Genomic DNA, 139,215 nt, shown 5'->3' with positions numbered 1-139,215 from the left:
AATTTAAAATACTTTTAAACTGTTTTTAATATTTTTAATGTATTTTATAAATAATATTTTTATTTTTAATTATTTTATATGTTTATATAATTATTTTTTACAATTATTATTTGAAAATAATTGGGAATAATTAAAATATATTATTTAAAAACACTTTTTTAAAAAATAAAAAATAAAAAATAAAAAATAATTTTTGATTATCAAATATTTCCCATATTTTTTATTTTGAATAACATGAAACTATTATAAAAAAAACAGCTCCCAATAAATCCAAAGGTTTTTATTAGCCTCGTGATGCTTGGCAAATCGAACTCTTCCTCTAATTCTCTGTCAATGAAATGAAATTAAAGATATTTTTTTAATCAAGGAAACAATGTTAACATCATTAAATTATACATTTCATAAATTTATAATTTCCACGTAATTTTCAGAGAAAAACAAAAATCTAACCATATTGACAATTTGAACGCCGACCTACCTCCCAACAATCATTGACGAAACATGGGTATATTCATATATGACAATCAACCATTCTTCTTTCTTTTCGTTTTCGTGTGTTTAAAATTTTAAATTAGTGGCCCAAAAACCCACTATGTTTAAAAGCACACGGCACGTAATTGAGATTGATTTTGAAAAATGTGTTTGAAACTGATATTAAAAAATGGTTTATAATATTTTTAACATTTAAATTATAAAAAATTTAAATATTAAAAATAATATGTTTAATCGCCATTTTATAAAATTTTTATGAAAAATTTTAAATATTAAAAATAATAAATTTAATAGTGATTTTATAAAATTTTTATAATATTTTTAACATTTAAATGATAAAACTTTTAAAGTATTAAAAATATTATAAGTATTTTTAAAATTATTATAAAACAAATTCAAAGTCTATTAAGTGATTGTCAATTATTTTTCAAGTGTTAAAAAAATTAAAAATATTTTTCTAAAATTACTCTCAAGCGACTTTAATATGCTTTTAAACATCAGTTTAAAAAATTTGGAGCATCAATTAAAAGATTATTTTACAATCACTTGCACCCAAAACCTCTAATAAAATTGACCCCTACACAATCAACTTAACCCAAAGAAAAAACCAAAGGTAAAGTCCCAACTTAAGAAGAGCTTCCAATTCTAAATACCATGAAAGCTAATAATTCACCATCATCGCATCATGATTAGCCTATAAAAACGCATCGGGTGGCGTTGTCCATCGGGATCCAAGAGCATGATCACCGGAGGGTCCACCCACCATCAAATATATGCAGACTTTTAAACTTTTTAAAACTATATCTATCATATAAAGGAGCACTCTAGGAAAGGGGCAGGTCAGCGTGCATCATATGGAATCATGTTCCTAAACTCGATTGCTACATTTTAATTACTTATTTTTCATTTCTTTCGGATTTTTTTTTCAATTTTATATTTAAATTTAATTTGGGCCTTAAAGTGGATTGCATATTTAATTATTATTATTGTTTTTATGTTTTTATTTTTTTGTTTGGAAAATAGGTCAGTTGGTTTACAGTTAATCTATGGCTTGCATGTTGTACGTGTTAATTATTATTAGCATGCAAGCTTGTAAGAATAGTTTATAACTTTATATAGATCCAGGTGGGCCAATAATATGGGCAATTCGGATGATAATATATTTAAATGGGCCAGGCCACCAGGGTCCAGTGATTGTGTGGGCTTATCCTAACCAAGGGCTTCCTAAATTGGAGTTGAATGGGCTTCCAGTCAGTCCTACTCGAAGTGGGTGTTTGATAACACTACGTTGCTTGTTTTTTTTAACTTGATTCTAAATAAAACTTAAAATTAAATAGTATTTAATAGTATTAAGTATTAATTTGTTTGTTTTTATAATATTTTATTTTTATTAAGTATTAAAAATATAAAGAAAAATCAATATTTTATTTTTTTAATTTATGAAAAGTCAAATATTTTAGTTTTTTTTATTTAGTAAAAAATTTATAATAAATTATAAAAAAAATAGAAAAATAAACAACTTAAATTTAAAAGCAAATTGCTTTCACTAAAAAGTTAAAAAAACAAATACCCTTAACTTATTAAGTTTATTTTATTAAATATATTTAATCTACTTAATATCTTAAATTAAACTATTAAATCACTTTAAGTCTTTGAATTTTAAAGATTGAGAGTTATTTTTAGGCTGTGAAATTATATTGTTTGAACTTTGAACCTATGACAATCTAAGGCCTTGTTTGGATTGACTTCTAGTAATACAAAACTTTATTTTTGAGCTCAATAATTTTATAGTTGGTTCACGTAAAGTTTAAGAAAGAGAAATTACAATTGAGTGATTGAGTTATATTAATTACAATTGCCAATTTAAAACAATGTATGTAACTATGCTATTATGATGCTGGCAATTGAGTGATATTATGATGTTATTGCTACTATTCATCTATTTGTAGCAATTGAGTGAATGAGAAAACTATTAGTTATATAAAAAATATAAGTAAAATTTTATATAAAAAATAAATAAAATTTAAAATTTAAATTTATTTTGATCACAATAATTATACAACAATAACTTTGATTAAAAGAAGGAAAATAAACAAAAGAGACAAGGTTTATCAACAAGATTGAAATATAAAAGCAAAATAAGCTCAAGGCCTAACTTGTTTAATAAAACCGATTCAACCATCTTTTTATTTCTTCAAAAATAAAGCAAATACAAAAAAAAAAAAAAAGAGACATAAAATAGATAATCTCCTATCTTTCTTACCTTATCACTTATACCATCTCTATTTCTTAGTAAAAATTATATACATAAGTTGGCACACATAAATAAAAAGTCAAAATGAACATCTCATTATTTTTTTCCTTCATTTCTATCTTTGAATAACTGAATTCTCACGAGAATGTGAATATTTTATATTAATTATAAACGAGGCATACTTAAGTAATATAATATGTTAGTCTATCTTAACCACTTAAACGGCGGGTGGGGAGACTTGAACTCGAATCCATGAATATGCCACCGCCCGAGAGGGATCTTGTCCGAATAAGATAAAGTCAAATATTTTATTTTTCTATTTTACTTTCTTTTCTTTTTTTATTTTATGTTTTTTAGTTAACATAAATGGAAATTACGTCTCCGCTATCACTAAATGCTAAAATCTTGGAATTTCTTTTATTTTCCAACAAGGAGAGGAGTTTCATGTACCAAGTGCCAACAAAACAAAATAAATTGGGCCTGATATTGGGCCTTTACATCAACAAAAGTTGATCATATTATAAGACTTTCCACTCAACCTACCTTTGGTGTCAACCTCTCCTACCCATACGCCCATGTGGAGGAGTTCGAGCTCCGATGCCGGCGCCAGTGCCGCCATGTTTTGGGCGATGCGGAGACCGATGACGGTGAAGCTGAGGTTGAGTCGTGGCGGCTTTAGCTTCTTTGCTATTCGGTTTTTCCTTGATTTCATTGATGCGTTTCAAGGTTTCTAATACCTCTTCCATGGATGGCCTATTTTTGGGATCAGATTCTAGGCATTTGAGTATAAGCTCAGCTACTTGGGTTGCTGCTTTTAATGGGTATTGGTCCCTTAGCCGTGGGTCCATGATTTTCTTTAGCTTTCTCTTGTTAGGGAGCGATGGCTTAGTCCATTCCACCAAATTCCGTTGCCCCGGTGGCCGGTTCATGTCAAGGGTCTGTTTGCCTGTCAGCATTTCCAATAGAACTACTCCAAAACCATATACGTCGCTTTTCACGTACAGATGACCTATCCAAACAAACAGTAATGTTAAACTATCACTTCCTAATAGGCCTTAACCTGATTATCCTATTTAAAATAAGATTTTAATACAATATTAAGCTAATAATTTGACTTTAAAACTTTAATTATTAGGTAACAACGTACGACAATGTAAGTGAGCTATTTCTAGGTTACAATTGTAATAATTTTAAGTTTTTCGAGATTAATATAGTATGAAAGATATGATATTTACCTGTGGCAATATATTCTGGTGCTGCATAGCCATAGGTGCCAACAACTTGAGTTGTCACGTGTGAATCACCATCCGATGGGCCTAATTTTGCGAACCCGAAATCTGAAAGTTTGGCATTGTAGTCCTATAAAATAAAAAAAAAAAAAAAAAAAAAAACCCCCTCCAAATTTAGAAAAAATAATAATAACAACGCATCAAATGTATCACAATACTGAATAAATTGAATTATTTAATTACCCCATCCAGCAAAATATTAGAGGACTTGAAGTCTCTGTAGATGACTGTCTTCTCAGAAGTGTGTAAAAAGGCTAGACCTCGAGCTGCTCCTATTGCTATTTTAAGGCGAATTTCCCATGTAAGTGACTCTGCTCCTCCAACTGCAATATCCGCATTACAACGCATTATCAAGATTTGAAAGTTATTCGTTTCCGCTTTAAAAAAACATATTTTGACCATTTTAGGTTGAAAACAATTTTAAAACAAATGATTTTTAAAAATAAAATCAAAATGTTTTTAGCTATTTTTTTTATAAGGTGTTTTGAGAAATAAGTACAAATATAAGAAAAGGCATTTCAGAATTAAAAAACTGTTTTTTATTTTTTATTTTTAAGAATAAAAAATAATATTTTTGAAAAATAAATATTAAAAATAGGATTAAAAATATTTTAGGTGTTTAAAAAAAATTAAAACAGTTGCCAAACACTTCCTATATTAATTGTTCCCATTCAGGAAAATAAAGGCTTCTTACGTTTGAAAAGATGATTCTCTAAACTTCCCTTGTGCATGTACTCATAAACAAGGAGGAATTGCTGATCCTCGCAACAGTAACCCAGAAGCTTCACAAGGTTGGGGTGAGTGAATTTTCCCAAGAATTTCACCTCAGACTGCACCCAAAAATTTGTATGATCAAATTCAATCCAAATGCCATGGGGAAGTAATTTTGATAAAAATGTTTTTAATTTATAGAGATTTCAATATAATGGCATTTTTATTAAAAATGCTTCTAGTAAATAATTTCTAGATAAAATATTTTTATAAGAAATATTTCATTGGAAAATAAAATGACGTTGGAATATAAAATAAAAATAAAAATATTTTAAATATAGAATACAAGGATAAAAAAGTGATTAGTGTGAAAAATTTTAATTATTAGAAAGTGTTTATAATTTTATTAATATCTAACTTCAAAGGGTATTTTTAATTAAATTATTATTTTAAATGATGTTTTAAATTTTGTCTAACAATAGGTTATAAGTGCTTATGTGGGAAAGCGATTTTCCTGAAAAATAATTAAAATATTGGAATACAAGAGAAAACGTTCAAGACTTTCAGATTGAATTTATCTACAAAGCAAAGTCAAACTTTAAATCAAGGTGGAAAAAATTGATTTGAATTATCTCTTTATCATTTCTCATTTGACCATGTGAACATAATTTTTTAAAAGTATATAGGCCTGTCACTCTGGTCTTTTAATCAATTCACCAAAAAAAAACATAGGGGGAAAAAGTGACTTTTGATGGATATATTTTATTGGAAAAATAATGAAAAATGTAAAATCTAGATTTTATATATTTAATTCAAAATATTCAAATAATTAGGATTTTATGTACTCCATTCACTTTTAAAGTGTTTGAAATTTCAATTTTTTTTTTATAAAAAAAATAGACACTAAAAACACACACCAAATATGTGAATATATGTAGAGATAATTTTTGTCGTAATTTATAATAATTTTATTTTTATTTTTATCTATGACTGGTTCAACTCACCTGCCATTCTTTGAGCCCTTGTTCGCTCTCTGGATTGGATTTCTTCACTGCAACTGGTATGCCGACGCTGACCTTGGTCGGGGCGTAAGTCTTTTCATCGACCCATCCCTTAAAAACCCTGCCAAAACCTCCTTCACCCAACATCGTGTGTGGTCTGAAGTTTCTGGTGGCGCTCTTCAGCTCTGCGAAAGTGAACATCTTCAAATTGGGCGTTATGATTGTCCCCGTTTCAGCTATCTCGGTTTTTTCGCCACCATTGGAGCTGCCATTTCCACTGCCACTGCCACTACCGCTTCTTTCTTTGATCGATTTATCTTGTTTGATGTTATTCTTCGACAGCTCTGCTAACAAAAGTTAGGTGAAAAAAGTCATGATCAAAAGCTAAAAGGCCCATAAAAGACGGTTTCTTCGATCAACCCATTTCAAAAATTGCAGTAAAAGGAAGGGAAAGTAAGGTGAGGAATTAAGTCGACGTTTTTCAAGTCAGAACAAAAACTTCTTCTTTTCCCACCTTGGTTTTCTCGGAAAATCCGCAGAAAATTGAAGGACCCAAGAAGAAGAAGGTTGAATTACCTGGACTGGGAGGTTTGCTGGACGCTGGGTTTACGTTCGCTTGAGCTCCACAGCGGTTACCCATATCGATGGGATGATGGTGGTGTCTCTCTTTTTTAGCTTCAGAGCTTTCTCTTTCTGAATTTTAGCTATTTAGAAGCAGATCGATGTGGAAATAGATTTTTTTTTCCCATTTAACAGATTCCCCGTAATACAGAGGGAGGATGAAGGAAAGAAACCAAGTGAGAGAGACGGAGATAAAGAGGGTTAGAGTCAGTCTTGGGTCGTTCAGACTTTTTGTGGGCTGTACCTGTTCATACGAGTCACAACTCACAAGCCCCTTTTTGTACGTTATTTTCTCAAAAATGTGAAATTGAAAAGAGAATTAAGGCGGAAAAAAGAAAAAAAACATTAAAAGTCAATCCATGCTCATTTCCATGGAGAAATTCTGGGTTCTGCAGGGCCCATTTGCCTCTCGGTGTCCCCCTCTACACCATCCGTATTCGAGGGAGACGCACTCCACATTTTGTCGAGTTCCAGTGAATTCATTGTATCCGTACCGTGATAAAATTCTCCTTGTAGAGGGTTTTCCCCTAATGAAAAAGGGTGCAGCCTTTCTTGCTGACTCGTATTGATCACACGCTACAATAACACTTGTACGAATAAATACCCACTTTTGTTTTCAATTTTTTTAAAATTAAAATAAAAAATAATTATATTCTCTAAGATAATTATTTTACCCATATGAATTTAATCCTTGAACTTTGAACGTGTTTGGTTTTTTAACCTTTTATTAAAAATAATTTGTATGATTTATTATAAATTTTTTATTAAATAAAAAATAGATATTTTAATTTTTAAAAATATAAAAAAAATAATATATTAGATATTTCTTTAATTTTTTAATGCTAAATAAAAAGCACGTAAATTCCCCAACTTAAGAAAAAGCTTCCGATTCTAAATACCATGAAAGCTAATAATTCACCATCATCGCATCATGATTAACCAATCAAAACGCATCGGGCGGCGTTTTCCACCGGGATCCAAGAGCATCATGACCAGAGGGTCCACCCACCATCAAAAATATATGCAGACTTTTAAACTTTTTAAAACTATATCTATCATATAAAGGAGCACTCTAGGAAAGGGGCAGGTCAGCATCATATGGAATCATGTTCCTAAACTCGATTGCTACATTTTAATTACTTATTTTTCATTTCTTTTGGAATTTTTTTCCAATTTTGTATTTAAATTTAATTTGGGCCTTAACATGGATTGTATATATTATTATTATTATTATTATTATGTTTTTATTTATTTATTTGTAAACTGGATCAGTTGGTTTACAGTGAATCTATGGCTTGCATGTTGTACGTGTTAATTATTATTAGCACGCAAGCTTATTAGAATTGTTTATAACTTTATATAGATCCAGGTGAAGGTGAGCCAATAATCCGGGTAATTCGATTGATAATATATTTAAATGGGCCAGGCCACCAGGGTCCAATGATTGTGTGGGCTTATCCTAACCAAGGGCTTCCTAAATTGAAGTTGAATGGGCTTACAGCCAGTCCCACTTTGAGTGGGTGTTTGATAACACTTTGTTGCTTGTTTTTTCTATGACCTAAAAATTAAATAATATTTAACAGTATTAAATATTAGTTTATTTATTTTTATTAAGCATTAATAAATAAATAAAATTAATATTTTTTTTTAATTTAGAAAAAGTCAAATATTTTAGTTTTTTTATTTAGCAAAAAAATTACAATAAATTATAAAAAAATAGAAAAATAAACAACTAAAATATAAAAGCAAATTATTTTAACCAAAAATTTTAAAAAACAAAGGCCCTTAACTTAGATATTAAATTATTAAATCACTTTAAGCCGTTGAATTGATTCATCAAACACTTTCAAAGAGTGAGACTTAGTTTTAGGCTATGAAATGATGTTTGAACTATGAACCTATAACAATCTAAAGCCTTGTTTGGATGGGCTTCTAGCAAGACAACTTTATTTTTAAGCTCAATAATTTTATGTTTGGTTCTCATAAGTTTAAGAGAAAAAAATTACAATTGAGTGATTGAGTGATATTAATTACAATTGCCAATTTTTCAAACAATATATGTATCTATGCTATTATGATGCTAGTAATTGAGTGAATGGGAAAACTACTAGTTATATAAAAAATAAAAGTAAATTTTAAAATTTAAAATTATTTTTATCAAAATAGCTATATAACAATGACAATTTGATTAAAAGAACGGAAAGAAACAAAAGAAATGAGGTTTATCAACAAGATTTAAATATAAAAGCAAAATAACCTCAAGGCTTTCCTTTCTTTAAAAAAAAAGCAAATATAAAAAATATATATATATATATATATAAATAGGTAATGTTTGATATTTCTTACCTTATCACTTTATATCACATTTATTTTTTTTTTGTAAAATTTATATGTACAGATTGACACATAAATAAAGAGTGAGAATGAGCATCTCATTTTTTTTCTCCATCATTTTCATGTTTGAATAACTTAATTATCATGAGATTAAGAATATCTTATATTAAGACAAACTCAAGTAATACGGGTATGTTAGTCTATCTTAACCACTTGAATAGTGGGTGGGAAGACTTGAATTTGGATCCATGAATATGTCATTGACCCTCAAGAGGTGCCTTGTCCCACTAAGATAAAATAAAATATTTTATTTATCTATTTTACTTCTTTTACGTTTTTTAGTCAACATAAATAGAAATTATGTCTCCATTATCACTAGAAGTTAAAAACTTGGAATTTCTTTTCTTTTCCAACAAGGAGAGGAGTTTCATGCACCAAGCGCCAACAAAATAAAATAATTGGGCCTGATATTGGGCCTTTACATCAACAAAAGTCTATCATATTACAAGACTTTCCACTCAACCTACCTTTGGTGTCAACTGTCGACCTCTCCTATCCATACGCCCATGTGGAGGAGTTCGAGCTCCGATGCCGGCGCCGGCCCCGCCATGTTTTGGGTGATACGGAGACCGATGATGGTGAAGCTGAGGTTGATTCGTGGCAACTTTAACTTCCTTGCTATTTGGTTTTTCCTTGATTTCATTGATGCGTTTCAAGGTTTCTAGCACCTCTTCCATGGATGGCCTATTTTTGGGATCAGATTCTAGGCATTTGAGTATAAGCTCGGCTGCTTGGGCTGCTGCTTTTAATGGGTATTGGTCCCTTAGTCGTGGGTCCATGATTTTCTTTAGCTTTCTCTTGTTGGTAAGCGATGGCTTAGCCCATTCCACCAAATTTTGTTGTCCCGGCGGCTGGTTCATGTCAAGGGCTTGTTTGCCTGTGAGCATTTCCAGTAGAACTACTCCAAAACCATATACATCGCTTTTCACGTACAGATGACCTGTCCAAATAAGCAGTAATGTTAAACTATCGCCTTCATCCAAAAGCTTAAACCTTTACTTCCTAACAGGCCTTAACCTAATTATCCTACTTAAAATAAGATTTTAATAAAATATTAAACCAATAATTTGACTTAAAAACTTAAATTATTAGGTAACAACGTATGACAACAATGTAAGTGAGCTATTTCTAGGTTACAATTGTAATAATTTGAAGTTTTTCGAGTTTAATATAGAATAAAAGGTATGATATTTAGTTATTTACCTGTGGCTATATATTCTGGAGCTGCATAGCCATAGGTGCCAACAATTCGAGTTGTCACGTGCGAATCACCATTCGATGGGCCCAATTTTGCCAACCCGAAATCAGAAAGTTTGGCATTGTAATCCTATAAAAATAAAAAAAAAATAAAAAAAAACCTTTCAAATTTAGAAATAATAATAATAATAACGCATCAAATGTATCACAATACTGAATAAATTGAATTATTTAATTACCCCATCCAACAAAACATTAGAGGACTTGAAGTCTCTGTAGATGACTGTCTTCTCAGAAGTGTGTAAAAAAGCTAGACCTCGAGCTGCTCCTATTGCTATTTTAAGGCGAATTTCCCATGTAAGTGGCTCCGCTCCAACTGCAATATCCACGTTACAACTCATTATCAAGATTTGTAAGTTATTCTTAACAATAGTGTTTGTTCGTTCCGCTTTCAAAAACATATTTTTGACAAAATTTGGGTTGAAATATTCTTTTAAGAAGTTATTGCAAAACAAGTGATTTTTAAAAATAAAATCAAAATGTTTTTAGTTATTTTTCATAGGGTATTTTGAGGAACAAATAAAAACATAGACAAGATTACAAAAGTTTATATATATATATGAGTCTGTTTGGTGTTGTTGTTCTAAACCAATAAATAAATAAATAAATATTTGATAGTTAAAAATTGTTTTTTTTTTTTTATTTTCAAGAAAAAAAGTAATATATATTAAAAATATTATAGGTTTTCAAAAAGATTTTTATTTTACAAAGCATCATAAAATGATTTTTGAAATTTATTTTTTACAAGTGTTTTCAAAAATGGTCACAAACACTCTCTATATTTTTGTTGCTTTTCTTTTAGAAAAAAAAGTTTTCTTACCTCGGAAAAGATGATTCTCCAAACTTCCCTTTTGCATGTATTCATAAACAAGGAGGAATTGCTTATCCTCCCAACAATAACCCAGGAGCTTCACAAGGTTGGGATGAGTGAATTTTCCCAAGAATTTCACCTCAGACTGCATCCAAAAATTTGTATAATCAAATAATAATTTCTTGATAATATTATTATAAGATATATTTCAACGGAAAATAAAATGACATTTGAATAAAAAATAAAAATAAAAAATAAAAATATTTTAAATATAGAATACAAGGATAAAAAAAGTGATTAGTGTGAAAATTTTTAATTATTAGAAAGTATTTATCATTTTCTTAAAATCTAACTTCAAAGGGTATTTTTAATTAAATTATTATTTTAAATGACGTAAGCATCTTCCAAAGCACTTCTAGACTAAATAGGTTATAAGTGCGTTACAACTCATCGTTTATTTTAATATAATGGAAGTCATTCATAATACATTGACTAGAAATTTTCCAATGGTTTAAGTTGTTGACCGCAAAAAAAATCATTACTTCGCGAAAAAAATAAAAATAAAAATTAAGCACTTATGTGGGAAAGCGGTTTTCCTGAAAAGTAATTAAAATACCGGAATCCAAGAGAAAATATTCAAGACTCTAAGATTGAATTTATCTACAAAGCCAAGTCAAACGTGCAATCAAGGTGGAGTTTTTTTTTTTTAGAATTATCCCTTCATCATTTATGATTTCTAATTAAGTCTATAATACAATTTTCAAATGTATGGCCCACAAGTCATATCAAAGGAAGAATAATTCCATAGCAAATAAATTAATTTATAGCGTATGTGCTTTAAATTTTAATTTAAACGGCGTAACATTTGACATTTCAAAATAGTTTTTGACACGCAACAATTTCTTGACCTATATCACAAATAATGATTGGAGATAACAAAAATGACAGTGAAGGGTTTTAAGGATTCAAAATTGATCCGTCAAGAAAAAGGTGAATAAAAAAAAGTGACATAAGATCAACAATATCATAAAAAGTGATACTACAACTAACATCTAACGTTTGAATTTTTGAATTTACATTTCACTTGAAATTTTAATTTTTTTCAAAAATATATTCTGAAAAGTAAAAACACACATTCCAAATATGCGTGTATATATATATATATATAGATAATTTTTGCTGTAATATGTAATAATTTTTTTTTCCATGACTTGTTCAACTAACCTGCCATTCCTTGAGCCCTTGTTCGCTCTCTGGATTGGATTTCTTCACTGCAACTGGTATGCCGACGCTGACCTTTGTCGGGGCGTAAGTCTTTTCATCGACCCATCCCTTAAAAACTCTGCCAAAACCTCCTTCACCCAACATTGTGTCTGGCCTGAAGTTTCTGGTGGCGCTCTTCAGCTCTGCGAAAGTGAACATCTTCAAATTGGGCGTTATGATTTTCCCCGTTTCAGCTGTCTCAGTTTTTTCGCCACCATTGGAGCTGCCATTTCCACTGCCACTGCCGCTTCTTTCTTTGATCGATTTATCTTGTTTGATGTTATTATTCGACAGCTCTGCTAATAAAGGTCATATGAAAAAGTCATGATCAAAAGCTAAAAGACCCATAAAAGACGGTTTCTTTGATCAACCCATTTCAAAATTTGCAGTAAAAAGAAGGGAAAGTAAGATCAGGAATTAAGCCGGCGTTTTTCAAATCAGAACAAAAACTTCCTCTTTTCCCACCTTGGTTTTCTCGGAAAATCCGCAGAAAATTGAAGGACCCGAGAAGAAGAAGGTTGAATTACCTGGACTGGGAGGTTTGCTGGACGCTGGGTTTACGTTCGCTTGAGCTCCGCAGCAGTTACCCATATCGATGGGATGATGATGATGACGATGATGAGGATGATGGCGGTGTCTCTCTTTTTAGCTTCAGAGCCTTCTCTTTCTGTATTTTAGCTATTTAGAAGCAGATCCATGTGGAAATAGTTTTTTTTTCTCCATTTGAAAGATTCCCGGAAATAGAGAAGAAGGATGACGGAAAGAAACCGAGTGAGAGAGACAGAGAGAAAGAGGGTGGGAGTCAGTCTCGGGTCGTTTGGACTTTTTGTGGGCTGTACCTGTTCATAGTAATGAGTCACAACTAACAAGTTACAGCCCCCTTTTTATACATTATTTTCTCAAAATTGTGAAATTGAAAAGAGAATTAAGGGGACAAAAAAAAAAAAAAAAAAAAGACATTAAAAGTCAACCCATGCTCATTTCCATGGGGAAATTCTGGGTTCTGCGGAGCCCATTTGCCTTTTGGACCTTCGGTGTCCCCCTCTACACCATCCGTATTCGAGGGAGACACTCCATATGCATTGCATCCGTACCATGATAAAATACTCGTGGAGAGGGCTTTCCACTGATAAAAAAGCGTGCAGCCTCTCTTATTGACTCGTATTGATAATATATTACAATAACACATGTATGAGTAAATCCCCACTTCTGTTTTTACTTTTTAAAACATTAAGATTAAAAATATTTATATTTTCTGAGATAATTATTTTACCCCTATGAATTTAATCCTTAAACTTCGAGCAAGCTTTTTGGTTTTTTAACCTTTTACTAAAAATAATTTACTTTTAAATTTTAAGTTATTTGTTTTTTTATTTTTTTCATAATTTATTATAAATATTTGACTAAATAGAAAAAATTATATATTTTAATATTTTATATAACATAATAATAATAATATGTTAATTTTTTATTTTTTAATGTTTAATAAAAAATAAATATTAGAAAAATAATAACTTAATACTTAATTTTAACTTTAAGTTTTATTTAAAATTCAATAAAAAATACGAAAACAAACCCCACCTCCTTTTAAAGCAATGTCACCTACAATAATTAATATCAAATCAATTCTTTTATTAAGTCTTTTCACAACCGAATGGATGAAAAAGTTCATACGACAAACACAACCAAATATATGAGATAAAAGCTTATGCTTGCATATGGGATTGTGGAGTGTATAGTTTTTTTTTAAAAAAAAAAGATTAATATAAGGGTATATTTAATATATTTGGGCATCGTTTAAGGGGAAATTACTTCACAAAGAAAAAGTGTAGCAACTAAACTAATAGATAAATACAAATACAAATATATATATATATATATATATATATCATACATTTTATTTTTATAAAAATTAAATATATTTGATAATTCCCATTATAAAACAAACAAACAAAAACAAAAAGTTTTTGAAACCAAAACCAAAACCCCAAAAAAAGAAAAAAGAAAAAAAGAAAAAAAGAAGGAGAATTGCAAACTTAAGGGGTTGTTCTTTGATACCCACTCTTTATTTCGAGGTACCTACCCACATATGACCTCAATAATAAAATGACAGGTGCAAATTGAATGTCATTAAAAAGTTTACAAAAACTTATTAAACCGATAAAAATGACCTATTGGTGAGAAATAATCACATGCATTTCATACTTATATAAATATTACAACTTTTAAATATGAAATATAATTTGTTATTTAATGAACTACCTAACTCTATCTAAAAAAAGAAAATCCTATCAACTACCCTTATACTCTCATTATTCATATGTACAAAAAGTGATACTAAAAATTAAATAGTTTCAACTACCATATTATAAAATATGTGAGATGTGTTTTGATAAATCAAATTTGAAGATCAAGTTTGAAACTTTTTAAGGGATAAATTTAAAAATTTGTATTCTATAAAGAAGATGAAGGATTTCAAGTGATTACAAGTGTGAAAAGTAATATTTGATATATTTTTATTTAAATATAAATTTTGTTGGTAGAAATGTTATGTTAAATATTGAATATATAATGATTTATAAAATTTAAATTTTAGAAAATACTATGAGTTTATTATTAATCAAATTAAGATAATTTAATCTTTTGTTATTAATATTTTTATATCATTTTTTTTTCATAGATTAAATTTTAAGATGAAGTTTTATATGTTTTGAGGAAGACATTATATGAAAGACATCAAGTGATTACAAGTGTTAAAAGGTAACATTTGATATATATATTTTTTCATTTAAATATAAATGTTGTAGGTAGAAATGTCGTGTTAAATGACATTTAAATATGTAATGATTTATAACATTTAGATTTTTTAATTTTTTTTATGAATTATTATTAATCAAATTGAGATCATTTCGTCATTTGTTATGAAATCGCCATCAATATTTTTTATATTATTATTTTGTGCATTCGTAGATTAAATTTGAAGATGAAGTTTTATATATCTTGAATAAGGAAAACGAGAATTTTTGTATCTTGGGAAGATATTATATGACGGATTTCAATTGATTACAAGTGTTAAAAGTAAAATTTGATTTTTTTTTAAATATAAATTTTGTAGGTGGAAATGTCATGTTAAAGGGGATATAAACAATGTGAGAAGAGTGACAAACAATGTGAAAATAGAGTACAAATAATGTAAAAAACAGTACAAACATTATGAGAGAGAGTACGAATATTATGAGATGGGGATACGAATATTGTGAGAAATGGTATGAACAATGTGAGATGGAGTACAAACATTGTGAAAGGAAGTACGGACATTGTGGGAAGTGATACGAACATTGTGAGATGTGGTATGAACTTTATGAGATTGAGTACAAACTTTGTGATATGAAGTACAAGCTTTATGAGATATGGTACGAACTTTGTGATAAAATGTACGAACATTGTGAAGATGAAGTTTTATATATCTTGAAGAAAGAAAACAATAATTTTTGTCTCTTTGAAGGATATTACATGAAGGATTCCAATTGATTACAAGTGTTAAAGGTAAAATTTGATTGTTTTTTTAAATATAAATTTTGTAGGTGGAAATGTCATGTTAAATAGGGTATAAACAATGTGAGAAGAGTGACAAACATTGTATGAGATAGAGTACGAACATTGTGAGAGAGAGAGTACAAACAATGTCAGAGGGGGTACGAACATTGTGAGAAGTGATACGAACATTGTGAAAAGTGGTATGAACTTTGTGAAATTGAGTACGAACTTTGTAAGAGATGATACAAAACATTGTGAGAGGTTGTACTAACATTGTGAAAGGTTGTACTAACATTATGAGATGTGGTACGAACATTGTGAGATATGATATGAACATTGTGAGATGTAGTATGAACATTGTGAGATGAAGTACAAACTTTGTGAGGGATGGTGCGAACTTTGTGAGAGATTGTACAAACTTTGTAAGATGAAGTACAAACTTTGTGAAATATGGTATGAACTTTATGAGAGGGAGTACAAACTTTGTGAAATATGGTATGAACTTTATGAGAGGGAATACGAACTTTGTGAGAGGGGTACGAACTTTTATGAGAGGGAATACGAACTTTGTGAGAGGGGTACGAACTTTGTGATAGATGATACAAACTTTGTGAGAGAGGGTACGAACTTTGTGAGATTGAAAAAAAAAATCTTAAAATAAAAAAATTTGAGAATTTTGGAGAGTACCAGAATGTGGGAATGGTACAAAAATGTGAGGAAATTTTTTTGTGTTTTTAATTTTTTGTGTCTAATTCCCAAAAAAAAAATTAAAAAATTAAAAAAATTAGAAGGTAGGAAAAATATGAGTGTAATTAGTCTTTTTAAAGAATATCATAACTATTTGGAGTTGGAAATTTTTTTTTAAATTAATTAAAATAAATTTTAAAATAAGTATCAATTGTTAATTAGTATTTGAAAATTGTATTATTAATTTTTATTGTAAATTTCATTATTTTTGTTGGGACAAAAGTGGATGAAATATCGAAAGTAGGAAAACTAATACAATGGCTAATTGAAGTTGAAAAAGAAATTGCATGATTTCAATTAATTGTAAGCATAATTTGAGCCCTCTCCAATTTTTTAGTGTATCCTTTTTTTTTTAGTTTTTGGAGGATATTTTTCATCATTTGCATAATTAGTATAGATAACCAATATTATTAATTAGTATGGATAACCAATATTATTACATTTTCAAGAAAAAAACAATTCTTAAAATTGGAAAAAGATTTTTTAATGTTTCAATGTTTTTAATTTTTTTGAGGATAATTTTCATCATTTTTAAGCTTAGAAATAATTCTTCTTATGAAGAATGTGAAAAATTGTAAGCTTAATTAATATAAAAAAATTGTAAAATTTCAAAGGTACGAAGAATACGAGGATTTATCACATTCTTCGTACTATTCCTCACATTTTTTGTACTCTTTCCAATTTTTTAGTATTTCAATTCTTTAATTTTTTCAAGGATAATTATTTCTAAGCTTAATTAGTATCATTAAACAATATTATTATATTTCCAAGTGGAAAAAAAATCAAAAAAATATGAAAATTTATCAAATTTCCAAGGTACGAAGAATGTAAAGATTTGTCATATTCATCATACCCTTCTTCACATTCTTCGTACTCTTCATCACATTCTTTGTACCATTACTCACATTTTTCATACCCTTTACAATTATATAGTGTTTTAAAATTTTAATTTTTTTGAGGATAATTTTCATCATTTCCGAGTTTAATTAATATCAATAAACAATATTATTGTATTTTCAAGTGAAACAAAAATGTTGAAAAATGGTAAAATTTAAAGGGTACGAAAAATGTAAAGAAGGGAAGAGTGTGAGAATCGTACCCTTCCTCATATTTTTTGTACTCTCTCCAATTTTTAATTTTTTTGAGGATAATTTCTATCATTTTAAAGATTAATTAATATTAATAAATAATATTATTACATTTTCCAATTAAAATAAAATTTCAAAAAATATGAAAAATTGCCAAATTTTCATGGTACGAAGAATGTGAAGATTTCTCATACTCTTCGTACAATTTTTCACATTTTTTGTACCCTTACTCACATTCTTCGCACCCTTTACAATTACTTAGTGTTTTTAAATTTTAATTTTTTTTAGGATAATTTCCATCATTTCTCAGCTTACTTAATATCAATAAAAAAAATATTATTATATTTTCAAGTGGAAAAAAAATATGAAAAATTGTAAAATTTTAAGGGGAAGAAAAATGTGAGGAAGCGTATGAAGAATATGAGGATTTATCACATTCTTCGTACCCTTCCTCACATTATTCGTACTCTCCCAATTTTTTAGTGTTTTAATTTTAATTTTTGATTTTTAGGATAATTTCCATCATTTATAAGCTTAATTAGTATCGATAGACAATATTATTGTATTTTTAAGTGGAAAAAAAATTGAAAAATTTTAAAATTTTGAGGGTACAAATAATATGAGAAAGGGTACGAAGAATGTGAGAATTATTTATAGTCTTCGTACATTTCCTCACATTATTCGTACCATCTCCAATTTTTTAATGTTTTAATTTCTTTTAAGGTTAATTTCCATCATTTATAAGCTTAATTAGTATCAATAAATAAAATTATCGTATTTCCATATGGAAAAAAATTTTGAAAAGTTTGAAAATTTGTAAAAAATTTTAGGGTAAAGAAAATGTGACAAAAGGGTACCGTTCCTCACATTATTCGTAACTTCTACAATTACTTAGTGTTTTAATTTTAAATTTTTTTTAAAAAAATAATTCCATCATTTCTAAGCTTGATTAGTATCAATAAACAATGTTATTTGTATTTTTAAGTGGAAAAAAAATTTGAAAAATTGTTAAATTTTAGGGTACGAAGAATGTGAGGATTGCTCACATTCTTTGTACCCTCTACGATTACTTAGTGTTTTTAATTTTAATTTTTTTGAAAATAATTTTTCATCATTTTTAAGCTTAATTAGTATCAATAAATAATATTATTATGAGGAAAGGTATAGAGAATCTAAGGATTCCTCGTAATCTTCATACATTTTCTCACATTTTTTGTATCCTCTATAATTTTTTTAGTGTTTTAATTTTCTAATTTTTTTAGGATAATTTACATCATTTCCAATTTTCAAAATTTTTAATTCTTATTTTTATTTTTGAACAATTCTATCAATAATATTATTAAACCATGTTATTGTCATTTCAAGTTAAAAAATAAATATGAAATTTTAAAAATATAAATAATTTAGGGTATAAAAAATATGAGAACGGTACGAAAAATGTGATAAATACATGTTTGGTACTTTCATCACATTTTTCATATTGATTTTTAGTTTTAAAATTTTTGAAATTACAAATTTATTTTCAAAAATACTATCATTAGTAATTCAGAAGAGTATTGGTAATTTATTTTATTGTAATTTAAATTTTAAAACCTTAAATTCAAAAAATGTAAAATTTGGAGAATACGGAAAAAATTAGGACGATCTAATTACCTAAACTTTAAATATGATTATCAAAATATTGAATTTTAATGAAAATACTCATTTCATATTAAAAAATTACCATATTTATTTTATGTTGAATTTAAATGTTTAATAATTTGTTAAAAATAAAATAATATAATTTTGATATATGATGATTTTTTTTTTGTTGTTAATAAATATGTTTTCAAATTTTATATCAATTTTATTTTTATTTTTTTCCAATTCTATTTTTATTTCAATATTTATCTCATATTTATTTTATTTAAACCCAAAATTGTTGAGAATGAAATAAGAAATTAAAGGAGAGGGTGGAAAGCCACAACCAGTTCTTTTCTTAACCAGTTAAGTGAAATTTTTATTTCTAATTTAAAATGGACGGTCAAGATGTAATCTTTGACAACCAATGGTTTAAAAACTTTTCGGTACGGTAGCCTAGAATTTTCCCAAACTTAGATATGATAGCAGCATATTTCCATTCAATATTTTGTCTTCGCATGAGCTTGAAAAGTCCGCCAAAACAAGCTACACGTGATGTCATTCTTCTTTTCTTCCAAGTTTTAACCTTTTCAACAGCATTATTATCATGCATGGAGGAAAGAGCCCGCGAGACCGCCGCAACTCCAAAAGCTCGGTTTCCCATTTAAACAAGCCTTGTTTCCTACATGAAAGGGAGGACGGTGGAAGCAAAAAGTCAGGGAGACCCCAAAAAAACAAATGGCTAAGGGCAGGACCACAGATTAGTGATGTTTTACTCGGTTTCCATGACTCAGTCTCATGGGGCAAATGTTTGAGTTGTTCCGACGGGGTCCTACATGCATGTGAAGTGGACGACTCTCTACGTTATGTGGAATCTCGTGAGATTCTCCGTTTTATTTACTCCTGAGGAGACTTTTTTTTATATCAATTAAAAATGCAATGACTTAAAAAAATGTTTTTTATGCATAGTTAATCAATTTTTGTGAAGACATTTTTAGCTTATAACTGTTTTAGATGTATATTATTTTGGATTAATTCCACTTAATTCTCTTAAAATAAAGATTAAATATATTTAATTATATTTAATTATATTTAATCTAAACTTTCAAAAGAGAGTGAAATTTAGAGTCCTTTTGATATTGAACAAATAGTCCATTTATTGATGGGCGAACGATATGATTGACCCGTGTGTGATGAATTCACAATCCTTTGCCTTGATCCACTTGGTCACATCGGTCCATATCCCGTATAAGTTTTAGTCTCTATTTATAATCATATTCTTCTTGACCCCCCTGACCCGTATAAGTTTTAGTCTCTATTTATAATCATATTCTTCTTGACCCCCGTGATGATGATCGTTATCAAATAGAAATTTTTTCTTGAACTATAATTACAAGTCTATTATTGTGTTTTGGAATCAGGGGAAGCAAACTTTAACAAATAGAAGCCTTCAGGCAAAACTTCAAACAAAGAGGTTGGGTTGTTCACTTTATTGATTTGATTTCACTTTACCTAAGATTAAAGATAGGGGTTGCATGGTTAGTGGTTAGGGAGCGTTTTTAACATTTTTAACATTTGAAAATTTTTATCATTTAAATGTTAGAAAAAACTATAAACGTTTTCTAAAATTAGTCTCAAACCTACTTTTCTTCATATGATATTTTGAAATATTTTTTACAATAATTACTCCAAATTACTTTGAATGTTACTAGATCATTAAAAGAACTTGTAGAAGTGTTGAAAAAATGTGTATTGATTTATGTTTTAATGTATTTAATCATCATTTGCTATGTAAGTGATAAAAATTATAAATAATAAACAATATTATGATTTTAATAATTAAAAGATCTTAAATTCATAGTCTTTTTTTTATTAAAATACGATACTTAGTTGTATTTAATAATCGAAAGTCTTAAATATATTATTAATTTTATCATCTTATTTGATAGAGCTACAACTTAAGTGAGTTGATAAGGATGATAGCTAATCCAAAATTGAGCCGTATTAAAAACTTGAACTGAATTTGACCTTTAATTCATTATATTCAATTCAAACTTAAAACTAACCTTATTTTTTTAAACTTAAATTGAGGTTGAATTCTTCAAGTTGAATCCATGTGTCTATATATATATATATATATATATATATATATATATATATATATATATATATATATAATTGATATTTTTTATAAATATATATAAATAATAAATATTATTATATAAAATAATATATATTATTTAATATTATAAAAATATTAAATTAAGTTTGAGTTATGCTTAGAATGTTTCAACCCTATACGTGTACAATTGCACTCATATTATTTGGTGATAAATGTTTGATTATATAAAAGAATGTTTAATACATCAATAACTTCTTCTTCTTCTTCTATTTTTTATTCAATCAGCGTTTATCACGTGATTCATGAACAAAAAAATTGAAAAAAATTATTTGTTTATACATTTTAATTTTTTTAAAGAAAGGATAGTAACCAAATACTAATAAATCTATTTTCAAATTTAATTTTCTCGTGTTGAAATGACCCCAGATCATTTGACGCGACCATTGAAGATATCAAAATATTAAAAAATCTAAGTAATAGAAAATGAAATAGTTACCATATCACAAAATCTAACTAATTGAAAATGAAATGATTTAGCTTTTGAGTCTCCGTCACAGCTGCCCAAGATTTTCTTGATCTTTAGAAGTAAAGGCCACGGCAACAAAAGCCTTATTCTGTGGATTACCCATACAAATTTTTTTAAAAAAAATTAAAATATTAAAATAATAATAATTTTCTGTCTCCACTTAAAATAGGAAAATAGGTAATGGGCCCCTTACGGAGACAAAACTCCAGGGGACGTCATGAAAAAGTGGCCCAATGATTGGGACCCTTTGACCCATTTATTTTTTTGGGCCCAAAAAAAAAAAACCCAAGTAAACGTAGAATATTTGGCACAAATTAATTCCCACTAAAAAGACCAATATTATAATGAAAGCCCTGAACGAAGAAATTTGGGTCAATATTTGGTATTGAATAGTGGTTTCCGATGTCATACTCACTGACGTCATCAATCACCTTTGAATTAGGTGTAAAAACAATCCGGCGAAGATACAAAATTTGAATAATCCATACCAATACCTAACATTAGACCTTTCGACAAGGTGCTTTTTCGATACCCTAATATTAAATTAAATCACAATTGTTTGATAAAATCATATATTATATTAGATATAGATGTAACGCTTAGTAAGATATGATTACGCCGGCCACAGTTCCATTTAATCAATTATTTGATAAACATAAATAAAGATTATGGTTGCCTCCTTCATGCCTTGCCTTTGGACTTTGAGAATGTATTGTTCGATGAATTTGACAAAAAATACACAGAGGTAAAGAATCCTACGAAAATGTTAATATAGAAAAATTAAGGTAGCTAAGGGTTGGGTTGCTTTTTGTATTGAATAATGGGAACGTGGGATGTTTCTAAGGGGGAAGGTGCATATAAAGTCTCTTCTTGATGAATGAGCTGGTCTTTATTGGCCGGTGAGTTAGGCTTGACCTTTTACTTCACAATTAATAAGTTTTTGGAGCATCATGGTGGTAACTGACTTTTTCTTTTGGACTTTCTTTGTGTCGAAGATATATATTTTTTTCCTTAGTGAATAAGTTGTCTAACATGGAATATATAGTTTGTTTATTAGACAAATTTTAAATTCAACATAAATTTGAAAATATTATTTTTATTAAATCACTATAAAGTTTATGTTTAGTTATTGGAAAGAAAAATATGATTCAAATAAAATAAAAGGAAAAAGTAATATAATTTTATATATCATTTCAAAATATAGGATCTCACACGCTACCAATTATCCTAAAAGCAATTGTTTTTAGGAAACTCATATTTTAACTTTATAGTACATTCATCCAAACACTCATGACATTCGAACAAAACGCAAGTTGATGAACACAATTAACCATCCGATCTGTTAACACATATTTATTTTATCTACTTAATGCTTTGATATAAAATTAAATAATTTTATTATAAATTTTAATTATATTTCAATTTTTCATATTTTTTATGATGTAACCAAATAAAAAAAAAATATTTTTTTTAATATTTTTCTAATAAAAATATCATAGAGAAAAAATATGAAGAAAGAAAAATAAAGAAGGGATTTTTTTTTTTTAATTATTATTATATTATTTTATTTTATTTTCCATGTGTTACTCTTTTTTTACTCAGCCTATTAACCCTTAGCAGTTTCTACAACCAACCCAAGGGGAAGTGTTTTAAGATGTTTTGTCGGGACGGAAAAAGTAGTTTTGAGTTAGAAAAGTTATATACTTATATCCTCACCAACACTCCAAAGAGAGAAGAGCCTTGGAGTCTACCATTAATACAGTAGTTGTTGAGAGAGTGGGTGTACAAAATGTTTGTGTAAATTTCAACTGTCAAGTGGGGATTCGACCGACCCTCCACGCCTATGAAAAATGTCTTTAGAATAACAAACATTCAACAACGGGGAACACCAATACACTCTTAGAGTCTTATCTACATTCATTATTCAACAACAAAATAAATAAAAGAACATGTCAATATAAAAGAGTTATTATATTTTATGTACAATTTATTATTATTTTTTGTTTTAAAAAATAAATCTAAATAAATACTAAATATTACAAACTATTTATAAATAAATAATTTTTAAAAATTTATTTCTATTTTCACGGAAAAACCATGCCCTAAAAAACCTAAGAAATATCTTCTAAAGAAAATTCTCATAAGTCAATTCAACTCGGATCCTGTGGATCCACCTTTTTCCCTACTTGGAAAGAAGTCTTTTGTTTTTGTATACATGGAGACTTCGTTGTTGACGAAGAAATGCTGAATGAGAAAAGCTCATGCATCGTCACTTTCAGCTCTCTCCTTATTTATTTATTTTTTGCGACCTTTCTTAGCGGGGAAGGATGATGATGTAAAAATGATTTGTCACCTCTCAACCTAAAGACCTTTTTAATCATCAGTCTGACATTTGTCATGCACAGTACCTAAGAAAATCCCAAAGATTTAAGTATAATTTAAATTATTATAAATTAAACTATTTTTAGTACATACGGATAGAATTTAATGATAATTACTTCATAATTAAAATTAATTTTAAATTAAATTATACTTATTACTTAATTTTTATTTTAAATATTAAGTTGATTTAATAAAATTAACTTATAATTTATTTTAAATCATTAAATTAACATATTTATCTTTATAAATTATAATTAGAATAAAGAAGATTGAATAACAATATGTATTGTGAAGTAGTAAAAAGATTATAAAGGTAATAAAGACAAGTAGAGATAAAAAGATAAAATAAAAATATTGACTTAAAAATAAATAAATTATTTTTATTTATTTTAAGTAATATCGTTATTATTTTATCAAACATATTTAATTTACTTAATGTTTTAAATTAAGTTATTAAATCATTTTATTTAATTTATTTAATAAAAATATGATATTAAATTAAGTTATTAAGTCGTTTTAATTTAGTTTATCAAACATCCACTTAAATTTTTGTTGGGTGACTTAATTATTTGTCAAATTTGAGGTGTGGTGCACTCAAGTTGTAACGTTAATTATTATAACCTTTGATTATTTATTTTGTAAAAGAAAAAAAAAATTAAATACAACTTTTACCAATATTTCAAAAGCCTTGAACATGGCTTAAATCTAATTGACAAAGTTTTCCAAAAATAGAAGCAATATATGAGTATTAAATACAACATTTACCAATATTTAAACAGAACTCCAAAGTGATATATAAAACTTTAAAATTCAACCACATTAATAATTGCTTTTATTTCTACTTCTACTATTAAATACAAAATTAAAAGTCGGTGTCTATTTAGGGGCTTTAGCATCTTTTCATTTACTGCATTACCCGTAAATCGGCCCTTTTCTACTTCAAGCTTTTTGGGCTTAGTCCCTAAATTGCATAATGGGCTTCTAACGTTGTTGGGCCTTGGACCCAATCGGCGGTGGTTACGTAACGAATTCAACTAGTATTTTTATAATAATATCTAAAGATTTGATTTGTAAAAGTGATTTGGAGAGTAGATTTACAATGAATCTACATCCAATCTAGAGAGTCAAAGATAGATTTCTCAAAAGTACGATTCTAAAGATCCCATTTGATCTTTGGCCTTATTTAAGTAATGCATCTACCCCATATTTTTAACTATGGAAATTAAAAGATTAGAGATGACATTTGGCCTGCAACTTGAACAGCCCACAAAGTGAACCCGGGTCAAACCAATCCGATGTTGGGTTGGGAATTCTCAACCAATGTGTATTAAACAAAAAGACCTAAATGAAAGTCTGTTAATAGATAAAACCATTATTTCAAAAATCATAGATCATGTTATTGAATAAAATACCAAATTCATATATATAAATAATAAATTAATAATAACGTGTAGATTCAAGTTTCAATGATTTCCCTAAGGGCCTAAACCTTCAACTTATATAAATATTAATGTTTCCAGGTTAATATTTTTCTAATTCAAACATGATTTTCTTCAGCGAGTTGGGAAATGGGTGACCCGCCCGATCCGACCATACGAAAAATATCATCCCGTGATGGGCTGCTCTGCCCGACCCGACCCAATTCAGGAACCTTCTTCTGCGTTACAACACAGACTGAGTACTTTCCTCGAACACCGAGGCAGGTGATTCCAGAAGGCTTAACACCTTGAAATGCCTGTTGTATTAGTCAAGATCAGTGGCTTACAACTATGTTGAATAGGTTTTATTTTTTTAATTTTGGGAAAAAGCGAGTCAATTGTTAGGTTCTCGATATTCGAAGGAAAGAAAAAGGGCAAAAGGGAAAAAAAATCCGAAAAGCAAAATTTGCTGCTGATTTGCTGAGATCATCCGTTATGTCATTCAAAATTATACCCTAATCTAATTATCATTATTCTAAATCAACAAATTTTAAATAATTTATAAATTAATCATAACGACATCGTAATTAACTTTAAAATACTCTTTAAATTAATCATAATTAATTTAAAATGTATGATTTTAACAACGGATTTAAAGTATTTTTCCTCTTTTTTTTTTCAAAATATTCTTAGAAATAATAAAAAATATGTAGAATAATAAGTCAAATAACTTTTTTTTTTTATTGCCATTACTATTATCATTATGAACAGAAGGCTCAACAACAAAACCATTAACAAATTACCTGGAAAAAGTTAAATAGAACCCACATACTAAATCCTAGCATTTGAATGGTGATATGATGGAGGCTTATAGAAGAAAGAGTTCAGCTCCTTTCTGGTCTGCGCCGTCTGTTCAACTTTCTCGGTAACCAATCACACGGGCCAGATCATGGTATTGCTTCAAAGTTCAAATTCTGCCAACAACAAACAAGCGAATCACTCAGATTACCTCTTGCTTTTTGATAAATTGAAAGAAAACCTTTTTTCTCATGACATGGCATGCTGTGATTGGCCCCAAATGAAACCGACGGAGCAGGCAAACCCTCGTGCAAAGAATAGAATATTCAACACAAGCCCCGAAAAGAAAATTAAGAAAAGGCTTTCTATTTTCTTTTCAGAAAAGAGAAAATCGTTTGCCCCTTTTGTCTTCACTATCACTAAAAAGGATATGAAATGTAGTAATCAACATTGGTAATCATAAATCATAAATAATAGGTGCCTCTTATGACATGTTGAGGTGGCATGGATATCAACAGCACCTTTTCTCAGCGTTTCCGCGATGCCGAGGCAGTCGAACCAAATCTAGATGCTGCAGGGCTCGCTTACCACCGCTTTCCCAAGTGTCAATATCTGAATTCTTCATCTTATTTGCGTGGCAAGTGTTTTGGAACCGTTCTCTTCTCATCAATGGTGAACTTCAAAGTTTTTCAGCATCTTGTGTCCACCAACCTCTAAAAAATACTTCTAGAATATGGTTCTTGTAAAAAATTGTTACTGTTCCTGCTCCCTTGTGAAGGTGATGATGATGGGAGTCTGACCTGATTCCTATGGGGTTCGGAGCTGTGGCTTTCAGAGGCTAAGTACTCGAGGGCGACAACAATATCGCCAATAAGGGGCCGGAAGTTTGGTTGTTCCTGAAGACACATTGCAGTGATGGCAATAGCATGGTGCAAAGCTCGGACCGGGAAGTTCCCTTGCAGCTGGGGATCCACCAGTTGTACAAACTTTTTCCGGTCTTTTAGAAAAGGACGAGACTGCAATGGAGAATGAAAAAAAGAGATCATATTCAAATCTATGAGAGATCAGGCTTCATTTTTATTTTAAATTAAGATTCCAGACATCAACCAAGACACATAGAAAAAATAAATAAATGCAGGAATAAATGGAATGACAACTCACCCAAGCAACTAGGTTCTGCTCTCCCTGCCTCTTAGAGGTGTCGATTGCTTTCCGGCCGGTAATCAGCTCCAAGAGAACCACACCAAAGCTATAGATATCAGATTTAAGAGTCAGTTTGCCACTCATGGCATACTCAGGGGCACAGTATCCATATGTGCCCATCACTCTTGTTGAGACATGAGTATTGTCACCCACAGGTCCCAGTTTAGCCAGCCCAAAATCTGAGAGCTTAGGATTGAATTCATTGTCCAATAATATATTTGCAGATTTCAAATCCCGGTAAATTACCGGTGGATTTGCTTTGCAATGGAGATACTCCAGGCCTCGAGCGGCACCAACAGCAATCTGTATCCTTGTGTTCCATCCTAATGGTTCTTGGTCAGGGCCCAGATCTGAAAACACCAACTACTTTATTTGCCCAGTGAACAATTATCCCATTTAAAAGGTATGTTCCAGTAAAACATTCTCAATCAATGCATTTGAGAATTATAGCAAAAGGCAGCAATTTTAGTGAAATTAAAGGAAATTGATCAAATTAGGAAAACCCTAATATGAAAACAAATAGATGAGCCCATTCAAAGATCAGGAAATATACCAAAAAGATGATGCTCCAAGCTACCCATTGCCATGTACTCGTAAACCAATAGTCTTTGATCTCCATCCGTGCAGTAACCGATCAAGGTGACGAGATTAGAATGGTGTAAGAGGCTTAACATGAGCACCTCCACAATGAATTCTTGAAACCCCTGAAGTCCATCATGGTTGAGTTGTTTGATGGCAACAATCTGCTCAGAAAATCAAATGTTAAGCCACATACATTCGATCAGTTCTTGTTTATCTGCCATCCAAAAGAATGAATAAACAAAAATAGATCCCTCGAGAACTACAAATCACATTGTGTTGCTCACTAATTGAAAAATTGGAAGGGCCTGAGAACTTGCCTCGCCGGTATCTAAGCGGCCCTTGTAAACTTTTCCAAATCCTCCTTCTCCGATCAAATTTGTCGCCTTAAAGTTTCTTGTGGCTGTGGCGAGCTGCCGGAATGTGAAGCTCCGGGCCGCATTGCTTTTGGGGTGTGCTTTACCGTTCAGAGACCCTTTTCCCTTTCCATTGTCTGCACATACACAATAATTCAAACATCCAAACACTTACTATCAAAATTACACAGTGCCGGTATCTACATTTATGCATTCTCACCACTAGAATCAAAAGAACCCTTTCCCCTTGTAGTCCCTGCAAATCCAAGCATCTAGAGTCAAAATACAGGGAAATGACAATCAAATTGCAACAAAATATCCAAAATATTTCATTTCAGGAAACCAACAAAGAAACAGACCCAAAGAATCATCAATAGAATGGAAAGAACTTGATGGACCAGTTGTGCCATTGTCGTCCTCTATTCTGCTCACGTCCCTCTTCCTAGGACTCATACAAGGAAGGCAACTCATCTGTGGAATTGCTTCACCAAACAACGCACAATACACAGAGAAACAAAAACCCGGATTTTCTTTTCTTTTCTTTTCTTTTCTTTTTAAATAAAATTCCAAGTTTATAACAATGCCAAATCTTATACAACAGTCCAGACCAGAAAATAAAATACAAAAACAATATTTAAAAAAAAAAAAAATCAAAACCCTAACCCTAAGAGAATAAAGACTTCATCCTTCCCTCTCCCAAACCGGGAGAGATCAGGAACCGAAAGTCTAGAAAATCACAGCACGCCCACCACCACCGTCATCAATCCTAACCAACAACAATAAATAAATAAATCCAAAACCTAAAAATAATATCTGAAATTTCCATAACCATATAAAAAAAGTGGATCCGAGGGCAAAACGGAGAAAAGGGAGCTAAATTTAGAGGCCGTGTGTGGATGTGGAATGAAGGAGCGATGAATGATGATATTTATTATTATTATTATTTTTATTTTTGGGTTTCTGGAAAAATTTCAAAGGAGAAGTCGCTCTCCGTCCTTCTCAGCTGTAGCCCATAACGTAGCTTTCCGCATTTAAACGTTTCGGTGGTTTTGATTACAATTTTGTACCTGGCGCTGCCTTTGGATTTTTAGCGTTTAGACACCAAATGTCTTTGCCATGGTTTGCGGCACATGCTACGCCATATGCATTCGCCGCAGCGTTCACGCTCCCGGGCGGACTTTGATAGTCATACGTCTGCAATGGTATTTTTGTAATTTTCTTTTGCTTTGGGTAAATTAATGTTTTTACACTTTTATAAGGGGTATAAATTTTTAATCTATTGTTCCTCAAATCATTTAATTAAAATATAAAAAAAAAAAGATTTCTAAATTCAATAATGTGAATAACTATGAATGAAAGTGGAAAGTTCGACAGTTCATTTAATACACGAGTTCTAAATTTAGAGGAATCTATTAATTGACCAATCTTAGAATAAGAGACATTTTGGAATAATATCTTAGGTTATACCAACAGACCTTTCATTAATTTCTCAAATGGACTCTTAATCAGCGCCTAGATTCATTCGCATTATTTAATAAGTCTTACCCAATGGAATAAGAATAAGCAAATTAATAATCTATTCTCAACTTGACCATCTCTCTTGTCCGTTTGGGCGTAAGCATGATTTCTAATCAATGAATTTGGAAGCAAGTGTAGAAAAACACAACAAATATAACAAACTTTTTAATATTAATGATTCCCATGATAAAGCAGAGGAAAATATTCTATGATGTCGATTCCATATTTGGTGCCCAGGAAACCACTAAAACAAACCTTAATAGTTGGATTTAAAATAATTATAATTATACATGCTGGAATTTGTAATCAAACATAAGAAAATTTGTGATATAAGAAGTTTAGAATTTGATTAGGGTGTTTGATAAATCAATTTAATGAGTTAAAAGTCATTTAATAGCTTAATTTAAGTTATTAAGTAAATTAAACATATTTAGTAAAATAACTTAATATCACAATTTAAAATTAAAAATAAATTTAAGTATTAAGTTAAAATAGTTAATTTATTTTTAATCTCTTATTTGCATTTAATGATAATATATTTAACAATTATGACTCTACACATATAAGTGATTTTTTTATAATAAATATCTTAAGATTATCTTATATATTTACAGTAATTTAAGTATAAATTTTTAATAAACAAATTTATTATTTTAAATTAATAACAATAAATATTATTTGAAATTAATTATAATATAAACATTAATTACAATGAATAAGGATCGATATGTCAATTTGACAACTTAAACTAAAGTTTAAATTAATTTTATTAAACAACATTAATACTAAAAATAAAAATTAATAATTTATCTTAAAATTAACTTAAATAATTAAGTAATAAGTATTAAATTGAAAAAAGTTTTACTTTAATACGTGTTTAGTGTATTTTAGATTAAAAACAAAATTTTGACAATTTATTCAAAATATATATTATTATTTTGAGGATAAATTTAAATTGTTTTCAAAAAATAAGAAAAAATATTTTTTAAAAGACTTTCACATTTAAACAAAGAAAGCCCTTTTTGGGATCAATTTAAACATTGAAAAAGATAGATCAAGTAAATTAAAAGCAAAATATTTTGATTAATTATAAATATCTTGAGCCATCAAAACAAATATTGACCGTTGAAAAATATTTACAATTATGAAAAAAAAATATTCCATATTTTCCATAAAAATAAGGTCAAAAGAAAAATTACAATTAGCTGGCGCCCATAACTTCAAGAACAAATATATAAACAAATTACAGAGGAAGCAAAAATAAAATATTTTGGCGAGTTGTATATATATTGGGCCCACGAAGAGGAATTAATGAAGAAGCTTGAACGTGTGGGCCCAATTGGAACTAGATTCTGGGTGTTGATAGTGATTAATGGGTTTGGAACCCGTGATACCCAACACTGTGGGCCTCTCGTGAACCTACAATACTGGGCCCACAGTAATTAAGAAAGCCCAAAAACAAAAACAAGAAAACAAACAAAAAGACAAAGCAGATGGAGTTCAATAACGGAATGTTCTTGGGCCTATTGGGCAAGTGGCTATGGCCCAATGACAGACAGCTTGATGGGATTGGAGAGCCTTTCAGTTGTGGAACCAATCAGAGAGTTACACGTCGAGAAACAGAGGGTTAATCTTGTGAACATCACTGGCCCAGTTTTCCCCAAAGCTGCTCACTGACGACTCCATGCCTCTAATTTGTCACTCTATGATTGGCTGAGAGAAGGATGGGGAAGTCAAAGGAAAATTATTGATACCTGTGAAATATCTACTTTAGGTTGCTAACGGAAACATACATAAAATTAAATTATGGTATAAAAGAATGATACCGATACAATTAATAAAGTCAATATATAAAATATGTGTTACAAGTTGATGGGCCTGAGGAGTGGGCTTGTTGCGTTTCGGCCCGTTGTAGTATAGTTTGGCAGAACACAAGTAAGAATTCGGATTGACAACCATGGGCCTTGTCCTGCCTCCTTAAAAGGCCTTGTTAAGAGGTGTCCGGGTCAGGGTATTGCGATTTAAAATGCTTTTGACAATGATTCTAAAAAGTATTTATAATCTTTTTAATACTTGAAAAATAAACATTTTCAAGTGTTAAAAAGATTAAAAACACTTTTTATAATCATCGGCAAACACACTCTTAATCTCTGATCTAGTCTGTTAATAGACTCAAATATATTGATAATTTTGAGTTTTGAGTCTTATTTTTAGTTTTTTTTTTCTTCTACAAATAAAAAATTAAAACATAATAATTTTTATTTCTCAAATATATTTTAGGACCAATTACTATTCAAATATCACACGAATTCAAAATTTAAAGAATTGGATAAAATAAATATTTTAAATAAAAATTATTTAAAAAAATGTTTTTTGTTTTATTAAATAAAAATATAAAATATTTAATTTTTTATATTTAGTTAAAAATAATTTTTTCATATAACATAAAATTAAATATTTTGATTTTTTTTATTTAGTAAAAAAACAAACACAGTCTTTTAACTAGGGCTTAATCATATATTAATAGACCTCAAATATAATGTCTCGAGTTTTATTTTTAATTTTTTTAATTATAATATCTAAAATATTCTTTAAAAATGTATTATTTAACATAAGAGTGCATGAGAAGTGGCCTCCACACACGAGACGCCTTTGATTTAAAATTAAATAATTATTTGTAAATTTGTAAATGCATGCCTGCACGTTAGTCATGAGTCATGAAAATACCCTTGGTTACTGGCTATTTTTCCATTTTTATATCCATATAGTGTACATTTATTAATTATTACTATTCAATGGTCTAGAAAACCGAAAGGTTTTGGCAATACATCATTGATGAATATTCAAAACAAATGGAGGTCTTTTTGATCCAGTAGTGAAGGCTTTGGACCCCTTCAGATTCAAAATCAAGCTGGACAAGGAAATAATCCTCACCTACACCATTCGCCCAGTCTTACTGGTTCCTTAACTTAGCGTGTGATAGACTGTCTTTTGAAATTAATAGCAAAAGCATATGTTATACGGTTAAATCACGTGATTTTTCTCTATCCATGACCAAGACAAAATTATAATAGAATGGTTTATTTGATACTTGAGCGGTTAACGTCACCTTAAAAATAAAATTCAAGGGCTAACTATCTCAATTTGGATTTTTTCTTTTTTAGAAATAAATGATAAATTATGTTTAAATGTAAAATAATCTTTTAGGACCATAACTCTATTTCTAATACCATTTTTTGGATCAAACTTGAATTGTATTGTTTAAAAATTAATTATTATCTAATGAAAATAAATTACATTTTATATTCAATCACCATCAATTGGCTAATATAAGATTCAAAAAGTTTAACAATTCTAAGGGGTCATTGTTTAAAAATTAATTATTATCTAATGAGAATAAATTACATTTTATATTCAATCACCATCAATTGGCTAATATAAGATTCAAAAGGTTTAACAATTCTAAGGGTCAGATACATAATATAGGCTTGGAGAAATTATTGTACATTAGATAATATCAAAAGTATTAGTTTCATAAAATGGAATGTCTAAAAGTTTTTTTTTTTTTTTTTGCTTATAGAATTATTTGGACTGTTGAATGACTTAAAAATCATATTATTACACTCTAATGAAAATATTGCACTTTATTTAAGAGTTTTTTCTAATACAATATCGTATAGATATAGCTAAATCACGATAATTCATTCATTCAGAAAAAAATATATTTAAGATGAATAAATTATATATATATATTTTTAAAAAACTATTTAATTATATCTCATCAATCATTTTAACAATTCAAATTAAAAGTTGAGAATTATTGCATATCTATACTCTAAATAACATCAGAAGTATTGGTTTTAAAAAATGGAATATTTAATGTTTTTTTACTTGCTTGGGGAACTAATTAGATTTTCAAACGACTTAACTTTAACCTTAAAAAAGTCGTATTATTGCACTCTTACGAAAACATTATGCTTTATATTTGAGCAAGAATTTTATCTAATATCGTATCATATATATGTATATATATATATATGACTAAATCACAATAACTCTATGATTGATTATTGAAAAAAAAAATATTTAAGATCAATAAACTATTATTATATATTTATTTAATTATACTTCATCATCGGAATAAAAAGTTGAGAATGATAGTGTATCTATATCATACATTCTATATTTTCCCTTTCTTTACTAATATCATTTTGAAAGTGGATATATAAAGTGACTTGTGAGTTAACTTTTGGAACAATTAAAGGATAAAATGCACTTTACTCTTTATGATATAAAACCTATATAAAGTTGAAGGATGTTGCCTTTGTGTGCAACCCAAGCAGTACCTTGCTGCTCATGGCAAATTTGTATCCCCTTTTGTGTGCAACTCCCCCTTCTTCGTCTTCTTCTTCCTTTTTCCTTTTTTTTTTTTTTTTTCATACAAGGAAGCAACACTTACAATTTGCCGTAATAATAAATTAACAGCTTTCTCATAAATGATTTCATGCCTCAATCACTTCTCAAATTGTTGTGATTAAAATTGATAACCTAATTTTTATTTTTATTTTTATTTTTGTTTTTGTTTTCTCCATTATCTCAGTTTTACCTCGTATCTTCTAATATCCATGATTTTTTTTTTAATTAATCTTCTTAATTTTATTTCTTCTAAATTTTTATTTTTATGAGTACTTTGTTTTTCTTTTAGAGTTTTTTTTTAATTCAATATTTTTAGAATATTTTATCTAATAAATACTTTTTATTAAATAAATATTTTTTAATTATTAATATGACATGAGATTATAAGAAACACATATCTTAAAATTTGTATAGTTTGAATTAGTAGAATTTGAGAGAAGTACTCGGAAAAAAATTTAAGTAATAGATTGTACCTGTTATAAAAAGAAATATTTGATTAAAAATAATGAAATAATTCTCAATTTGTGGATTTAACCATTTATATATATATATATATTAAAAGTAATCAATTTTTAACATAAATATATTTTATCATTTCAAATATTTAGATATAAGTTTTTTAATAAAAATTATTTTACAAGAAAATAATGACGGTATTTTTTTAGCTTTTTTTTTTTAATTCAATATTTTTAGAATATTTTATCCAATAAATACTTTTTATTAAATAAATATTTTTAATCACTAATATGACACGAGATTATGAGAAACACATATCTTAAATTTGGTATAGTTTGAATTAGTAGAATTTGAGAGAAATACTCGGAAAAAAATCTAAGTAATAGATTGTACATATTATAAAAAGAAATATTTGATTAAAAATGATGAAATAATTATCAATTTGTGGATTTAACCATTTATATATATATTTTTTTTAAAGTAATCAATTTTTAACATAAATACATTTTACCATTTCAAATATTTACATATAAGTTTTCAAATAAAAAATATTTTTACAAGAAAATAACAACGGTATTTTTGTAAAAAAAAAATACAAAAAAATAAAATAAAATAAAAGATTAACTTTTCAAAAATTGGGTTTTTAGCTTTTACTTATCATTTTAATCAAATAACCCTATAAGAAAATGCAAGGAAATATTATAAATTTATCCTTTTATAAAAAATTAACATTTCTTAGTAAATTAAAAAAAAAAAAAAAAGGAAAAACAATGAAGAGGAGGTAATGTAGATAAATGGTGAATTTTGAGCATAAATAAATATTTTTGGTATTTTAATTTATATTAAAAATTTCAATTTTCTTATTTTATTTTTATTTTCATATTTTATAATTGGTTTTATGTAGACATAAATCAATATTTTCTTGTCATTTTAATTTATTTTTTAACTTTAATTTTATTTTTCCTATAAATTGCATTTCCTATAATGAATTTTAATTCTGAATTTCTCACTTATTTAAAAAATATTTTATTGGAGACATTAAAAAATTTCTAAATTTTTAGGGAGTGGTAAAATAATCCATTTTGTCCATTAAAATTCAGGAAAAGTTCGGTAACGAATTTGACTATTTGAGGTTAATTTGGATGACTAATAAAATTTCCATCACTTAAATAGAAAAAGTAAAACTCTCTCCCCAACTTATTTCTATTATTATTATGATCTGTTACATAAGAATTCAAAATTTCTGAAATTTGGCTTGTAAAGATAAAAGAAAAAACTTACTATTATTATTATTATCTAGGATGGTTACTTTAAACGGGAAGAACGGCGTCGTTTCAGCACGCAATTTTTCGTTGCCAACGTATATCAGGCAAAAGGGGTCCCCTGAGGTTTTGCCACGCGGAGGCGACAATTTCGTTTCTAAAATTTATGGACTGAGTAAATCCAGGGGAAAAAAGTCAAGCTGTGCCAAATAAACGGAGATGGAAAGACGACGAACTAAAGAGTCAAGACAAGACGAAGCCGCCTCCCAAAACGCTGCGTTTTGATGACTGTTTGTTGTTATTTTTTCGAAATATGGGTACATATGAGATGACTGATGAGGAGCAGAAGCAGGGCAGGGATGACTCGCCTTCAGTGAATATTCGCTGTAACAGCATCAACATTCCTCAACAACCGTAACGACTCTTATACAGAAATTACAATAAATTCTCCCGTCCTCCTCTCGTTTCTTCATATTTCATAAAAATCAGGGGGTTTTCTTATCTTTCTCAGTTTCCAAAATGGCCTTCAGATTTCGTATCGACCTTTGCTTCGCCTTCGTTTCGATCCTTGTTCTTGCTGAATGCTATTTGCATCTGTATCGTAACGTGAGAGACTCCGGCGAGGATCTCCTGCAGCGCAGACTTAGTCTCAGGGCTCGTTGGGACGAAATGAGTCGGCCCCATTACGCAGTGAGGGAAGAACTTGTTCGCCCCAGCCGCCATGTTTCGTCCCTTAGAGACTCGATCACTCCCACCACAGAGTCCGTCCTCTTCCCTGACTGGGAGGTTCTGATTATTGTTTCTCCGGAGGGTGAGGTCTCGTCGGAGTCTGGCGAGGATTATCAATGCGTTTTCCACAACAACGCGACGTCTCCGGCGAGACCCGCTTGGGTTTTTCCGTTCACGAAGAGGAGGACGTTCAAGTGCGTCATTCCGAGGAGAATCCGCCGCTTCCGACCGTACTTTCAGCCCGCGCTGACGAGGGCGGCGCCGGCGAAGCAGAGGGAGATTCATTCATTTACGCGGGAGCTCTTCCGGTGGACTTTTCTTGCTTACGAGTCTTTATCCACCCAAAACGACGTCGTTCTCTTCGTGAAGGGCGTGAACAATCGCCAAGGAGTCAACCGATCACCGTCGCAACTCAGATGCGTGTTCGGCAACGACGCCACAATTGCCGTCAGAACCGCCGTCACCACCTCCTCCCAAGAGGTGTTCCGCTGCCGCCACCCTGACTTAAGGGCGTTACCTCACGGAGAAATCGAAAACGAAAGAATCAAAATCTCCCTAGAAATTTCTGACGAAAACCGGGTCGTCCCCTCCGTGGCGTACTACACCCCCATGCGCACAGTAGCCACCCTGGAGCCAAAATCCCAACTGTGCGCATCCACCATGATCTATAACGCAGCTAAGTTCTTGAAAGAGTGGGTGGTGTACCACTCCAGAATCGGAGTCGAAAAATTCATACTGTACGACAATGGCAGCGACGACGAGCTCCAGACAATCGTAGAAGAGCTGAATCAAGATGGTTTCAACGTGAAAACGGTGCTGTGGCCATGGCCTAAAACCCAAGAAGCTGGGTTCTCACATAGTGCAATCTACGCCAAAGACACCTGCAAATGGATGATGTACGTTGACGTCGATGAGTTTGTATTTTCTCCAACGTGGCTCAATTCCTCAACCCCATCGACCAAAATGCTATTTTCTCTCTTGCCAAACAAACCCACTTCCAATGTGGGGCAAATTTTGATCCGTTGCAACGAGTTCGGGCCATCGAACCAGCACTCCCACCCCGTTCATGGAGTAACACAAGGATACACATGCCGGAGACGGGCTGAACAGCGGCACAAATCAGTGGTTTTGCTGGAAGCAGTTGATTCATCATTGGTTAATGCAGTTCACCATTTTGGGTTGAAGGAGGGTTTCAATGGGAAGAGGTTGAGCTTGAGTCAAGGGGTGGTGAATCACTACAAGTACCAGGCATGGAGTGAGTTTAAGGCCAAGTTTAGAAGAAGGGTGTCTGCGTATGTTGTGGATTGGACAGACGAAGCGAACCCAACGTCTAAGGATAGGGCACCAGGGTTAGGGTTTTTGCCCATTGAGCCTAAAGGGTGGGCCAGCAAGTTCTGTGAAGTGAATGATGAGAGGTTGAAGATGGTGACTCAGAGATGGTTTGCGATCCCTTGGACGTCAGAGAACAAAATGGCTTGGGAGAAATGAGGCCGGAGAGGCACCCTGGCCCATTTTTTGTCATTTTTTTTTTCCCACTCGTGTTTTGTATAGAGGTGGATTGGTATACAAGAAAAGTAGGCGGCAATAACTAATAACTAATACACGAAATAGGGAGGGAAAATTTAATTTTTCTATCTTCTTATTTTCCTTTTCATTTTCATTTATTTTATGCACCATCATTTTTTCTATAATTTCCTTTTTAATTTACAAGACATGGTGATTGGGCATGGAAAATGATGGTGGTCAACGGGCATTTTTTATTTTATGTTTTTTTGAGATGGGATGACGAATACGACCTTTTAACTTCTACTCACTGACAAATGCCATCCCCCACAAGAGAGATGCCAAATGGTTTCGATTTTGTTATTTTGTATAGCAATCATGATTAAAAGGGGTTTGGATAAACCTAAATATCTCCTCATAGAAACTTGTGGAATGGAACAGGTCATTCCAAAAGCGGATAAAAGGTAACTTTCATAAAAAATAATAATAATAATAAAATCGTCTCATTTCCTTCTGTTGGATTATATGATGATCAGTCATGTGTAAGCTAGACTGGTTAGAAAATAAGATAAAAAGGGGCTACACCACACTAAACGATATTAAAATTATTCTTTTTTCTTCTGTGTTCATTTCCCAATGGGAAGGAGTTAAAATTATCTTCACTAAATCAGGGATGCAAGTGTTACAAATATAGATTTTTCTTGGTTTTTAACTTCTAACCAAAAAAATTTGAATACGTTAATAGTCTCTGTACAAAACCTTCCCTTCCCTTCCATTGCCTTCCTTTCCCAAAACCCTTGATGGGCAAGGCACTGCTCAAAGCTTAGAGATCACTGGGCTTATTGTTGTTCTTATCCCAAGGGGCTGCAAAACCCTTCCATTGAATCAGAAAACTAGAAAAATAACCATTCCATCGTCACAGCTGCAAGGCTAAATCTGGCTGTTGTGATGAAGCAATGGGCGTGGTGCTGGAGCTGGGTGAGCCTGGTGCCTGGAATCTGACATTGAGGTCGGGTGGAATCCGTTGTGGTAATCCCTGCCATGACGCCTTCCCACCGATCAGCACCTCGGGTGGTGTGTGCACTTTCATGAGAGACCCTGGTTCAGCTAAATTTCTGGAACGGGGTGTATTAGAAGAAACTGGTGATTCGGGCCGGTCCGAAGCAAAATAGTTAGCCTGCATTGGATGGATGGGAATAGAGCTGCTATTGGAGACCATGCCAAGCTTTTGAGATGGCATTGATTCAGTACTGGAATTCCCTGCTAGCATGGCCAGTCTGGCCATTCCCATTTGGGATGAAGGATTGAACCCAAACCCACCACTGAAACCATTCAAACCAGGGTGAATTCCAAGCGTTTGGTGAATTTCAGGAGGAGCAGGTCTTGAAGTTAACTCGATTTGGGAATTTAATCCTCTGACAGCTTCCCCTGACTCTTCTTTACAAGGGAGAGACGATCTGTTTGCAACATACAGACTTGAACCAGAAGTAGTAGGTGGGGGCTGTGGATGTGGTGGTGTTGAGTTGTTTGAAGATTTCTGATTCTCACACAACAGAGATGGCCGCTGTGCTAATGCCTCATTTTCTCCCACCCATCCAGGACCAAACTCAACTCCAACAGGCAAAACATTGGCAATTTTCTTGGCAGCAATTTTCCAAACATCTTGCCCAAGATCTGCAGCAAATCGAGCGAGGCTTCTTGCATAACCATGGTCCGAGTGTAGACCTACCTGATCATGGGGGAATAAACAAAGAGTTCCACCTTAGGTTACTAATTGATCAAAATTTTAAGTTCAGCTCCAAAATTGATATTAGACAGGGCATCCTAGGGGCAGATGGATACTCATCATTCAATGGAACCATGTTTATGATATACCATGGACCAAATAACGGTTGTTCGAATTTATTTGACATTTCCTCATGATCATATATTGTAGTACAACACATGCTGTGCTTACCATCACAAAGCAAGAAAGATATTTAGCCCAACAGTTCTTTTGGAAAGCATTGGACAGTCACCGTCCATAGTATAGCATATACATGGTTCCATGAAGCATCACTCAAATTTCAGTTTCTCGCTCAAAGATCTAAAACACAGTATATTAAGTTTCTAGTAAGCACATACCGACATCAGTTGCTTCAATTCTCCATGGAGGGTAGTCAACACTGATGGCTCATGGTTGGAAGCCAATGGATGCTTATAGGTATCACGCCTATTTTCATCTAATTCAAAAGGTTTCTTGCCATGCTTCGTGGAAACTCCCTTCAAAATGGAAGCTGCAAACCAAGGGGAGAATGGCTCAATATTCCTTAGATGCTGGAAAATGAAAATTAAACGGAAGAAGTAGAGATATCCAGTAGAAAGCAACAAAACAGAGCCTATGAAATTTTAATTCCAAACCTGGAAATTCATTATTCCATTCAGACAACCAGCTAGAATAATTGTCACTGTTGCGGGACCCATACTGGGCCTTCACTGATATGTCTGCCGGTCGAAACTTGCATGGAGTAGGTCCTTTCCTTAGATTGTAGGAGTTAGATGAGATGGAATTATCTCCCCCAGTAGCAAGAGTCGCTTCAGAGGATGTCTCAGGTGCAACATGCTCTAAGGGAGAACTTCCAAGAGATTTCTTCAGGTGCTTGGTTGGTGGCCTGCCTCTCCTGACAATTTTGGGTTGTGGCTCGCCATCATCACCTTCTTGCCTCAAATTTGCAAAGTCCCTCTTTGCTAGTTCTTGTATCGTTCGTGCCTAAGAAAACAGTTACAATTTTCAAGAAAATAGGACAAAGATATCCTGAAACAGAAAATGACCAAGTCAATTAAGCCTCTGGCATACCTGTCGAAAGTACACAGTATCTGGTGCATTATACTGCATTGCATTCGAACATATTAAGAAAATATCGCTCTGCATGGATTAAATATTCAAAAGTTCAGAATCCTGTAACATAACATCCAACCATTGTGGGAAAAAAAAACAAAACCTGAGGAGACCAGCAGCAATAGCATAAAATTTTTTGTCATGGTGGTGAATCTTGCAGTTGAAACACAGGAATCCACTTGAAATTTACCCTAAACAATTTTGGTTTCTTTTGTACCACATCAATTATCTTCAACATGCTTTATGACAGATTGAAGGATGTAAATGAAATATTAATTTGTGAACTTCATCTAATTCAATAACAGTTGTAGTGTACACCAATCCTAAGAAATCTGCAATAGTTTGATATTAACCTAAACTCGAGACAGCTTGAATCCCAACTAGTTGGGGTTGGCTATGCAAATCGCTAATTTGGGACAGCTTTGAAAGCCATAATGTCTTTCATTTTTTTTGATAGGTGAAAGCCATAATGTCTTTCATCACCACCTTAATTTGCATTAGCATTGTCAACTTGAGTCAGAACACTTCTATCTGGTGGGTGTGTATTGGTCCTGGTTGCTAGTTAACAAACCATCTCAGAAAACTTTCTTCTCTCTTACCCTCTAATGTTGCTACCCCCAGCCCTTACTGATGCATTAGTTTCTTATCCAACTACAGTAATTTTATTACATGTTTCTCAACAGTAAGCAAAAATTAGCAAATAGTATTAAATGATTGCATTCATTTCTACAATTGCACAAGTTACTTAAATAAAGAGAAACAATGTTCCTCCACACTAGCAGGCTAGAAACAAAAGACTATATCGGCGGCATTCAGGTCATGTTCAATGTAAATCCAAGAATGTCAAATTTCCCCAATATGTATTGACAGCTTTAAGATCATTGAAGCACAGTTCAGGAAAAAAGTTTTCCATTTTTTTGTCATTGTAGTTAATAAAGAAATACTACTTTAGTTACACAGAAAATAAACAAAGAAAGTGAAGCTTCCAGTAGAAGTCTCTTATTGAGATTGAAGCACTCATCAAATGCCTCATCAGAATCATTAAAAGCATAATCTAAAGAAATGAGCTGCAATTTAAATCCAGCATTAGCATCCATCAAACTTATGGTACTCTTTTTGCACTTCACTTTTCTTTATAAAGAAAGTATAGCTTTAGCATGGATTACAGATATGGCACTTTTGCTTGTTCTTTTATTTTTTCAAAATGAAATGTAACTCAGGCACAGATAACACTAATGGAGAAAAAACCATTGAACCCAGGGGAAGTTAGGAATTAGGTTAAGACCCAAATGATCATAAATAATTAGCCATAAAAAGCCATGTATCTGTCTTCTTTCTCGTCTACTTAATTTTTTCCCCTGGCTTTTAGTTTCAAGAAGCACACATGAATGAAATACCATTCAGTATTTCCAACATTCTTGTTTTCCACAACTGTTATTTGTTCCAAAAATAACTTTGACACATTTTAGGGCAACAAAAACTTATGTAACAAGACACCCTGGAGAGAGTTAACAACATACACTCAACAAAATCTATCAAGTTAATTAAAAGAATGAAGCTGGAGGTGGATAACAGCCTAACAGAAAGTGTAGGGTCTTCAGTCATATCCACAACCAAAGTAAAAAACATAGGGCCCATCATGAATTTAAATGCAAAATAAGCAACACCACATCCATTTTAATAGACATAACTGAAACATGCTGACAGAAGCAAAACTATATAAATCCAAAATGCAGGCTACAATTCAGAAAACCAACCTCAAATTGTTCCAAGTTGGAATAAAGTCCCCCATCTAGTTTCTTCCTCACAGTTCCAAAATCCATGGGATGCTCTATGATGTCATGGTAATCGGGAAGCTGTATAATAATAATAAATTCAGTACCAAATCAGAAATGAGTATTAATTATCCCAAATAAATGAGACATTGCACAAAAAGAGCACCTCTTCCGGATCCACTGGCTCCAAGAACACACCATGGGTGTCTTTTCTACACAGCGATTAGAAGAACAAATCAAAAATCAAATCCCAAATGGGAAAATACAAGGAAAAAAAAAAAAGGAAAAACAAGTATCTTAAAACGCGCACTTTTGAAGTCTATCAAGAATGAACACCAACAACTTTTTGTCTGGCAAAGGTGTCGTGGGGCCGGATTCCAACCTCGACCCTGTCCACAAATAAATGGCATTAATAATTAAACTAATGAATGAAAATTTCCAACACATGCTTTTTGAGCAACAACTAAAATTGATTGGGAACCTTGTGGAGTATCAGTCGCTTTCGCAACCTTTTCTTCCTGCAAAATTAATCCAAAACCAGTGGTTAAAATAATAGAAAATTGGAGATATTTTCCAGGATAATTTAAAGGGTCGGTGAGAAGGTTACAGTAAATGGTCACAAGAAGAAGAAGATAATTAAACAGGGACAGACCAAGTACACACAGGCGAGAAAGAAGAGAAAAAAAAAAAAAAAAAACTTACAAATATATTAAAGAAAAGACAAATTTAAACTTTTTCAGATATGATACGAGAGTTTATTATAGCGGAGAAAAAGGTCTGATTGAATAGAAACAGTAATAAAATAGTAGTGAAAAATTCGAATCACAAAAAAAAAAAAAAAAGAAATTTAAACTTGAACAGAATTCAAAAGGAAAATAAATAAATATCCAAAACTTGACCAGTCAAACAAACACATGCACTAATTTCCGAGTTCCGATCCAACGACACCACAGAAACATCAAAAAAACCGCGCGAAATCCCAAATAATTTAAATAAAAACGAGTCCAAAAGAACAAAAAAAAAATAATAATAATAATAAAAATAATTTGCTTTAATTTTTCTAGGCAAAAAGGGAAACGAATAAAGATCTGTAAATTTTTAAGTAAAATATATAGATATTGTTCACCTTTTCGGCAGTGGTCTGGCCAGATCCGTCACCAACGGCATTGATCTTCCGCTTCTTGAGAGACGCCTCGGGATTCTCAACATCCGCATTCGAATTTGAAGCGTACGAAACCGAGTGCAAAGACACGGAATTCGGCAAAGATCCAGGATTTTGCGTATGATTCGGAGACAAGCGGCGAAGGAGCTTAAGCTTCTTCTCTTTGCGCTCGTCATCGTCGTCTCCGACGCCTTCAATCCAGTCTGGAGCCGGCAAAATTTCGTCGACTTTGGCGCCCCGGCGAGTGGATCGACGTGTTGAGTTAGGATTTGGATTAGGAAAATTAGGGTTTTTCAAGTTAGGGTTTTGTGGCTGTTGCTCTTGTTCTATGAGACTGCGTTTTTGGAGATCTAAGAGAGAGGGGCGTCCTTTCTTCTTCTTCTTCATCTCCGCTACTTTTCCCATTCTGACTCCTCTTTCTTTCTCTCCAAACAGGGGCTAATTATTTTTATTTTTTTATTAATTTTGGGATTGGGTTTCACATGTGGTTCGCACGTACCAAAGGGTCACGTGGATTGGGTGGGTGTGACACGTGACCAAGTTTGGATGCTTACGCCATCGTCGGTAATCTGACTTTTGTTTGGCTGTTGAGAAAACGCGTGGGAGAGTAAATGAAAATCTGGGCTTGTTTAAATTGGGCCGGGCTTGATTATGCTAGGTTTAGTCTAATTCAAAAGCCCAAAAGGTTTGGACGGGACTAAGTACTCGGTTACTCCCTGGCTGTCCGATATTTCTCGTCTTCCTTCTTCCCCCTTTTGCTTCTAGTTGTTGTTTTCGATAATAACTAAAGATATTTTTGTCCATTTTTGACGGTGATTTTAAGTGATTATTAAACCTGGTTGGATTAATAAAACAAAATTTTTATATTTTCTAAAAATATAGAATGTACAGAATGTACCATTTGCATTTTATTTTTTATCAATTTCTAAGAATCCTTTTATAATAATTTTATTAAACACTTTTAATATTTGTAATATTGAAAAATTTTATTAAAAGAATTGATTTTGAATATTAAAAAAATTAGAAACACTAATAAATCTAAAATATATTTTTAATTAATTTGAGTATCAACAACATTGGTTTGACCATGATAGCACTCAAAACTACAATTTAAAAATAATTTACAAGCCAATTTTGAGAACATTTACCTACTATTATTTTCATTATTGTTTAAGAACTCAAGATCTGTTTAATAACTATTTTTGAAAATAATTTTATGTTATTCAAAATTTGAAAAAAAAAACCAAAAACAAAAAAACACATTTGACAATAAAAAACTTTGTTCTGTTTTTGTTATTAAGCATATGGAATGGTTAAAAATGAAATAATGAATATAAAAATGATTTTTAAAACATATTTAAAAACAAATTAAAAATATTTGAGGTTACCAAACAGATTTTTGTTTTACAAAACATTAAAGACCAATTTTCAAAAACTGTTTTTAAAAACAATTACCAAACATTAACTTAATTTTAAATAAAATTTTCTTAACCTAATTCTCCATAAAAGCATTATATAATGCATGATGAAACTATATATTGGTTTTCTTAACCTTTGTCCACATGGATACCTAATTAAAAAAAAAAAAATTAAATAACATGGCTCTTAACTGACCCTCAAGTGACTGCAAAAGAACCACTTTAAACGTAAGTTTGAAAGAATGACTAAAGAAGATATTTGTGTTGACACAAGGGCTAATTTGGTCCCAAACTCGAAGTTGTTGACAGGTCATGGTTCACAGTGTGTGTTGTCAGGGGAATTTAATTTTTAGCAGAGCCTGGTTCAATGTGAATATTAAATTTCAAATTAATACTCTAATATAAAACAACCAGCACTTTATCTCTCCCCGTATTCCCTAGTGTTTCAAATTTTCTCTTAGAAGTTAGATGAGGAGCTGAGGCATTATTTGCAGGTCATATAGATATTAGCTATAAATTGTATGCAGGGCAATTCCATTATTGCCCACAAGCCCAACAACTACCAAGATGCTACAACAATACATGATATAAAAACAAAATAATCTATATAAGGAAATTGGATATGGATGGGATTGAATGGATATGTGTTGCTAGTTTTGTGTGTGCGTGGACATAAAGGAAATTGGATATGGATGGGATTGAATGGATATGTGTTGCTAGTTTCTCATACCCGTCTTGAAGACCTTCTACGCCAATTACCACTATGTTATGTCTTGTTTTGCCGGTAGTTTTTCTTTTTCTAAAACCCACAGGAAACACGAGCTGGGAAGACTTCTCTTCTATTTGGACCCGTTTCTGCACTCAATAAAATAACCCTTTTACCCTCTGTTTTGACTTCCATCTTTACACTCGTAAATCCTAATCCTTCCCCTCCTTCTTCCTCTTTCCCATTTCTTTTTCTTCTCTTCTCATTCATTTCCATGAAAGTTGAAGAAAAGGGCAAAAAGGCAATTTTACATGCTTTCTTTGATTTAAAAAACGGGTGAGGCCCATTTGAACAATATCGGATCCAAATAAAATTCCCCATATATAATGTCTGGACCTTAAGTAATTATCACCTTTTTCCTCCCTATAACAATCTGCACCTTCTTACACTAGAACCAGATTCCATAGTTGCAACCATGTGCATAGCAGCCTTTGTTTGGCAATCTCACCCACTCTACCCTCTTCTTCTCTTGCTCAACAGAGATGAGTATCACAACAGGTAAGTCTGATTTTTCATTGTTAGCCATGCCCCTTAGTTTTTGTTTTGTTTTGTTCTTTTGGGTTTTAATGATTTTCAAGTGTGTTTCATGTTGTGTTCTTGAGGCCCACAAAGCCATTAGCATGGTGGGAAGGCTGTGATATATTGGGAGGGAGGGATGAAGTTGCAGGAGGGACATGGTTGGCGTGTTCAAGGCAAGGGAGGGTTGCCTTTCTCACAAATGTGTTAGAGCTTCATCCCCGGCTTCGGCCTTTTAGCCGTGGAGAACTCCCTGTAAAATTCCTCGAGGTTATAATTTCAATGTGTTGTTTTGTAAACAGGTTGCCATATCAGCTTTTATAGAATCAGGATCATGCTAAATAATCTTATACAATGTAAGAAATATCAGCAAAAATACTCATTCACAGGAGGAAATATAACACACTCTTTCTTTACCCAGAAGTATTTTCGCTACCAAATGGTAAACAGGATCTGCATTAGTACTTGATTTCCTAGAAAAAATAGTTTAGCCAGTTTTCCTTGTGATTCTTCACAGGTCATGGGAAATTGGTGCTTTTTTCTATTTTTTCAATAACTTCTAGTGGTTTTTTACTTGTATCGTTCTTCTTATATGGTAGCAGAGCAGAAAGAATCCCCATGAATACGCAGAAGAAATAGCAAAGGAAGGTGATGAGTATAATGGGTTTAACCTGATTGTAGCTGATATTGCTTCCAAAACCATGGTGTATGTCTCCAACAGGCCAGAAGGTGAGCCCCCTACCATTCAAGAGATTTCTCCAGGGATTCATGTGCTGTCAAATGCAAAGCTTGGCATCCCATGGCACAAGGTTAGAAAGATTTACGATGCTCCTTCATCTGATAAGATTTGATGGCAAACTTTAGTTTCGAGACAATATTAGCAAATAAATAAATAAATAACGATAATTAGAAAAGAAATAATTAATGCAACATCAATAACAAATATGGCAACAGCTGTAGAGCCGTGGCTGCTTTTACACTGAATTCTTTATTTCTTTCAGGTCAACCTTCACTGGTATATGAATATAACTAAACAAAGTATTAAATTGCCTCTTCCCTTGTAGGTCGAGAGATTGAGAGGAAAATTCAAGGAACTTCTAGGTAAATATGGTGAAAGTGACATTCCCATAAAAGAGATGATTGAGAAACTAATGAGAGATACAGTTAAAGCTGACCAGAGTATGTTGCCTCACATTTGTGCTCTTGACTGGGAGTATGATCAAAGTTCCATTTTCACTGACACACAGACAAAAATGGTATATCTTAGTGGTTTTGCAGTCTCTCTTCAAAAGAACTCACAAACATTGATGTCACCTGTTTTAGTATTCTACTTATCCATATCATTAACCTCCTCTATTTCCAATGTATAGGGACATCTTGGAACCAGAAGCACAGCTGCATTAACAGTAACAGCAACTGGAGAAGTAACTTTTTATGAGACCTGTCTTGAGAAGGAAATATGGGTCGAGAAAACTGTGAATTATTGTATTGAGAACATGAAGTAGATGGAAATAATGAACCAGCAATCAGTTCCTAAATAAGAGAGTTGTCTGACCATTTATAGGATAACATCCATCCATCTATCTATCACAACAGTGACGATAGATACCTCAAATACATTTTGGAAAGACAATTGGTGTTGTCTTTGGATTAAGATTTGAATTTATTAAAGTTGATGACAGCCCAGTATCTTTGATCTATGAAAGTATGAATGCATCACATAAAGGGAAAAAAATGGCTCATAATTAATTCAAATAATTCTTATCGAAACAAGCTTATAAGCTTGACCTGGTTTCACTTTCAAGTTGCAACAACCACGAAGTCATTCGCTTATCCAACTTAAACCTTACTATCTTGAACCCTACTCTCTCAAACTTCTCACATACCTTCCCCACTTTGCTAGCCTCCCAGAGACCATTCAAATATTGGTCAAGTCCTGTTAAGTAATATATTTCAAAGAAACCTCCCCCCTCAAGTCTCAAATTTTATTTTATGGTCCTTGAGAGATCAGTTCTTTTATAAGTCCTTGAGAGGTTACAAAAAGACAGTAAAATCTTGGATGAGATATCTGAAGCCTCCAATCCCAAAACCATAGCCAATGCTCCCATTTTCTTCTCTGAATAATGGCTATGTACCGAAGTGTACATAACCATGGCCTAAATATGCCCACAAATTATTTGTAGAACGCTGTCAACCTGGCTGTACCCATGTCCATTTCCCATTGGGTATTTTGGCCATACCACAGAAGTTGAATAAGTTGACCATCTTCTAAATAGAATTGTGTGCTTCAAAGCATCTAAATGAGTCCATAATCGATTTGGCAATGTTCATGCACAGGGTTACCTGCTCATCTGTCTAACAAGAATGAAATAGGGAGCTACAGATGTGTGCCTCCATGACTAGTAAAATGTGAACTTTGGTCGACCAAACTTCAAAAATTTGAGTTTGATTCTCAGGACCACAAAGAGGACATATGTAACTCCAATGATCCAAACATCAAAGTACAACTCCAAATTTTTCAACTCAAATTATGTTTCCTCTTACTCTGGGAAATGTGAAATTATTATGAATTATGGAACAGAATGGTCACGCTTCAGAAAGAAAAAGGAATAAAGAAGAATTTCTAGCAACTAATAAGACATCTCATGCCAACTCTAGAAAGAAGAAAGGATGATTAATTTATAATGAAGTGATTGAGAAACTGAGGAAAGGACTGAGGAAAGTGCAAAGCCAAGTGCATCAGTAATGTAAACTTGTCAACAAGTGAACTTACCTGAAGTTCAGAGATCAAGTGTAAGGCATCATGTGCACTTACTTGGCACCAACACGCAGACTTCAGAAAAAACAATAACATGGTTGAGCATCTAACAGACAGAAAAACTTGTAGCAACTAGCACCTGAGAGGGAACGTCTCATACTAACTCTCAGAACAAGAAAAAAGGATTATGGGCCCATGAAGTAAATCATGTGAAGACCCACCCAAACAAGAAGTGTAACGTGAAGAGCATCAGTAATGTATACTTGTCAACAAGTAAACTTACCTGAAGTTCAGAGATCAAGTGTAAGCCATCATATGCTCTTATTTTGCAACAACACACAAACTTCAGAAAAAACATAACCACACTGAAAAATGGATGGGCATCAAAAAGAGAGAAAATCTCCTAGCACCTAACAAGAACCTCTCATACTAACTCTTGGAACAGGAAAAAGGGATGATGGGCCATGAATAGTAAAAATTATAAATGAAGTAAATCACCTGAGGACTCACCCAAGTATGAAGTGCAAAGATAAGAGCATCAGTAATGTATACTTGTCAACAAGTAAACTTACCTGAAGTTCAGAGATCAAGTGTAAGCCATCATATGCACTTACTTTGCACCAACACACAAACTTCAGAAAAACATGACCACAGTGAAACATGGATGAGCATCAAAGAGAGAGAAAAAATCCTAGTACCTTTCAAGAACCTCTCATTTTTATTTTATTTTTGATAGGTAAAGAAAAAAATCTATTAAAAAAGAAACGCCAAAAGAGCGACTCAATAAGAACCTGTCATCCCAACTCTTGCAACAAGAAAAGAGGATAAGGGAGCCATGAATTTAAAAGCTTAAAAAATGAAGTAGATCATCAAAAGACTCGCCTAATTGGAAGTGCAAAGACAAGACCATCAGTACTGAAAACTTATCAACGAGTGAACTTACCTGCAGATCCAGAGGTTAAGTGTGAGCCACCACACACACAACTTCAGAAAAAAACCCAACCATTTTACACGCACATGTACAATTTATCTTTGCACAAAGAAGAAACCCATACGAAGGATAAATACAATTTGAAAAGTGAACCGCTGGAAAAACATGAACATATTGCATAAACTGCTAGGTACAGAGTCAGACACACCCAGAAATTAGTATAAATATGTAACACAAAAGACAATACCACCTCACAAAATTATAATGGGAAACAAGCATAAGAACCTTACCTGTTTTCTCTTTCAAGTTGCAACAACTGTGACAAGGTTCCCTTATCCAACTTGAACCCTGACATCTCTAACTCCTTGCAGACCTCCCTACACTTTGCCAGCCTCCGGAAAACCATGTAAATCTTTAACATGTCCCGGTATATATCATATGTCGGACAGAAACCTGCTTCCTTAAGTTTTGAAAAATACCTTACAGTTCTTGATAGATCATTCAGAGCAATAAAAAGCTTTATCACCACACGATAAGCTGGAAGATCAAAGAGACAGTCTGAAGCCTCCATTTCCCAAACGACAGCCAGTGCCTCCCTGTATTTCTTCTCAGTATAGCGACTATGAATTAGAGTTGTGTACATAACCACACTTGGACTATTCTCAGATTGTTTATACCAGTTAAAAAGACTTTCCACTATTTCGAATTTCCCAAGCCTTATGCAGACTTTCATGACTGCTGTGCAATCCTGATGGCTTAATTTCAAATCTTCTCTTTCTCCAAGCTCATCTAGTAATGCCTGTACAAGGCTGTGCTTATCGGGGTTCTTTCCAAGCTCTAATATTAGCTTTGCATAAATGCTGGGTCCCAACATCCTTTTACTATCCTTGGCAACTAAGAGAAGCTTCCAGGCAAGGCTCAAACTTCCCCTTCTGATGAATCCCCTTGCCAGTGCCTCGATTACACTCCGGCTAGCCAAACCAGTGAACTTTTCCAAACTGAATGGAACTTTCAACTTGTGAGTCCTTGCCAGGACCTCAACTGTTGAGGCCAGAATGCGATCATCTGGGAAGAGCTGGGGTTGTTTCTGAGCCCAGAAGAAGGTCTGTAGAGCTCTCTCAGGAAGACCCATGTGACCCAATTCCCGGATCGTCAATGACAATGAGCCCTTCCGCAGAAAGCTAACCCACTTGTTAAGAACTGGAGAAACGTCATCTTCCAAAGGAAGGTTTCTTATCTCTCTGGCTATGCTAATGAGGAAATCCGGGTTCTTGTAAACTTGCTTAGATAGGGATGCCCGGGAAGCATATGGCATTGAAGAAGCAGCTCTCACATGTCTCTTCGTTGTGGGAAGTCCCATAGGTCGCAGTTTGTAGGGAAGTGGGAGTGGAAGAGGCCTTTCCCTATTCAATTTCCCAGGCTTTTGAGGGATTCTCCCCATAAAAAGAGACGAAATTGCTTCAATCTCATCCGAATCCCAAACAATCTCCCCCTCTTTTCTTCCTTCAATACCATCAACCAGAAACCCATCATCATTCGCATCAGGTTCTTTATCCAAAACCGTACCCATTTCAGATTGCTCTGTCCCACTATTTCCCCCCTTCAAAAATGTGCTAATTTCAGGCTCCGGAGGGAGCTTAGCTCGCCGTGGATGCGGAAGGTTCTTGGTTGGTTTTCTATGGTTAACCCTAGCATTACATTGCACCCCCAACTTTATCTCGTTCTTGTTTGAAAACCCCACAACGAATTGTGCTTTCACATACCGTTTATCCCAATAAATTCGGGTCCCTGGCACCGTACATATACTCAACGATGAGAACAAACGCTCCATTGCCTCACAGGAATTTCATCAAACACCTCATCTGCACTCCATGTATAGCAATCATCATTCAAACAAAAACAGAAAGCAAAGGTACATAAACACATAAGACATAAGAAGTGAGCTATTTCGAGTGGAATACCGAATACCTTACTCAGAATTGCATCCACGATGGATTCTTACACAAACGGCTGGAAATGGTCAACTTTTCTATCTGGAAAATGCTTGCTTTTTCCCGCAAAGGAATTTTACACCGAAAAGCAAAAAGAAAAGAAAAAAAAATTCTAAGGGCTTTTTCAAATTGCTTTGTAGTTCGTACTACCAACTCGTGAATGGCGGAATATATTCTGTCCAGCTCAGGACTCGACCCGATCCGACCGGACTTTCCCTTTTTATTTTTCTGGGGGTTATTGAATTAAACCCAAATATGGAGATACTTTTTTCGACCAAAATGCATACGTATTTTTAAAAACCTACCCATATATAAATAATATTTATATAAAAAATAAATTACCTTTCAAATAAAATCACAAAATATGTTATATTTATAAATTATTCCATCCCTAACAACTTTTTTTTTCTTTTTGGATAAATTAAAATCAAAAGAAAAATTATAATTTTTGAAAGCAAAATTTTTATAAAATATGAAATAACTTTTTATATATAACACAATAGATAATATTTTTATGAATTTTACGTTAACTTTCTTTTAAATTATAAATTATTTCAATAAATTAACCTTTAAACTTAAAATAATATTTATGAAGGAAAAATAAATAAAATCATATATTAAACATTTAAGAAAATAAAAATTGAAAAGGAAAAAGAAAAAAATATTTTTATTTACACCTTTCTTTAAAAAGGCTTCCCTAACACTAAAAGAAGTGTTTAAATGTTAAACACGGTTTTTGGGAGTGTGTTATCACTCTTAATCTTGATATTAATTCATCTGTGGTTTTAAAAAGTTGAAAATACACATATATCGACCGTAAAAAAAAAAATTAAATTTATGATAATTTGTGATGATTGATTAAGAATTTTGCATTTTCAAAATACAACTTTAATTTGAATATTAAAATTGAAAACGGCAAAAACTATTTTAAATTTTAGAATTTATTACTAGCTTTGGGTTTTCAATGAACATAGGTGCATGCACCCGCCTTCTTTGAATAAAAAAATTCGATAAAGGCACACAATTAAACTTAACATTTTAATTTCCTTTATAAGTTAGGTTTAAATGTAATCCAATGTGAATGTATGATTGTAAAATGACTGTATCACACCTTGCATTCTTTTAAGATAGACTTTTATGTAAGGGTGTAAGTAAGATTCAGAAAAAACAATAAATCAATCAAAATCGATCATATTTATTTTATTTGCAATGATAAAAAATGTTGACTCGATTTGAGAATTTTGAAATCCAACCTCGTCGGTTTGGGTTTTCATTTTTTGTCCCATGATTGATAAAAAATTGAACAAAACTAACATTTTAAAATTTATGTATAATTATTAGATATCTTATTAATTTTTTTATATTATATTCTATTAAAATAACTTATTATTTTTATACTATGGGCAACCGTTTTTAAATATTCTATTAAAAAGTACAAGTACTTTATATTGATGAGATCTCAAATATTTATTTATATATGGAGAAAAATGGGATTTAAATACTTTTATCATTGATGATATATTTTATTTCCAAATATCTATTGACATCATAAGAAATCATTAACATCCCAAAGTATAAACTATGAATGAATGTCAACATTTAAAAGATTTGTCAAAATTGAAATAATACATTCTGAAAAAATCAGACTCATTAAAAAAATGATAAATATTTGAACTTGTAGTTCAGACACTGAAGTTGTCAAACTTGTTGGATATAAATAAGTATTTATAAAAAAGTGTAATGAGAAAAATGAAATCACTAACTCATAGGTCAAGGTTTTCCGCATAAACTTAATATTGACTACGAAGAAACATATTCACCCATGATCGACGCAACCATATTTATATATCTAATTTGTTTAACAATCATAAAATGACTGGATTTGGATATCATGGATGTCGTTACTACATATTTACACGGATCTTTAGATAATAGCGTATACTGGATTTGGATATCATGGATGTCGTTACTACATATTTACATGGATCTTTAGATAATAGCGTATATATATGAAAATCCTTTAAGGATTTTCAATGCTTGAAGCAACTAATTCAAAACATTGTAGCATATACTCAATTAAGCTACAAAGATCATTGTATCAATTAAGCAATCCAAATACATGTGATATATGATCAATTCAATGAATATTTGAAGTGAAAAATATGTATGTATTACCTTATTTGTTTATGCATATTCATTATGTTGGATAGTTGCAATTATTATAATATATGTGCAACATTGAATTTTGTTGGAACTCTTGAAGAACTTACAAAAATAATTGGATATTTGAAATGAAAATTCTTATAAAACAATTTTTTTTTTTTTTATCGGCTTGCAAATCAAGTACCTTTCAAACAAAATATTAGTTTATTAGTCAACATATACAAATAAAATCCTAAAACATTTTTATATGGACAAATCACACCCATTAAGTTATTTGGTGATAGTTCATTCACTTGAAGTGAAAAATTACCTATTTTATTATAAAGAAAATAATGAAAAACTACTTGGTCTAGAAGTACTATATTACAGTGTTAATGGTATATTGATGAATCTTGCAAATTATACACGACTAAATATTGCACTCCTTGTTAATTTAGTTGTGAAATATAATTTTACATCAACTCAAAGACATTGGAACAAAGTCAATCATGTACTACAATAATATGATGTCTATGTTATTCTAAAAGATTATAATTTTAATTGTTTGAATATGTAAATGCTGACTATATTTCAGTCCCCCACAAAACTTGATTTCAAATGAGGTATATATTTATATACGGTGGTACGACAATATCATGGAATCAATCAAGCAAATAATAAAAACATACATATTACCCTCCATTAGAGGTAATGCTACAAAGTTAATAATGTTGCATGCATTGCACGTATTAAAAAATGATACATTAACGGTGATAGAATTAAGCATATATTGGTCAAGTATTTTACTATCATTAACTTTAAAAGAGTGATGAAATCGATATTCAATGAATAAGATAAAGTAACAATTTAGTAGATCTATTTACAAAAGCATTGTTAATTGCAATATTAAAGAAGTTAACCGAAATACGTCGACTCAAAGATCTTCATGTTGTACTATTAGATAAAATATAACAATGTTAACATGATGGGGAGTTAATTGATAAGAATATAATTACACTGCATATTTTTTTTTTTCGTATAGGTTTTGCCCCATTGGTATTTTTTTTATTTTATTCATTAATGTTTTTCCTATAGGACTTTTCATAGTAAGGTTTTAACGAGATATATTCTTATGATCATCAACGAGAAGTGTTATAAAATATGAGAATTTATCAAATTATGAAAATTTGTGGATGATCATTCGTATTAATGTATTTCTCTTTGTAACTCTCTATAAAAGGTAATACATACAATGAAAACCCATCTCGTTATTTTATTACATTCAATTATACTTTTATTTGAATATCTTTATTTATTATCTTAGTATTTTTATTATTTTATTTTGCAACATAACTCAGTTAATATCCTTAAATTTTTGTAAAAATTTGAAATAATAATTTACTTAATATTTTACTTTTTTAAAATAGTTTTTAAAAGTTGTGAACATATTTACGTGTAAGTCTCAAATAATTATTATATTTTATATGAATCGTTATAATCTTTTTCTTTTAAAAATAGGAAACAGAAGGTTTACTAAAAAACTACCTAAATTTTTAATTAATTTTTTAAATAAATTTGAGATATTGTCAAATATTTTTTAAAAATATATTAAAAAATAATTTAAAATATAAAGAATGTTTTCATAACCTTTAGATTGTATATAATCGTGAGATATCTTCACCAAAAAATAAATTAAGGGAGCTGATTTTAATATTTAAATTCTCAAACAAAAATATATTATAAAACTTAGACTTATCAAAACTTTTTTCGTCTTAGTATTATGTTCTTTCATTTATGGGAATCACTTCGAAATAAGAAGAAGAGAAAAAAGCTCATGTATTATAAATGGGAGGAGGGCAACAAAATCAAACAAGCACACAAAGAAAACACAATCGGAGGCCAAAGCACAGCGCTAAAGAAATGGGCCAATTAAAACGAAGCTCACGGATCGATGACGTGGCATTAAAATTCAAATCCCGCCTAAACCCCGGATTTCATTTCACTCGCAATTGAATTTCAATTTCCTCAACTTATTATCTCCGCCTTTCGGCGACCTTTCACATCCCGCATCTCTCTCTCTCTCTCTCTCTCTCTCTCTCTCTATTTCTCTATTTTTCTTTCCTTTCGGCGTCCAAACCCTAACCCTAGCGTTACAGACTAAAGCGGTAGGCGTCGCTGCTTCTCTCATGGAAGACGATTCTTGACCTATTATTATCGAGTTCTGTCGTTTTTCTCACTTATCAAACGCTATCACTGCAGGATTCGCCATGAAAGGAGGCCGATCCAAGTCCGATACAAAGAAAGCTGATGCCAAGTGAGTTTTGTTCATCTCAATTTATAGGTGTTTTTGTTTCTTTTTATGTGGTTTGATTCAGCCATGTGAGGCAGAGGCTTCGAGATCATGGCGTTTCAGATCCGCGATCTCGTTGATATTCATATGCGTGTTTGTGTCGTTTGATTTGTGGTAGGCTTTCTGTGAAGAAAGGGGCTGCTGCTACGAAAGCAGGAAAGAAAACAAAGAAGGAAAAGCCAGTAAAGGACCCTAACAAGCCTAAGAGGCCTGCCAGTGCCTTTTTCGTTTTCATGTAAAATCTCAAAATTTTTTTCCTATTTAAAAATCTTACAAATTGTTTTTAGATTATTATCTACTTTATTTACTTTATTCTTTTAACGATTGAAGGGAAGAGTTTAGGAAGCAGTACAAGGAGAAGCACCCTTCCAATAAATCGGTCTCTGTGGTAAGTAATTTAATTTTCGATCGTTTGATTATTAAGAATTTTCTTTGGTATGAGTAGTTAATTTTTTTTTTAATTTGTTTTAGCTTCTTAAAAAAATTTACCCTGAAAGTAAACTAGCTCCGTTTTTTTTATTCTTATATTTTTTGGTAATTAGCTCATTAGCTGTTCTATTTTCGTTGAGATATTTTTTAATTGATTTCAAAATTAGGTTGGCAAAGCTGGTGGGGATAAATGGAAGTCTATGTCTGAAGCCGTAAGTATCCGACAATATGAAAAGCTAACACCTTTATTTCGAATTATCAATTTACTCATTTAAGCCAATTGGAAAAATTCAGGAGAAGGCTCCCTATGTAGCGAAAGCAGAAAAGCGGAAAGTAGAATACGAGAAGAACATGAAAGCCTATAACAAAAAACAGGTATTTTACTTCAAATGTATGCTCCTAGTATTCAAGTAAAATGGTTCTTCATCCAAATTGTTTCTCTTGTTCAGTATTAAATTATATCTGATTCATTCGTTTTCCTTTTTGCAAAATCAATCTTATGCTGTCTGCCTTAATGGGAAGTAGACTTATTGGGATTTCTATCATTGCTCCTCTCTTTTGGAGTGTGTTCTCTTTGCAAAATTCTTTAGAGAGGTAATTAATGATATCGTATTTTGATGGGAACCAGGCTGAAGGTACCAAAGTAGTAGAGGAGGAGGATGAGTCTGAAAAATCCCTCTCCGAGGTGAATGATCAGGAGGATGACGAAGATGGCAGTGAAGAGGTTTGTTGAAGTGATTAATATTGAAGTTTTTAAATTACATTTTGACCTGTGAATTTAAATTGAAAAATGTTTTTACTTGCCTTGCAGGAGGAAGATGATGAGTAAAATTTGCTGACGAGGGCAGTGTGCGTGCAGATGCATTGGCCATCAAAATGTTTGATCATCTCATGTTTAGTCTCTCGGAACAGAAATATGGCACAATGATTGATCATTTCTTTTAAATGTTTTTCCTTTTTTTGGATGAAATATATATCCTCCAGCTCCACTGTGTTTCATCTTGTTTTGCTCCTTAAGAAGATGAATAGTGAACGAAGAAAAATCTGCTCTATTTGTACTTTGCTCTCAGATTTTAGTGATTTAGCAAGGGGTTTCTTTTGTAGATGTTCCAATGACCCATTTTAGTCTAGCTTCTATTCATGATGTGATGTATGTACTTGCATCAATGTTTCTTTTTCCCATTTTCTGGGAATACTAATTGCCTAATTCCTTGTTTATATGGTTTATTCTTTTCTGATATCGACATTACAAAAATTTCCCTATTTAAGGGGTCTTTCAGGATTCTATACTCTTATGACATGATCTATTCTAAATTTGCCTGCTTTTTGACCTGTCGGTTTTTATTCTATAAGGTTTTCTTTGATTATTTTATTTTTTTGCTTTTTGTATTTAATTCTGTTGATTGGTCTGGATCATTGTCAGGATGTTTTTCATTCTGACAAAGATTACCATCGTTGTCAAGATAGAAATCTTTTCTGTTATTACAATAATTTATATTTTGTCTGGCATGTTTTCCATTCCAGATGGTGTGCTGAGTGGCTTGTAACTTTCAAAACGGTTCAAAATAGTTAATAGAATCCATTCTGTGATTGTCGTTTTTAATCTCGTTTTATGCCTCCATAACTTTGGGAATGGTGGCCCAACTAAATCGTCTTTTCCTTTGATGTGTTAGCCAGTGGTTTTCATTTTGGATTTATAGAATGTTTTGAATTGCATTAATGTGCATTGTGGGTTATTACTTGAATTGATTGCATTAACTCATTTAATTCACTTGGTTTTTCCTATTAGGACTCTCTTATGAAGTCTCTCTCCCTTTCCCCCTATTAGAGGGCACATCATAAAGCTTCTTTTAGGCACCCAACTGGTTCGGAATTTTAGGGGAGCCAACATGTTGGGATCTTTTTGTGGTTTTTAAATTTAGTATCCGAGTGTGCAGGTCAGGAAGTGGGTGTGATTTTGATGGGGTGGGGATATTATCAAATTTTATCCTTATTTAAAAATCAACAAATTGTAATTTTTTTAACAGCATTTGTGCTTTTAGACTGATTCACTGTGTTTTGTCCTTGATGTGTTACTGTTTCAGTCATTGGTGCTTATTTCATGGTGGTTATCCTAGTTTGGTCTCGTAATCACTTAAAAAGTTCTAAATGTTTCTTGTTTCCATTATGTGTTTTTGTTTTGGTTGCATGGGAGATGATGCCCTAATATTGAATGAAGAAATTTTGATTTTTTTCCCAATTGGGCGTTTACTATCATTTGACCTTCGTTTTTTTGTTGGGGGTGCTTGATAGTTTAAGTTTGCATGATAAAATGATATTGAAAATAATGCCTGCCCTTCCAGTTCTCTACTTCTGTAGTTATGGCCAGCAATATAAACTGAATTGTTATTGATTTTTATATGTTTGTGGAATCTATCTAAATAAGCTGTATGATATTTTTATAATGTAAATTCGAGAAAGGCAGTATCATGTCTTTTGTGATCAAGCTAAATTAGTCTCTGATTTCCTTCAGTTACAAAAGAAATTTATAGGGTGTCCATAATTGCTGGAAAAATTATGCCTTCAAATCGTCACCAATGTAAAGAAACATTGGCCTTCATCAAGGGTTTGGGTTGTGGTAATATAATTCTTCTGTGATAGCCTTGATTAAAAGCTTCATTACCATTCCCTGATTGTGACTTGGATTTTTGCGTATTTAACCCGTATACTGCATCATTTATTTCACATCGCTGTCTTGGTGGGTTGAAATTGAGTTCCAACTCTGTTTTATTCAACTAGATTCAATTTCAAAGTGCATGCGATTACAATATCTGTAAATTCAATTGAAATACTCATACAACGGCAACTTGCCCAACTTTTTAGGGTGTTTGGTCAAGAAAGGGGTAGTCTGTGTAGCCAACGATAGGATCTGACGTATAAAAAGTGCTCCTGTCATACCTATTTAGCGGAATATCAAGCTCGAACCGCTTAGGCAAATCGGGGTTAGCCAGAAATAAGCGACCAAATGCAATCAGATCGGCATTTCCATTTGCTATGGCCTCATTTCCATCCTCTCTATTGTATCCCCCAGCCGCGATAAACGTACCCTTGAAAGCTTCCCTCATTGGGCGGTGGCTAGATTTGGTTTCAACCCTCTCAAACTGAGTGATCATCCTTGGCTCTATCATGTGGCAGTAGAGGATTCCTCGCTTACTTAATTCTTGAGCCATATAGATGCCTAGAGCTGGCGGGTTCGAGTCCCCACAATCGTTATAATCTGCAAAGGGTGAGAGTCTAACGCCGACTCTATCAGCTCCAATCTCATCAGCAATGGCTTCAACAACCTGGAGAGGGAAGCGGCATCGGTTTTCTAAACTACCTCCATACTCATCCCTTCTATCATTTACCCCGTCTTTCAAGAACTGGTCCACTAGGTACCCGTTGGCTGCATGAATCTCCACTCCGTCAAAACCTGTAGTCAATTCTTAATTGTTAGTTTTAGTTTCATTCGCAAGCAACTTGTTGGAAAGTTTTGTACCATGCGACCCAGTATGATATTTTACATGAAAAATGTGAAGAAACTGTATCATTAAGATTTGTATTTGGTAAATCAATTTATCAATTTAATATGAAATAATATTAAAATTTGAACTAGTCGTAAGGTTATCAAATTTTAAATTTAAGAAAAAAAGCTTATGATATTGGAAACCGAAAAGGGTAACGAAGTTACCAGCTTCCCTGGCATTTCTGGCAGCAACCCTAAAGTCATCGACAACCTGAAAGATTTCTTGTACGCTAAGGCGTCGAGGAGGAGAGTAGTCTGCGGCAGTCGTTCCATCAATTTGAGCCTCACTTGTAATTGGCTTATCTGTACAAGATATCGGTGGGTGCCCATTTGGTTGATATTCTGCCCAAAAAAACATAATAGTGAGCTCATTTTGATATTGGGCCATTTATTGGTATGATCCTTCCAAATAAAACCAGATGAAAAAAGAGACTCGGAGGATTTTTTAATTTTTTTTTTACCATATTTGGAAGCTCTCCCAGCATGCCAAAGTTGGCAAAAGAAGATGCCCCCTTTCTCATGAACCGCATCCACAACGGGCTTCCATGCTTCCACGTGTTCCTTCCTCCATATCCCAGGTGTATTTGGGTAACTTCAACGTATACAAACGACTTCAACTTATTTATTTATTTATTTTTCCAGATATTTAATATATATATATATATATATATATTATCTAAAGAAGAAAAATCATAATTGTTTGTAAATTACCCTTGAGCTGTATCGGAAATGCCTGAGGCTTCTCCGATCAAGAAGCCACCTCTTGTTGTTCTCTGAGAGTAATACAAGACGGCATGCGGTTGAGCTGTGAAGTTGTAAGATCTCAATCTCGACATTGGTGCCAATACCATCCTATATCATTGCTCACAAATTAATTAAGAAATCAAAGAAAAAAACAAAAAAAAAATAAATTCTTTGTAAGCGTTTTTATTTATTTATTTTTAAATAATAATAATTTTAATTTTAATTTCCAATAAATTTAAAGTGTTTTCTTCCTAATATACGATTCTTAAAAACAGTTTTGAAGTTTTTGAAAATTAGATTTTATTTAAAAATTTATGAAGTCACCGTATATCCGTATACAAAGCAAAAAAATTTAAGCCTATAATTTTAATTTTTTTTAAAAAGTACCTTTTAAAAAATTACCTAAAACACTTTAAATTTATTCATAAATATGATCTTATTTTTAAAATAAATTATCAAATAATAATTTTTAACCCAAAAAATCAATTATTTTTACTTTAACCTAAAACTGTTTTTGACAATTAGTTTTTAAAAATAATTTTTATTAGTTTTCAAAAATAAAATTTTATTTAGGAATATGTGAAAGATGTGTTTGAAGATAAAAAATTTGTGAACTCTAAGGAGTAGTTTAGTTGGTCCAGATTTGGGTTTGCTCATCAATGATCATCAGTTCGAGTCCCCTCACGACCTGGAGTTTTATCTTAGATTTAAATTTTCCTGAGAAAATGAAAGAAACAGAAAAGAAAACTAATAACGGCTTTGCAGTTCAACGGAGGCTCACCTGTGAGAGAGATGGAACTTTCCCATCTGGTACGGAGTCAGGAGAGGTATCGCCTCCTTCTTTCTCTGACCTTCAGCTTCCATCGTCTCCTCTTCGAGGTTCTTCTCTCTTGTCAAGACTTCAATTCTCCAGATCTCATTAGGCCGACTTCATATGTGTTTTGTTATCATGTTGACTATCAAAACTTGAATCTGATCAAGAAACATATATTATTTTTATCTTTTTATCATTAAAAATGTAACACTTTTTAATAATATAGATGGATTTTCTTTCTTCATCTTTAATTTGTTAATAGTAATTTTAGATTTAAAAAAGAACTACTTATCATACCTTTTGGCACTCCCGCTCACCGCACTGATCATTCGAGAAGCTTTCTGGTTTCATTTTCCCGAGAAAATCAGGAAACTTCATCTTGAATTTCTACTCTTTTTATCGATTCATAGCGTTTGACATTTCATTCACCTTCAAGATTGGTTGGTCAGTTTTCATTGAACTCTGTTCATGAGTTTGGACAAGTGGATGGGAATCATGGGATGTTTATCCATACTGGTGGCTCCCGGTGCCGCGTGAGATACGTTATTGTTTTTTATGAAACAAAGAATTAATTAGTTAAAAAGATTGAATAATATTAAATTTATAAATTTAAACTTTTTCATATTTTAATTTTAAAAATAATTTATTTTTAATATAAATATTTTTCATCGATTATTTACTTATGATTTTAAAAATAAAATCATTTTTATGCCAAAAATAAAAATATTTTTATAAAAAAAAAAGTCAATAAAAGATGGACTATCAAAACTTACAAGAGTTATTTCACCATTTTAATTGAATAATCTTTAAAATTATTTCGAAATTAATATTGTCCAATGTTTGCTCGCGGAAAGTTAAGGATAAATAAATAAATAAATATTTTAAAATTTAAAATTAATGAATTATTTTGGTGTTAATTTTATTTATTTTGATATTTATATAAAAATTAAATAATTGAATATATATAAAATTTAATTATATTTGATTTATTTTTACATAGTTTTTATTGCAAAAATCAAATATTCATATGTGCTATTTTAAAATTATTTAAAAAATTATTTTTAAAATATTTTTTAGGTGCTTTTCTAAATCAAATCTAGCATTAAGGATTAAAATCCTGATTAAATAAGGGAAGAAATATAACTTAAAGAAATATGTATAAATTTCTTTAAATTTTTATTTTCCTTCTCTCTTATTTCTCCTCTAATTTCGCTAATCATTCAATTGAGACCAAAATGATAATTTTTTAAGCTCTAAGCTGATTCAAGAAAGTGACAGACTCTTTTTCTTCTGCATGGTTGAAGCCTGCACGTAAGGGAAAGAGGTTGCTTTTCTCCATTCACAAAGATATGTAATACAATGCGAGAGAGACAGCGAAGTCTGTAATCGAATTAGGTTGTCTTACCGTGAGAAAAAAGGAAATAAAATGAAAAAGTAAAAAAATAATAATTTATTTTATATATTACTTTAAATTTATTTTTCTTTTATATAAATATTATATAATTTTAAATTATATAAATTCTAATTAATTATATTTATTATTATATATATTTTTTTTATGTATTTTCTCTGGTGAAAATCAAATATGAGAAGATTTTTTTTTTCTGTGGTACATTTAGAAGAAAAAAAAAAGTGTATATAATTTTATATCAACACTTGAAAATTTGATTCATTGTTCAATGAGATAACAACACTATAACAAAAAGCATTTTAATATTATTTTTATCATTATTGTTGAGTTAATTGAGAAAATTTATTAGCATTTTATTATTATTAAAATTTATGTAAACTTAAATTAATATCTATCACATTTAGCATTATCAAAATAATAAAAAAGCATTTTATTATTATTATCATTATTGTTAAATTAATTGAGAAAAAATATTAGCATTTTATTATTATTAAAATTATGTAAACTTAAATTAATACCTGTCACATTTAACATCATCAAAATAATTATAAAAGAATGCTTTGGAATTAGGTTATGGTAATGCTAAAAATTTAAAATTTAATTTTTTTTAAAACAATTACCATATTATCTTTTACATAAGGAGTGACCATTCGTATTGATAAGTGGTGTTTGTGTTCTGTTAAAATTAAGGTATTCTACTACATGGGTCAATTCAAATCCGACCCAACTAATAATAGTGTCAAAAGTATAAACTCAAATACTACTTAATAATTAAACAAGTAATACACCGTATAATTTATTTAATAATTAGGTTCTTCTATTTAATAATTATGTTAAGCTAAATTTTATATAAGTCCAAATGATTAATATCTTAATCAAACATATTTATAGTTCGATTAATCTATTTATTTAAAAACAAATTTCAAATTTAAAATGAGTTAAATATGGATCAAATAATTTAAAATTATAATTAGATTAATCAATAGTATTATGATTAATATGAATCAAATTTGTGTTATGCAGATTGATCCAAAATTTACTTATTTATTAAACGGGTTATACGGATCAACATGAATTTAATCAAAATTCAATTATATTAAACTAAAACCCATAAATAGAATATCAGGGTCTAGTCATGTAGACGAATTGTATCGTATTTTGTCAACCTTCTTCTACATCACATCTCGTGCCAATTTTTAATAATGGTATGTCTTGGAAATAAAAAATAAAAACTAAAAATAACCGGTGAAAAATACTTATTCCGAATATAAATCAATTCTACTGTAACGTGGTCAAATAATTCACATTTGGGTTGAAATCAAATTATTTTCTAACCACACGATAATTAATACCAACTCAGACTCGTAGGAATCATGGCCGACAGGTATGCCTTGTGCTAACAGAGACTTGTTTGACTGTCATCCCATCTTTATTTGTTCATCATCCGATTTATTAAGTTTATAGAAGGCTATGATTATAGATGGCAGTCCAAGGGGATCAAAAAACTGAAGCCCTAAAGAAAATTGTTGTGATTTCAAAAAACTATAATGAAGTAATAATTAACGGAGTGCTGTGAATGCCGCGTTAACGGTTCAATCTTGTCAATGTTATAATGATGTGCGTTAATGTTGCAATCATAGATAATTATTTTTACCCATTGGAAAATAAAAGTCAAATCATGTGTTGAATTTGGACTTTTTTTTTTTTTTTTTTTCAAAAAATAAAATAAACTCTATACTCCATGAGACTGCTAACAAGTATGGCTTCCTAATATGAAGTTTAATTGGGATTCAATTCTGAAAATATTTAATGAAAAAATATGTACATTTTTTTTAATAATTTTAATTATATTTGATTTTTTAAAATTATAATATAAAAATTTTGCCATATTCGCTTGTACACCAAGTGCCAAATTTTAATAATAGTATATTTAAAAAAAATTAGAAAAAATGATGAAAAGTGAATAAAGGAATTCGAAAGTAATCCCATATTTATGAAGCCCTAAAAAAGAGTTGCTCGTGATTTCAAAAAAACATAATAAAGTAACAACTAATGGGGTGCTGTGAATGCCGTGTTAACGGTTGAAAATTCTGTCAATGTAATAATGATGTCTGTTAGATGCAATGATACGTTAATCTGTAATTATTTTTACCAACTGGAAAATAAAAGTCAAATGAGTGCTAAATTTGGACGTTAAAAAAAATAAAAATAAAATTCAAATATATACACCATAAGACTACAAACACGTATGGCTTCCGAATATGAAGTTTAATTGGAGTTAAATTTGAAAATACTTAAGCTAATTTTGAATCCAACAAATATTAAGAAAAAATATGAGTGAAAAGATATAGCGATATATAAAAAATTTCGATGAATATTAATTATATTTGATTTTTTAAAAATTATAATATAAAAAAATTATGTTTTAATATTTATTTAATTTTTTTAGTAGTTCCGTTCACTCCTCACAAGATTTGGTTATATTCGATTCCCTATTAGTTTAAAAATTTGTTAAATAACTTTTTATTTTAATTAAAAGAAAATGAAAATAATAAAAAGGATATTCGATGAAATTTTAAAATGCAAAGAAAATTGCAAGACCCATGTTTAAAAATTGTACTAGAAACTTTTGAGAATTATATACCACTCACTTTTAGCATTGAGGGAGATTTTAAATCGATTTAATTTCTTTTTTTCTAAAAAATAATATTAAATCTAATTGAAATGTTTTAAAAAGTTTTAACCGTGTTCTTTTAACATATGGTAAGTAAAATATGTTAGGTCGGTTCCAAAGGTTAAAAAAAAAAAAAAGGAAAGTGAAAAACCAAATGATAAAAAGAGCATTGGAAGATTTGGTATAAGTGTGGTAGGTTAGGCCCATTATGTAATATCAATGAAGGCTAATAACCAAATCTTCAAGCTTTGAGTGTGCTGCAAACAAAGCATAACTTGGCTTTAGTAAGGACTTGGACTTGATGTTCTCTTTGTTAGGTACACCAACTATGCCCTTCTCATAACAAGAATCCAATAACTCCTTCACCCTTTCACTATTCACATTTTTTCAATGAGAATTTCATTAATTGAATTTATTTTTATAAAATCGAAATAATATTATGTACAAGTGGGCCAATTTTCAAAGTGAGAATTTATAAATAATCGATCATTTTTATGATGAATTTAAATTTAAGATTTATAATGTGTTTGGTAATAATTTTAAAAAATAGTTTTTACCTTTTCTAATATTTAAAAAATAAAAATTTTCAAAAATTAAAAAAATTACAAACGCTTTTTATAATTGCTAACAAACAGACTCTTATTATGAATTATAATATCATATAAATAAATATTAGTATTACGGGTTTTAGTTTTCCATAAATAAATTTTTGTTTTCAATGAGTGATTTGAAAATGATAGTAAACGAGGAGTAAAATAAATAGTGATCCAAATATGCCATCGAAGTAATAAACCCACTGGGCAAAAGAATTCATGGAAGCCTCCAAGAAAGAAAACAAGAAGTTTTGGGGCACTTAGAAGGGAATGAAAGTGACATGCAAGACTACATAAATGTATTGAAGAGGAGATCTTCATTCAAAGATTTGTAGTTCCCTTCTAAAGTTGAGAAGCACTTATCTAATTGAGATTAAAGTCTAAAGTGCCCCTTTTTTTCCGTTCTAATGGGCCCTTCATTTTGGTTTATTTCTCAATATCTCCTCCACTTTCTCACCTGTAAAGTTGCTTTAATAAATTATTTTATTTTCTTTGAAAAACCCAAAATTTTCCATTAAAAAATAATTAACTTCAAACCCACCTTCCATTTTGGATTGGATTTCAAATTAGGGGTCACATGCACCTCATACAAAGGTGTCACATGTACCAAATTTAAGATTGATAGAGACAAGATGAAAAAATAGAAAAATCTATGAAAATAACTGAGTGATGTAATACTATACAAAGTGATTATTAATAATAAATTAATATATTCTTATTTAGACTTCGTTTGATAATGATTTTATAATGTGTTTTTAGTTTAAAAAGTGTTTTTGAAAAAAAAAATAGATATTTGACAAAATTTAAAAAATAGTTTTAAAAATTTTAAAAATCACTTTTGATATTGAAAAATCATTTTTAATTTTTATTTCATAAAAATTATTTGATATATGATTCTAGTTTCAAAAAGAAATTTTCACTAAAAACACTTTACACATAAATAATGTCAAATACATTCTTACCCTATACCTAGTAGTTATTTCTTTCTTTATTTACTTGTATTTATTATCATTTAGTGACTCAAATTTTACTATATATATATCACTAACTCAAATAAAGAGTTTATATGGTATCACCTTAATAATTTAGGACAAAAAGTTTAATACGGTTATGAATTTAGTAATTCTATATGATAAGATAATTTTTAAAACTCATTTATATATTTTTCATAAAAATCATGTCCTATGAAAGTTTTCAACATTTTTTTTATTTCTCAAAATACCTTACAATAAAATATTTAGAAATGTCTCAAGTTTTATTATAAAACGGATTTTTTTTATTTAATAGTATTTTTTTAAAATAATTTGTAATTTTCTACCTTCTTTCTTTCCTTTTCTCTCTCTCTCTCTCTCTCTCTCTCTCTCTTTTTATTTTTTATTTTTTATTTGGGTTTGAGTCGTTTGGCACATTTGATCTAAAATTAGTACAAAAATTCAACTAAACTAGAGCCCGGCCGGTCTCCACGCTAAAAAGGACCCAAAATTAACCCATTTTTCTTCGAGTCAAGCTATGAGTTCATGCATCCATCTCTCAGAGCTGATGACATTTGTGATGAGTTGTAATGTTATGATTGGATGCTTTGAATTGGAGCTGACTGCTTCTGACTGGCGTATTGACACTTTTGCCACTATTAAAATAAATGAACAAATCCCAAAATCTAAAATATTATTAACTTTTATATATATATATATATATATATATTATATTTCTCCTTTTATTTTTATTTCCTTTTATATTATTTCTCTTTATTATTTATTTAGAACATCTTTTCAAATATTAAAAAGTTCAATTATGTAAAAAAATTTAGGACTTGTGTGGAACTATTTTTAAAATAATTTTCCATTTTTTAAAACAAAAAACATTTTTTATGTACAACAATAAAAAAATTATTTTATATTTTATATCTTTAAGAATAAGAAATAAGATGTTTTCAAATAACATTCTTTACTATTTTTATTTATTTTTTAAGTATTGTTTTAAGTAATAATTATATAAACATATAAAATAATTTAAAATAAAATTATAGATATAAAAATTATTTTAAAAATATTTTAAGTTTTCAAACAGATTTTTATTTTATAAAAAAATAAAAATATAGTTTAAAAATATTATTTTTGAAATTGTTTTCGAAAATAGTTACCAAACACGTTATTAAAATTTCATATTTTTCTTTAGATTTGATATAAAAGGTAATTTTTATTTAATTAAAATTTTAAAATTATAATAATTATCTTTTTATCTCCTTGATTTCAGTGTTTTTTTAAAACAAATTCCAATGTTAAATATAAAAGCCAAATGTTTAAAAAATGAAAGTCATTTTTCTAGTTTAGGGATATCTTGTGTTTTTAATCAAATATGAGATGGTAAAGTTTATTTCACTTTTTATGATTTTTTTATTATATATTTAATAAAAGTGGGCATTTTGGAAATTTTGTTTTTAAATTAGGAAATATAAAATATGGTTTTTCTTATTTAAGACAAAAAAATATATTAAAATTAAAAATAGAAAAAAGGTAAGCGGAGAGTTCCCCTAATTATTTTTTCCAGAGAATGCATATTGGTGATGAACGAAATGGTTTTTCCAGGAATGAACATGTTCCAATGGACCCAAATCGGTTTGGGTTTGACTTTGGAGGTCGTGCTTCAAATGGGAGCATTCCCTACTATATTGCAAATGGTCCATATGAAGATTTTGACTCTGATTTTTCTGATTATGGAGGGTTTCAATCCTCCATTCATGGAGTTCCTGCCAGTTTCAATAGTCATGATATGAACTCAAGACTCCATTTGCAAAAGGAATCTAGAGTGGGTAATTTAATGGGGTCTAATATCTTTAATAATCAGTCTAATGCTTTCTGTTCTAACCCCAGTGTCTATAAAAGAAATATGGATTATCTAATGGAGCTTGGAAATGAACTGGGAAGCGGCTGTTTTAATGGGGGAATTCAATTACAGAGTCCATCTATGAGCAAGTCTTACCTCAAAGATAATGTTGTCTGGTCGCAGCAATGCCGAATATATTCTAATATAGACAGGGATGCCTTGAATCCACTCGATTCTTCTCAGTTGATACAACCCAAGTTGGCTTTGGGTTGCGGCCATCCTCTCTACAATCAAAGGGTGCTTAGTGCAATCCCAAACAGTCGGGTTTCTCAATCTCTTTGGTCACCAGAGAAAGGTGATGTTGAGGCTTTTAACTGTGAGGATAGTTTCATAATACGGGGTAAAAATCTGAATTATGTCATCAAGAATGAGTGTGACAGTTGGAAGGGTGGTTACAAGAAGACTTCTCACAATGAAATTCTTATGCATAACCTGCGAGAGAAGGGTGAAGAAGTAGATTGTCAATTATATTCAAGAAGAATTTGTGGAAGCAGCCAGGGTCGGAGGAGTTCTTCCCAATTGCTTCTGCATCCAAATTATTGTTCCTTGGCAGAGAGGCCCAAGGTTGTATATACTCCTTGGCTAAGGATCACAATGGCTGTCGTTTTCTTCAGAGGATGTTTGATGGAGCAACAGTTGAAGATGTTGCCCTAATATTGAATGATGAAATTTTGATTTTTTTTTTTTTTTTCCAATTGGGCGTTTACTATCATTTCACCTTCGTTTTTTCGTTGGGGGTGCTTGGTAGTTTAAGTTTGCATGATAAAATGATCTTGAAAATAATGCTGTCCTTCCAGTTCTCTACTTCTGTAGTTATGGCCAGCAATATAACCGAATTGTTATCGATTTTTATATGTTTGTGGAATCTATCTAAATAAGCTGTATGATATTTTTATAATGTAAATTTGCGAGAAAGGCAGTATCATGTCTTTTGTGATCAAGCTAAATTAGTCTCTGATTTCCTTTAGTCACAAAAGAAATTTATAGGGTGTCCATAATTGCTGGAAAAATTATGCCTTTAAATTGTCACCAATGTAAAGAAAACATTGGCCTTCATCATCAAGGGTAATATAATTCTTCTTTGATAGCCTTGATTAAAAGCTTCATTACCATTCCCTGATTGTGACTTTGATTTTTGCGTATTTAACCTGTATACTGCATCATTTATTTCACATCGCTGTCTTGGTGGGTTGAAATTGAGTTCCAACTCTGTTTTATTCAACTAGATTCAATTTCAAAGTGCATGCAATTACAATATCTGTAAATTCAATTGAAGTACTTGTACAATGGCAACTTGCCCAACTTTTTAGGGTGTTTGATCAAGAAAGGGGTAGTCTGTGTAGCCAACAATTGGATCTGACGTACAAAAAGTTCTCCCGTCACTCCTATTTAGCGGAGTATCAAGCTGGAACCGCTTAGGCAAATCGGGGTTTGCCAGAAATAAGCGACCAAATGCAATCAGATCGGCATTTCCATTTGCTATAGCCTCATTTCCATCCTCTCTATTGTATCCCCCAGCCGCGATAAACGTACCCTTGAAAGCTTCCCTCATGGGGCGGTGGCTAGATTTGGTTTCAACCCTCTCAAACTGAGTGATCATCGTTGGCTCCATTATGTGGCAGTAGAGGATTCCTCGCTTACTCAATTCTTGAGCCATGTAGATGCCTAGAGCTTGCGGGTTCGAGTCCCCACAATCATTATTATCTGCAAAGGGTGAGAGTCTAACGCCGACTCTATCAGCTCCAATCTCATCAGCAATGGCTTCGACAACCTGGAGAGGGAAGCGGCATCGGTTTTCTAAACTACCTCCATACTCATCCCTTCTATCATTTACCCCGTCTTTCAAGAACTGGTCCACTAGGTACCCGTTGCCTGCATGAATCTCCACTCCGTCAAAACCTGTAGTCAATTCTTAATTGTTAGTTTTAGATTCATTCGCAAGCAACTTGTTGGAAAGTTTTGTACCATGCGACCCAGTATGATATTTTACATAAAAATGTGAAGAAACTGTATCATTAAGATTTGTATTTGGTAAATCAATTATCAATTTAATATGAAATAATTTTAAAATTTGAACTAGTCGTAAGGTTATCAAATTTTAAATTTAAGAAAAAAAGCTTATGATATTGGAAACCGAAAAGGGTAACGAAGTTACCAGCTTCCCTGGCATTTCTGGCAGCAACCCTAAAGTCATCGACAACCTGAAAGATTTCTTGTACGCTAAGGCGTCGAGGAGGAGGGTGGTCTGCGGCAGTCGTTCCATCAATTTGAGCCTCACTTGTAATTGGCTTATCTGTACAAGATATCGGTGGGTGCCCATTTGGTTGATATTCTGCCCAAAAAAACATAATAGTGAGCTCATTTTGATATTGGGCCATTTATTGGTATGATCCTTCCAAATAAAACCAGATGAAAAAAGAGACTCGGAGGATTTTTTAATTTTTTTTTTACCATATTTGGAAGCTCTCCCAGCATGCCAAAGTTGGCAAAAGAAGATGCCCCCTTTCTCATGAACCGCATCCACAACGGGCTTCCATGCTTCCACGTGTTCCTTCTTCCATATCCCAGGTGTATTTGGGTAACTTCAACGTATACAAACAACTTCAACTTATTTATTTATTTATTTTTCCAGATATTTAATATATATATATATATATATATATATATATATATATATATATATATATATATATTATCTAAAGAAGAAAAATCATAATTGTTTGTAAATTACCCTTGGGCTGTATCGGAAATGCCTGAGGCTTCTCCGATCAAGAAGCCACCCCTTGTTGTTCTCTGAGAGTAATACAAGACGGCATGCGGTTGAGCTGTGAAGTTGTAAGATCTCCATCTCGACATTGGTGCCAATACCATCCTATAACATTGCTCACAAATTAATTAAGAAATCAAAGAAAAAAAAACAAAAATAGTACATATTCTTCGTAAGCGTTTTTATTTATTTATTTAAAGTAATTTTAATTGTTTTTAATTTTAATTTTAATCTCCAATAAATTTAAAATGTTTTCTTCCTAATATACGATTCTTAAAAACAGTTTTGAAGTTTTTAAAAATAAGATTTTATTTAAAAATTTATGAAGTCACCGTATATCCGTACACAAAGCAAAAAAAAATTAAACCTATTATTAGTAATTTTAATTTTTTTTAAAAAAACTAAAACACTTTAAATTTATTCATAAATATGATCTTATTTTTAAAATAAATTATCAAATAATAATTTTTAACCCAAAAAATCAATTATTTTTACTTTAACCTAAAGCTGTTTTTTGACAATAGTTTTTAAAAATAATTTTTATTAGTTTTCAAAAATAAAATTTTATTTAGGAATATGTGAAGACATTATGTATTTTATATATGTCAGTATTTTCATTTTAAAAAAAAATTATTTGAGAAAAAAATATCTTAACTTTATTTAAAATTTCATTATATTTTTTTAATTCTGTTTTTTAAAGTAGTGTTTGAAAAAGTCGTAATATTTGATTTTTTTTTATTAAACTAAAATTACCTTATTCATAATAATCAAAATAACTAAAATGAACTTGCTATTAATAAATTTAGTTTAATTATATTGATCGATATAAATGAGTTATTTTTAGTTAAATAAAAAAAATTCAAAACCAACTTTATGACTCTTTTTATTCAACTAAAAAACAAATATTATCTAAGTCAAAATAAGTCTCATTCTATATTACCAAAAAGATGTGTTTGAAGATAAAAATTTTGTGTGTTTCTTCTTTACTCTTCAATTTGTGAATAATCATTTCTATGATGAAACCTAAGAAGAGCACAAATTTGCTAATTAGGTTTAAATTTTCCTGAGAAAATGAAAGAAACAGAAAGAAAACTAATGGCTTTGCAGTTCAACGGAGGCTCACCTGTGAGAGAGATGGAACTTTCCCATCTGGTACGGAGTCAGGAGAGGTATCGCCTCCTTCTTTCTCTGACCTTCAGCTTCCATCGTCTCCTCTTCGAAGTTCTTCTCTCTTGTCAAGACTTCAATTTTCCAGATCTCATTAGGCCGACTTCATATGTGTTTTGTTATCATGTTAACTATCAAAACTTGAATTGGTCAGTTTTGATTGAATTTATGACTGGTGGATGGGAATCATGGATATTTATGACTGGTGGCTCCCGCCAGCCTCCCGGTGCCGCGTGAAACAAAGAATTAATTAGTTAAGAGGATTGAATAATATTAAATTTATAAATTTAAACCTTCTCATATTTTAATTTTAAAAATAATTTTTTTAATATAAATATTTTTCATCGATTATTCACTTATGATTTTAAAAATAAAATCATTTTTATGCCAAAAATAAAAATATTTTTATAAAAAAAAGTCAATAAAAGATGGACTATTAAAACTTACAAATTAAGAGTTATTTCACCATTTTAATTAAACAATCTTTAAAATCAAATAATTTGGGTTCGAAATTAATATTGTCCAATGTTTGCTGGCTAGAAAGTTAAGTATAAATAAATAAATAAATAATTTAAAAATTAAAAATAATAAATTATTTTTATGTGTTAATTTTATTTGTTTTTATTTTTATATAAAAATTAGCTAATTAAATATATATCAAATTTAATTATATTTGATTTTTTCTTTTACATAGTTTTCAATGCAAAAATCAAATATTCATATGTGCTATTTTAAAATTATTTTTCAAATATTTTTTTAGGTGCTTTTCTAAATCAAATCTAGCATTAAAGATTAAAATCCTGATTAAATAAGGGAAGAAATATAACTTAAAGAAATATGTATAAATTTCTTTAAATTTTTATTTTCCTTCTCTCTTATTTCTCCTCCTAACTTTGGAATTTCGCTAATCATTCAATTGAAGCCAAAATGATAAATTTTTAAGCTCTAAGCTGATTCAAGAGAGTGACAAACTCTTTTTCTTCTGCATGGTTGAAGCCTGCATGTAAGGGAAAGAGGTTGCTTTTCTCCATTCACAAAGATATGTGATACAATGCGAGAGAGATGGCGAAATCTGTCATCAAACCGTGAGAAAAAGGAAATAAAATGAAAAAGTAAAAAAAAAATAAAAAAAATAAAAATAATAATTTACTTTATATGTTACTTTAAATTTATTTTTCTTTTATATTAGAATTATATAAAATTCTAATTAATTTTATTATATATATATATTTATGTATTTTCTCTGGTGAAAATCAAATATGAGAAGATTTTTTTTTTTCTGTGGTACATTTAGAAGAAAAAAAAATAAGTGTATATAATTTTATATCAACACTTGAAAATTTGATTCATTGTTCAATGAGATATCAACACTATAACAAAAAGCATTTTAATATTATTGTTGAATTAATTGAGAAAATTTATTAGCATTTTATTATTATTAAAATTTATGTAAACTTAAATTAATATCTATCACATTTAACATTATCAAAAAAAAAAAAACATTTTATTATTATTATCATTATCGTTAAATTAATTGAGAAAAAATTAGCATTTTATTATTATTAAAATTATGTAAACTTAAATTAATACTTATCACATCTAACATCATCAAAATAATTATAAAAGAATGCTTTGGAATTAGGTTATGGTAATGCTAAAAATTTTAAAACAATTACCATATTATCTTTTACATCAGGGTTGATAATTTGTGTTGGTGAGTGGTGATTGTGTACTGTCAAAATTAAGATATTCTACTACATAGGTCAATTCAAATCCAACCCAAATAATAATCGTGTCAAAAGTATAAACTCAAATACTACCTAATAATTAAACAAGTAATACGTCATATAACTCATTTAATAATTATGTTTTTTTATTTAATAATCATGTTAAGTTAAATCTTATATAAGTCCATAGATATCTTAACCAAACATATCTATAACTGAATTAACCTATTTATTTAAAAACAAATTTAAAATGAGTTAAATATGGATCAAATAATTTAAAATTATAATTAGATTAATCAATAATATTATGATTAATATGGGTCAAACTTGTGTTATGCATGTTGATCTACTTATTTATTAAATGAGTTATACAGATCAACATGAATTTAATCAAAATTCAATTATATTCGACCAAAACCCATAAAAAGAATATCAGGGTCCAATCATGTAGACGAATTGTATCATATTTTGTCACCCGTATTCTACACCACATCACGTGCCAATTTTTAATAATGGTATGTCTTGAAAATAAAAAATAAAAAATAACCAGTGAAAAATACTTTTTCCAAAAATAAATCAATTCTACTGGAACGTGGTCAAATAATTCGCATTTGGGTTAAAATCAAATTATTTTTTAACCACGCGATAATTAATACCAACTCAGACTCGTAGGAATCATGGGCGACAAGTATGCCTTGTGCTAACAGAGACTTGTTTGACTGTGATCCCATCTTTATTTGTTCATCATCCGATTTATTAAGTTTATAGGAGGCTATGATTATAGATGGCAGTCCAAGGGGATCAAAAAACTGAAGCCCTAAAGAAAATTGTTGTGATTTCAAAAAAACATAATGAAGTAATAATTAACGGAGTGCTGTGAATGCCGCGTTAACGGTTCAATCTTGTCAATGTAATAATGATGTGCGTTAATGTTGCAATCATAGATAATTATTTTTACCCAAAAAGTCAAATCATGTGTTGAATTTGGACTTTTTATTTATTTATTTATTTAAATAAAATAAACTTTATATTCCCTGAGACTGATAACAAGTATGGCTTCCTAATGTGAAGTTTAATTGGGATTCAATTCTGAAAATATTTAATTAAAAAATGTGTAATTTTTTTAGTAAATTTAATTATATTTAATTTTTTAAAATTATAATATAAAAATTTTGCCATATTCGTTTGTACACCAAGTGCCAACTTTTAATAATAGTATATTTTGAAATAGAAAATTAAAAAAAATGATGAAAAGTGAATAAAGGAATTCGAATGTAATCCCATATTTATGAAGCCCTAAAAAAGAGTTGCTCGTGATTTCAAAAAAATATAATAAAGTAACAACTAATGAGGTGCTGTGAATGCCGTGTTAACGGTTGAAAATTCTGTCAATGTAATGATGATGTGTGTTAGATGCAATGATACGTTAATCTGTGATTATTTTTACCAACTGGAAAATAAAAGTCAAATGAGTTGCTAAATTTGGACGTTTAAAAAAAAAAAAAAATTTCAAATCTATACTCCATAAGACTACAAACACGTATGGCTTCCTAATATGAAGTTTAATCGGGGTTCAATTTGAAAATACTCAAAGCTAATTTTGTTTCCAAAAAATACTAAGAAAAAATTACGTGTGAAAGGAAATAGCAATATATAAAAATTTCCAATGGATATTAATTATATTTTATTTTCTTAAATTTATAATATAAAAAATTATGTTTTAATATTTATTTAATTTTTTTAGTAGTTTCATTCACCTTCTCATAAGATTTGGTTATATTTGATTCCCTATTAATTTAAAATTTTATTAAATATTTTTTTATTTTAATTAAGAGAAAATGAATAGAAATCATAAATGAAAATAATAAAAAAGATATTTGATGGAATTTTAAAATACAAAGGAAATTGCAAGACCCATGTTTAAAAATTGTACTAGAAACCTTTGAGAATTGTATACCACTTGCTTTTAGCATTGGGGGAGATTTTAAAATTATTTTTGTTTTTCTAAAAAATAATATTAAATCTAATTGAAATGTTTTAAAAAGTGTTAACCATGTTCTTTTAACATATGGTGAGTGAAATATGTTAGGTCGGTCCCAAAGGTTAAAAAAAAAAAGGAAAGTGAAAAACCAAATGATAAAAAGAGCATTGGAAGATTTGGTATAAGTGTGGTAGGTTAGGCCCATAATGTAATATCAATGAAGGCTAATAACCAAATCTTCAAGCTTTGAGTGTGCTGCAAACAAAGCATAACTTGGCCTTAGTAAGGACTTGGACTTGATGTTCTCTTTGTTAGGTACACCAACTATGCCCTTCTCATAACAAGAATCCAATAACTCCTTCACCCTTTCACTATTCACATATTTTCAATGAGAATTTCATTAATTGAATTCATTTTTATAAAATTGAAATTATATTATGTACAAGTGGGCCAATTTTCAAAGCGATAATTTATAAATAATTGATCATTTTTATGACGAATTTAAATTTAAGATTTATAGTGTGTTTGGTAATAATTTTTAAAAATATTTTTTATTTTTTTAATATTTAAAAAATAAAAAATTTCAATAATTGAGAAGGTTATAAACGTTTTTTTTATAATTACTAACAAACAAACTCCAATTATGAATTACAATATCATATAAATAAATATTAGTATTACGGGTTTTAGATTTTCCATAAATAATTTTTTTTTAATAAGTGATTTGAAGATGATAGTAAAGGAGGAGTAAAATAAATAGTGATCCAAACATGCCATGGAAGTAATAAACCCACTGGGCAAAAGAATTCAAAGAAGCCTCCAAGAAGTTTTGGGGCACTTAGAAGGGAATGAAAGTGACATGCAAGACTACATAAATGTATTGAAGAGGAGATCTTCATTCAAAGATTTGTAGTTCCCTTCTAAAGCTGAGAAGCACTTATCTAATCGAGATTAAAGTCTAAAGTGCCCCTTTTTTTCCGTTCTAATGGGCCCTTCATTTTGGTTTATTTCTCAATATCTCATCCACTTTCTCACCCGTAAAGTTGCTTTAATAAATTATTTTATTTTCTTTGAAAAACCCAAAATTTTCCATTAAAAATATTGATTAAATTAATTAACCTCAAACCCACCTTCCATTTTGGAGTGCATTTCAAATTAGGGGTCACATGCACCTCATACAAAGGTGTCACATGTACCAAATTTAAGATTGATGGATACAAGATGAAAAAATAGAAAAATCTATGAAAATAACTCAATACTATGCAAAGTGATTTTTAATAATAAATTAATATATTATTACTTAGACTTTGTTTGATAATGATTTTATGATGTGTTTTTAGTTTAAAAAGTATTTTTGAAAAAAAAAATTAGATATTTGACAAAAATTTTAAAAACATTTTAAAAAATTTTAAAAATCACTTTTGATATTGAAAAATCATTTGTGATTTTTATGAAATAAAAACTATTTGATATATGATTCTGGTTTCAAAAAAAAATTTTCACCAAAAACACTTTACACATAAATCATCTCAAATACATTCATACTCTATATCTAATAATTATTTCTTACTTCATTTACTCATATTTATTATTATTTAGTGACTCAAATTTTACTATATATATATCACCAACTCAAATTAAGAGTTTATATGGTATCACCTTAATAATTTAGGAAAGAAAGTTTAATATGGTTATCATTTTAGTAAATTCCCTATATGATAAGATAACTTTTTAAAAATAATTTTTAAAACTCAAATATGGATATTTTTCATAAAAATCATGTCCTATGAAAGTTTTCAACATTTTTTTTTATTTCTTAAAATACTTTACAATAAAATATTTTTTAAAACGTCTCAAGTTTTATTATAAAAAACATATATTTTTTTTATTTAATAGTATTTTTAAAAAATATTTTGTAATTTTCTACCTTCTTTCTTTCCTTATTTCTCTCTCTTTTTAATTTTTATTTGGGTTTGAGTCGTTTGGCACATTTGATGTAAAATTAGTATGCAATCAGTACAAAAATTCAACTAAACTAGAGCCCGGCCGGTCTCCACGCTAAAAAAGACCCAAAATTAACCCATTTTTCTTCGAGTCAAGCTATGAGTTCATGCATCCATTCTCTCAGAGGTGACGACATTTGTGATGTGTTGTAATGTTATGATTGGATGCTTTGAATTGGAGCTGACCGCTTCTGACTAGTGTATTGACACTTTTGCCACTATTAAAATAAATGAACAAATCCCAAAATCTAAAATATTATTAACTTTATATATATATATATATATAAAATATTATATTTCTCCTTTTATTTTTATTTCCTTTTATATTATTTCTCTTTATTATTTATTTAGAACATCTTTTCAAATATTAAAAAGTTCAATCATTTAAAAAATTTTAGGACTTGTGTGAGGACTATTTTTTAAAAATAGTTTTCTATTTTCTAAAACAAAAAACATAAAAATTATGTATGACAATAAAAAAATATTTTATATTTTATGCCTTTAAGAATAAGAAATAAGATGTTTTTCAAATAATATTTTTTATCATTTTTATTTATTTTTTAAGTGTTGTTTTAAGTAATAATTATATAAACATATAAAATAATTTAAAATAAAATCATAGATATAAAAATTATTTTAAAAATATCAAAGATAGATTAAAAATATTTTAAGTTTTTAAACATATTTTTATTCTATAAAAAATAAAAATATAATTTTAAAAATTTATTTTTAAAAATTATTTTTTGAAATTGTTTTTGAAAACGGATAGCAAACACATCCTTAAAATTTCATATTTTTCTTTTGATTTGATATAAAAGGTAATTTTTATTTAATTAAAAATTTAAAATTATAATAATTATCTTTATCTCCTTGATTTCAGTGTTTTTTTAAACAAATTCCAATGTAAATATAAAAGTCAAATGTTTAAAAAATAAAATTCATTTTTCTAGTTTAGGGATATCTTGTGTTTTTAATCAAATATGAGATGGTAAAGTTTATTTCACTTTTTATAATTTTTTTTATTATATATTTAATAAAAGTGGGCATTTTGGAAATTTTGTTTTTAAATTAGGAAATATAAAATATGGTTTTTCTTATTTAAGACAAAAAAATATATTAAATTTAAAAATAGAAAAAGGTAAGCGGAGTGTTCCCCTAGATGGGATGATTAGATATTGAATTTAAATAATAAAATCACGTTTTATAATCTAAAATTATTTAGGCACGTGTAAAACAAGAAAAATTAAAAGAATTATAAAAAGAAAAAAAAGAAAAAAAAAAACTTTTGTACCAGGTGAGTAGCAACTGGTACGAGAATTATAGGGGTACGACGGTATTTTGAAGTAGACATAAGGACATGTTTGGACGAAAACATGGCAGACAGCGGCAGTCTCTGTTTGACGGAAAGTCTTATCCACTCTCTCGTTTATTGCGTCCTCACATTCTTTGAAACGGTTCAAAGGATACTTTCGTCATTTAACTGTAATGATGGGAGAATTGTTAATCTCGCTTTTGGCCCAAAGGACCAATCAACTTCTTCCGCGGCAAGGAACTGAAGAATTAAAAGTCTCCGCGATATTTCGAGATTTTGAACCCCGAGAAGAGTGTTTCCATTTTTTCCCCTCATTTATAAATATTTTGATATTAAATATATATTCAAATATCCTCCTTATGAAAATTTTGATAATATTTTTAAAAATAATTTCTAAATTTAATTAAATAAAATTTTATTCAAACTGTAAATATGAAAACAATTTTTTTAAAATTATTATTAATAAGGATAATATACTCATAATAAATTAATTGAAGAACATAGTTTTAAAATATTTTTTTTAATAAATATATCAATTTATATAATATTTACTTAACAAAAGAATATACAAAAAAATATTTTATCAAATCTTATTATTATCTCTCTCGCGAAATAATCAAATATTCATGTCGCAATATAAACCTTCGTTGATTATAGAGTGAGAAATAGAGAAAATCTCGCCACAATGCGCGCGACCAGCAGTGACATGCTAAAATGAGCCCGCTTGGTGCTAAAATGCGCTCCGGTGAGGACAATTTTATTTACTTCTTTATTTATGTAGTGGTCTGTTAACTTGGACTCTACTCTTGTCTTTTGCTTCAGAGAGATTTGCAGTGAAAACGAAGAACAGATGAAGAAGAACGCATAATGATGGAGTGGGAAGCCCAAGAACTCCAGCAGCAGCCGCAGCATCACAATCAGAATCAGAATGGGGTTGTTGTTGGAGGAGGGAGTGGAGGGTTGTACGTGAAGGTGATGACTGATGAGCAAATGGAGCTGCTGAGGCGCCAGATCTCAGTCTACGCCACCATTTGTGAGCAGCTTGTTGAGATGCACAAGGCCATTACTACACAACAGGACCTCGCTGGTCTTTTACCCTCTCTCTTACTCCCACTTGACTTTTTTTTTTTTTTTGTGTGTGTTAATTGCTTCTGGGTTTGCATTGATTCTCCATTTAATGCTGTTTGCTTGGGCTTTTTGGTTGTTTCTGTTGGGGTAATTAATGGGTTTTGCTTGTATTCGACGGTGGTTGTTTTTTATTTTTTGTTTGATTTGTGGTTGTTTTCTTGTTTTCCCTTTTTTGGTACTTCTTGTCTCCTCTTCCAAGATTGTTTTTATTTTTAAAATTTCCACCATTTTCTCGGGAATCATGAGCTTTCACTCTCTTTCTCTTCTTTTTTCTGTTGAAATCTTGTTAGAATTGTTCAAAATATCCTAATATTTGGTGTTTTTGTAAGTTAAATGGCTTTATTCCTAAATCATTGTTTCCATAATTGTTTTTCTTGACTAAATTAATTAGAATCATCAATTACTAATTGAAATTGCAGGAATTTGATTTACTTTTATTCATGTCTGCCTGCCATTTCTTAGAATGCATGAGGGTTTTTTAAATAAAGAATCATTTCTTGATTTAAAGATCAATAAGGGTTTTAGTTTAGAAGAATCATTGTGGCTGATCTCTATCACTCTTTGAACTCTGACTGTTCCTAAAATTTTGTGATTAAGCTGCTTTTGGATTCAATGCTGCACCAAATCCCAATTGGCCCAGAGGCTTTTTATTTATTTATTTAATTTAATAAATCCGGTTTTATTGACAATCTTGTTTTGAAATTAGACGGTGGTGTGAGATTATTCATTTTCTCCATCTCATTGACAATTCTTCACCCACCCCACAAAGAAAATTCAAGTCTGCCTGCCAAGTCTTTCATTTTCAATTCTAATATCCATTGTGTAAGTTTGACCATTAGCAAGCAGAAATTTTCTTAAGTTACATGCAAGAGCCTTTACCGGTGAGTCTCAAACCAGGAGAAATATAGGATTTGTTTGGTAATGTTTTCGTAAAACCATTGTCCCATATATATTCAAGGTACTATATATTTATGTACAACGTCATGGTTCCCAGGTGTTCTTTATGTTTTCAATTATTGCTTTAACAACTGAAAAAAAAAAAAAAAAATTAAATTGCTATTTTTTGTCAGAACACGTTTTCTAAGTTAAAAACTCTTTTTTAAGAACAGTTTCCATATAGCCCATGGATTTCCACTATAGAATTATTAGACAATTTCCTTCTTTTGGGATAACATTGCTCCTAGTAATTTCCTTTTTGAAGTTTTCCTTTCTAATCAGAGGCAAGTGGTCCATCATTTTGTTTTCACAAAGAACAAGTTAAAAAAAAAAGGCTTTAAAACCTAGTTTGCTTGAGTTGCTGGTGGTTACTTGAGCTTCGGTTCGGCTAATCCAGTTACATGGTTGTTCCTTTGTTTGGGACAGTAGGAGTTGCTCTATTTCCTGTTCTAATTGAGTTGCATCTGATTACAAGAAAATTTTTTGTAGCTAGGTATGCCATGGCTTCTGTTTTTTGCATACATTAAGAGCCTATTTGGCAATGTTTTCAAAATTAGTTTTCGAGAACGGTTCTTAAAAATGGAAATTTTGTTTAGGTCCTCTAATTTTAAAAAGAGTTTTTTGGGCAAAGTTTTCATTTCAGATTGATGATGACCTCTGAGATTCATGGAGCATTTTTCTCTATGGCACTTTGAACAACTGCAAACTGCCATATTCCATAATTGGAATAGATGCGTCTATTGAATCCTATTCCTTCTCATCTGTAAGGCAATTGTTAGAAGTTTGAATAACGGGCTGCTAATTTAGATATGCAGAAAACTATCAAGCGATTTAGGATTATGGTGATTTATCTGGTTCAAGACTCTCTATTGCCTCTTCTCCCTTTTCAATTCTAGTTTATGACTTAAACTTTTCCTCCTTCTAATATCATTTTACAGTATTTGAACTGCTAGAAAAATTATGTTTGTCATGCATGTCAGCTCAGTACTTCTTTCAGCAACCAACATTGTCGCTATTCTTTTTTATTAAAAAAATGACCTTATTTATTATTCTCCATTTATATGATTGAAGGTTTAGTTCCATCCTCTCAAAGTGTGTCAAGGTTTTGTAGGTGATTAAGCTTGAAATAAGGACCACCCTAAGTGATATAATATAGGTCTTGGTCTGCCCTAAAATCAGTTGCTCTTTCTTGTTTAGGGATGAGGCTGGGGAATATATACTGTGATCCATTGATGGCATCCGCTGGTCACAAGATCAGTAGCAGGCAGCGGTGGACTCCCACGCCTGTGCAGCTTCAAATTCTTGAGCGAATCTTTGATCAAGGCAATGGGACTCCAAGCAAGCAGAAGATTAAAGAGATAACCACTGAACTGACACAACATGGCCAAATTTCTGAAACCAACGTCTACAATTGGTTCCAGAACAGAAGGGCTCGGTCAAAGAGAAAGCAGTCAGTTCCATTACCGAATAATGCTGATTCAGAAGTAGAGACAGATGTCGAATCTCCAAAAGAGAAGAAGACAAAACCTGATAATATCCAGTCCCATGAGAACTCAGCTCTGGGGGCCGAAAATATATACTTCCAGAGTCCGGAAATGGGAAGTGAAATGCATTGCTTGGATACACAGCCTAACAAAGGGGAGCCCATGTTTCCATCTGATCGCAGTTTAAGATCTTCTGGCAGCTTGGGGCATTCATCTTTGTACGAAACCGGGGTTCCAAATCCAAGTATGTGTTTACTTCTTGCTCTCACTGTCTTTTTTATAGTCCCTTGCAGACTTAGGACACAGGCACAATAGTGCTGTAGATGCATTATACCTGTTGTGTTCGAATCAGCCTCTGTTTAGCTTGTAATGCTTGCATAATTGCATTTTTCAAATTCATGCAATGTTCTCATCACTGTTGGATTGTGGTTGCAGGAATGGACCAGTTGATCGGTAAAGTGGAAGTTCCTGGTAGCTTTAGTCCTTATCGGCAGGGAGGGGAAGGGTTTGACATGGTTGGATGATCTGCCCACCCTTGATGTTTGTTCTTGTGCTCACGTACAAGCTTATCAAACATAAGGTAACGGGTTATATTTACAGTTAAAGAAGACGTTTAGTTAACGATATATTTATATGTATGGACCAACGACATAGCAGCATTTACAAGTATACGACAAGAAGTTAGAATTTGGCAGATTTCTTAGGGTTAAGAATCAGGTACTGGTAGCATATATACTATATAATCCTTACATTTCTGATTCCGATGAACTGGTTTCTTTGAAATTGATGAGGTTTTGAAGGTGAGTGAAATATAGAATCCATTTGATATGGTAGTAAAGCTTGCTTGTGGCTTTTTTTTTTTTCGGTGGGGAAATATGTTGCTGGTGTCGAGTTTCAGGTTTTTGTGTTTGACTGAACTGATGTGATGAGAAATCAAACCTTGTTCTGCCTTGTAAATATCATTATTATTCTTCTATGGACTGGGATTGGATTTGGCTTTTCTCGGCTTCTACTTGCACAATGTCTTTCTGGCGTGGTTGGAAGGCTGGGCAAGTTGGGTGATTCGATTCTGCAAGCATGCAAAACCAAATTAGTTAGCTCCCAGAAGTTGAGACGTAATGAAAAAAAATGCAGCTCCTTTGCTCAGCGGTTGTGGTCTAAACGTTATAATATGGAACTAGGAGAAAAGACCTTCTGGATGGAATTCTGGAAAAACAGAACTTTTGAGAAATGTATGCCCATGATTGGACTATGTTGCTGCTTAATATATAAGCTCAACCTGAATTAAAAACCATTTAATCCAAGTCCAATCTAACAGGCATTTATAAAAATATATAATTTGTAATATTATAAAATATTAAATTGGATTTAAATTAAGGTTATTTGATTAATCCAAAAATTAAAAATAATAATCTAAAGCACAAAAAATGAGATTAAGCTCAACATCACCCCTTTGTATTATGAATTATACCGACATCTTCAACCACAAACAGAATTTCCATGGGTAAAAGAACTTCCAAGTCCTTAAACTTGAAGTTTACTTGCAGGAGGCCTCAAGAAAATATTCAGTTTCATTATTGCTATAAACAGAATGCTGGCAACATATTCAGTCTTTTTCCATCAAATATACAAGTTGCAGTTCTAATTACACACTTCACATCCAAATCTTCAGAAGTTGAAATAGATTGGAATAACAAAATTGTTCTATCCAACTGCTGCGTTCCAACTCCCATGAGCCGCAAGGTCGACTCAAACCTTGTCAAGCCGTGGGAGCTAGGAAAATAGAGGATGTGACCCTGCAGGTGATGCTTGTCACTGCTTCTGTTTCCAACGACAAAATTGGGCTGGGTGTTCAGGTCAAAGATGCAGTTAACACTCGAGAAAATATATAACTACTCCACAATCCACACTCAATGCACGATAACCATTTTTCCTTCTGAGGATCCCACATACTCATGACTGTTTTAAGGAAGCTGCAGCCCACCTCAATTTTTTATTATTTTCATGGCAAAATCATAGTACTGGGATGTGCGCTGCACTCCTGGTCCAACCAAATATGGCGTGCAACACAAATCAGATGCCTACATATGATCCTGTCTGGGTTCACATTGGCTTCTTGAATTAGAAAGCGGGCTACTCTTTGGTAGTCTTAGCTGCAAGATTAAAGATGTGGAATGTAACTTGTCTGGGAGGGCACGCCCTAAAAATTTAGACTAGTGACAATTTTAAATTCTACCTTTGATTTTGTAGTCCTCCAGCCGTTGGAGTTCTGCTGAGGCTCTTGAGGCTTGTATGAAAATTTTTCAAAAGGATCCAGTTCTGAAACTTCATCACTGTTGGAGCCACTAGGAGGTGATAAATCCTGCAGGTATGCCAAAAGAAATTTAAAATAATCGTCATAAGATTCTAAAGTTAAGACTTCTTTCATAGAAATGAGAAAGTTGTCCAGATCACTGAAAAATAATGAGCAGTTAGTCCGCATAAAATGATACCGACAAAAGGGTTTCTTTTAAGCCAAGTAAAAGAATCCAAATTCTTTTTTCCAATTTTGTTTTTTTATTTTTAATATTATAAAATGAAATGCTACTGCCCTGTATATTTTCCAATATTCCAAGTCAGAAAATCCATTTTTTTTTTCCAACTTCATCTTTCAGTTCTTAGCCTTAAAGAATTGCATCTCATTTATGGACTTACCTTGTCCTCCCATGACTCAGGATTCTTAATTCCCTTGTCCGTTGATGCCTCAGGATTCTTAATTTCCAATCTATCAAAGTAAAACAAAATCTGCACATACAATGAAATAAAAATGAGGGGAAATGCATGAACAGGTAGAAAAAAGAAGCAAGAGCAGACTAGCAGGATAGTTTCCGAGCACTAGCAGATCACATGAAAGCCATACCTTGTTAAGTAACTCAACATTTGACGCATTAGTGGCCATTATCTGCACACCAAGACAATTGTTGGGTGTACTGCAGAAGGGGCAGTAGATGGTGTTGAAAACACACCCATCTTCTTCACACCAAACACCATGTTCTTGAGCACCTCCAAGGGTTTTATTGCAGAGGCGCTGATTAACTGATGAACTGTCAGACACCACCACAGGAATGCTTGTGGATGTATTGACAGCTAAAGATTCTAAGCTTCCTCTCAGAAGAGATGCCAAATGAACTTTTGATGATGAAGTTAATGAACACATAACATACAAATCGTTCTCAGGAAGACCCAATGGATTTCTGCAGAGTGAGCAAAAAATTTGTAGTTGCTTGTCCATACTGCAACATGATGACACAGACGACACATCACAATGATTCATAGTGAGCAGCTGAGGAATGTTTGACTTCTTCAATTTGTCTTCTGAAAATTTTGACCCAAAACCAAATTCAATTCTACGATTTGCATCTCTAGTTGCCATGGAGTTTCCCATATGGCCAGGTGTTTTGGCATCAGGAGCATCTGAGTGCTCTGCTTGGGTAGGGTTAACTGATGGCAATATCATTGACTTTCTTCTTTTCTGGGCATGGGAATTTACACTCAAATTCAAAGGTGATTCTGTTTCTGGCATCATGTTAGAGTTGTTTGCAATGAAGTCTCTTTCAGGAGTGACCGCCAATGAACACATGGCTCTGGAAGGAGGTCCACTAGAATTAGTGTAGGACATTGAATGGAATAATGATTGGCCTGGAAAGTCAGTAGAGGCCTGGATTATGGTTGAACTGGAGTTTTCATCCTTGGAGAAGGACAGCGGACTAGTTTGAGTGATATTACCATCCACACCAGGGGTTTCTTTGACAATGGATACTTCTGGACCGTCATGGGAGGATGCTGGAGATGTAGCCTTGGAACACCTGCAAGAAATTGTTCTTTTATCTTCAGATGGAATGGTAAATGTTTGTATGTAGTACATGGGTTGTGATGATATTGCATAACAAATTGCAGCAATTTGCATCTACCCTAATTCAGACTTAATCAAATAAAACAATAATATTTGTGCAAGACTTGGAATGCAAGTCTACAACATGAACCAATGAGAAGGGGAAAAAAAAAGGAAAGGCATTCAGAAATTTTCCAGAAGATGACAGTTCTTATATGAATTCCAAATCAACCTCAATTTCTGATTCAATTAAAGAAATGGAATAATCAAAAGCAATCGGTACTAGAAAGGACTTCTTAGAAGACATTATGGCTATATTTGGTTCCCAAAACTACTAAGGAAAGAAAAAAATATTAAAGAAAATTTCTTGATTTACCATGAAAAATATGAAGGAAAATCTAATATAGCTAAAATTAGTAAGAAATTTATATATTTTTAAATTTTCTTATCTTTACATATAAGATTTAACTATAAAAATAATTTAGTGACTTCAAATCTAATGGGTGATAAAGATAAAAAGAAATTTTCCTTCATCATTAATTTTCATGTTGGATTTTCGTAGATATTTTTACAATTTCTAAATGTCAAGGTCATGGTCAAAGCCCCCTCAAAACTCAACAAAAACAATATTAAAATATCAAAAACTTTTCATGTCACTTTTCTTTGGTAACTCCTATCAAACTTTAAAAATAGGCTTCACTCCCACCTGCCCTTTAAGCTGCTAGGAGGCAGGTGAGTGACAACACCAGTAATTATTCCAATTGCTGAGAACACACCATTACTTTATAGAAATTTGAATGTTAAATGGTTCAATCACCTTGAGTCTTTCTGAGGACTGCTTTCTAGGTCAATATATTCTTTGCAGCTGCTGAAACCCTCCTCATCCTTTAGCACAAATTTTTGAAACTTAGTATTGCCTGGAGATCTTTGTTGGTGAAAAAAGGTATTATACTCTGTAGTTGGAGAATGACATATCCGAGCAGTTCTTTTTGTAACCCTTGTATTGTTTGAAACTACTTTTTGTACACCATGGTCAGGCTTTTTCAACTTCTGATTTTTCTTTCTGGTGGACCCAATGATCTGATCCATAGAAAGGATTTCTTGCACATTAGTTTCAGCACTCTGTAATACATTCACAGCCTTGTCTCCAACCTGTTCCTGCATGAAGTATCCAGTTCACAAACCACTTGGTTACGGTGCCCATCAATCTAGTGATCTAAAATAGGTAAAGTGGTGGACGTTATTCTATCCAAAACAAAAAAAAAAATAGTGGGCGTCAAAAACTGTAAAGTGAATTCAGAACAAAGAAAAATGACCTTGGCATCTATGAAAAAGGATTTTAATCTCTCTAGTGACATGTCAAAGCTCTCATACTGTTTAATGGATTTCCTTAGCCACTTTGAAATGTATGCTGTATTTCTATCTTCTCGAAAACGCTCATCTGCTTGCAAAAATGAACGAAATTTGAAAGGTGATCAGGTGAAATCTGATTAAATTAAAAAGGACAAGGTTTGCGAACTGCAGGAAGAACAAGTAATATAAAAAATATTAATTTCCAATAGTTAATTAATATGAAGCAGGATCAATTTGCATGCAAGGAGACTATCAAGTGTCTTCACAGAAATACCTAATAAGATGATGCCACCATAGTCAAACCTATGTCGTATGCAACGGCCTGCAGAAATTGAAAGGTTGTCAGTATCTTATCTGATATATATCACATTAAAACTTAGGAACATTCATCCCATTAGAAAGGACTTAACAAGTATTCAAACGGCAACACAGTGGGTGAATGAATAATATTATCATACCAACATTCTATACAGAATATGAATACTATCATCCAGAACTAATAGTAATAACCACAAAGTGCGACAAGAGACCAATGAAAATCTTGCTAGCCAAATGCAGTAACTAAGTGAAATACAAAACATTTGCAATGGAACATTGTGGATTCTAACATTTGTATCTCTATTAAGTTAAGAAATCATCTCCCTTATAATGGAATGCTCTATTAATTGGAAGTGTTCAAGTGCGGCAGTTTATTACCAACAATCCTAATTTTGTCTATAAATGGATGTCCTAGAAAATTGATAAGCACCATCAAGGATTACAAAAGCTCTAAACTACACTTTGAAGTGTTCACACTCAGCTTAAAGAAAACATTAAGCAAAATACACTTATGGGTTATTCTTCCACAGTACCTTAGTCAATATCAAAATTTTTAACCTCTTGAATCTTTGATGAGAGGACATTGAATTAGAAAATATTTCCTTTTGTTAAAATAAAATACAGAAATTGTGTCTTATTGAGATTTGAGACTAAAAGTTGAGCTTGCACACAAACCATATGAAATAATTTAATCCTCTAAATACACTATATTGAATAAGTGGCAGGCTACAAATAGAAAAAGTTCCAACTTCCATAAAAAGAACATAAATGAGGTATAGAAGTTGTTTTCCAAAATCCTCCACCAAAGTAAGAAATGAACACAATGGAGATATGGAATACAAAAGGGGAAACAAATGTAGTGTATTGGGCACAGCAACACAAAGAGCACAACAGATGAGAATATACACACCCTCTCTTGGAAAATATAACTTGGAAACAAGACCACAAAAGAATTCACAGTTTGGGGTACTGGAAAAGAAACATAACAGGGCATACCTGCAGCCTGATTTAGGGCTCGAAAGGCTTGGTGGCAGTACCATTCATTCCCACTCAAGAGATCTTTGGATGATTTATACATGTCGTTGTATTTCTTCTTCTGTGCAACTTGAATATCATGGCTGTTGACAGAGCTTATCTCAATCAGCAGTTTGAAACTTAAATAATTGCATGTTCATATTGTTCAGAAAGTAAGGGTGCTTACACGTTTGGAAAGGGTATGCCAACAATGATCTAGATATAGTCAAGAAATAACACTCAATGATTCAACAAGGGACACCAAAAACAGGCATGTTCCAATTTAATTAATTCTTACAAGTTACAAGAGATAAAAAGGAGGCATTGCTTAAAGGGACACTAAACGTCAGGTGTTGAATCCCAGAGATCCATAAATTCAGTCAGTCTATGAATGTCTGAGATGGACAATCTCCGTCACTTCTCTATGATAGAGATATTCAGTACGTTGAAATGAATATTAGACTTCAAAGAGGGCAGAAAGGATACAACAGCTCGAGCATTTTCATCAGAAAAGTCAATTCCTTCTGAAACCTGCAAATATTATATAGCAATTTGTAAAAATGCAAATTGAACAAGAGGTAAATGTTACTTAACTATGTTAAAGTTCTCTACATAAAGAAAGACTGAAACTTTGTTTGGACATATTTTATTAAGTTATTTTAGCCAGAGCCTATTGTGTAGTTGCTGGTCATTGTAGGGAAAGTGTAAGTGTCAGAAAAAGATGTTTCAGGGAGTTGGTTTATGTAAGTGAAAGCGCAAAAACGATATAAAGTTATAAACAGTGCACCTTTCCTCGGAAAACTGCAAGAAAGGCAGCTCCTTTCTTCTTAGAATTATCTTGGGACTCCTTTTCATCAGACTGACTAAGATCCATTTTCTTAGTTCTTCTCTTTCTCCCAAGAGTAGGCTTGGTTCCTCGACAAACTGACTCATAATAAGCCTTCAAAATAGGCTCAAAATCATCTTGACTTCCTCCTCTTGGCTCTGCATAAATCACTAAAAATTTAGAAGGAACTGCTGAGAGATGAGAAAGGATCAATTGCTAACCATATGAATGAGAAGCAAAATTTACAGAAAGGTTAAGCACATTCACACAAGACAGATTTCTGTGCTTGCAATTTCTAAACAACATTCTTTCAATGTGGACAGTGAAATCTATAGGCTAATCCATGAGCATGGAGGACATAGAACTCTTACCAACAAAAAGAAATTTCTGTTCATTTAGTTGAGACCATTGACCTGTTTCACGCCATCGACTACACAGCTTCTCCATAAGCTTATAACTAGGGAAGAACACAAGAGTGCCACCCGGGACAATCTTGAAAATTTCCTCCAAAGATTTTCCAAGTGCATCCTTCACAAAAAGCGTACAATGATATCTCATTCACATTTAAGAAAAACCCCGGCTAATCAATCAAAGATCAATGACAAACATTGGTAAATACCTGGAACGCATATGCATCAGCTGTTTTATAACTTGCATTCAATGGATAATTACCTGGACTAGTGGAGATTATGGCAGCCCACAGCTAAAAAGAAAAGCATGAAAGATATAATTTCAAACTGAAATAGTAACAAAAGCAAATATAACCAAAGAGCACCAAAGACAAACCTCTAATGAAAATACCTTTATACCTGTGATTCAATATCTATTACATGCGGAGCCTCCAGACATGTTCCAAACTGAACTCCAAGTTCAGATGAAAATGAGTGCACTGGTGAAAGGGTCCTACATTCCCAAAATTACAAGTGAGAGAGGAAAACACTACTTTAAGGAATCCAACTGAAGAAAATACAAGAGAAATTGGAAAAGTAGAAACTATAAAAAGGGAAAAAGAAAAACAGCACAAGCATAGACTTGAACTAAACACTACGAAAGTAGCACCAATTAGAGAACTTGCTGAATACATTTTCTTTCTTAGAATGTTCATGTGTGGAAGGATGGGATAAGATCAGAAATATGATAGACATTTTTGGGGAGAACAGCCTTTGAAATTGGTGGAAAGATTTGGTCATTGGCCTCACCATGGAATGGACAGAAAAAATATTACTAGTTTGTATAAGCTGGATATAAGTACTTGTTCTGCAATGATTAAGGATTATGAATGAAAGCCCAACTGCAACCCATATCTGCCTACACTTACCCAGATGTCAGGATTACTGACAAAGAAAGATCAGCAATGCCTCGGAAGACAACAGCAGGATTCAAGCACCACAAACTAAAAGTACATGTCCAGCTTCCAGCAACACTTCCTGGATGCATCATAATAATAATATTAGCAAAAGAAAAGTAGTAATAGCAGTAGCAGTACTAGAGTAGTAGTAAACCAGCAATAGCAAAACAATTAGATATCTTGCAGCTAATTAGGAAGATATTATTTCTGACGAGTAATTTAACATATTCAACACAATTAAATTGCATAACAAAAGGAATACAATGTCCATTGAAATTAGTGATGATGGCATTGGCTTACGTATTCTTCAGTTCTCCTTTGCAACATCTGTCCTTTTCCAAACTACTTTTGGATAAATTCTACTAGCATTAATTTGATTAAATGTAATCTGACAGATAAGTGATGCCCTATCATCTGTACTACCATTTCTAAAATGTAAAATATCCTGCACAATCAATGAATGAAATTGCAGCACATATTTAGCATGTTAAGGAATCAGGAGAAAGTATAACTTCCTTTTAGTGACATAAATGATAAATGTAATGTCTACAATTATTTATACCATCCTGAATCCCTACAAATATCTGTAAGGGAGGTTCACACCTTTTGGTTTTCATGAGACAAATAATCCTGCTGTTATATCTTAAAGAACATGCAGATAAATAGCATTTAATACTCACCAGCATCTTTTTTAACATATCGTTGTAAAGCAAGCTGGTAATCAACAGTGTGAAGCCCATTTTCAGAAAAGAAGTAACTCAGTGCAGAATACAACCCTGTGTAAAATTGTAAAGAACAGCAAATGACAACATTAGAAGCTGAAGTTAAATGACAAGAACAGAGGTAATAGAATAACAACCTCAAGTACCTTCCAGTGTAATCACTGACATGCCACTCAAATGAGCTACCTTTGACTCTATATCTATAGCAGCTTTGATTGCCTTAACCAAAAATAAAAAGGGGGTCAGTAAAATGTGCAAACTCTATTGAGTTAAAGGCCAAAAATAATTTACAAAAAGAAAAAACCTTTCTGGCACATTCTTGCAAGATTGGAAAGCTCTGCTGAGAAATATTAGCTTCTTGCAGCTCCCTTAAAGCCTTATCACCAGTCCAACTGGGAGATGCAATTACAAAAAATTAAATTGCATAAAATCTTCCCTATTTACAAATTAAAGGTGCAAATAAAAACTTTATATGCAACAAGGATGAACAAATTAGCCAGACTGACCAAGAGAAATAATGCTGGAATTCACGTTTTTCCAAGGTATTTTTCTTCCGGTCAATCCAACTTATGATGTCCTACAAATTTGCAGCATTATCATTAATCACTATCATTAATTCAACTTTAGAACCTAGCAATTATGTGGCAAACAAAATGATTACCTGTGTCATTTCATATAAAGGTTGGTAAATCATTGCATCAGCTAGACAGAGTTGCCCTAGTTCTGTCTGCAGTTCTTTCATTATGCAAGGCAACTATAAGGGACATATTCATATTTTAAATAGGAAATTAAGAGGTCCATTAACTTACTATGCAGAACATCCTCTTCAACATCCACACTACCAGCATCACGAGCCATGTCCTCTATATTACTGTAAATCAATAAAACTAACTTTGGAAAGAAGATTGAAGAAATAGATACAAAAAGATGAAGATATTTGAACCAAAACAGTTATTCAGGATTAATGATGGTACAATTTTCCAGTACCCACCTAGACTAGTGTACATCTACTGGCTAAAAAATAAGCTGAAATTCCTAATCATGGCAAGAAAAGTACATTTTCCCGAGCTCCAAACATAAGCATTCCTGCTCTAAGATAAGTTCCAAGAACATGTGCCCATATCAAGAAATTCTGGAATCAAATGCTTTCAGAAACTATCTTGCAACATGAAACTGAATATGACAACTATTCAGGAAGCAAAATTCGGCAAAATGACTTGACTATTTTAAACTTCTCTTTCAAAGTCAAGAAAATTTCAGTCTATGAAATTGCATGTTTCCAGACATCATGTGGCAAGGACATTTGCAGCTTATTGGTCAAAATCCTTCAAATTAGGACAGAGAATACATGCTCTGCAAGGTAATTGTCTCAGACATTATTGGACTTGTCATATATAACACAAAAACAGAGCTTATGAAAATGAAAGCTGTCTGCCTACATTTGTTTGTAGCTAGAATTTAGGAAAATCTAAGGAAAAAAATGAATATATGCTGAATGTTGCTTTGGGTGCAAATAAATGAAAAGATCATGCAAACTAAGCAAAATAGTGGAATCGCTTACTGGGCTTCATCAAGAATTAAAATGGCTCCTTTGATGTCGAGCTCCATTGCTCCCCGAATGACTGGATTAATGATGTAGTTGTATGGGCAGAAAACTAATTGTGCATTATCCGCCATATCTCGTGCAGCATAATATGCACAACCTGAAAGTTGGGGAAATCCATCCATTAAGTATTTGAAGGAAAAAACTGCATGAAGTGGAAAAATCTGTGACTAAAAAATATACCTTTTACAACTTGTCCAACTTTCACAAGATCTTCAATATCATGGGCCTCATGGCAGCCTCCTTTCTGAAGGGATGGATGACCTTTGACTTTATGCATATTTCTGTTTGACAAAAAATAGGTTGTTAACGACAAAATATAAGTTGCTAGGAACAAACAAGTGAATATGGATAGATAAATTACTCACTTGAATTCTGGGCATCCAAAATCTTGGTCCCTCACTAGCAGCTTACTGGAAATCCAGAACTGTGTACTTTAGATGAGAAAATAAATAGAAAGAAAAAAACAAAAAAGGTTTTAGTTAATACTACACCATTCTTCATCAATATTTGCTTTTGCATTTATTTTTCTGTTTGTGCAGTAATGTTTCCGTGATGCCTGAAAATGATGAACAAACAAGAAGCAATCAACAACTACTATAAGCTTACATTGATTTAAGGTAAATAAAAATGGAGAAATGGTTCAAACAAAGTTAATCAGCTTATAATTTTTTAAGCTTTGCATCAATGTGGTCTGCCAATGCACCAAACTTTTATTTTCCCATATCAAACCTACATGCAAGCATATTGTATTTTTATATTTATCTTCACCTGAACAACTCTTTGGTGCTATATAACTTAAAAACATATAATCATATGGGCATGAAAAAGGAAAAACGCTAACAATCTCATTTTCTGCATGAATGGATACCTTGAAAATGAGGAGAAATTTATTGGTATGCCTTATGCTATTGCATTTTCTTTAACCATGCATATGTAGCAAGTCATTTTATTGATATTATGACAAAATAAATCACAAAATTTCACTGATACAAACCAAAAATGTATAGCAATAAAGCTGCAATATATGCAAGATTCAATATGTTATATCACAATCATTTTTTCTTCTAAAGCAGCAGTTCATGAAGTATTAATACAAAAGAACCCAGTGGCCTGAGCCAAACGTTAATGCAATATAGTAGAGGCAGATACTTAAGGAACCTTGCAAGGTTGTAACCTACCAAAACTGCCATTGGCACACGATATGCTGTTTTCCTGTATTCACGGATCACTTGAGAGATTTGTGTGTGTGTCCTCCTTGAAAACCATCAGAAACAGCAAATAGTATTATTCAAGGTATGAATCTAGCTGTAAATTATCCGAAGTAGTGTTTATCTTAGCCTTCTGAAATTGTTAGAAAACTCAATAACTTAATTAATACAGAAGTCTTGAAGAATACAAAACAACACATTCCATAAAGTTAACAAATAGTTTAATCCCACTTGACATAAAGAATATGCTTATGCCTTAACCATGAAAATTAATCGACCTGAACAATTATTAATTCACAAATTCTCTTTTTACTGAAAGCATTTACAAAATTGAGATATTCTCCAGTCAAAAACAGATATGTATGCCATAAGCTACTTAATGTTGTATACAACATGTGAATAACGCTTTGATATCAAGATTCTATAACAATTCTAAAGTTTCCCACTAACGCCAGGCATCCTAATCATCCCATTTATTTCCTTAAGTAAAAGAAGCTAATGGTAGTCAAACAGATTAGAACCTACGATGCATAAAATATGGTAGGCTTTCTCTTTTTCTTTTTATTCTTGCCATTCGCAGCCGAAGCTGGCTCTGAATTCTCTGGTGCTGGAATGCCTGGAAAAAAATGCACATTATTGAAATCCAAAACATTAAAACACAATCAAGCGTAAAGCAAATGCAATTTGGTTAACGTGGTGATTCTGTAAAACGTCATAACCCTAAGTCTAGATTCAATGAAACGGGTCTATACATACACGTAGAACGAGATGGTGTTTGAGTATACTGAAAAACCTTGTTAAACAGAACAAAGATAAAACCATCCCTTCTTTGACATTTTTATGCTGAATTTGGTTCTTGGAGAAGATAGCAAGAATCTCAAACTCTCCTTCATTAAGAAAATCAAGATTAGTGAAGATTATTAAGAACCCATACATTTTCAAATTAATTTTTCCTTCTATCTAAAAGGTGATTAAAGTTGGATACCGATTAGAGAAAATCTTTTAATCCAAAAACCTTTTCGCCTTCTTTTCCCACTTTCCCTGATGCAAATGGAAACTTAGAGTTTCCATTTAAATAACCTCTTGTTGGCTTCTGAGGGGAAAAAAAAAACAAGGAAAAATAGTTCAAACGTTTCTTTTCTCCCGTTTTCCTCTAATTCCTGTCCAACCGACCGATCTAATAATAAAGTTTCCAGGAGTTACTCGAAGGCTCCGTTTCTGGAACAAATCCACCACCATGTCCAAGCGGATCCGACAACGCCTCTGGATCAGGCTTCGAATGAGAAACATCGCCGTTCATATTCTTCGGCCGATAGTTCTTTTGCCAAGCGAGCGCTGAGCAAAGAAGCGAAAGTGACTTTCCAGTGCCGGTCGGAGACTCGAGCAACGCGTGACAGTGGCCGTCTCTCTGGGCTCGATCTAGGGTTGAGATGACTCGCCCCATGAACGCTAGCTGCGACCCGTACGGTTGGTATGGAAACTCCACTGCGATTCCTCCGATGTGATATACATTTTTTGGGTTTTTCGCAGGAGTTGCAGAGCCCATTTCTCTGTGATTTGGGCGATGATCTCTGCGGAAGAAGAAAAAAAAGGTTACCGTGCTGTGTTGTCAGTTTCTATTTGTGATAAAGAAAATGGGAAAAACGCGGGATATAGCGTTCTGGCGGGAAAGGATTTGAATTGGGTTTCTTGATTTTATTTATTTTTCACTGAGGGCTGTGGCTTCAATCGTACGATGTGCGTTGATAGTTGGGACTAGGGAGTTATGACAACCGTCCAGATGAGGATTTTTACTGGTTATAGTGGCGGTGATTTGGCCTTGGAAAATTGCTGCTAACTGCATTGCCGCGCTCGTGTTGGTAGACACGTAATTAATTTTATTCAAAATAACGGAAATGCAAAATTACCATTTTAATGGTAACACAATTTAATTTTATTTAGTTTGACTTATTCGTATCATAAATATCTAATAAAGACAAGTTTTGTAAAAGATTTTTAAATTTTTATTTCTTTATATTTTTATACATTTTAAATTATTTAATTTTATATTAGAAAATTAAAATAATTGAAATGATTTTGAAATAATATATAAAAATAATAATTATTTTTTTTTTTGAAAAATATGCTACAAAAATAATTTTTATATTTAAATATTATAAATAAATAAAAAGTTGAAAAAAATATTAAAGAAACAAAATGGAAAATGGTAAAAAAAAAAAATTCTTTCCGGTTTTGCAAAAAAGGTGTGGAAAAGAATTTTATTTCCATTAACTTTTTCTTCAGACTTCCTATTTATTTATTTCCTTCGGACCTGAACTTTCAACTGGTATAATATTAACTAGTAATTTTCGGGACACTAACGGCGCATTTTTTATATAATTCACAAAGGAACTGGGTCGGTTCTGTAAATTCATATAAATTGACACCCCATTCCCAAATATTTCCTGTTACATACAGTACAGTCTCCTTAGCTCCCGATCTGGAGGCGAAACGCAGAGTCCGAGTGAAAAACTGTGTGTCTTGTTCCGTCGTCTCTCTCCGATCTGTTCATCGAATTTGGATTTTTGTGATTGTTTTCTCCTATAATTTCTGAAAAATTCTGGTGGTTTTTGTTTCAAAACAACCGATGCCCTTGGCTCTGGGGGTAAAAGACATTCAATGGCGTCTCAACTTCAAGGGTTCCTCTCGCGCTTCAGCAGAACCAGGTACCACACGCGCTACTTACCTTCTTCTGTTTCGTTGTTTCAATTTTCAACTCTGCAAGTTACGTCAAACCCTTTGATGGACGAACCAACGGACAATCAGATCAAAAGGCCATCAAATTTTAACGAACGCGATGTCCTTTATCAACTCTCTGGTCTGTTACCAATATGCTGTAACACTTCAATTTCCAAACCATTCACAGAGAATTCACCCAAGGAACAATTAAAAACTAGGGCAGTTGATGGGTTTTTATCACCCGGAGAGAAACTACGAGGGGTTTTTATTCAGAGACTCAGGGGTAAAGCTGCAATTGAGCTTGCCCTAACTAATGTAGGAATCGATTTAACTATTGATATTGTTTCAGAAGTAGTTAATAGAGGGAATTTAGGGGGTGAAGCAATGGTTATCTTTTTTAATTGGGCGGTTAAACAGCCCACAATACCTAAAGATGTAGATACTTACAATGTAATTATTAAAGCCCTGGGGAGAAGAAAGTTCATTGAATTTATAGTGGAGGTATTGAAGGATATGCATATTCAAGGAATAAGCCCTAATTATGAAACACTGTCTATTGTGATGGATAGCTTTATTAAGGCTCGCCAGGTCTCCAAAGCAATTGAAATGTTCAGAAATTTAGAAGAGTTCGGAGGGAAATGTGATACAGAATCTTTGAATGTGCTTTTACAATGTCTATGTCAGCGATCCCATGTGGGTGCTGCAAATTTGTTATTTAATGCAATGAAGGGTGGGATACCATTTAATTGTATGACATACAATATTATTATTGGTGGGTGGTCAAAATATGGAAAAATTGGTGAAATGGAGAGGTGTTTGAAAGCAATGGTAGCAGACGGGTTTAGTCCCAATTGTTTGACTTTCAGTCACCTTATTGAAGGTTTGGGAAGAGCTGGTAGGATTGATGACGCAGTTGAGGTTTTTCATCATATGGAAGAGAAAGGCTGTGTGCCCAATGCTGGTGTTTACAATGCATTGATTTCTAATTTTATTTCTACCAGAGATTTTGATGAATGTTTGAAATATTATAATTTTATGGTGAGTAGCAACTGTGACCCGAATATGGATACTTATACCAAATTGATCGTCGCTTTTCTTAAAGCCCGAAAAGTGGCAGATGCACTTGAAATGCTTGATGAGATGGTAGATCGAGGAATGATTCCAACTACAGGTGCTATAACCTCTTTTATTGAACCTTTGTGTCAATATGGTCCACCCCATGCTGCTATGATGATTTATAAGAAGGCAAGAAAAGTTGGATGTAGAATATCTCTCAGTGCTTATAAGCTATTGCTCATGCGACTTTCCAGATTTGGCAAATGTGGAATGTTGTTGAATTTGTGGGATGAGATGCAAGAAAGTGGTTATTCTTCTGATACAGAAGTTTATGAGTATGTCATTAATGGGCTCTGCAACATAGGACAGCTTGACACTGCCGTACTTGTCATGGAGGAGTCTTTGCGTAAGGGTTTTTGCCCAAGTAGGCTTATTCGTAGCAAACTGAATAACAAACTTCTGGCTTCAAATAAAGTAGAGATGGCTTACAAGCTTTTTTTGAAGATCAAAGTTGCTCGTCAGAATGACAATGCACGAAGATTTTGGCGTGGTAATGGGTGGCATTTTTGAACTTTCATTTTTATCGACCGATGAGTGCAATTATTTCATGTGCCCAACAGCTTCACCTTTCCAAAGAAGATTCTCAAAGTATAGACGTCTTCCTCTCTCTGCTACTGATGCTTTTATCAAATAAATATATTCACTGGACACTATAGCATTGGCTACTTATGTATTATGAATATGACTACATGACCCATTTTTCTATTCATCAACATCTTTTTTCCAGAGTTTCAATGTATAGACTACGCAGTTTCTCCTTTTTGTTTGTTCATTTATATTTTAAGTGCATGAGATGACTGTGGTAGTAATATCATTAGTTTCAAATCTAATTGCCCTTTTCTGATCCATGGGGTGCAGGGGTTCTCAGATTGGGCAAATATGAGGTCCATGCAGATGTAGACAGTGGGTTGTCTGCTTTAGTTTCACAATGACCAAGATTCAGATTGTGAACATGAGATATACATATATACATGATGGCTCTGTAGGGCCTCATAAGAAAATCGACTCTCACCATATTGTCATTCAAAAGGGCAAGGCTTGGATTTTCATTGTGCACCTCTTTCTCTCTCTGTTTTCAGCAACTGCCTTCTATCACATCCTGGTGAGAGTAGTTGGTTTTCTTACCCTGCCACATTCCTCCCAACTTGCTATAGTTTGTCCATGTTCTTGCACTATAGTGAATGATCAAGTAAAATTGAGTCTGTGACTGCAAATTTGGTTTAGTTTATCAATTTTGTTTTGTCACAGAGGAATATATTTTTTATTCATCATGCCTGAAATCTGAGGAATTCATAGTTTATTGTTGTTGTTGTTTTCTTTTTTTAAAAAAAATATGTTATAGTCTTCGTAGATCTATTACTGAAGGACCTTACTGGTGCAGGAAAATTTCTTTACTGCTCTTCTTTGCAGCATAATTTTGAGTGCATTCCTTGTCAAATCACTATATCAAAAGCACATTGTGAAAGGTGAGAAGCTGGGGAAGCAATCCTTTTTGTGCTTTAAAGCAATTGATTTCATGCTGTGTGGAGCTTAGATTGAGAATCTGGAAGCTGTAATGCTAGATGAGCTTAGATTAAACCTATGCAGGGGATAATACGTTACTATTACTAATATATGTTCATGGATGCGTTAAAATTCTTTTTCATGATGAACCTATAGTGTATGTGGTTGGCGCTCTCTCTCTTTTTCCTCAAAGTCACTGTTGCATGGTTCCTTTAACATCGTTATTCTGTGTTTATTGAAATGCAGAGTCAGTTGTGATTTTTCCTGCATTTGGTGTGCAACTCGAAACTCACTATGAGAGGTACTTCTTCCATCACACCTAAAAATTTTAGTTAGTATAATGGTTTGGATGTTATTTTTACAAGCTGGATGGGTCAAGAATGAGTATTCAGTATAGATAGTGAAGGAAAATGGGTTCATTGCATTTACTATTGGTATATGGAAAGCTATTGCAACCATATGATTTATATATTCTTCTGTTCAGTCTTTATTTTTTCCTCTGGATTTTAGTTTGATATTTTTCTTCACTCTAGTGGCAGAGTTCTTCGCAGATTTATTCCGATCGACAAGATTTTGAAACCTGTTCTGAATGAGCATGTGACCCCATTTACTTGTTACTGGAGCCTGGCTCTAGTGGTTCGTGGGAAAGAGGAATTGATTTTAGCTTTTAAGGTAAAAAATCTGATCCATGTCATCATCAAGTCTCTAACTTTTTCCCCACAAAGTTTTATGAGTGTGTGAAAACCAAAGTAGGAAATGTTCTGCAGAACAAATCAGGGTTTTGGGAAAGAGTCCATAAAAATACCTCCAAAAAAAATGGTCACAGAGATCCCGCCAATGACCTTATTTAGAGTGTGTTGAGCAATAATTTTACTTGAAGTATTTTTAATGAAAATGTTTTCTTTTAAAGTGATTTTATATAAAGTGTTTCTTCGTAAAACACTATATGTGATTTTTCAAAATTTTAAAGTGTTTTTTAAAATTTGTTAAATATTTAATTTTTTTTTTTCCAAAAACACCTTTTACGTTAAAAGCACTTCCTAAAATCATTATCAAATAAACTTTGAATGACTTTAAAAAAAAAAATGGTAACTATGGTGTCATTTGGATACGGTTCTTGTTTTCTATTTTTAAGAAAATTGTAACTTTTATACAATGATTTTCAAAAACTGTTTAAAATTTTGAGATATTAAAAAATTTTATTTCGTCAAATTCTAAAAGGTAAAGTCTATACTTGTTGCTTAAGAATTATTATATTTTATGTAAGAATTACTGTTATTTTCTATTCTTAAGAATTAAGAATGAGAATGAATTTTGAGAATGAATATCTACACACTTGAATAAGTGGTAATAGTTACTGTTTTGGTGGATGCTGGAGATGTTGAAAATATTACATATAAAATGGACTTTAGGCTAACGAATGTTTCATTTTGGACAATTTTCTCAGAGATCACAATAACATCTTATTGGAATAACAAAACCTGTTCTGCTGCAGGAGGTAAAGCTGCCGGTGAAAATGTTGATTCCCATCTGGAAGGCACTGTGTGTTGCCACTTGTACTGAAGAAACCACGGATACAGAAGATTAGTAGCATTTCACCTTTGGTTCTTGGCTGACTGACTCTCGAAGAACTGAACTTTGGTTTTGCTCCCATAAAATCCAGTGCTAGTTTTTAGGCTTTGCAGGCACCATAGTTCAGTGTTGAGCATAGTTTAGACAGGGACCCTCATTCCTCCCCCCACTCCCTCTTTCTTTTTTCTTTTTCTTTATTTTTTTTTCATGGTTTTAGATCGTTTTTCTTAGCTATATTTCAATATTGTTGGATGATGATTTATCCCATTTGGGAATAACTCTCATCAATGCCATTTTAGGTTATAGGGTTTCTGTTAGTGTCGTTTTTATCCAAAACATTTTTATTGAGCATCGGTTGTAGTGTTTTTAAATAATGTTAAAAAAAAAATCATAAAACTGCCGTTAAACTGATAATGAAAATTTTCTGTGGTGATTTGAAATTGCCAAAATGTGGCATGGATCGAGGATAAAGAGTTCAATGCAGTTGGACATGAGTAATCTAAGCTACCGACCTACCTACATAGATGTGACCTGCATCGGTAATAGAAAAACTGAAATAACGAAACATTTTTAAATTAGAAAATGTTTTGGTTTTCAAATGAATCCTTACGTTATTTTATTTTTCGATGGTGATACGATAAAACATTTTTTTTAACGAAATAATATCTTCTTCTTTTTTTTGGTTTTCCACTTTGTCTTTACTGATGAAAGTTCAAGAACCAAAAAGGGCTCCTTCCTGTCATTCTGCATCAAACCAACGTAGGCATCTTTGAACAGTGAAAAAACATTAAAATAACCTTTGAAATCATTAGAAATTATTAAAGAAAAATATTTATTTCTACTTTCTGTAATATATGATCACGTGTTTTAATTTTTTTAATTAAAGAAAAAAAGGTTTATTTTTACTTTCTGAAATAAAAATAAAATTAAAACACAGCCAAACATTTTTTAAATTTATAAAATTAAAAATATTATTTAAAAATATTTACATTTTTTACAACGCACAATCTTTATAAAAAGAAAATTAAAATTACCACTTTTCATATTTTGAAAAATCTAAATTCTTCTTGTCTAATACAACTACTCAAGATGAGCGTTTCTAAATAAAAACAGATCACAAAAAATAATTTAGAAATAAATATATTTTTCTTGAGTCTAAAACCCTTTACATTTGGCATCATCTACTTGATTTATTTTTTAAATAAGAATTTTTGTTTTTTTTTTTCAAATTTAAAAACATATTCAAAAAAATTAATTGGAAATGATTATTTAGGAATTCTCTATAAAACGGCAATTGTTTAAGAATAATTTTTTTAATTATTAGTAGTTAATTTTTGTAAAATATTTAGAAATACGTAGAATTGATCGAAATTTTTTGGCTTGCAGGTAAGTGCTCCGTTCCTTCGAGAATAAGTAAAAAGAAAAAAAAAACACTATTTTCTTTTTTTATAATTTAAACCAAAGCTTTTTCAATATTTGATAGACGTAATACCCGTAATAGATATCTATCATGTATCAAATAATAAAGAGACGTTACTTGGAAGTATTTCAGCGCAGTTTTGATAATTCTCCAAAGAATCGGGGCGATTGCGTAAATTCGTATAAATGGAAACCCAATTCCCAAATCTCTGCTGTTACATACAATACAGTCTCCGCTTCTCTCGATCTGGAGACAAAATCCAACATTCGATGCATATGCAAGAGAAATAACGCACTGTTCTATGCTCCACAATCCCCTGAAACTCTCAATTATTGTGTTGTTTCTCCTCGATCAGCACATCGGACTTGGATTCTTGTGATCTCTGATTCTCTCATATTTGATTTTTTTTTTTCGACGGTGATCTGAGTTTTGATTGATTTTGCGGATTGATCTGAGAATTTATTGAGCGGCAACGGATATGGAGCAGTTTGATGCGTATTTTAGAAGAGCGGATTTGGATGGGGATGGGAGGATCAGTGGAGCTGAAGCCGTTGCGTTCTTTCAAGGATCCAATTTGCCCAAACATGTTCTGGCTCAGGTTCATCCCTTTTCTCGTTGTTATGTGATTTATTTAATGGAATTTGGCGGTTTTTTTTAACATATAATATCATGTATTGATGAAAACTGGAGTCTGAATCAGGTCAAACATTTGTTTCTGAAACACATTTTGGAGTAAATCTGTATAAAATTTGACCAGAGAGGTTTCAATTGATTTGCGGTTCTGTACTTTCTTGTATTAGGTTTTGAAAATTGTATTCTGGTTCCGTGAAGTTGTAACGGGATGAGAAAAAGAAAATTTAGAGAAACAGCATCGGTATATGTTCCCCTTAGACAAGGATGCCATAAGCCCTGGGAAACTGATAGAAAGAGAAAGCATAATTGTCTTAAAAAGGGTCTTAACTTGTGGATCTTTCCTCAATAGTGTTGCATATTTAACTGATTTAATTGGCGGTGATTTGATTCATGCTTTTGTTGAAATCCAAGAATTATATGAAAATGTGAGTGTCTGCTGCATCCATACCAGCCATGGCGAAGACCTTGGTTCTTAAAAATACTCTATTTAAGTGTTCATTCATTTTATAGAGGGAAAAAAAGAAGAAAATTCCTTCTGCTAGATCCTCAGATGTAAAGTTAACATGTAGCGTTAATTATGTTCTTAGGAAATTATTTTTGACAAGCTGATCCTTTTTCTATTCAGTTAGTGTAACAATGAGCAGGCATTTCACAATTTGTCCTTTGTGTACAATTGCTACTATACCATTGCTTGAATGGCATTTATGATGTAGTTATTAGTAGAGAAGGAGGTTATGATTGAGTGTTTCTCCCTTAAACACTCAGTTGGTATTGATTTTCATGGAACTGAAAACTCTTTTGAGTATGGGCTTGATATCCAAGACTTTGTCAGGTGTGGATGCATGCTGATCCGGCGGGCACTGGTTTCCTTGGTCGGGCAGAATTTTATAATGCTCTTAAACTTGTAACTGTGGCACAGAGTAAGCGAGAATTAACACCAGATATTGTGAAGGCGGCATTATATGGTCCAGCTGCAGCTAAAATTCCTGCACCACAAATAAATCTTGCAGCAATACCTTCACCTCAACCAAATCAGATGACTACTACACCAGCCCCACAAATGGGTGCAGTTGCACCAACAGCATCTCAAAATCTTGGCTTCCGAGGACAAACACTTCCAAATCCTAGCACAAACCAACAATATTTTCCTTCTCAGCAAAATCAGTTTATGAGACCGCCTCAACCCATGCCTGCTGGAAGTGCTTCACGTCCACCACAGAATCTTGCAGGGCCAGAACTTAACAGGGGAGGTAATATGGTTGGTCCTGGGGTGCCAAACTCAAACATTTCAAGTGATTGGCTCAGTGGAAGAACTGCTGGAGCTCCAACTGGGCCACTGTCACAGGTCCCTAATAGAGGGATAACTCCATCAATGCCCCCACCTACAACAAAACCACTAGATCTGGCTTCAACTCCTAAAGCACCAGTTGTTTCTGGAAATGGGTTTGCTTCTGACCCAGTTTTTGGTGGTAATGTGTTCTCTGCAACCCCAACTCAACAAAAAAGAGATTCTTCTGGGTTGACTTATTCTGTTAGTAGCTCACCTGCCTCATCAGTTGCTTTAAGTCCAGCACCTACTGGGTCCCCGTCACTGTCCAAGCCTAGTTCACTGGACTCATTGCAGAGTGCTTTCACCATGGGACCTGCAGGTGGTCAGATTCAGCGTGCCCAGTCAGCAGGGAATCTAAACCAGCCTGCTCCTCCCCAGAGTACTTCTCCTCTTTCATCATCTGGGGTTTCAGTGGGAGTTGGAAATTCTGCTTCAAACCAGTCCCAGCTTCCATGGCCAAGGATGACACCATCCGATGTTCAGAAATACACAAAAGTGTTCATTGAAGTAGACTCGGACAGAGATGGCAAAATCACTGGCGAGCAAGCACGGAACCTATTTTTGAGTTGGAGGCTGCCAAGAGGTAAAAGTTATTCCATTTTTAGACTAATTTTTTGGCATTTTTCCTTTTTACATATTTCTGATTTGGTTGATTTAAAAGCTGTGGTCTTTGACTCTTTGGTGTTTCTTCTCCACTCTATAGTCATGGTTGGCAAAGTTGAACCACATACATGTTGCTCCTAGTGTTTCCAAATTGACATTTTTGTCATCGTTGCTTTAATGATTTGAAAATGAAAAAGAGAAGGCAATGTTAAAAAGGGAAAGATTATAGAGAAATGCCGTTTCCAACATTATAGTGGATAATGAACCTCACTATATGATAACAAGGAACCCACTCTGCTTAGGCAAGACTATCAACATCAATATATGGAATGACTCAGCCTTATGATTTTTTATGAGCTGCAGTCTCCCCATTTGGAATTACCTTGCTCATTAAATTGCATTTCATAAAATAGTTTTCTAGATTTAATTCCAGAAGCTTTGTCTCCAAACTTCCTTAATCATATGAGACATTGCATGGACCTCAGTTTCACTTTCACCCGAGTCTATATAACCTCAATATCTGGAATAACAACACTTGATGGATCCTGTTTTATCTCAATTAAGGGGGTTCAATAAGCAATTTTACACTTCCTCTGATCTAACACTTCTGCATAATATTCAAGCAACTAGATTGTGTACTTTTGATGCTCCTTCTTTTAGGCACTATTAATATATCCTCTCCTTTGCCTATAAAAAAAACATAAAAATAAAAATAAAATAAAATAAATTTCAATCAAGCAGATATATGACTCGATTGCAACCTGGGGAACAAATCCTAGATGTGATGTTATGGGCAACCTCAGGAACTATATAACCTCAACATCTGGAATAAAAATACTTTCATTGATGTTATTTTATCACAATTAAGGGGGTTCAATCAGCTATTTTATGTTTTTTCTAATCTTCCTCTTCTTCATAGCATTTTAGCAAGTAGATCTAAGGCGTGATAGCAACCTGGGGAACAGGTCCTAGATATGATGTCATGGGCCACATGATAACTTATTGACGATTTCTTCTAAAGATGAAGTTGGGCCCCTTGTGATTTGACACTTCCTCTAATCTACTTCTTCTGCATTGCATTCAAGCAAACAAACTAAGGCTTGATGGCAACCTTGGAACAAATTCTATATATAATGTTATGGACCGACCACATAATAACCGATTGATGGATTCTTCTCAAGATGTAGTCTGGCCCCTTTCATAGGATTTCTTTTGCTTTTCTAGATCTTCTAGGTGGAACTCATGATGCATCCATTGACCACCCAAATCTACATGCTTTGTGCACCACTTTGAGAATAGATCTGTTACTGCAATTTAATGCTGTGGTCCACGGTAAATACTGCCTACAAAACGTGTGTTTATGAAGTGGAATCCAACACTGGTTGCAGCATTTTTTTAAGCAGGCAATGACCAAATTGTATTCATGTGTAGAGCAATTCATTCAATTTTAGACTGAGATTCCACCAAATTGTATTATTAACTTGTGATATTGCTAGATGTATCCAACTTTGCAATTTATTTTTCCTTACTTCTGTTTGCATGTTAAGAAAGGTTTCTTCTTCTATTTTTCTAAATAACATTCTGTTTCAATGACTAGGGATTTGCTTTGTTTTCAATTATATTATGTTCGCTAACATCTTATCAACCATTTTCAGAGGTTTTGAAGCAGGTGTGGGACTTATCTGATCAAGATAGTGATAGCATGCTTTCTCTGCGGGAATTCTGCACTGCACTCTATCTTATGGAGCGATATAGGGAAGGTCGGCCTCTTCCAGCAGTGCTTCCAAGCAATATTATGTTTGATGAGACATTGTTCCCTATGATGGGCCAACAAGCTTCTTTTGGAAATGCGGCTCGGCCACCTACTCCTGGTATTGGTTGAATTGGCTTTGTAAAATTCTGATCCTCTTGTTCCCCTTCCTCCTGTCATGCCAAGATGTTTTGGATCAGTTATTGTTCTTTGTTTATGATTAGGTTTGTCTCATCAACATGGGATTCCTGGTGTCCGACAAATGACAACTGCACCTGGTTTGGGGCCACCTATTCAGGTTGCACTTCAGGGTGATGGAGCAATGCAACCTAATCAGCAAAAAATAAGTGGACTGGTTTCAGAGGATGTCTTTGGGAACCAACTCAGTAATGGAGAGAAAAATGGACTCAATTTGACACATCAAGATGTAACGGATTCAGAGAAAAAGGTATTGCATTTCTCTTTTTAATTCATCCACCACAAATTCACTTGAAAAAGGTGGCCTGCAAGAATGTTCATGTCCAGAATTAATCAATTCTCTTAAACAGCCAGTTGTTTCCTCTGTTTTTTATTTCCTTTTCTGTATATAATCTACATGCACATGGACCTTGTCCATGTCGTTTCCTTCCCATCTTGCACTATATCTTTTGTTCATCTGCCAAAAAAAGAAGAAGAAGGAGAAGAAGAATTACTGATTGATTCTTTTTCTTTTTCTTTATTTATTTATTTATTCTGCTTTGTCTGTTTTTCTGTTGTTGTTAGTAGGGGTGGGGTTGGTTTAAATGTTGCATTCAATAATTCTGTCAAGCATTTCTTGAGATTCCTGATCTTCCTTCAGCTTGTCCCGGGGCTATTGAACCCTTTCTCAAATGCCTTATTTGCTGCTATTCTAAGGTTTTGGTCAAGATAAATATTTGCAATTAGGAGCCTGTGATCTCTGAATACTTCAGAATAGCTGTAAATGAAAGATCAATTAGAAGTAATTGCCTTTCTTTTTCCTGTTCTCCTACTCCTTAATTCTTCTTTGGTTTTAAGTGAGTTACTCCTAAATGGTTTTGAATAGCAGCATATTATGCACTTCAGAGGGTTTTGACTATCTAGGTTTGCCTTCTGTAGTGTAAGCATATGAGATACTCTTCACTGAAGAGTTTACATATAAAACAAAATGAGATATTAACCTGAATGTCTTTTTCTAATTCCTGATAGGTTGAAGCAACAGAAAATGTGATTCTGGATTCTAAAGAGAAAATTGAGTTGTACCGCACAAAAATGCAGGAACTTGTGAGTTGTTTTCCTTTGTTCCGTTACTTTTTTCTTAATTCTTTTAACATGTACGCTTCCTTTCTTGTTTTCTATATACTGTAAAAGTTCCTGCTGTTCTTTTTATTTTTTATTCTTGGTTCTCAGGTTCTATATAAAAGCAGATGTGATAATCGACTTAATGAAATCACAGAAAGGGCATCTTCAGATAAGCGGGAGGTACTTATTAATATGAAAACTGTGTTTGTTCTCATTTATTGAGCTCAAAGCTCATGGAATCTATGACAACAATTTATGATTCCAGGCTGAGTTTGTGACTAAGAAATATGAAGAGAAGTATAAGCAAGTTGCAGAGATAGCATCTAAACTAGCAATGGAAGATGCCAGATTTCGTGATCTTCAGGTAAAACTGCTTTCCTGCATGAAGCGACGGCCTTCTGATGATTCAGCTGCATATGCTCCTTAATTCCCAAATTAATTTGTCTCCAGTATTGTTGCCCTTACTTTTGAAATTTTCTTTACTCAACCCAACAACCCAAGCTATACAGTCCCAACAACACAGAATTGTAAACATATGAGATTTGCTACAGGAGAGCACCTCTATCCCATATTCGTCAATGTTGGGCCAGACCCTCTGTTATATTGGCCTGTCGTGTATTCCTCACCTAAACCATTGACCTATTGCCTTTACATTGTTCCTAGAGGTTCTTCTTTTTCATTTTGAACAATATTAAAACATTACATCACCAAAGATGCCAACTCTGACCTCTGTAAGCTTGGGCCTGAACTGCTGCCTTCATGCATTTGAGAATTTTGGGATGCACTCTGGAATTTGGATACCAATTGATCTTACTTATTATAAAGAAATTTGGATACCAACTGATCTTGGCTCATGGTGACATTTTGTTTATTGGTTGCCTAGCATTTGGTACCATGAGGGCTTTCTAGCCTGGCCTTATGGAATTAGCTCTTTGAAAATCTTGTGAAATGATTTGGAGTTCTACTTTATTTATTTCCAGGGAAGGAAGAACGAGTTGCATCAAGCAATTATCAAAATGGAACAGGGTGGCAGTGCTGATGGTATTCTTCAGGTAGATAGTAATCTAATTAATTAATCATTGAGAATTTTGTGTAAACATATCTTTAACTTCAATTACTGGTGGCTTCTATAGGTTCGAGCTGATCGCATACAGTCAGATCTTGAAGAGCTAATCAAGGCTTTGACAGATCGTTGCAAGAAACATGGATTAGATGTTAAGTCAACTGCAATAATTGAGCTTCCCATTGGTACCCTCAGCCCCATGTTTACCCTCTATCTTATTCTTTCCTATGGATTCCTGTTCATTTGTTGACAAGGCTGTTTAATTCTATAACTTACTACTATTTGGTGTTTCACTTTTGCAAGGAACCTAATTGGAACCCCTTACATTCACTAGTATCAGAAATTTTACAATTGTATGAACTATTATGTTTTGTGACTCATATCCTTTTGTTTACAGCTGTCTATCGATCTGAAGTTTGTGAAACCTATTATGATGCCCTTGTTCCTTTTTCTATTTTCTTTTTCTTTCTTTTTTCTCCTTGAAGTTAACGCTTTCCCACATCTTCCATTATGATAGCTAGGAGAACAAAAGTTCACTTATTAGAATAACTTACTAAAATATCTTGGGGAGGATAATTACGGTTACTCGCTTTTATTATAATTTGAGGAATACGGATAATTCTAGTTATTGTGGCTTTCATCAATATTTTGGGAAAGACAACTCTAATTATATTTCTGTACAATTAAAACTGTCTTGTTTCATTTCCACAGAATTAATCCAAAAAAAAAAAAAAAATCATACTGGCCCTTCATGCTGTCATGGCAAACTTCAATCTATTTATGCAAACAGCAATTTGCATGGATATATCCTCCTACCTTTCTTGCAGGGTAGGGAAGTGCTGCTCTTGCATAGTTGCATTTAACCTAAGTTCTTGATGTAGTGGTTCAAGCATGCTGAATCTATCAAACACTGATATAAATGTAGATTTCATTGTAGGGAAGAGTTGTGTTTATCATATTGTTATCTCCTCATTAGAGCCTTTGGGACACCTTTTCTAGTAGCTCTAATGTCAAACAGAAGTAGGTGCTGTAGATATGTAACTTCATTGATAACAACTTTAATTTTGCTTTCTAATTAGAGCTCCATATTTCCAGCCTCACTTGTCTAGGTTTGAATAGGCTTACAATTAATTTACTGTTCACATGGCAATATTTTATAAGAATCATACGTTTTTTTTTTCTGTTCTTTTTTTTTTCATATAATTCAGAAATTTTGATATGATTGTTACTTTTCATCCATCACCTTTTAATATGCGATGATTTTTTTTAAGGTTGGGAACCTGGATTTCAAGAGGGAGCTGCTATTTGGGATGAAGATTGGGATAAGTTTGAAGATGAAGGTATGCTCCCCATGGTTCCTGAACTGGAATGCTATTTATATTCTTTCTTGTTTCTGTTTCTTGACTTGAATAATGCATGCTTTAATTCCTGAATATACTATTTTTACACATCAAAATTTGGTAGATGGATCTGTTAATCGCTTATTTGAGATTTGTCCTGACCATTGTTTTCTCTTTCAGGACTTTCGTTTGCCAAAGATTGCGCTGTTGATGTGCAAAATGGAGTAGGCTCTCCTAAATCAAAATCCACATCTATTCAGAAAGATAATGCTTCGAGTTTCGGTGAACATGGCATTGAGAATGAATCTGCATATACCCACAGTGAAGATGACTTGGCTAGAAGCCCACCTGGCAGTCCAGGTGGCAGGACTTCACTAGAAAGTCCATCTCAAGAACTTTCAAACAACCATTTCAGAAAGAGCAGTGAAGCAGACACTGAAATCCATAGGTATGGGGCATGTCGTTGTCTGTTTTTTTCTTTGTTGATTACTTGTTCTTCAATCATGATGGCACTGAATCTCACTCTTTCTGGGAACAGAAGCTTTGATGAACCAAACTGGGAACCATCCTTTGACCACAATGACGACACAGACTCCATTTGGGGCTTTAACCCCAGTACAACCAAGGTGGGCCAAAATTTCCAGGTGCACATTTCCTTTACTTTTCACCGGGATATATGTTACACAGAACCTTCAGATGTGCAGAGTGTAAATGTAGGACAGGACATGACAAGTGTGTGGGCATAGGGCAAGTCTCAAAACATGCTTGCTTTCAAAACATATACCTGAGCTTATCCTATAAGTCGAGGAGATGAAAAATTTCCTGGTTCCTTAAAATGAGTAATGGACTGTAACATGGTACTTTAACATTCAAGGTTTGCCCAATGATGACTCTATATACATTCCTACACTCAGACATGCTTACCCAAATTCACCCAGTGATGGATAAAGGATTCCAGGTATCCAAAATATTTACCTATATGCTTATCTGCATGTTTGAGATGGGGGTAGAAGAGCAGTCATACTGTAAATGTCATAGGGGTATCCGGCCCAATGTAGTATAAATCCACTTGCTGTAACCATTTTGAGATTTAACCTAGCTGTATAAGCCTAACCATGTGATACAGAGTCGAGAGTTTTCTTAATGGTCGATGTGATGTGGCATAATCTACCAATATGATAATAATAACATTTATACTAATGTTTATATGATGCAACTACTTTGGAGTGCTTTACCCTATGTTTGGTGCTTGCAAATTTTGAGGGAGAATGAAAGGGAAAGAAAATAGGGAGGAAAATATGACGAAAGAAATTGTGAAGGAAATGAACAATGGATTTGAAGTTAATAGAAATTTTTTACATACCTATTCAAACTCATTTCACTTATTTTTTATTTTTTATATAAAGATTAAATAGTTTGAGAATGTATAAGTTCATAATTAATTTTAATTATATTTTATTTTGCTTCATCTTTTCCGTGATAAAAAACAAACATGAGAAAATCATTTTTCTTAAAGTTCTTTTGGTACTTTCTCTAGAACCAAATGTAGCATTAATGTGCTTGGTATTATTCTATGCTTTGTATGAGGATGCTGTCAGGTCAGCTGCTTAACCATAATAACATTTATACTCAATTTTGGTTATAGCTTTACTGATCTTCTCCTCCTAACTTGTGTCATCCTGCAGGACTTTGATTCTGATAAGCACAGGGAAAATGATATCTTTGGATCCGGCAACTTGGGAATAAATCCAATAAGAACCGAATCCCCACATGATGACCCATTCCAGAGAAAGAGTCCATTCAGCTTTGAGGATTCTGTTCCTAGTACTCCACTCTCCAAGTTTGGCAACTCCCCGCGGTACAGCGAGTGGGCAGGAGAGCACCACTTTGATATGAGCTCAAGGTTTGACTCCTTCAGCATGCACGATGGTGGATTTTCTCCCCCACGGGAAACTCTCACGAGATTTGACTCCATAAGCAGCAGCAGAGACTTTGGCCATGGTCAGGCAAGGTTCGACTCCTTAAACAGCGGCAGAGACTTTGGCCCTGGTCACGCAAGGTTCGACTCCATAAGCAGCAGCAGAGGCTTCGACCATGGTCAGACCTACTCTTTTGATGACTCAGATCCATTCGGTTCAACTGGTCCATTTAAGGTCTCATCGGACAATCAAACTCCAAGGAAAGGTTCTGATAATTGGGGTTTCTAGTTGGCTGCTCAACCCTACTCTTCTGCCATTTGCTCTTTCCTCCTCTTCCTCCCAACTTTAAGGTTTGTTCCTGTTATGGCCATTTTTCGTGTTATATAGCCCGGAACATAATCTAGCAGTTGTAAAGTTGTTTGGTATTATTGTCTTGCTGTAGTCACCAATTTTTTTTTCAAAAAAAAAAAAAAAAGAATTCTGGGCGTGTTGGGATGAAAACTATCTTAATTTTCTGATTCCAAATTACTTAAGAAAAAAAAATCTTGTGTTTTTATCTACATTGTGTATAGTGGAATAGCTTACTGAGTGTAGTATTTCGGAATCTTAGTCTGCCGTCCATGTAATGATTTGCAACTTGTAGCAATATTTAGAAAATCCTAATATTTGGCTTTGATTTCTCATGTGTGCTAGAGGCTGCCATATTTTTTGAGCTTTACCACCTTGTATTTTTTTATTTATTTAAATAAAAATATTCTAGTGAGTCATGGAAAAACGGAAATTGAAAAGTAAAGGCTTTAGAATGATATTCATATGGAATAAGATAAACCGGAGGAGAACGAAAATATGTCCTAACATATTAGGAGATAGGACAGTTTGGCCCTTCTACATCACCCAAAATCAATTGTGAGTTTGAAAAATAAGATTTTAATTGTATAATAAATTAGATTTTTAATTGTTCTGAATATATGTATTGAATAAAGTAGAGATATAAAAAATTTAAATAATTTTGTTGATTTCAATCTGAAGGTTAACATTTAATTCAATAAATCGTCTAATTACAAAAATTCAATTATTAATATTTTTATTTTTAAAAATGCTATTTTTCTATTTTAACTGAATTTAACTAATCATATTTATAAATACCTTTTTCGTTTTATATTTTATAATAGAACAAAATAAGACGATATCATGAAGAATAATAAGAGGAAAAAAATTATTAAGGAAAATTATTTTAAAATATGATACGCAATTTACATTAAAGGACTTGATCATGGAAAAAACACTTCCAAGCATCTCCGCTAGAAAGTGAATCAGATTCTCACACAATCACATTTTATTTTATTTTATTTCATCAAATAAGCTAATTATAAAAAATTATTGTAAAAATGATTCCAATGCCCTAAAATAAAATCCCAAACGGGCTTTAACCATGTAGCATTTAATAGACAAGCTACTCCCAACTAATTTTATAACAAACGTTAGAAAAAAATAAGCACCAAGAATGGCTGTAGAACCATTCATTTTTTTTTTCCTAATAAATTAATTGATTCACAAGAAAATAAAAAATTACACCATGCAAATCTCCCCTAGTTCAATTCAGGATCCCTTCTTTCTTTCTACTTTTCTCTTTCCATTTTGAGCTCCAAAGCACATTTACCGCTTACCAAAGTGAGGCTCCAGGCTGATACCAAAGTACCAAACCAAGGATTGGATGTTAAAACTGTTGTGGCCATTCAAGGAATCTGGGTTATACCTGAAAAAAACTACTTTTCATTGCTCCCCCGTGCTTATGCTTTCTATATCTTTCTGAACTTGATCAAAAGCAGATAGCATTGAAGATCGCATGTTTGCTATTTCTACTATCGTCTCTAGGGCTGCATGAAGATTGAACTTTCAGAAGAGGTCATACGCTCATTTCCATGGGTGGATGTGTGTGCTTTGGCAGGACAAATATAAAATTCTATCTGTTAAGAGTTGAAACCAACCAACCCCATATCCTATGAAAAGCAGCATAGAGAACAAACGACTACCAGTATAGGCTTCAGGCAACAATACTTTGTATGCAGGAGAGGACGAGAGTTGAAGTGAAGTAACTTACCTGTCTCGAATGAAAACTGGGCAGCACGAAGCTTTGGAGAAACCAATGTTCCAAACACTGAAAGTGATTTGTGTCGCTGTTTCTGAACCTGAAACAGGAGCAGCAAGTTTCATTGAATGTGTCCTCCATCTATGGTCAAATTTCACAGATTGCAGAACTGTAGTCTGTGCATGTCCGAGATGCACAACATGCATCTTACACCATAGAATCAAAACAAAAAGATAACTGTAACAAAGATGCTGATTCTAATAATGTGTCCAAAACGGCAAAAACGCTAAAAGAGTAATGTTCTTATAACACAATAAATTTGAGCTTCTACTCATTAGGAAAAACTTACTGGGCTGTCAAGTGAAAGTGGGGATCCATTACTGGTAGGGCTTTTACAGGTTGGGCTTTTCTCCTGAATTTCTTGTGGTTCTTCATAGAGATAAAAGAGACAATGTGAGAAACCAGGTATCACCCACCAAGAACATCTTTTATCAGAAACAGCATAGAAATGAAGTCAAACATTTCCGTACTTTAGTATGAAAATATGATAGTCAGGACCCAAAAAAGAAAAGGTTTCCAAAATGTGAATGCACCTTATACACCATGCAATTGGTTGTAGGTCTTTCAATTTGTCTTATGTCTACTTGAAGTGTACATTAGACTTCATCAACGATAATCTATAAGCATGCCAAATGAGAACATAAATATACCATCCAACTGGGAGGTTCCGCGATATCTTAGCTGCGGGCTAACAGATTTCTTCTGCAGCTCATCCCCATCAAATTTTGCTTCCCCAGAGCAGCACTTTCCATTATCGGAGGATGCCCATTTGCATAATGTAAAATGAGGTTGATTCATCTTGGAGTCGACTATACAAGATCATGAATAATAAAATTTCTATGATGAGAAACACTTTCAGGAAACTAATCAGTATCTTTTATAAACAAAGTGAATGGAAACAAATTGACATACACAACACAACATTTTGTGAGGGATCCAAGATAGAAATCTCCTTCACAAAGAAGGGAAACAAAGGCTCACAAACTTGATATGTCAACAGAGATTATATCAACTTTCTAATATTCAAATATTCTGCTTGTAAAATTTGTAGTTTTTTCTTCTATAATTTCTGTCTTCATTACACATTTTGGTATTGTTTTTGAAATTCGTTTAGCATCAAAACTTAGTGTCACCCCAAAACCCTTATTTGATAAAACAATAGCATAAAGACATATCATTCGATTATGGGAAACCAGTCAAGAATGTTCAACCCCTTCCCCAACAACAGTCTATCGAGTGAACCCGGACCTTGAACAATGGGCTTTCATTCCTATGTGGGTGTGCCGACCAGTAGAGCTGTGAGGGAACACGAAGAGCACCGTTTCTTCCATCCATTACAATCAACCATAAACTACTTCAATGTTTCAATAGAAATCTCCACAGACACTTCCAATTACTTTGCCACAAACACCCATCTAGCTGCTCTGTCTAACTATATTATCATCACTTTGCAATCCTCACACTCACAGGCCGTTGAAAACTCAAAGCCCCACTCTTCAGACAATCAATTATTACAAAAGAAATCAATAATATATTTAATCTGCACACACCCTTGAAAACTCAAAGCCCCACTCATCATACAGTCAATCATTTCAAAAGAAATCAACAACATATTTACCATCATCTTCAGTCACGCGCAATGATGTAGCAGCAGAGTGAAGTTTGAGGTCAAACAAAGAACTGCTGATGCGTGAAGCACCCATTGAATGTCGAGCACTGGCCAATTCCAACCATCCCTGTAGACATGGAACTTCATAAAAACCATATACACATCCACAATGGTACCTATATTCGCAATAAGAAAAAGTAACCCATATGCATATCCACAACATTCCATCTCATTAAAAAAAATGGAAAAAAAAATATAAATAAATAAATGAAAACTATAGAGGATTTCAGAGGTTAACTGCCATTATAGCTGCCATCTAAAACTCGTTAAGGTTAAAGCCGACCATAAAAATCAAGATTATCGATCCAAATAGGATTTGTACAATTCGCCCTTGCCAACACAGAGACATACAAGAAGAATCACCTTTTACCATTCCATCTTTGTGAAAAATAAAAAATAAATAAAAACATCAACAAAGTATTCTGAATTGTACTAAATTCTCAAATTCGAACGATCTGAATCAAATAAGTAGGGATTCAATATCAAATCGAGGATTTATCAGTCAAAAAGAAATGGAGAAGAAGGTGGGATCTAGTTGCGGCCACACTTCTACCTGACGAAGCGTGGAAGACAGAGAATCGATTAGGGTTAAGTATGCATCCATTGAATCGAGAAACGTCACAACATTTTCTCCTTCGTCCAATTGTTCTTCTTCGAGCTGATTCTCGGAGGTTCGTGCTTTGTCTTGATCTTCCATTGATACCAGCGTTGATCACACCCGCAGCACCTGCTCTAGGGCGAGGTTATGGAGCCTTCACTGTGCTATGAAACGCTGCGTTTTAATCTGAGAAGGGAAAATTAGAATAAAGATATTTAAAATTTTATATTTTTATTTTTAAAATGTAAAATAAAATTTATATTTAATAATATTTTTATAAAAATAAAATATTACATAATAACAAAGATATGTAACATGGAAGTTAAAAAAGAAGCAATTTTAGGTTGATAGAATACTTATTACTTAAAAAATAACTTAACATGGAAGTTTTTTTTTTTTTCTTGTGCAAACTCAATTTTGGATACAAATAAATTATAATTTTTTTTAACAAATATGTCTCAATGAAAATACTAAAACACCCTTCAAGTTCAATACATTCCCATCAACTTTTTTTTTTCCCTTTCTTTTATTTCTCTTTAAGAAAGCTTTTGAACAATAGATAAACAAATAATTATTTGAAATGATGCTAGAAGTGCATCTATACTACTTTTTTTTCTCTTTTTTCCTTTTTTCGCTTGTTGTCCCCCCTCAGCTCACCCTAATCCCGAGCCTTTTATTCTTCTAACGTAAACTCCAAGGCTTCACACTAAGTCTTCACTGACATAATATGCATACTTAAGTAGAATCAGACGAATCGTTGTTGTCTAATAGGAATCTTCCTCATATTGCTGTTGATATCTTCATATCACGCGACCTCTTATCATTACACCATTGAATCCCCCACTCCTTAGCTTGTTGTGCAGTGGCAGTACCAATATCCACTGGGGGTTTAGAAAATGAATGATTGATAAAAGTATTTCAAGTTATAAGACTATATGGTTTTTGAAATGTTCGACATTGTACCTTGGAGATCCATAAAGGGGCTCAACACTTCCTCAACTTCTTTTAGATGTTTTCATTTATAAATTATTCATAAACCTTTTTTTCAAATTATTTTTACAATAAATACTTGTCAAAAAATACATAATTATCAAAACTTAAACTATATCAATGTGGATAAAACACGATATTAATATATAGATTAAAAACTATATATATATATATATATATATATATATATATATATATAAGATGTTGAAATTAACCTTAAACCTAATTCAATACTTTTTATGTGGCAAAAAAGCTAAGTAGTAGAAAAAGATTTTGTTCCAGAGTTTATTGACAAGAAAAAGGGAAAAAAGAAAAAAATAATAAAATAAAAAATGTGTGGCAAAAAAAAAAATGATGGAAGAGTATTTTAGGTATATTAGTAATATGTAGGTATACGTGTTTAATAATATTTATGTTTTAAGATAAATGCGTAAATAAGGTGGATGCGTGCACGAATTTTTTAAAGTTATATACAAATTATTTTTATATTTAATCATTTTTTTTATAATACTAATATTATTTTTTAATAACTACGATGTTGAATTTAATTTGAATTTCTTATCAATCTAAATGGAAAATAATAATAAAACATCTTAAAGGAAGTTAAAATAACAAGAACTATAAATGATAATCAAACATAATAAATATAAAATAATTATATGTTGGATTCGGTTTTGATTATCTCATCTGATAAACCAATTGACGTTCAATGAGAATAGGTTAAACCTTTTATGACATTCGACATCATACCTTATCACTCTATTATAAAAGTCATCATTAGTGATCCATCATTAGGCTTAAGAGTGATATTATTACACCCCAACAATTTATCTCTTAATATGATCTCGTGAGTTGAACTTATGACTCTTGATTTTAATATCGTTATGGTACCAAAAAATAAAAAGTATTTTAATTTTATTCTCCAAACACACCTTAACCCAATATCCCCTTGCTTCTCACTTGATTATGAAAAACATTAAAAGGCAAATTATTTTCATCAATCTTAATAACATGGAATATAATATCATTAGTACAAAAATATTATTCAATGATTTTTTAATCCCTCGTTAAATGCTTATGGAATAAAAACGGTCAAAATAAGTTCATATATTAAAAATTATTTTTCTAAATATGGTATAATTTTCTCTATTTTAAATCAAATACTTATAAGGATTATTGGATTAAAAGGGTAATTGGAAACCCAATTTTAAAAATAGAACCAATAATCTCTTTTTGATAAAAATATTTTAATTATTTTATTATTGAAATAACCCTTTCTCATCAAACATATTGTAAATAGTTTTTTTTTTTTTGCTCTAACATATTGTAAATAGTTAAAATTATAAAATACATTTATTTAAAAATGGGTTACTTTCAAACACGGAAATGATATTCGTATGGGAAATATTTTATTCATTTTTAGCCAATTATTTCTAGTTATTATAATTCCCAAATGGTGCGTTTGGCGGAGCAAGGGAGCGCGAATCAAATGCGAACGCGCAGAATCAACTGTATACAACTGTTTGGTTTGTTTCGTTTTTGGGAGGAGCGATGGAGGGAATGGTGAAGAAGTATCAGCAGAAGTTCAGGAAGGTTAGAGACGAAACAAAACGGTGGGACGAGCTTCAATCTCGATTGCTTTCGCAGTTCCGAAATGCCTCTTCCATCATTGAGCGCTTGCAGGTCTCTTTCTCAAACCCTACTTCACATTTTTGAATTGTAATTCACTGTATTTTGCTCTTCCTCACTGAAGTTTGGACTTTGTTTTCTTTAGGCGATTCAAAATTCCAAGAAATACGGTACTTTGAAATGCATCGATGGGATCGGCGATGCAGTGTTAAGAAAGCAGATGGAGTCTTTGGAAACCATTTTGCTCTCATTGAAAAAGACTCTGTAAGGATTATTTTTATTTTATTATTATTATTATTATTATTATTATTATTTGGTCTTGAGCCTCTGTTTGGTTGCTGAGAAAACGGAGGAAAGCAAAGGAAATTATAATTCCAATCATACGTTTGATTTTGTTTTGGTTTCCAGCGCTGAAGATGAAAAGCCTCACCTCCACCGGGTTATTTGATTTTTTAGTTATTGTCTACATTTTCTGTTTTAGCCAAAGTAAGCATTAGGTTTTATCTTGATCCAGATAGTGCTATGTAATTTATCGAGAAGGAAAGTTTTGCCATTAATTTCCATTATTCTTGATTAGTTAAGTTGGTGATACATATAAACTGATTCTGTTGTTTAATTGTTAAGGAATTGAAGTTCAGTGATGTTTACTTGTTTATTGTTTTAGCATTCCAGGAGAATATATATTTTTTTTGTTCTTGCACGGTGGCAGCTTATATCTCAATGTATAACCTAAGTTTTTTCCGTTGTAACTTGAATAAAACCTGGCATATAAATTGCTTCTGCTGTTTAATTGTTAAGGAATTGGAGTTCATTGGTGTTTGTTATTTTAGGAGAAATATATATTTTTTCCTTGCAGGATGGCATCTTATATCCTAATTTATAACCTAAGATTTTTCTGTTGAACTTGAATGAAATCTAGGAAAGAGTTTCATGGTATTGTTTCGTCTCTTGAGAAGATAGTTCGAGATGGTAGACAGCTAGTTAAGGGGGGATCTGTCAAGCTCACCATGAAACAACTGCAACAACGAATTGGTGTAAAACCAAGCCTTGCGGATTGCTTGGATGGGCTTAGCCTTCTTCATGAGATGCACCAGTCTGAGTATGAACTGTTTTCAAATTTATTTCCTAATAATTTTGTACCCTTTTATAGGAAATCCGGCTATTAAGCCACTGGGTTGTTTTGTTCTTTGTTATTTTATTTTTTTATCTTTAAAAGGTGCACCATATCTAATTCTTTAACTAAAAATTAGATCGATAGATAGATAGATAGATAGATTGATAGATAGGTTGTCATTCTGTTTAGTTTTATGAATAATGAACTAAATATTGTTTTTTGAAGTGTCTTGGACAAGCAGTTTTCTAGAAGTGCCATTCGGGGTTATGGGTTTGGGTGTTTTCAGTTGAGCCAGATAGCTTAATTCATGACTGCCTTGATGTACAACTTTGTTTGACATCCAGCTACCATACTGCATTACTTTGTGATTGCTTCTGTTCTGGTATTTTCTTGAGGAACTTTAATTTCCATTTTCCCTCAAATAGAGTTTGTTTGGTTATAAGACTTTGGGAAGGCATTTTGCTTTCCTTAGTGAAGCAAATATTCAAAAGTTGAATGCACTTTTAATAGTGTGTCCTTGTTCTGCCTCTAGCCCTCTTATGTTTTAACCTCAATTCACAAAAAGGTTGCGTCCGGTTAATACATGCTCATCTTGAAATATCAAACCTAGATGGATCATTCCTCTCTTGATAAATTAAAGTCAACCCACAAAAGTTGGGCTAGGGGTTGTGACTGCAGTTTTGGTTTAGAAGGAATGCAATGTGCTGCCAAACTACATTGCTGAAGATATAGGCCAAGATCACTTGCAAATTACAACAATGTGAAATTTTAATTTATTCTATAAAACATCAGTGGACTATAGCAAATTGCTTCCCCAAGGGAGATCTCGGTTTTCTGTTTTTGTTTCTCCATTATCTAGTGCATAAGCAGAAATAATTCATAAGGTCGTGTTGTAAAGAAGGCTTGCTTTTCTTGTACTATGTGCTGGTGCACTTGCACATACACACATATATCCAGATGCACAGAAACTGTGGTGAGACCATCACCTGCTCATTTTCATTGTCGACTTTCATGTGTGCTTATGATCATGAGGTCTGACTACTGAGATTGACTTATCATGGATGAAACTTGATATCTCACGCAATTCTACTTTTCCAGGTACCTTCTTAAATCATCAGTGGTTTCAGCACTTTCAACACTTACCTTAAAGCCCAGGTACTTAGAGTTAAGATTAGTCCCAATGCAGTGTACACATGCACATGTGTCAGTGCATATTTGATCCATTCCAACCAATCTAAGGCTTATGAATCTTTGTTGGTACATTTACATTGCAGCGCCAGTGATTTAGGTGCTCTCCATCAGCTCTTAGTTGATCAGCCCAACATCCCCAAAGAGGAAGGTAGGCAATGGATTCCATATTGTAGAAAGTGATGTACATGATTAATACTTCTAGTCCTTAAAATTTTATCTTGCAAATTTCTATGTTTTGCATTATCAGCATAAATGCAGAGAACTCTGTAAATGTATCAACAACTAGTAATTCAATTTTTGGTTTTCTTTTACGTATCAAATAGAAAAGTAAATTTGAAGGTATGAAAAATAAAATAATTCATAAGAACCATTTATGCAAATACAATATAAATAGCATCATCATATCTACCATTGATACTATATTTTATCAGAACTTCCATCTTAATTGAACTTGTTATGTGTTGTGTGATTGAGGCTTAACCATCTACTCTTTTGCACTACCATAGCATATTTCTACTGATCATAAAATGCTCACTCTACCTGGTTTGTATGTTTTCTATGCAGTGCAATTCATCTTTGACATCGTATTTGCTGAAGAAATCTGCTGATTCTCTCTATAGGGTTGATGAAAAACTTCTTTACCTTGCCAACCTGTGGGATTATAGAGCAAAATGGAAACTTCATTGGTTTTGAGGGGCCATGGTCACAAATGACTTCAATTTTGGCTTCCTAGAGACTCCCTGGATTCATAAAGGGAAATCGACATATTCAGTTTGGGAAACATGATGTGTCAAATGGATGCAGATAATCAATTTCACTTGTACTTGGTTATAAAACGATCAGATGATGCATGCCAATCCCTGTAGATTGTTCCCATGTGCATGATGATGGGGTAGTTTTGTCATAAAACGATCAGGCAGCGTATAACACCCCCTTTAATTGTTCGCATGTCCATGATAGTGGGGTAGCGATGCTTAGCTCATTGTATAAGATCTATCATGTCTGCAAATTTTAGCTTTATACTGTTCCTTGGTTACATGATTGTTCATCCTGACATGGAATAACTTTAGATGGGTGACACAGAATGAAGAATGATGTATCAACATTACACCTTCTTTAAACATGCATCCTTTTATTTGAATGTACCTACACTTGCAGGAGCCCAAAATCATGAAGTTACTCACTCGAACTGAATGCTGTTCATCTTCTTATTGCATGTCAAGGGCCAGTTTGTCTGATGGAGTGTTGTATTTTGCAGCAATTTGGGCAAGTATCCTTACTTTTGACTATTGCTCGACTTTAAAAACCCTATTATAGAGTTATTCTTTCAGACTTGGTATAACAACTAGTCATGCTCATAATTTTACTTCTTAGTCTTTATGTTTGAACAGAAGAAATTAGTCATTTCTTTTTTGTACACTTTTGTGAATTGGGGTTGAGTGTATTTAGAGGATCATTTTTTTGTCCATGATTGCTTTTATAGAATGACTTTTGTCTAATTAGGAGAAAGGTTTTTCGTCTTTCTTTTTGCATAGCTTCTTGGGTGTTGTTTGTATACTTCATATGTACTTTTTTCACCACTTCTACATGTTGCTAATACAAACTCTTATTTACCTGTCAAAAAAAAAAAAAAGAAATTAGTCATTTATTCATGTGGCATCCTGCTGAAAAAAATGGCCTTACTGTTTCCTTTGATTTTTATTTTTTTTCCATGTCTGCATTTTTGTTGTTACAGGCTCTCTATATATGCCAAAAGAGGATCCACTGATTTGAGATTTTCTGCTTGCAAAAAATCTGTCAGTAGTTTCTGGTCCCTGTTCTTAATGGCATTTTTTCTAAGTAATGGATGTCGTTACTTGTTAAATCTACTTGCGATGAGGTCTTCTTCTGCATTCATTGATGATTATCTTCTGTCATATTTATGTTATGCATTCAATTCAATATCATTATTGTTCATACTTACCCAGAGAGTGCCAACCTGAGGCCTTCGCATACTTGGTATATCTGAGAATAAAAATGGGAGTAGGAATGAGAGAATAGAGGTTAATCAAAATACCAGTCGGTTTTTGTTTCCATGAGAATGATTTTTACTTGCTATTCTCATCTGAAAATATATTGAATTTTCCTCTCCCATTCCCAAATCAATTATTTGACTACTAGGAATATTCTTATTTCCGAACAGTTGAATCTTTCTTCGTGTTTCAAATATGAAGATATATGTTTTCCTGAAAAACAGCAATCAGCACTAGTACTCAATGTGACCTGTTCTCTAGTCTAAGCGTGTTTCTCTGCAGACCGAAACTGAAATTGACTTGTAATTCAGAAGACATGACCATTTCTGTGTGAGCGCAAGTTGTCGACCCCCAAAATATGAAGAGATTTGACCGTATCTGCAGCTGTCCAGCCACCCAAGTCAATACTTAGAATGTGCCCCCAACTTTTGGAAGCATTTAATTCACGAACCACCCTTTAATTGGAGACAAGAAAACTGACTCATTTTTTTATATTTAGTTTTCTCCATTTCCTTTGGTACAGTCGTTTTGTCAAAGGACAGGTTTATTTGGCATTTAATTTCAAAATAGTTTTTTACTAGTTTTTAAAAATAGTTATCAATTATTCCCAGAACAAAATTATTTTTAAACTTTTAAATGTAAAAAATAATTTTAAAATTTTTTTTTATAAAAGTATTATGCTAAAAGTTCTTAGAGTATTTTTTATATGTTTTAATTTTTTTTTTTAAACATTTTTACAAAATGTATGAAAAAACTTAAATTTATTTTGAAGAAAATAGTTTATTTTTAAAATAAATCTAGTTAAAACTGTATCTTTACTTTTCCATGATGCATATTGCTTTTATTTTTTGAAAAATAATTAATTATTATGGATGTAATTATGAATACTCTCAAAAACTCTCCTTGCTCTTCTCTAATGTATTTAAAAAAAAAAAAAAACTGTTACAAACACACGAAAAAACCTCACGATTTCAGTGTTTCAAGGTCGAAGTTAGGATTTTATGTGAATAAATGAGTCTAAGTAGAGATGAAGATGAAAGTAATTTTGACCTTTCATAATTATTTTATTTTATTTTTAAAAAGGACGGCTGCGAGAAATTTTGCAGGTCTCCTGACAAATCTGGAAAATTATATTTCTTCTAAAAGATATATCCAACGACCAAATATTAGATGAAGGTGGAAAAATAGGAAGGATAAATTTCCCCCTGTTGTAATCTCCTTACGGTTCTTTCCAAATCCACCAACCAAATACCAATGTCACATAACTTGACTAACCCTACGAAAATTTCATGTGCAACGCGTTGACCCAGCTGGTTACTTGGTCAAAAAGGATAACTAATTAATTTCTTTGAATAAATCACGTTTACCCAAAATATCTCATATCATAAATGAGAAAAATGGTATGTTTTCACTGTCGTTCACACTTGACAAAGACCCATTGTCATCCAGCTACATTTTTGATAAAAAATATCTCAAGTCAATTTTTTAATTGGAAAAATGATTAGAACGTAAAAAGGAGACTATAAAGATATAATTACATTTCAAAATTTCACGATATTGTTTTTTTTTTTAACTTTTCCGTAATGATATCAGTGGCATTTTTTAATGTGAAGAATATTCATATAGTATATTTATTCAAAAACCATTTTAAAGAAGTCTATATTTAATTTAATTTTTTCTATTTTAATTATTTGACTGGAAAATACGATGAATTCAAACTCTTGGTTTCTTCCTAGGGTTTGACCAAGGGAAATAGGTCCTTTTTTTAAACCCTTTCATCCCAAGAATTCATGAAGTGTGAAGCTCTAGTACGCAATCTTCTCCCTACAGTCCAACTAACACATCCTTATTTTCATGCTAGTGCCAAAAATCAAAGTCAAATCCTCTTCCCCAAGTAGAAAGGTCAGCTCCTTAATACAAATTAATAAGAATAATTTTTTTTTCTAAATCAACTATTTATTTATTTACATTAAACATAAACATAGTTTCTAACAAATTGAAATATATATATTTTTAAGTATTTCTCAGAATATTTAAAACATCTTAAATTTATTTTTAAAAATGAACTTATTTTCAATTCTCAGAATACTGTTACGATTTAAAAATTTATTAAACATATTTTTTTTCATTTAATAAAAAATAGTTCTCATAATTATTTTCGAGGGTTCAGCCGCCGGAGTGAACCCGCCCGGCCGCCTATTTTTAGCTGAACCTTTTTCCACTGGCTGACCGCCCATTAGTAGTTAAGACTTAAGAGACGAGTGAATTGCCGGCTAACGGTTACGCTACTGTGCAGCGGTGACAGTGAGCTTAACTGCCAGGCTGGTAGTGGGGACAGCAGAGGCTGTATCGTCATTCTCTGACGTATCTTTCTACGCGACACTCTGTACTGTGCACCGTAGATCGGCTCCGAGTCAAAACACCTCTCTCTTCCTTTGCATTTTCCCCCTTTTTCCTTTTTCCTTTTGTTTTCTTCATTCGTTGTTGCTTTCTCCCACCACACTTTTTTTCCTCTTTTCTTTCCTATCCTCCTACTTTTCTTCATCCAAAAATAAAATAAAATAGAAAAGAGAGAGAGACAGAGAGAGAGGAACCCTAATTATTGGGCTGGTTTCAGAATGAAAGAAGATGAAGTATTGATAGGGATCTGCTCCTCTCGGAACTAGAACTTGTGGGCTCGCCCGAAAAGACCTTGAAGGTTTTGGTGATTCACAGAAAGAAAGGTATCGTTTGTTAGGTTTTTATTTGCACTTTGAGTCTTGCTTGGATTGTTTTGTATTTTGTGAGCTTAAGATTAACCATATATAATCTCGTGATTGAGCAGTTAGGGTCGAATTTGATCCGGTTGTGTTGGGCCCAACTGGAGGTTTGATAATTGAGTTGCCTAATTTGCATCTGTGATATTAACTGATCGAATTTGAGATTTTATTTTATTTTTTCCTTGTGGGGATGGGTGGGAGATATTTTAGACTCACTTCAGAGCTTAGCTTGGGGGCGGTGGAGGTGTGGTTCATTGGATATTTTTGATAGAGTTTGTCGATTCTGTATTAGATCATCATATTTGTGGATTTGAGTGGCCTAATTTGCATTTCTTTTTTTCCTTTTTTGGGTGGGGGTGTTTAGACTAAATTCAGTGCTTAGCTTTGGTGATGTGGAGGTGTGATTTATTGGATGTTTTCAGCATACGTGCTCTTGTGGAAGAAGAGAATTACAATTGGAGGAGGCATTGCAATAGAATCTTGTTGACATCATTTTGTTTACATTTCAATAAAGGGTAATTTGGGATTTTGGAGTATCTGGATACTTGAGTCTCATAACAACTACATGGAATTCAGGGTATCTGACTAATTGTACTGAATAACTTTTAATAAGTTAAATCAGTGTGCTGGCCATTTGAATCCAACAATTCAGTTGCAGGGGTGTTTGGCTTCAGGTTGTGGCCACATAGACTTTTGTCAGTGTTATGAAAATTTGAATCCAGCAATTTAGTTGCAGTGGCATTTGGCTTCACTGTTTTTCTCATGTGGATTTTTTATGGAGTTTGTAAATATGCATTAGCTCATCATATTTGTGGATTTGAAATGATAGTTGAGATGTGTTATTCAAGAACCATATACCACCTGGGATTGGAAACTTAATCCCAAATCTGAAAGCATTATTGGTTTTTCATCTGATCTGAACAACTTCCCTCATGCATTTCTAATACGGATAAGTAAAACTACAAGTTCTCTGCGCTTTTGCTCCATCTCGTTCATAACCAAATGGGGGATTTAAGATAGTTTAGATTTACTTTCTATGTTTAATGTCCACAGTTATTTTTGATCCAGATAGTTGCTGTGTTTTTCATGTAATCCTCAAAATTACAATTTTTCTCCATCGATGCTGTTTTAATTGTTGTCAGAAAGTAATTTTCTATATCATCATCATCAATGCTATTATTTTGTTATTCTCGAAATTGGGTCATTTTTACCTTCATATTTAGAATCTTTACTGCTTGTACCAATTTTTGGAAGCCCAACTATTGGTGCACTGGTTTATCATGTAAAATTTTTCTTCTTGTTGTATGTGGTTTAGATAAGATGGCTGGAAGCTGGGATGGGAGTTATGACCCTGGTAGCCAGTCAGATGAGAGCCATCATTTTGAGAGGTCACATTTAGAGCCTATCTATGATTCTTTCGTTTGCCCTCTAACAAAGCAAGTTATGCGTGATCCTATTACCTTAGAAAATGGGCAAACTTTTGAGCGAGAAGCAATCGAGAAGTGGTTCAAGGAATGCAAAGAGAGTGGAAGGAAGCTGGTTTGCCCCTTAACATTAAAAGAGTTAAAAAGCACAGATCTGAATCCTAGTATAGCTTTGCGGCACACCATTGAGGAATGGACTGCTAGAAATGAAGCTGTTCAACTTGATATGGCTCGTAGATCATTATCTCTGGGCAGCCAGGAAGTTGACATTCTGCTTGCTTTGAAGAATGTGCAGTACCTGTGCCTGAAAAGTCGATCAAATAAGCATATTGTGCGGAATGCAGATCTGATTCCCATGATTGTTGACATGTTGAAAAGCGGCAGCCGCAGAGTTCGGTGTAGAGCTTTAGAAACACTTCGAATCGTGGCTGAAGAAGACGCTGAGAATAAGGTTGTCAGAGGTTCGCTGATTGTTTTTAGAAATTCTTTGACAATGATAGACTGGGATGCAGCGAGGACCTCTTTTGACTGAATTTTCTTTATTTTGCAGGAAATAATGGCCGAGGGGGACACTATACGCACAATAGTTAAATTTTTGTCTCATGAGCTTTCCAAAGAGAGGGAGGAAGCTGTCTCTTTGTTGTATGAGCTTTCCAAATCTGAAACTTTGTGTGAAAAGATTGGCTCACTCAATGGAGCAATTCTTATATTAGTTGGAATGACAAGCAGCAAATCAGAAAATTTATTGACTGTTGAGAAGGCTGATAAAACACTGGAGAATCTTGAGATGTGTGAGAATAATATACGGCAGATGGCTGAAAATGGTCGACTCCATCCACTTCTTACTCAAATCCTTGAAGGTGCTTAATCTCTTTGTAATAATTTTATGATTTTTATTGGTTTGCGATCATAGTGACAGGCCTTGATGATTTTCTTTCCTTTTTCGAGGCTTGTTTGCTTAGTGGGGAACAGGTCTTTCTTATTACATTTGTTCAGAAAAAAGGTGCAAATTTCCCATATAGAAGATGTTTTGCTCACATGTTTATATGTAACATCTTCTTTGTCGAACATCTTTGTCTGTTTACACTGACTAATGTTCTAGAAAATAAGAGCAAAAAGAACTTTTCCTATCCAAAAAAGGAAGAAAAAGACTTTATGTCCCCAGGACTGTTCCTGATACATTCAAATGATAGTGGTCAAACTCAATGGTGGTAAGAGGCGGTGGAAATCGTAATTTTTTTCCTGACCTTTTCTTTCTTCTACTGAATACAACTCCATGGCAAACCATCTTTGCCAGGATATTCTGTCTTTGGTATAATGCTTGCTAGTTGCTATATCATGGCCCATGGTTTGGACTTATTATTCATCAGCTTCTGTGGTACTTTCCTCTACCTTGTACTTTATTAAGGAAAAAAAATAGATCATCTCAATGGATGGGTGGTATGCATCTTGAGAATAACTATAACTCAAATTGATTCATAGTAACTCACTTTTTAGCACTTAAACTTTAATATTTTTTTAATATCATACAAAAAGCCCCTATTAAACTCTTTATCACCTGAATTGTGTTGCAGGTCCTCCAGAAACTAAATTGTCCATGGCTACTTACCTTGGTGAGCTGGTTCTGAACAATGATATGCAAGTCTTTGTGGCTAGAACTGTGGGCTTAGCGCTAATAAATATGATGAAAAGTGGCAACCTGCAATTGAGAGAAGCTGCTTTAAAAGCTTTAAACCAGATTTCATCTTTTGATGCCAGTGCCAGGGTGTTGATAGAGGAAGGAATTCTCCCCCCTCTCATCAAGGACCTCTTAACTGTTGGGAGCAACCAACTTCCCATGCGACTCAAAGAGGTCTCTGCAACAATTCTTGCTAATGTTGTGCAGTCAGGCTATGATTTTGATTCCATCCCTGTTGGATCTGATCACCAGACTCTGGTCTCAGAAGACATAGTCCACAACCTACTCCATCTCATTAGCAACACTGGCCCGGCAATTGAGTGCAAGCTTCTTCAGGTTCTTGTTGGACTCACCAATTCTCCCACTGCAGTCCTGGATGTTGTTGCAGCCATTAAAAGCTCTGGCGCTACCATCAGTTTGGTTCAGTTTATTGAGGCTCCACAGAAGGAGTTGCGTCTGGCTTCCATAAAGCTTCTCCAGAATCTCTCTCCACACATGGGCCAGGAACTAGCTGATGCCCTGCGTGGCACAGCCGGCCAGCTTGGCAGCTTAATCAGAGTCATATCTGAAAATATTGGAATCACAGAAGAACAGGCAGTAGCTGCTGGGCTTTTAGCTGATCTCCCAGAGAGGGATTTGGGACTCACACGACAGATGTTAGATGAAGGTGCCTTTCAGATGGTCTTCTCTCGAGTTGTCAGGATCCGGCAGGGGGAAACTAGGGGCAACCGCTTCATGACTCCATATCTAGAAGGGCTTGTTCGCGTTCTTGCAAGGGTTACATTTGTGTTGGCTGACGAGCCTGATGCCATTGCACTTTGCCGTGAGTACAATCTTGCTGCTGTCTTCACTGAACTGCTCCAGTCTAATGGCCTTGACAAGGTACAGATGGTTTCTGCCATGTCCCTAGAGAACCTATCACAAGAATCCAAAAACTTGACAAAGTTGCCTGAGTTGCCAGCACCTGGGTTTTGTGCCTCAATCTTTCCTTGTTTGAGCAAGCAGCCTGTCATAACTGGATTGTGTCGTCTCCACCGTGGCACGTGCTCGCTAAAAGATAGTTTTTGCCTTTTGGAAGGACAGGCCGTGGAGAAGTTGGTCGCTCTTTTAGACCACCAAAATGAGCAGGTTGTTGAAGCAGCACTGGCAGCAATATCAACTTTGTTGGATGATGGGGTAGATATTGAACAAGGGGTGAACATATTGTGTGAAGCAGAGGGAATCAAACCTATACTTGATGTATTACTTGAGAAACGGACAGAGAACCTGAGGAGGAGAGCCGTTTGGGCTGTTGAGAGAATTTTGAGGACTGATGAAATAGCTTATGAAATTTCTGGAGATCCAAATGTGAGCACAGCCCTCGTTGACGCCTTCCAGCATGCTGACTATCGGACCCGGCAGATTGCTGAGCGTGCCCTGAAACACGTGGACAAGATACCAAACTTCTCAGGCATCTTTCCAAACATAGGATAGATCTCAAAGAGGATGATGCTCAATGGTTAAAACCATGAAGACGGGACCTGTTTGCATTGGTTTATATTTCTCTCTATTTGTCCTGAGGGATCACAGGGCTCATTGAAGCTTATGGTTTCGGCAGTTGAGATAAAAGCTGCAGGTAGATATTGTTGTACACAGGATTTTGATTTGTAGAGGGTTTTCAAAAGCTTGTTCATTTCTTTTCAACAATGTTGTTTTCATAGCTTCCATTTCTTTGAATGAACTGCATATATTGTACTATCATTGAGAGTGGAAAGTGTGATGGGTCAGGGGTTGGAATCTATTATTGAGTTGTTATGCTTTCCGCTTTCCCAGTGCTCTTTATTTTGAACTTTCAAGGAACGAGAACCACTAAGACGAGTTCAGGAATTTTCCTTTTCCGTTTCCAGTCCTCTACTTCATCCTATTAATACTTTACGAAGGAAACCAAGCTTGTGATCTCAATTTCCAAGGAACAAACTCTCATGGTGAAAATTCTGTCTGCTGTAGCTATAATCCATATACATGGTGGAAATTTTCAATGCAATTGGTCTAGAAGCTTTAAGTTAGGTAACGGGCCAGTTAGGGCTGGCTAATGTCCTAACAAGGCTCATTTCCCCAAAAACAATCTTTGTTGATGTCACCTGCAAGCTCAATAAATAGGGAAGATAAACAAGCAATGGAGTTCAATATTATAAATTTCCACAAAACAAGGTTCATTTTCATAAAATAAAAAGGCTCTGGTAAGCTGCTATCAAATGCTTAAGTTTTATAGTAATATAGTCATCAACAGTATCCAAACCTTTCCCTCTCTTACAAATATCCTGCAAAAGAGCATGAGGTGAACCTTCCCCTCCCTCCTGTGGACCATCGCTGGAAGGTTTTCTATTGATTTTCAGCTTAAAAATGCCCAACAAAATAATATAATTAAAAAAAAAAAAAAAAACACCTGTTGGAGTTGCATCTAAGATAACAAGAACATTCTGAAGAACAGGGCAGGGATTATAAATTTGTGACTACATAAATGTGCAGAAGAAAGGTCTGAAATACAGAATCAATTTCTTTTTATCGTTGGTGTACAAGTTACATCAAGGGATAAACAATCAAACTCCACCTCCAATAAGAATCTGTATGAGAAACTGAGAGTACGGGTAGTTTGCCATGATGCAAAGCCTATATCAATGGAATTCAAATGAAAAGGAATACGACTGAAAGCAATGCATGCACATTATCTGGGTAAAAGGATGCCATGAATAAGAGTGCTTTACGGGGTACTTTACAGATGGAGCACTGCCATCGACTTGGTCATACATGAAGAAGCGTCCAGCTCATGAGCCACATGATTCCTTGAAATATGGCTCCAGTTTGTTCCTTTATCAGACACATCACACACTGTCAGGAAGTCCAACACCTGACCAAATATCTTGAACATCTCAACCCCAAATATGAGGTTTCTATCTGCTACAAATGCAGCATTCCAGTCCATGGGAGCATCGGGATGGATTGAGACCTCAGTCCAGGTAAGATACATGAGATCCAGCTCCCACAACTTTCTAACAGCTTTGTTTCGTCTCCCTATTTGACCATCCCCTTCACACCAGGAAACAGAAAGCATGAACAGCCGGCCATTACAAGACACGAGTTTTGGGTAGTATTCATGGACACGAGGAGGAGAGGGAGTGATTTGGATTCCAACCCAAAAACCCCTTTCTATGTCATATCCAGCAAGCTTATCAGTCTCAGAATAAACGTAAAACATCCCATTACAAACAACCCCAGAACAAACAATCCCAAAGTCTACAGGCAACCTTTGAATTTCCATCCATTTATTTGATACAGAATCATAGATTTCACCAGAATCCAAAGGCTCATCCCAAGAGCCAAGACCTCCGACGGCAATCAGCACAAACCTTCTACAGTCAGTAGTGTTTGAGAGGTCACCTTTCTGCCTGACAAACTTGCCCTGCTTTCTATGGGGCAATGATGAAATCTCGTTTTCATTGAAACCACTGCCAGGCTCACGCCTTAGTGAAAGCCTGTGAGGATCCTCATAAACATCTGATACCCCACCAATCCGTGTCCTGGGAAAGCGTCTATCTTGCCTGTTTTGCTGACTTCGCACAATCAAACAGTCTGAACCAACCTCAGAAATTCCTAAAATGGGCGATGATCTAGCATACTTCATGGATGCAACTTTACGCCAGGATTTAGTCAGGGCGCTAAATACCAAAACCCCTTTGTGCGTCTTGAATGAGCTCCTATCCACCCTCCCAAAGCTGGTCAAGCTAGAACAACCTCCAACTATATAAACACTATCCTGGATACTGGCCACAGAGAAAAGGAACCTTCCTTTGAGAATATCAGCATCAACTCTATGCCATTCATCAAGAGACACGTCTAAGGCATGAATCTCCCCAGAGCAATAACCATCTTTCACAGCACCAAACAGAAACAACCATGGATTCTGATGCAAACCTTCCTTTCTCATCTGCATAAACCTTGGAGTTGTAGTCAAGTATCTCCATTTCTTGCATACAAGGCGGGCATTCATGAGACTGGTCAGTGGGAGCCGCACCAAGCACAATTCCAGAATGTCATCTGGAAGGAAGAGGTGCATTCTACTGTTTTGCTGTAGTTCTTCAACCTCTAAATCCTTCCTGTTATTCCTCTTCCAAAACTTATCCTTTACCCCATATGAGAAGCAATCCACTCCAGTTTCCTCCACTCCACATATTGTTTTGTACCCTTTCCCGTCATCACTAGCACTTGACCTCCTTCTACTACTGGGATCCCCAAAGTCATCGCTTGTTTCAGCTCCTACTTTGCAACCCCCACCTCTACCATACAAAACAAGACATCTCAAAGAAACCCCCCTGCCATCTTCCTCTTCTTCCCCTTCACTTCTGTTGTTCTTCTTCCTCAACTTCTGGCTAACACTTCTCACAAGACGTTGGGACACACTCAAAGCCTCCAAATCCCGACGAAGAGATGTCTCTCCTGACAGTCTTTCAGATATCATTCTGCTCTAATTTTCCCAAAGGGAAAGAGTAACACTGTTATTTTCTTCAGTTTGAATTACCATGCATTCCCAAACCTGTCCACTATCATTCGTCCAACACAAAACGTCCCAGAAAGGTAATGACCATGCGATCTTGGAAGAGACCACAATTGTGAAGGAATCATTAGGATTTTGTATCTTTCCAGCGCTCTAGACCCATCTCATGGCTCTAGGAGATGTAGACTTTAGTCTCTGTTCAACTGCTGAGTAACAAAGAACAAGAAATACAAATATGAATCTTATGACTTGTGCTGTTTTTGTTTCCCAAAGAAAAAGAACAAAAAAACACTGCAAAATAAGAAAATGACGGAAAAATCTAAATCAGCATTTGGCTATGGAAATGAATATTGTTTTGTCTTCGTGATGAAACAGAACGTGATGAGCAAAACAAATTCAGCAACATGTTTTTAAAATCAATGAGCTGTTTCCCATGTCTTCAATGCCTCGTTTTTGTTTAAGAAAGGCAAGAGAACATCAAACATAATACTCTTAAGCAGTGCAGCTAATTGCTTGACCTACCTTTTCTCATAAACCAAAGACCATTAAGGACTCAAGATATGAGCAGGAAAAAAAAAACACAAGCACATTCTCCCCTGAACTAACTCAAACGGCCATGGAAGACCCAGTTTCCTTTCTCTGCGTTTTCATTCATTCATAAAACATCTTCTAGGTTCCATTTTCACAAATGAAAACAAGAAATAAGCAAGAAAACAAATAAATATTTCTGAAAGCCGAAATAATCAACACTGAGAATCAAAATGATTTTGTTTTCTTATACTACATTTTGCTAGGATTACCAAATTGAGATGTAAAAATGCAAAACAACAGAAATAATGGGATCAGCGCCATTTCACTTCCAGAAAACCACAATCTGACGCCAATTTATCAACATTCCATTCATGCATCATACAATCACAAGCTTTACACGATCAAACTATCAGATCCACGATCCTAAAATACAAAACAAAGCTCGAAATCAGTTCAAGACTACAAGATTCACCACAGCCATCCAATTTAAATCCCATTACGATTCAAACAGCTCCATATCAAAATCCACAAATCTGCACTCAAATCAAACCAAACCACCCAAAAACCATTTTATTTTTAAAAAAGCACTAGTCCTCCGTTTGGTTCCAGATGAACAAAAGAAAACAAACTCAAAACCTCACAGCAGCCATCTCAACCCAGCCCATTTTCTTGTCTTTCCCCACAAATTCTCAGCAACCAAACACGCTTTCCACCAAATCAAAATCCGAAAAAAAAAAAAAAGAATACCTTCAATCGAGTCCAGATACCAGAGCTTCGCGTGAGAATCGAGCTCCGAAAATCTACCTTAGGGTTGTCCCATTTTGATATTTATCGTTGAACAAAAGAAATAAATGATAATAATAATTGCAAAATAGCAGAGGAGGAGTGGTGTGTAACTGCAACCCACAGACCCAGCAGTAGCGTTTTCAACATTTGTCTTTTGGATTTGGTCGGGGGCCGCCTGGAATTAGTAAAAGCGACACAGCACTTATCAAAAAGCGACGCTCCACCTTCTCACTTTCCCATATGCCAATCTTTCTCTTTTTTCTTTTTCCTTTTTATTATAATATTATTCTTTAAATTTTTCTCGAATTAAAATTAATAATCTGCAAATGAAATCAATATTTAAATCTTTTGTCAAATTAATCTAATAAAATTATAAACTATAAAAACTTTGGTTCTTTTATTTCTCAGTACTTTTAATTATATGTGATTTTCGGGAAATACCCAATTAAGTAATAAAATATTAAAAATATAATAAATAAATAAATTTAATTGAAATAATATAAATAAATAAATACGCCGCACAAACATCACCTCGATTGAAAAAAGAAATACGCCTTCCCCTTTTTCATCTTTTTATCTGCATCGATTTGATAGGAGCGCTCAAGCAACAGTCCTCGGAGAAATCGCATTTTTAGCCGTAGGATCGTACTCGCGGATATCGAGGTGAGAGATCAGCGGCTAGGCAAGTAGGTTTGCGGGATAAGATTCACTGCGGCGGAGCAGCATGGATGTTGATGAAGATGAGTAGGGTCCACGATGACCGCAACGCGGAACACGCGGCAGTGAAAACGGGAGTAATATATTAGGGTAGGTAAGAGTGTAGTGGGCCCTATCACCGTCATTCATTGTCGTCCGCATGATTATGGCATCGAACTACTTTCATTTCAGATGTTGACTACTCAGTCTTTTGGCTCCCCTCCTCACACCCATGACTGATTGATAATCATGAGTTTCATTGAATTTAGGCCTTAAATTTATTATTAGC

The 139,215-nt window shown here is 32.6% G+C and overlaps 17 protein-coding genes and 4 non-coding genes across 31 annotated transcripts; 7 read left to right on the top strand and 14 right to left on the bottom strand.

Annotated features, from left to right (window-relative positions):
• Positions 1-3,137: 3,137 nt before the first annotated feature.
• LOC117905908 (probable serine/threonine-protein kinase PIX13) lies at positions 3,138-6,627 on the bottom strand. 2 transcript variants are annotated; one of them, XM_034818777.1, is made up of 6 exons: positions 6,324-6,627; positions 5,751-6,094; positions 4,730-4,865; positions 4,219-4,358; positions 3,982-4,105; positions 3,138-3,755 (listed from the first exon to the last, which is right to left on the bottom strand). In XM_034818777.1, the coding sequence occupies exons 1-6, from the start codon at positions 6,385-6,387 to the stop codon at positions 3,298-3,300; spliced, it is 1,266 nt and encodes a 421-aa protein (XP_034674668.1). In that variant the 5' UTR covers positions 6,388-6,627; the 3' UTR covers positions 3,138-3,297. The 2 variants fall into 2 exon arrangements, with proteins under 2 accessions (XP_034674668.1, XP_034674669.1); XM_034818778.1 differs by having other exon boundaries at positions 5,751-6,091; positions 6,324-6,626.
• A 2,447-nt stretch (positions 6,628-9,074) lies between these two features.
• On the bottom strand, positions 9,075-12,932 carry LOC117905999 (probable serine/threonine-protein kinase PIX13). 2 transcript variants are annotated; one of them, XM_034818926.1, is made up of 6 exons: positions 12,621-12,932; positions 12,055-12,392; positions 10,840-10,975; positions 10,199-10,335; positions 9,966-10,089; positions 9,075-9,702 (listed from the first exon to the last, which is right to left on the bottom strand). In XM_034818926.1, the coding sequence occupies exons 1-6, from the start codon at positions 12,682-12,684 to the stop codon at positions 9,221-9,223; spliced, it is 1,281 nt and encodes a 426-aa protein (XP_034674817.1). In that variant the 5' UTR covers positions 12,685-12,932; the 3' UTR covers positions 9,075-9,220. The 2 variants fall into 2 exon arrangements, with proteins under 2 accessions (XP_034674817.1, XP_034674818.1); XM_034818927.1 differs by having other exon boundaries at positions 12,055-12,389.
• Positions 12,933-26,255: 13,323 nt separating this feature from the next.
• Positions 26,256-29,362, bottom strand: LOC117907713 (probable serine/threonine-protein kinase PBL21). 2 transcript variants are annotated; one of them, XR_004650039.1, is made up of 7 exons: positions 28,829-29,362; positions 28,690-28,725; positions 28,434-28,606; positions 28,088-28,277; positions 27,493-27,884; positions 26,853-27,347; positions 26,256-26,507 (listed from the first exon to the last, which is right to left on the bottom strand). XR_004650039.1 is itself a non-coding variant. In XM_034821356.1 (6 exons), exons 1-6 carry the CDS (start codon positions 28,938-28,940, stop codon positions 27,045-27,047), a joined length of 1,206 nt encoding a protein of 401 aa, XP_034677247.1. In that variant the 5' UTR covers positions 28,941-29,362; the 3' UTR covers positions 26,597-27,044. The 2 variants fall into 2 exon arrangements, 1 of the variants encoding a protein (XP_034677247.1); XM_034821356.1 differs by lacking the exon at positions 26,256-26,507 and having other exon boundaries at positions 26,597-27,347.
• Positions 29,363-36,503: 7,141 nt separating this feature from the next.
• On the top strand, positions 36,504-38,515 carry LOC117906476 (glycosyltransferase family 92 protein RCOM_0530710). The gene has a single exon (XM_034819495.1). The coding sequence runs from the start codon at positions 36,641-36,643 to the stop codon at positions 38,336-38,338; it is 1,698 nt and encodes a 565-aa protein (XP_034675386.1). The 5' UTR covers positions 36,504-36,640; the 3' UTR covers positions 38,339-38,515.
• Positions 38,516-38,943: 428 nt separating this feature from the next.
• On the bottom strand, positions 38,944-45,053 carry LOC117907048. The gene is made up of 9 exons (XM_034820401.1): positions 44,133-45,053; positions 43,488-43,524; positions 43,317-43,395; positions 43,173-43,218; positions 42,989-43,087; positions 41,190-41,258; positions 40,754-41,102; positions 40,478-40,629; positions 38,944-40,082 (listed from the first exon to the last, which is right to left on the bottom strand). The coding sequence occupies exons 1-9, from the start codon at positions 44,571-44,573 to the stop codon at positions 39,270-39,272; spliced, it is 2,085 nt and encodes a 694-aa protein (XP_034676292.1). The 5' UTR covers positions 44,574-45,053; the 3' UTR covers positions 38,944-39,269.
• Positions 45,054-47,239: 2,186 nt separating this feature from the next.
• LOC117906926 (pentatricopeptide repeat-containing protein At2g01860) lies at positions 47,240-52,704 on the bottom strand. 2 transcript variants are annotated; one of them, XM_034820208.1, is made up of 4 exons: positions 52,526-52,704; positions 50,848-52,419; positions 50,509-50,569; positions 47,240-47,705 (listed from the first exon to the last, which is right to left on the bottom strand). In XM_034820208.1, exons 2-3 carry the CDS (start codon positions 52,386-52,388, stop codon positions 50,566-50,568), a joined length of 1,545 nt encoding a protein of 514 aa, XP_034676099.1. In that variant the 5' UTR covers positions 52,389-52,419; positions 52,526-52,704; the 3' UTR covers positions 47,240-47,705; positions 50,509-50,565. The 2 variants fall into 2 exon arrangements, with proteins under 2 accessions (XP_034676099.1, XP_034676098.1); XM_034820207.1 differs by lacking the exon at positions 50,509-50,569.
• Positions 49,604-49,668, bottom strand: LOC117908018. The gene has a single exon (XR_004650137.1). It is a non-coding gene; the product is annotated as a small nucleolar RNA snoR101 (small nucleolar RNA).
• On the bottom strand, positions 49,872-49,936 carry LOC117908016. The gene has a single exon (XR_004650136.1). It is a non-coding gene; the product is annotated as a small nucleolar RNA snoR101 (small nucleolar RNA).
• On the bottom strand, positions 50,161-50,225 carry LOC117908015. Its single transcript, XR_004650135.1, has one exon. It is a non-coding gene; the product is annotated as a small nucleolar RNA snoR101 (small nucleolar RNA).
• Positions 50,532-50,597, bottom strand: LOC117908019. Its single transcript, XR_004650138.1, has one exon. It is a non-coding gene; the product is annotated as a small nucleolar RNA snoR101 (small nucleolar RNA).
• A 4,044-nt stretch (positions 52,705-56,748) lies between the features above and the next one.
• Positions 56,749-58,687, top strand: LOC117906949 (HMG1/2-like protein). The gene is made up of 8 exons (XM_034820245.1): positions 56,749-56,855; positions 56,950-57,004; positions 57,159-57,275; positions 57,371-57,428; positions 57,637-57,681; positions 57,764-57,844; positions 58,098-58,193; positions 58,281-58,687. The coding sequence occupies exons 2-8, from the start codon at positions 56,958-56,960 to the stop codon at positions 58,296-58,298; spliced, it is 462 nt and encodes a 153-aa protein (XP_034676136.1). The 5' UTR covers positions 56,749-56,855; positions 56,950-56,957; the 3' UTR covers positions 58,299-58,687.
• A 1,516-nt stretch (positions 58,688-60,203) lies between these two features.
• LOC117906948 (12-oxophytodienoate reductase 2-like) lies at positions 60,204-63,053 on the bottom strand. Its single transcript, XM_034820244.1, has 6 exons — positions 62,869-63,053; positions 62,539-62,729; positions 61,725-61,865; positions 61,475-61,605; positions 61,179-61,355; positions 60,204-60,920 (listed from the first exon to the last, which is right to left on the bottom strand). The coding sequence occupies exons 2-6, from the start codon at positions 62,619-62,621 to the stop codon at positions 60,328-60,330; spliced, it is 1,125 nt and encodes a 374-aa protein (XP_034676135.1). The 5' UTR covers positions 62,622-62,729; positions 62,869-63,053; the 3' UTR covers positions 60,204-60,327.
• An 8,261-nt stretch (positions 63,054-71,314) lies between these two features.
• LOC117906203 (12-oxophytodienoate reductase 2-like) lies at positions 71,315-74,213 on the bottom strand. Its single transcript, XM_034819179.1, has 5 exons — positions 74,023-74,213; positions 72,864-73,004; positions 72,584-72,714; positions 72,288-72,464; positions 71,315-72,031 (listed from the first exon to the last, which is right to left on the bottom strand). The coding sequence occupies exons 1-5, from the start codon at positions 74,103-74,105 to the stop codon at positions 71,439-71,441; spliced, it is 1,125 nt and encodes a 374-aa protein (XP_034675070.1). The 5' UTR covers positions 74,106-74,213; the 3' UTR covers positions 71,315-71,438.
• Positions 74,214-81,890: 7,677 nt separating this feature from the next.
• Positions 81,891-85,637, top strand: LOC117907902 (WUSCHEL-related homeobox 8-like). The gene is made up of 3 exons (XM_034821583.1): positions 81,891-82,176; positions 84,351-84,881; positions 85,073-85,637. The coding sequence occupies exons 1-3, from the start codon at positions 81,957-81,959 to the stop codon at positions 85,159-85,161; spliced, it is 840 nt and encodes a 279-aa protein (XP_034677474.1). The 5' UTR covers positions 81,891-81,956; the 3' UTR covers positions 85,162-85,637.
• A 481-nt stretch (positions 85,638-86,118) lies between these two features.
• On the bottom strand, positions 86,119-98,491 carry LOC117905978 (Fanconi anemia group J protein homolog). Its single transcript, XM_034818890.1, has 28 exons — positions 98,107-98,491; positions 97,429-97,519; positions 96,874-96,949; positions 96,187-96,251; positions 96,061-96,105; positions 95,876-95,976; positions 95,651-95,792; positions 94,899-94,960; positions 94,751-94,824; positions 94,596-94,666; positions 94,394-94,481; positions 94,236-94,308; positions 94,048-94,143; positions 93,338-93,446; positions 92,829-92,922; positions 92,639-92,722; positions 92,391-92,547; positions 91,981-92,177; positions 91,680-91,724; positions 91,381-91,409; positions 91,176-91,297; positions 90,136-90,183; positions 89,825-89,949; positions 89,326-89,666; positions 87,537-88,482; positions 87,332-87,421; positions 86,874-86,999; positions 86,119-86,790 (listed from the first exon to the last, which is right to left on the bottom strand). Exons 1-28 carry the CDS (start codon positions 98,447-98,449, stop codon positions 86,719-86,721), a joined length of 3,912 nt encoding a protein of 1,303 aa, XP_034674781.1. The 5' UTR covers positions 98,450-98,491; the 3' UTR covers positions 86,119-86,718.
• Positions 98,492-99,348: 857 nt separating this feature from the next.
• LOC117907946 lies at positions 99,349-104,163 on the top strand. Of its 4 annotated transcripts, none has more exons than XM_034821635.1 (6): positions 99,355-99,608; positions 101,596-101,839; positions 102,119-102,203; positions 102,487-102,541; positions 102,780-102,912; positions 103,736-104,163. In XM_034821635.1, exons 2-6 carry the CDS (start codon positions 101,666-101,668, stop codon positions 103,826-103,828), a joined length of 540 nt encoding a protein of 179 aa, XP_034677526.1. In that variant the 5' UTR covers positions 99,355-99,608; positions 101,596-101,665; the 3' UTR covers positions 103,829-104,163. The 4 variants fall into 4 exon arrangements, 3 of the variants coding, with proteins under 3 accessions (XP_034677526.1, XP_034677524.1, XP_034677525.1); XM_034821633.1 differs by having other exon boundaries at positions 99,356-99,608; positions 102,774-102,912; XM_034821634.1 differs by lacking the exon at positions 99,355-99,608 and adding an exon at positions 101,235-101,325 and having other exon boundaries at positions 102,774-102,912.
• Positions 104,164-105,436: 1,273 nt separating this feature from the next.
• On the top strand, positions 105,437-115,848 carry LOC117906595 (epidermal growth factor receptor substrate 15). Of its 2 annotated transcripts, none has more exons than XM_034819691.1 (13): positions 105,437-105,830; positions 106,698-107,778; positions 109,454-109,669; positions 109,773-109,996; positions 110,755-110,829; positions 110,956-111,027; positions 111,113-111,211; positions 111,828-111,899; positions 111,981-112,095; positions 113,182-113,250; positions 113,431-113,698; positions 113,789-113,894; positions 114,936-115,848. In XM_034819691.1, the coding sequence occupies exons 1-13, from the start codon at positions 105,711-105,713 to the stop codon at positions 115,455-115,457; spliced, it is 3,039 nt and encodes a 1,012-aa protein (XP_034675582.1). In that variant the 5' UTR covers positions 105,437-105,710; the 3' UTR covers positions 115,458-115,848. The 2 variants fall into 2 exon arrangements, with proteins under 2 accessions (XP_034675582.1, XP_034675583.1); XM_034819692.1 differs by having other exon boundaries at positions 105,438-105,830; positions 113,789-113,876.
• Positions 115,849-116,549: 701 nt separating this feature from the next.
• LOC117905606 (coiled-coil domain-containing protein 115) lies at positions 116,550-119,720 on the bottom strand. 2 transcript variants are annotated; one of them, XM_034818491.1, is made up of 6 exons: positions 119,541-119,720; positions 118,937-119,054; positions 117,969-118,127; positions 117,608-117,687; positions 117,271-117,358; positions 116,550-117,062 (listed from the first exon to the last, which is right to left on the bottom strand). In XM_034818491.1, exons 1-6 carry the CDS (start codon positions 119,682-119,684, stop codon positions 116,989-116,991), a joined length of 663 nt encoding a protein of 220 aa, XP_034674382.1. In that variant the 5' UTR covers positions 119,685-119,720; the 3' UTR covers positions 116,550-116,988. The 2 variants fall into 2 exon arrangements, with proteins under 2 accessions (XP_034674382.1, XP_034674381.1); XM_034818490.1 differs by having other exon boundaries at positions 116,550-117,046; positions 119,541-119,719.
• Positions 119,721-122,052: 2,332 nt separating this feature from the next.
• Positions 122,053-125,654, top strand: LOC117906185 (uncharacterized protein At5g43822). The gene is made up of 6 exons (XM_034819148.1): positions 122,053-122,258; positions 122,350-122,468; positions 123,124-123,303; positions 124,417-124,473; positions 124,593-124,657; positions 125,074-125,654. Exons 1-6 carry the CDS (start codon positions 122,127-122,129, stop codon positions 125,115-125,117), a joined length of 597 nt encoding a protein of 198 aa, XP_034675039.1. The 5' UTR covers positions 122,053-122,126; the 3' UTR covers positions 125,118-125,654.
• Positions 125,655-128,980: 3,326 nt separating this feature from the next.
• LOC117907651 (U-box domain-containing protein 43-like) lies at positions 128,981-134,263 on the top strand. Its single transcript, XM_034821272.1, has 4 exons — positions 128,981-129,244; positions 130,596-131,155; positions 131,255-131,564; positions 132,279-134,263. Exons 2-4 carry the CDS (start codon positions 130,601-130,603, stop codon positions 133,853-133,855), a joined length of 2,442 nt encoding a protein of 813 aa, XP_034677163.1. The 5' UTR covers positions 128,981-129,244; positions 130,596-130,600; the 3' UTR covers positions 133,856-134,263.
• Positions 134,264-134,839: 576 nt separating this feature from the next.
• On the bottom strand, positions 134,840-138,375 carry LOC117907652 (F-box/kelch-repeat protein At5g42350-like). 2 transcript variants are annotated; one of them, XM_034821273.1, is made up of 2 exons: positions 138,192-138,375; positions 134,840-137,119 (listed from the first exon to the last, which is right to left on the bottom strand). In XM_034821273.1, exon 2 carries the CDS (start codon positions 136,875-136,877, stop codon positions 135,135-135,137), a length of 1,743 nt encoding a protein of 580 aa, XP_034677164.1. In that variant the 5' UTR covers positions 136,878-137,119; positions 138,192-138,375; the 3' UTR covers positions 134,840-135,134. The 2 variants fall into 2 exon arrangements, with proteins under 2 accessions (XP_034677164.1, XP_034677165.1); XM_034821274.1 differs by having other exon boundaries at positions 134,840-137,116.
• Between the last annotated feature and the right edge of the window lie 840 nt (positions 138,376-139,215).

The sequence above is a fragment of the Vitis riparia genome, chromosome 18 (genome assembly GCF_004353265.1).
Source record: "Vitis riparia cultivar Riparia Gloire de Montpellier isolate 1030 chromosome 18, EGFV_Vit.rip_1.0, whole genome shotgun sequence".
Lineage (NCBI taxonomy): Eukaryota > Viridiplantae > Streptophyta > Magnoliopsida > Vitales > Vitaceae > Vitis > Vitis riparia.
The sequence above is the reverse complement of the archived record's forward strand: the minus strand, read 5'-3'. Positions and strand labels throughout refer to the sequence as shown.

Coding starts and splice junctions, on each gene's coding strand:
- LOC117905908 (XM_034818777.1), bottom strand. CDS start 6,387: ATGGGTAACCGCTGTGGAGCTCAAGCGAACGTAAACCCAGCGTCCAGC. Junction 4,359..4,729: donor AGAGAATCATCTTTTCAAAC/GTAAGAAGCCTT, acceptor CGGATATTGCAG/TTGGAGGAGCAGAGTCACTT. Junction 3,756..3,981: donor ACCAGAATATATTGCCACAG/GTAAATATCATA, acceptor TTGTTTGGATAG/GTCATCTGTACGTGAAAAGC.
- LOC117905999 (XM_034818926.1), bottom strand. CDS start 12,684: ATGGGTAACTGCTGCGGAGCTCAAGCGAACGTAAACCCAGCGTCCAGC. Junction 12,393..12,620: donor CAGCAAACCTCCCAGTCCAG/GTAATTCAACCT, acceptor GACCTTTATTAG/CAGAGCTGTCGAATAATAAC. Junction 10,336..10,839: donor GGAGAATCATCTTTTCCGAG/GTAAGAAAACTT, acceptor TGGATATTGCAG/TTGGAGCGGAGCCACTTACA.
- LOC117907713 (XM_034821356.1), bottom strand. CDS start 28,940: ATGAGTTGCCTTCCTTGTATGAGTCCTAGGAAGAGGGACGTGAGCAGA. Junction 28,726..28,828: donor TTCTATTGATGATTCTTTGG/GTCTGTTTCTTT, acceptor TTGGATTTGCAG/GGACTACAAGGGGAAAGGGT. Junction 28,607..28,689: donor GGGTTCTTTTGATTCTAGTG/GTGAGAATGCAT, acceptor GTGTATGTGCAG/ACAATGGAAAGGGAAAAGGG.
- LOC117906476 (XM_034819495.1), top strand. CDS start 36,641: ATGGCCTTCAGATTTCGTATCGACCTTTGCTTCGCCTTCGTTTCGATC.
- LOC117907048 (XM_034820401.1), bottom strand. CDS start 44,573: ATGGGAAAAGTAGCGGAGATGAAGAAGAAGAAGAAAGGACGCCCCTCT. Junction 43,396..43,487: donor AGCGACTGATACTCCACAAG/GTTCCCAATCAA, acceptor ATTTGTGGACAG/GGTCGAGGTTGGAATCCGGC. Junction 41,259..42,988: donor CCAACTTGGAACAATTTGAG/GTTGGTTTTCTG, acceptor TAATCCATGCAG/AGCGATATTTTCTTAATATG.
- LOC117906926 (XM_034820208.1), bottom strand. CDS start 52,388: ATGGAGCGTTTGTTCTCATCGTTGAGTATATGTACGGTGCCAGGGACC.
- LOC117906949 (XM_034820245.1), top strand. CDS start 56,958: ATGAAAGGAGGCCGATCCAAGTCCGATACAAAGAAAGCTGATGCCAA. Junction 57,005..57,158: donor ACAAAGAAAGCTGATGCCAA/GTGAGTTTTGTT, acceptor GATTTGTGGTAG/GCTTTCTGTGAAGAAAGGGG. Junction 57,845..58,097: donor AAGCCTATAACAAAAAACAG/GTATTTTACTTC, acceptor GATGGGAACCAG/GCTGAAGGTACCAAAGTAGT.
- LOC117906948 (XM_034820244.1), bottom strand. CDS start 62,621: ATGGAAGCTGAAGGTCAGAGAAAGAAGGAGGCGATACCTCTCCTGACT. Junction 61,866..62,538: donor AAGTTCCATCTCTCTCACAG/GTGAGCCTCCGT, acceptor GCAATGATATAG/GATGGTATTGGCACCAATGT. Junction 60,921..61,178: donor CAGAAATGCCAGGGAAGCTG/GTAACTTCGTTA, acceptor AATTGACTACAG/GTTTTGACGGAGTGGAGATT.
- LOC117906203 (XM_034819179.1), bottom strand. CDS start 74,105: ATGGAAGCTGAAGGTCAGAGAAAGAAGGAGGCGATACCTCTCCTGACT. Junction 72,715..72,863: donor ATTTCCGATACAGCCCAAGG/GTAATTTACAAA, acceptor TATACGTTGAAG/TTACCCAAATACACCTGGGA. Junction 72,465..72,583: donor TGGGAGAGCTTCCAAATATG/GTAAAAAAAAAA, acceptor TTTTTTGGGCAG/AATATCAACCAAATGGGCAC.
- LOC117907902 (XM_034821583.1), top strand. CDS start 81,957: ATGATGGAGTGGGAAGCCCAAGAACTCCAGCAGCAGCCGCAGCATCAC. Junction 82,177..84,350: donor TACACAACAGGACCTCGCTG/GTCTTTTACCCT, acceptor TTTCTTGTTTAG/GGATGAGGCTGGGGAATATA. Junction 84,882..85,072: donor AACCGGGGTTCCAAATCCAA/GTATGTGTTTAC, acceptor TTGTGGTTGCAG/GAATGGACCAGTTGATCGGT.
- LOC117905978 (XM_034818890.1), bottom strand. CDS start 98,449: ATGGGCTCTGCAACTCCTGCGAAAAACCCAAAAAATGTATATCACATC. Junction 93,447..94,047: donor ATATGTTAAAAAAGATGCTG/GTGAGTATTAAA, acceptor TGATGCATCCAG/GAAGTGTTGCTGGAAGCTGG. Junction 91,298..91,380: donor GGCATACCCTTTCCAAACGT/GTAAGCACCCTT, acceptor CTCTGTCAACAG/CCATGATATTCAAGTTGCAC.
- LOC117907946 (XM_034821633.1), top strand. CDS start 101,666: ATGACCAAGATTCAGATTGTGAACATGAGATATACATATATACATGAT. Junction 102,542..102,773: donor CTCGAAACTCACTATGAGAG/GTACTTCTTCCA, acceptor TCTTCACTCTAG/TGGCAGAGTTCTTCGCAGAT. Junction 102,913..103,735: donor AATTGATTTTAGCTTTTAAG/GTAAAAAATCTG, acceptor GTTCTGCTGCAG/GAGGTAAAGCTGCCGGTGAA.
- LOC117906595 (XM_034819691.1), top strand. CDS start 105,711: ATGGAGCAGTTTGATGCGTATTTTAGAAGAGCGGATTTGGATGGGGAT. Junction 109,670..109,772: donor GGCTCGGCCACCTACTCCTG/GTATTGGTTGAA, acceptor GTTTATGATTAG/GTTTGTCTCATCAACATGGG. Junction 110,830..110,955: donor GCACAAAAATGCAGGAACTT/GTGAGTTGTTTT, acceptor CTTGGTTCTCAG/GTTCTATATAAAAGCAGATG.
- LOC117905606 (XM_034818490.1), bottom strand. CDS start 119,684: ATGGAAGATCAAGACAAAGCACGAACCTCCGAGAATCAGCTCGAAGAA. Junction 117,688..117,968: donor CGGAACCTCCCAGTTGGATG/GTATATTTATGT, acceptor ATCTCTATGAAG/AACCACAAGAAATTCAGGAG. Junction 117,047..117,270: donor CCAGTTTTCATTCGAGACAG/GTAAGTTACTTC, acceptor ATCTTCATGCAG/CCCTAGAGACGATAGTAGAA.
- LOC117906185 (XM_034819148.1), top strand. CDS start 122,127: ATGGAGGGAATGGTGAAGAAGTATCAGCAGAAGTTCAGGAAGGTTAGA. Junction 122,259..122,349: donor CCATCATTGAGCGCTTGCAG/GTCTCTTTCTCA, acceptor TGTTTTCTTTAG/GCGATTCAAAATTCCAAGAA. Junction 124,474..124,592: donor ACACTTACCTTAAAGCCCAG/GTACTTAGAGTT, acceptor TTTACATTGCAG/CGCCAGTGATTTAGGTGCTC.
- LOC117907651 (XM_034821272.1), top strand. CDS start 130,601: ATGGCTGGAAGCTGGGATGGGAGTTATGACCCTGGTAGCCAGTCAGAT. Junction 131,156..131,254: donor AAGAAGACGCTGAGAATAAG/GTTGTCAGAGGT, acceptor TTTATTTTGCAG/GAAATAATGGCCGAGGGGGA. Junction 131,565..132,278: donor TCTTACTCAAATCCTTGAAG/GTGCTTAATCTC, acceptor ATTGTGTTGCAG/GTCCTCCAGAAACTAAATTG.
- LOC117907652 (XM_034821273.1), bottom strand. CDS start 136,877: ATGATATCTGAAAGACTGTCAGGAGAGACATCTCTTCGTCGGGATTTG.